This window comes from Hyla sarda, chromosome 1 (genome assembly GCF_029499605.1).
Source record: "Hyla sarda isolate aHylSar1 chromosome 1, aHylSar1.hap1, whole genome shotgun sequence".
Taxonomy (NCBI): Eukaryota; Metazoa; Chordata; class Amphibia; order Anura; family Hylidae; genus Hyla; species Hyla sarda.
This window is the reverse complement of record NC_079189.1, coordinates 307,596,389-307,727,207: the sequence shown is the minus strand read 5'-3', so window position 1 is coordinate 307,727,207 and position 130,819 is coordinate 307,596,389. Positions and strand designations below refer to the sequence as shown.

Here is a 130,819-nt window from a genome sequence, read left to right as displayed (position 1 = left end):
CTAGGCTCTGTTTACACTTGCATTAGTGTTTTGAGTGCGAGACTAGAGTATAAGGCAGTATAATTCCCAATAAAAAGGTACCTAATGTTCCCATTTTAAAGGGGTATTTCAGGATTTTTTTTGACTATATGCTACAGGGGCTGTAAAGTTAGTGTAGTTCATAATATAGTGTCTGTACCTCTGTGTGTGTGTGTGGTGGTTTTCTCACAATTCTTAATATTTTTACCAGCATACAAAATGACTTGTCTCAGATTTTTCCCAGGTTGCAATGCGGCAGAGACCTGACTCTCTAGTCAGATGATGACAGGGAGCCTGTCTGCTTCAGTGGGTGGAGGGATCGTGTGGTGGGAGAGAGATCTGCAACAGCTGTAGGCACCCTGATTGAAAACCACAGGTCTTTTGAATGAATGCAGCTCATTTATGTTTCAATGGGTGGGGTGGCTGATGTGTGGTAGGGAGGAAAATGGAATTCTGGGATTTGTAGGCAAAAAAGAAAACTGAAACCGGAAATACCAGTTCACAAAAAGCTAGCCAGTGTGTGATGGTAGCCCCAAGACAAGTGCAGATCCTTCCTAAGCATGTCCATTACTGTCTGTCAGGTACGTACTAAAATTACCTTATGGTGGATAACTCCTTTACGTTAGTGGTGATAAAGTGCAGATCCTGTAATGGACAAAATACATTGACCACAAACTAAAAGTGTAACTTTGGTATTTTAGAGTGCAGTTTATTATAGCTAGATAGTTTGGCTGTGCAAAGTCAACTTCAAGTACAATTTGGGTATAGAATCCTATGGGGCTTGTTGATGAGTATGCATAGTGACAGGTATTGGGGGAAGCCACAAGACTAGGCTACATTCTTACTTTGTGACTGTTCTCATTCTTTGTTTAGTTGGGATTTTACAGGACTGGATAAATCTAAGGCAGGCAGTGTGCTACAAGATATTCTTGTCATTGAAGGGGGGAAGCATACAACAGTAGAAGAGAGCCATCTAGGATGCTAGTTTATATTCTGCTTAGGAGGACATATCCCAATTTATTCAGCAATAGTTGTCACACAATGCTATTACTGATCATATAGAAAGCTGCTGCTGAAAAGACTATCACAGTCATAGATATGTAGACAGCAGAGCACTGGCACCTGACAGCCATGTCTTCAATCGTGCACTGATTTTTAGGTTTCTGCAGAATGTTTTCTTCTCTTGTTCAAAACTCAGGTCCATGGCAGCAGGATATACCAGGATATCTACCCTGTTTTTGGTAATCTTTGGAAGGGGTGGGAGTAATACATTTCACCATGCAAAAACATGGTGTGAACATATCCTAAGAGAGCCACCTATAGTGATTGCTTACATGGACACTTCAGGCATTCCAGAGGTGGCACAGTGTGGTGGGAGGTAGGGGAGTATGCTGTGGCTGTCATGAATTGAAGGTATGGTGGCAGGTTCTTCTAATGTCATTGCAGCTGACGGGTGGCACATTTTAAAGGGGGTGCATGTTTGACTTGTCCAACTCTTATCACTACAGTGAAAAACTTTGGCAAAAGCTTGACATTGTGTACAGCACTACACCATGACTTTCTCTATTCTGTGGTGGGTGGGGTGCTATCACTGCAGCTATCAATGAGATATATCTCACATGGTTTTTGATGCAGAAATCAGTGTGGTCATATCAAAAACCAGGTGAGAATAACAGCGTTATGTGATGCCACAAGAACAACATGCCAGTCTTTGTGGAGGGGAAAAGGTCTCTGCATCCTTCCACCATTCAGGCTTGATTGACGGCATGCAGAAACACCCCAATTCGGATGTATGTTATGGATTTTTAATGGCTATGTCCCATTGTACAGTATTATGTGTGAGCCTGTGTTGTCTATTAACCTATGTGCTAACTCACCAGTAATGGCAGGAATCTGGATGACTGTAGTTATACCAATGTCATCTGTGCCTGTATTCACTGATAGAACTGTTCCAATCACTCCAGTGCTGTGGATACAATTACTTTAGAAGGGTGAGAGCTAGAGATGAGCGAACTTACAGTAAATTTGATTCGTCACGAACTTCTCGGCTCGGCAGTTGATGACTTATCCTGCATAAATTCATAAATTAGTTCAGCTTTCAGGTGCTCCGGTGGGCTGGAAAAGGTGGATACATTCCTAGGAGAATCTTTACTAGGACTGTATCCACCTTTTCCAGCCCACGGGAGCACCTGAAAGCTGAACTAATTTATGCAGGATAAGTCATCAACTGCCGAGCCGAGAAGTTTGTGACGAATCGAATTTACTGTAAGTTCGCGCATCTCTAGTTAGAGCCAGTCATGTTATACATCTGATTTGGCATTTTTCCATAGACTTCTAAAGATGGGGGAAAAAATGCTTGTATGTTGGTGTTTCCCTTCAATTCATCAACAGAAATTCTTGAATCACATGATAAAGGAATCACATGACTTTTAATGAAAACACCACAAATGCTTACACTAATTCATGTTTATCTTTTTTCCAAGCCAGTAAAACTCCAAAATGGCTTTGTTTGTTAGTTTGGGGAGATCTAAGTCCCTGTATAATAAAGTTTCTGACATGGGACTTTGTCATCTCTTGTGGATGAATGGGTGAAGCTTTGATCAGTGTGGGTATAGGGGCGGAGACCATCAAACTACTAAACTGATTGCTAATCCCCTATACCTGAGAGTCTCAGCGTTGGAACTGCTATCCATCAAAACTTTAGGTGTCACCATGACGTTTTTCAAAGTGCTTAGTATTCTTTAAGAGCTTCATATGGTTAAAAATATGAAACTGTCACATACTTGCATATCAAATCTCTACACGGTTAGATTTTCTTTGTCAGACTAGAGGTGTGGCACCCTGTACTCTTGACTATGGTCCTAACAATTTTAGTGGTATAGCACTGTCTCCAGTAAACAAAAGACCACCAGGGGAGCCTTGGATCATTGGGGAGGGAATTGAAAGCAGAGTATGTGACTGCGTGTAACAACACCATAACCATATGTCAGTGTTTCTCAACCAGTGTGCCTCCAGCTGTTGCAAAACGACAACTTCCAGAATGCCCGGACAGCCTTTGGCTGTCTGGGCATACTGGGAGTTGTTGTTTTGCAGGAGATGTTATGTCCACAGATTTCTTTGTGTATGGTATGTATGATACATGACAGGTGCCCAGCAGCACAATGTGGCATAATATTTGTGCACCAGCTCACATTTTCTGGTAACCTTTTTTGTTATTAGGCCCAGGGTCAGATACAAAAGCAGAAGAAATTAAACATTTGTTGAAATATAATTTTATTGCATTTCTGCTGATTTTACAAAAATATGAGAAAATAAATTAAAGAAATAAATATCCCCTATCCCAGGCTGTTTCTTTAAAAGAAGGTAAGCTGAGTATGTGTTCAGGATCTCCACTATGGGAGGTGTATAAAGGATATGCAAAGCTCTGCAGGCCTATAGTAGGCTTATCTGATCAGTTGTATCTAGTACTTAACTATAAGGCCAATGAAAATGGTAAATGCACTGCTGCAGCAAAAAAAAAAAAAAAACATTTATGGAAGATTTGCAACTGTTACTTTTCTACAACATTGCTGATTTAACTCTGTGATGTCTTTGCATTAAAGTTCTAAATCCATCTTCACGCAGAGATTTACCAGCCTAAATGTGGCGCCACCTGGTGTTGGTCAATACGACTGCACAATTGCAAGAAAAATACCGTATAAAGAATCCACATTCAGGCTGTTGACAACTTTTTCTAGATTCTTAATTTTAGTTTTAATGCCGCAGATCTCATGAGCTTGCATTTCTAATACATTGTGGGAAGGATACATTTATTCCCTAGGACCACTGTGTACTAATGACCAGGACATTTCTTAGGATTTTTTATGTATGGCTTATTACATGTCATGTTCACCAGAAGCATTCCCTGCACACCACGTTTTTACACTTACACTATTACAGAGTATTTAAGTAGATAGCATCTAACCTATTTAAAGGAGTACTCCGGAGCGCTGGTACTTAAAAAAAATAAAAATAAAATTTACCTCATCTGATAGCTCTTTCAAAGACCTTTCCAACGATACCTCATTTGTACCTCAATTTGGCCCAGCCATTCTCTTGTAATTGCCACCTGTAGCAGTAAGCAGCCATGTCATAAAGACTACATTTCCCATGACTCCCTGCACCAGCTTCCTGTTAGCTGCTGCTCTCTCCCCCCAGGAAATTATAATAAAGTGACGCCCACAGCTCCTTCCCTTGTGGTTATCTCCTCCCCCTCCCAGCTCATCAGCCCTCTCCATGTGCCAACTAGCCCACTGATCCACCCACCAATGTGCCCACTAGCGCAGTGTTTCCCAACCAGGGTGCCTTGGGCATGCTGGGAGTTGTAGTTTTGCAACAGCTGGAGGCACCCTGGTTGGGAAACACTGCACTAGCTGTGTCACAAGAATGCCGCAGCACTACGCAAATAGCGTAGGGCTAACGTAGGCAGCGATAGGAGCCTAGCGTTAGCCCTACGCAGAATAAATTAACTTTGGGGGAGTAGCCGACTCCGGGCTGGGAGGCCGGCACAGCCCTCAGTGACTCATGGGAGTGATGAGTCACCGGGCGAAGATGGCGGCGGATCAAGAAGAAATACAGGTCGAGCATCATCAGAAGACCCAGCTTCCGGACGGAGAGAAAAGCGAGGAGAAGACCGGGAAGAAGACATATGGAAAACGTGAGTATATTAGAATGTTATATAACTTTGCCTCATGCTCCAATTCCCCTATAAAAGGTTAGCTCCGGACTACTCCTTTAAGGGATTTCAGGGGCAGCTTACACTGGCTCTTATGGACTGTATATCTAAAATTTTCTGGAATACAGAAAAAAATATATTCGCTTGCCTCATGAGTACTAGAAAATGAAAACGGTATCCATTGCATTCATTGTTGCTTTCTGATAGGCTCTGTTCACTATTACAACCCCAATGTAATGTATATGCTGTGACATATACAGCAGGTGAAATAAGTATTGAATGTTTGGATGAGAAATGGCGCTGCACATCACCCTAAAAACACCAGACCAACAGTGAAGCTTAGAGGTGGGGACATCACAGGGTGGGGCTGCTGGGCAAATGGTAATGGCAAACCTCACATAATTGAAGGAAGGATGAATGGGCAAATTTACTGAGACATTCTTGACAAAAAAAATCTGTCTACCAGGATAATGAAGATAAAACAAGAGTGGGCATTTCAGTAAGACTTGTGCTGAGGAAAAGTTGAGCAATTGCTCATAACAACCAATCAAATCACTTATTTTTCAGAGTGATCTGATTGGTTGCCATTTTTCCACAGCACAGGTCTTGATGAATCTCTCCCAATGATCCCAAAACACAGCCAAGGAAACTCTCAAGTAGTTTCAAAGAAAGAAAATAAAGCTGCTAGAACGGCCCAGCCAATCGCCTGACTTAAAGCCCATAAAAAATCTATGGGGGAAAAAAAACCTGATCATCATATTTCATAGAAGAGGCCCACAGAACCTTTAAGATTTGAAGACTGATAGTGTGAAAAAATGGACCAAAATCCCCCCAGGGCAATGCATGCGACTAGTTTCTCCATACTTGGAGCTGCTTAATCCAACAAAGGCTTTTATACAAAGTGTGTTCAATACTTTTTCCCTGTGTCATTTCAGATTATTCAACATCATTTCTCTGCTTATTTGTTTTGGTTTCTTTGTATGTATTACTTGGGTTGTTACCAACATCTGGTGAAAATTTCCCCAAAACAGTACCTTTGGACATATATTTAGTGAGAAAAAGGTTTAATGTTTGTTTATCATATGTTCAGCCGGTGAAATAAGTAAAATATTAAACGGATGGCCTGTGGAGATTATATATACACACATACCTACATACAATGTTTGATATTCCCCCAATACGGTTTATAAAAATAAAAAATTAATTTTTATGAGTGCAAAGATGCTATGGTGAAGGAGGTCCTGGTGAGAGAAATGATATTTTTCATGGGGCCCAGCAGTTTTTCTCATTAAATGTCATCATCTTCATTAGTACACAAGGTCACTTTTACAAAAATTCGTAGACTAATAAATTCTTTGTGCTGTATTCACACCATGCAGATTTGGTATTTTGTGCAAAATTAAAAGAATAAAAAAGGAAAAAGTAAACCAAATCTATACAGTGTGAATACAGCCTTATGGACCTACTAGTTAGATACAGGGTTGTCAGGTACATTTGTAACTGTGTTGGTAGCTCCACACTTGCAGTAGATGTATATTGTAGAAATACCCCACAAATGGTTTCTACATTTATCAAACCATTTAAGAGAGTTTCATAGTTTTAGCACTAGTAGTAACATGATTTTTCCTTGCATAGATTCTTTTTGTTCTGTTTGTTTTTAGTTTAGTTTAGCTCTGAGATTGTTCTGTCATCTGAAACACACAGAGAAACCTTCCAGGAAAGGTGTTGGAGGCATTAGTTGTAAGTAAAACACATTATAATAGGTATCTAGAAGGGGTTCCTAATGGGTCTATAGACAGTTGTGTTGTGATATGGTTTCAAATATCATATCTTACATATTGGTGGAAAGGGCTGCCTTAACACATGCCTACAGCCATCTAAACAGACCATGTCAGTCAGACAAGCAGGTGCTGGATGGACACAACTGAAATAGCACCAGCTTCCACTGCCTTGACAAGTACTGTATGCTTCATTCATAAAAACTACCACAACAGCGCTGCATAACTGCTGAACGCCAGGGTCACATACAGGCTAACTCTTTAAGCCGTGATTTACCAGCCAAAGCAACTTATCAACACGTGAGGTTAAGCAAGGCTATCCCCAAGCTCTAGTATAAGAGGCTCAGGTTAGTCATTTCCAAGGACACCACATCTTGTCATCAAGTCCTATAAATAGTCGGAATCCCCCAAACTTCCACAAAGAAGTTTTACGCACTAGTCTCATCTCCTGTCACCCTGCCTGATTCCAGCTGAGCAGCACTTTCTGCTTTCATTTGCCCAACCAATGGCTTAGCCAGCCTTAACACAAACTTGTGTGGGGCTGGACAACCCCCTTTAAGAGAACATGAAAACTTAGGAGTGCTAAACCTAATCTTCACCAAAAAGTAGACCTTGCAGAAAGAACTGCAATTTTACTTTTTGTAACAGTATTTGGAGTTTTTATAACTGGATACACATGAGTGGAAGATTTATGAAAACCTGTGCAGAGGAAACTGTGACTAGTTGCCCATAGCAACCAATTAGATTGCTTCTTTCATTTTTAACAAGGTCTCCGAAAAAAAAAAAAAATGAAAGATGCAATCTGATTGGTTGCTATGGGCAACTGGCCAACTTTTTCTCTGCCCAGGTTTTGATAAATCTCCCCTGATGTTCCTTACGGCCTGTGCACACGTGCCGACATGCAATGCTTTCATGAGGTGCCATATCTTTCACTACCAACCATGTATAATGGAGGATACCACATGTCACTTATTCAGGGTATTCTAATATGTCATATGACATGTTGCTGAAGGTGAGAGGCTTGACCTCTTTAAGGCTTAGTTTCTACTTTTTTTTTTTAAATGCCAATTCTGCCGCATGGCGTTTTTTCAGCCAAAAAACGCTGCGGCCAGATATTAGCTGTAAAAGAAATCGCAAAATTCTTTTTCCACTTGGCATTTTTCAGTTTGACATTTTTTCACTCTTATTTTTGGTGTTTTTCAGCTCCTTGGCGGTTTTGCAAAATCGCAGCATGTTGAGCCACTGGCATTTTTTCCCTGAAATCGGGACGTTTTTCTCCCATAGAAGTCTATTGGAGTAAAAAAAACGCCAAGATAAATGCCATATGGGTTTTAACCTTGGGTGCCATTTAAAAAAATAATAAAGATACAATAGTGATGGAAGAAATTGTATCTAATGAAATTTATCTTTTTTATTACAACATTTTTATTAATTTTTAAACAGGAATCAATTTATGTGTGCGGACGGGGACCTAAAAATGTAGCCAGCAATAATAAAAATGTAGTGTGTGTGTGTGTGTTTTTCACTTTTTATTCTTTTTTAGGTAGTACTACTACTCCCAGCATAGAACACACTGTTCCATGAAGGGAGTAGTACCTGCAGGTAAGAACAGATCACAGCGGGTATCACTACTGACACCTGCTGTGATCGTCCTGTCTATAGCAGGGATGCAGAGCGGCTCTATACAGCGCTCGCATCTCTGCACTATACTCCGACCGGTCATTCGCTCATTCATATTTCCCTCTGAGAGCTGTGATTGGCTGCAACCATCTGGCCAATCCCCACTTTGGGCGGAAAATATGAATGAGTGATGTTCTATTCATATCACTGGCAAATAAGAGTACTGGAATAGAGTAGCCGCTCCGCATCTCTGCTATATTATGGACGATCGCATCGGGTGTCGCGACTGACACCCGGGGCGGGCAATATGTCTATTAGTACAGGTACTATACTCCCATCATGAAACAGTCTGTTCCATGCTAGGAGTAGTAGTACTACCTACATTTAAAAAATAGAGAAAAAAAATGGAATACACACACTTTATTAAAAATTAATTAAAATTTAGTTATAATTTTTTTTTATTTCGTTAAATACATTTTTTTCCATCACTATTTTTTTTTTCCTTTGGTACCCAACAAATTTTGGTTACAAAAAAAAAAAAACTGTCAAGGTGCCAAAGATGCAATTTCCACACAAATGAGAAAATGCCAGGAAAAACGCCAGATGCAGGAAATTGCACTGGCGTTTTTTCAAACCAAAAAAACAAGTAGAAACTTAGCCTAAACCCTGCTTGAAGACAAAGGTAAGAAATTCCCATCTCCCCACAATTCTCCAGCATAGTGGTACTCCAGGGTCACCATGCTATTTAAAAAAAAATGTCAGCACAACTCTATTCAAGTGCTTCAGTTCTCTGCTCAGGTGGTGACTGGAATCCTAAGGCTATGTTCACATGGCATAAAATGTGTAGAATGTCTGCCCAAAAAACACGGCAGACATTTTGAACATTTGCACAATCCGGCAGGTGCTAGAACCACTCGGAAAGGCGCCATCTCCTAGACGGCAAAAGCATTTCCGAGAGAAATCCACAGAAAGAATAGACATGTCTATTCTTTCTGCAAATGCTGAAATTAGGAAATTTTACCCTGTGCACAGTGCAGCAGAATCCCAATAAAATCGAATTAACCCCCACAAGCCCTTTATGCCTGGGTTCCTGCATTGTGAAGATCTCAGCAGTTAACCTGGCCAACACGATCCTTGTAAATGATGCACCCTGTTCTGAAGATCTTCTATGTAGTAGTGGGAGCATTTATTTCAGTACTACAGCTGCTTGAATAAGGATCCCAACAGTCCAGGAGAGGTTTGTATGACAGCTACATTCTAAGTACAGCTACCATGTCACTGCTGACACTGCTTTTCCATCTTTCCAATGCATTTACATGTATATGGCCACCTGGCTGGTTCCACAGAAGTAAAATACAGATAATAATGTTGAATCAGGATTAGATTTTTAGCTGCATTTTGTTAACACCAGATGTTACCAGAGTGAATAGGAATGTATGAAATTCAACTTCATTTGCATCTTATAATCAAAATTCAAAACTTGCATTGAGAAAACAAAACTAAAAGACTGCAACAAAAATGCTGTACTAAGAAGACTATTTGGGGGGGGGGGGGAGCCACAAAACACCCTTTTCCTGTCCTTTGCTAAATATTGGTATATTAATCTAGAGCTCAGACATATGCCCCAACATTTTTAGGGTGCGTTCACACACTTGTAACTAGTAGCAGGTTTCCCACTATGAGTTATGCCACCATTCATTTCAATGGGTCCGCTGGCAGTCTGTAAATCTGACACTCTTGCGGACTGTCTGTAGACCCATAGAAGTGAACCATGAGGTAACTCACTGCTAGTTACAAGGATGTGAACGGACCTTTAAGGACGGGGACTGGGACAAACAAGTAGTACATCAGTGAAAACTAGGCTCTATTTTTCCCCAATAACATTATTTAAATGTGATAAACCAAGAGACCTTAGAAAAGTTCCTCAATTTATAGTTGTGATATTTCATCAATGTTACCTGCCATTCTTACCATTACTCATATACATTATTATCAATTCCTTTATACAAATCCATCTTAAAACACAGAATGGGCTTGGGAGTAAGGGAAGTTCCTCTATGACTCCTATAAAGTTTGGACTACCACACAAGCACTCCTAACATCCCATATTCTGCCAGGCCTGTTGCATTATTCTAGGACTGCCTTTTGTCTCTCCCCTTTCTATTATTATTGCTAGGAGCTTTAAAAACTTAAAGGGGAACTCTGGTGGAAATCAAGTGGAAAACAAATGTTTTCAAATTAACTGGTACCTGAAAGTTAAACAGATTTGTAAATTACTTCTATTAAAAAAATATTCATCCTTTCAGTACTTATCAGCTGCTGTATGCTACAGATGAAGTTGTATAATTCTTTCCAGTCTGACAACAGTGCTCTCTGCTGACACCTCTGTCAGTGTCAGAAACTGTCCAGAGTAGAAGCAAATCTCCATAGAAAACCTCTCCTGCTCCGAACAGTTCCTGTCATTGACAGAGGTGTCAGCAAAGAGCGCTGTGGTCAGACTGGAAAGAACTACACAACTTCCTCTGTAGTATACAGCAGCTGATAAGTATTGGAAGAGTTACGTTTTTCAAATAGAAGTCATTTACAAATCTGTTTAACTTTCTGGCACTAGTTGATTTGAAAATATATATTTTTCCCACCCGCGTACCCCTTTAACAACCTACTTAACAGATCGGTCAGACACTGAACCCTGGTTAAATATTCTACCAATACTCCATACAGGTGGTCAGTGGCACCAACTCTATTCATTATACTACAGTACTAGGGTGTAAACAGAAAAGACTGGAGTCACTTATAAGTTTTTATAAGAAAATATAAACAATTTTATTTTATTGATAATCACATTACATAAAAGGTAGGAGAATATCCACCCAGGAGGGGACGAGAATAAAGCAAAGGTGTCACTCAGGTATCCATTACAAAGTGCCTAGTGCATAATATACTAGAGAACTAACAAGCAGCATATACATAACAGGAAGAAAAGGTAAACAGAGTCTGTTGTGCAAAATAGTGCAGACACATAGGGTTTAAAGTATATAATTAGCCATACATGGTGGTAAAGAAGGCACAGGACACCGGAGTGACACCACCCCAACGCAGCGTTTCGGCAAACCTTTGTCAAGGGGTGATTTGCCGAAACGCCGCGTTGGGGTGGTGTCGCTCCGGTGTCCTGTGCCTTCTGTATTACCATGTATGGCTAAGTATATACTTTAAACCCTATGTGTCTGCACTATTTTCCACAACAGACTCTGTTTACCTTTTCTTCCTGTTATGTATATGCTGCTTGTTAGTTCTCTAGTATATTATGCACTAGGCACTTTGTAATGGATACCTGAGTGACACCTTTGCTTTATTCTCGTCCCCTCCTGGGTGGATATTCTCCTACCTTTTATGTAATGTGATTATCAATAAAATAAAATTGTTTATATTTTATTATAAAAACTTATAAGGGACTCCAGTCTTTTCTGTTTACATATTATATTTGGGAGGTTACCAAGCACTTTACTAATAGGGGGATATTACAATACCTTAAATATTTTATGTACGTATCATATAATTTTTTCCTCCCCCCTTCTTATCTGAAAACCAAGTGTACAGTACTAGGGTGACTAGTCAGCAAATATTGACTATTTCTGATTGAATTTATAAGCTGGAGCTCTGAAGAAGGCTTTAGCTGATAAGGAATCAGAGATTAACATGAATGGACATTTTCTCCCAACATTACACAGAAACTGATTCAAGATATGCATAGGTTCATATGGACAGGGAGATGATGTGACTGACGATAAAAGTGAATTTGTGTTTTCTTTGCATATGCCAGCAACTTCCCTATGCACTGGGTGGGCTAGTTATATCAACATTGTTGTTGTGGGACAGGTCCCTGATTTTGCTTGGGTCATTATTCAAGTAGAAGCATGAACCAATAAATACACACATGACATTTTGCCTAATCTTCCTTTACTGCAGGACAGCAAAAGGACTCCAGGAAAAAACAGATTCTTAGGTCTTTGAGCGAAGAAAAATAGTTATTACAGGTTGCTGCAAAAATGTAAAACAAACAAGTATTGAACACTCATGGCACTCTTAGTCATGGCCAGAACCATGACTAAGAGCTCCATGCCGATTCAAAACATGTTGGTTTTACCACATTTCTGCTAATCTGTGTGTACTTGGATATAAAGATTTTTCTTTTTACAGATAAAGAAATAAAGCTTATATAATTTTACACTTCACTCACGGACCTAAGAATGACTCTGGTTGCATTATAGTGATGCACGTTTTACCACAAGGATTCCTTCACCTCCTTTAAACAGATCAAGATTCTGATAATTAAAAGGAATGGTCTTGTAAAGGCAAACTTTCTGTATGCCCTATTAAGGTATAGATATATCATAAAGGGTGGTTCTCCACTTAGGACAGCACTCTATTGCAGAACAGAGGGATCAGTGGCCTGGCACGTCTCTTCTCAGCGATAGAAGCTAAATACCAGGGGGGGTCGAGATCAGCTGACTTCTATTTAAAAAAGGGGTCAATTGGCAAAACAGTTTTTTGTTTTTATATTAGGGCAATGGTCTGAGCTCTACATTTACACACAAATATAGAAAACTGCACATTTGACTTCATCCACAGGAACCTTTTCTTTGCCACAATCCTGTTCCTATTGTAGCTATGATCACTATATGGTAATTTAAAAAACAGGTAAACTGAGGAGCTTTTTGGAACTTTAATACTGATGGCCTATCCTTAGCACATCAGTGCGACTACTTCGGTTTAACATAGATTTAGAAGCTGTAGTGCCAGGAACATCCACTACAAAATGTACAGAGCTGTAAACAATGAAGAGGCTGGAGCACGGTGGCTCCTTTAATTGGCTGATCATGGGGGTGCCCACTGATCTAATATTTATGACCTATATTAAGGATACTCCATCAGTGTTACAAGTCCCACAAAACTCCTTTGAATGGATTTAAGAGGAATATACAGTAAACGCACACATATACAGGTTTTATAGTACCACAGATAAGGATTTCTGATAACTTTTATGGCTTCCAGATAGCAGGATTTGTAGTGGAAAAATGTAGTATATAATCTTCACAACTGTCTGAAGACTATAATATATTAGATTCTTCCTCTAGTATGGGTGTGGGAGGGACAGGCATGTGGACACGAGATAAAAGTAATAATCTTGGACAATGGCCCAGATTTACTTTCCCAAACAGTTTATGGTCGGCTTTAGGGACTTAATTTTGGTGCGCATTTCATGTAAATTACAACACTTCACAAGAAGAAAACTGAACAAACTCACAAATCGTATTTTTTACTCGATAAAGTGAGCATGTCCACAGATTTTTCCTCAAAACCCTACAGATTTATTATTGAAATCTATACAAAAAGGCAGTTTTGTCCACAAATCTTAAAGCGGTCAGAAAAATCCAACAGAATTATAGAAATGGTGAAAACTAGTGTGGGGCTTTTTGAATTATATTTTTTCTGTTAATGGTTTGTTTAAGCCAACAATTTTCCCGATACATGGACTGAATTGGTAAATCCGGTGAAAAGAACCCAGTCAGATAATAGTAAATCTGGGCCACCGTGATGGTTGTGGGCTCTTTACATTCTGGATGTGTTATCTTTAAGGCTATGTTCACACGCTGGAATGTCCTCACGGAAAATCTCTGTGCAGACATTCTGCAAACAGCAGGCGCCAGAATAATATGCCGGTGCTAGTACCGCCCAGAAATGCGCCATCTCATAGATAGCTATGCATTCCATGTGGTGTCTGCAAAAAGAATGAACAGGTTCATTCTTTCTGCGGACAAGGAAAACGGAATTCACACGCTTGAAGCATCTGTCACGGAAATTCCACCGCGTACACACCCAGCAGAATCCTGTTGAATTCAACAGGACTCTGCTGCAGCGGAATCTCTGTGCAAACATTCCAAGCGGAATTCCATTGTGTGAACATAGCCTTAGGGGTAGAAAATAAAGCATAACTATAGATGAAGGCAATTGGTTAAAACAAAAGGATGTGAAAGAGAAAAGGAATGGAGGAGGATGAGGGAAGGTCAGATTAAAAAAGAGGTAAAGTGTATTAAAATCAGAGCAGAAAAAGATTGGAGATAGTAACTTTTGTTTTCTTCTTCATTTCTGGACTATGGGATGGCGGTGTGGTGGTGAATTGTAGAGATTCTGTGGAGATCTTTAGGGCTATCATGTGATAACTTGACATGCAGCTGGGTAGCCACAAACAATTTGGTTTAAAGGAGTAGTCCAGTGCTGAAAAATGTATCCCCTATCCTAATGATAGGGAATAAGTTTCAGATTGAGGGGGGCCAGAATGGTGGGACCCCCAAAATCTCCTGTACGGGGCCCCGGCAGCCCGTGGGAAGGGGGCGTGTTGACCATCGTACGAAGCTGCGGCTGACACGCCCCCTCAATATAACTCTATGGCAGAGCCGGACCGCTGCCTTCGGCAATCTCCGACTCTGCAACAGCACTGTATTGAGGGGGCGTGTCGGACGCCGCTTCGTGTGGTGGTCGACACCCGCTATCTGGCCAGCGAGCCGGGGCCCTGTACAGGAGATCATGGGGGCCCCCAGCAGTCGGACCCCCCGCAATCTGAAATTTATCCCCTATCCTTAGGATAGGGGATAAGTTTTTAAGCACTGGACTACTCCTTTAAAGGGGTATTCCAGGAAAAAACTTTATATATATCAACTGGCTCCAGAAAGTTAAACAGATTTGTAAATTACTTCTATTAAAGAATCTTAATCCTTTCAGTACTTATGAGCTTCTGAAGTTAAGGTTGTTCTTTTCTGTCTTAATTCTCTCTGATGACCCCTGTCTCGGGAAACGCCCAGTTTAGAAGAGGTTTGCTATGGGGATTGCTTCTAAACTGGGCGTTTCCCAACACAGGTGTCATCAGAGAGGATTAAGACAGAAAAGAACAACCTTAACTTCAGAAGCTCATAAGTACTGAAAGGATTAAGATTTTTTAATAGAAGTAATTTACAAATCTGTTTAACTTTCTGGAGCCAGTTGATATATAAAAAAAGTTTTTCCTGGAATACCCCTTTAAGCACAATGATGGAAATGGAATTAAGTGACAAAAATCTGTGATTACCTCACAATCACATTGACAAACAGGGCTGCTTATCCAGTGGTCATGAGTGAGAGTCTGTGTGCATGCATGTGGGGGAGGGGGGGGGGTTGCTTGTTCCATAGTAGTGGCGCAAACCTAAGGCAATTGGGGGCAACCATAAGGGAGATGTGTAAAAGTAAGGATGGTGTGGGCCGAATGATTTGTAGGAAAGTGAGCTTTTGCTAGTCTCATGTGCTTTTCCCAAAACACTCTCTCTGAATATTAGATACAATTTGGTAAGACTATATCATTGTTGGTTAATATTAGAAGAGATAAGGTTAGAAAGGTAAAAAGCCTCAACTAGGGCGCAATACTATGTAACAATATCTGTAGTGGAGGGTAAGGTCTGTTTAGGGGATTAAGGGAGATTTTTTTTTTAGAAAATTAGATGGACTTGGAATCTAGTACATGTTTTATTTCTTTATTTAATCCAATTATGTGATATTAGAATTTCTAGATTTGTGCATATATGTATGTATATGTGTATATTTAACTGGGTAGGGGAATCATGGTAACAACCTGTTAATCAGTACCTAATCCTGACTATGTACATACTATTTTTATGCCCCTATCACCTATATTTATTATAAAAATCCCTCTTTTCATTAGCTCACAGTATTAGAAATCCTCTCTGGGGAAGGGGGCGTGTCCCTCCCTTGCGGTGGTGGGAGGTGATAGGTGTGTGTTTATGCAGCCTTGTCCATGAGTCATCTCTTGTCCATGACTCATGGACAAGATGTTTCTGCTGCAGGACTGGTTATTGTCCCAGTAGGTATGGGATTTTCAGGAGCTGTTTTGTTAAATATTCAAATTATATTAAACAACCATATTACAAAAGGTCTTTAAATTTTCATCAGTGACAACATATAAAAAGTTTTTGGATCTGACAGTGCCCATTTAATGTATTTGGCATATGCCTTTGTTCGAATGTAGAGCTCAGACCACATACTTGCAATAAAAAGTGTGTAAAAATTATTTTATGTTATTCCTAACACCAGAAGATATGAAGCACCACCATACCATACACTTTTGCAATTCATGGCTCACCAGGTCCAAGCATTATTTTCCTGCAACATCATTCAAAAACCTGACAGGTCCTTTCTATCGATTCTTAAAACTATGAAGATCATAAGTCATCTTAAATTAGTAAATAGTGTCATGTATCCAGTAAAAACACGTAGGCCATGTAAACAAGACTTAAAACAGCAACAGATGTAAAAGTAAAAAAAAAAAAAAAAGATTTCAAAAGAAAAAATTCCGGCAACCCCAGTTTCTATGCTAACGCAACATTTTACTATGAACTCATGGAGACACTGACCTACAAAGTGTTTGTGAAATGGTGTATTAGATTAAGCCCACCATGAAGCATATTATTCATGTCCTGGGATCAATGAACCAATGGTAACGCTACTACTCATGAATGGTGCAGCAAGCATATAGCTTACACCTTAGAAAGTGGTTGGATAAACATCTGTCTATTCTTAACCTCCCCAACACATGTACTCTTGCCTTGGTCAAGCATCCATGTGTTTTCAGAGGGTATAAGGACAACTAAGGAGTTTGCATGTTGAAATCAAACATCCCTGATCCTACTTTCGTTCAACCCCCACACCCATTAGATGGTCGCCAATCTTGTCTTTAAATGTCCAACACATGCATAATGTGGGCATCTGGAAAGAGGCTGTTAAAAGGAACCTGTCACATGGAACATGCTGTCTGATCTATTAGCTGCATGTTCTACAGCTGGAGACACTAGACTCAGAAAGTATCAGGTCGGCACTTCTAATCCAACCACACATGCGTCAATAAAAATAAAAAAAGGCTCACAGAAAGCAGGCAGACCGCAAAACTGATATTGCCTATCCACCAGTCAGTCAGCCCAGTGCTGACCACGGACTCTCTTCCCAGCACTTGGGCACGCTGATTTTAATGGAGCTGAATTAAAGGCTGGAGCGGTTCTGTGCAGTTTGAAGTCTGCACCCCTACTTTGATGTCCCATTTTTCCAGAGGACTACACCTCTACTGTGCTTTGAATTAAAGTCTTGAAACAGCTGGAGGTGCTGAACTGATATATAGTATTGTAGAAAAGGACTTAGTATAAATGATAAATTATTGATCTGAATCACTGCTTATCCTGTGTTTAGGAGTCCAGTGGGTGGTCCTAGTGTGTGACAGTTGTTTTTGTATGCACACTCATACAGGGATGGCTGCCAATGTCTTATTTGGACCACCCACTGGACTCAAGAATAAGCAGGAATTTATTTCAACGTTACACATTATACATAAATCCTTTCCTATAAAACTATATATTAATCTGCTCAGATCCTCCTGCCCTAGAACACAATGCTGTCAGGTCAGACTGCACTTTCAGTGTGACAGGTTCTCTTTAGGAGTATCCACTGACAAATACCTCACAGTAGCACAACATTGAGGCGAATAGAATTAATTATCGGTGTTCTTCCCAGCTGTGTACTTATTCGATGTTGTCTTAGGAATGCAGCCTACATGCTATGCCTTTGCCAGCAGGAGCACCACTCACAGCATTATTGCTTTAATGGCTGTATAAAGCCTGGTAGAGCGCAGTACATTAGATAGAAAGCTTCCTGCACAGCCAGGATTCCATTTGCACTTGGTGCTATAAAACAAAGGATATGGCGACAGGGTCTCTATATATAAAAGTGTGCAGGGTACAAGCACGTAGCTTCAGCTTTGACTTACTGAATGCTGCTTATGATTAATATGCATCCAATATCCATGTACCTGCAGTCTCTGGCAACGTAATGTTTCAATGGACAGGCTAACTAGAAGGACCAAAATGTTCATCTATGGTGCACTCTGAGACTACGTGTCAGATACAGACATAAAACTTTATGCCACACCAATGTGTATGTGCTAGACAATAGTGAGGATAGCTTGTCTTTTTCTGCATTACAGATACTTGCAGAGCCTATAATATTCCACCCTTGGAAGATAAATTTAACAAAGTGTCAGACTGTTCGGTATACAGTATGGGACAGACTGTTATGAGCAAAGACCAAGAACATTGTTCCAGTACAGAACAGGAAGCCAAGCATAAAAAAGTGAATTGCTTCCTGTTTTGTAAATGTCTCCAGATGAGTTATACAAGCGTCGGATAACTAAAGCCATCACAGGGGAAAAAGTGCAATGTGAGGGTGCAGAAGCGTGGACCCCCTTCAATTACTGTAGTTCTTTTCATTCACCCATCCTATGACTGTCATATGGTGACTTGACAAGACCTTTACATATACACTTAGGATGCCTCTCTTATTTGCTTCATTGTTGTCGGTTTTCTATTGAAACGTACATATGGCCTCTAGATCAGCAAATGAGTAACAGGAGTGAAGAAGGCAGCAGAGTTATTACACAGAGGTGTGGAGAGGAGCTGGTCAGTAGTGAACTGTTGTAGAGACAAGGTGAATCCTCTCCACAGTCAGATTGGCCTGCAATAAGGCACTGGAGGAAAGTTTACCAGCTGTAATACCTCTACTGCCATCTCCTTTCCCTAACCATTGCCATGCAGCAAGAACATAGTTCAGATTTGCTATCTGTATCTGATCAGGAGGAAAACCACAAGATAATGATTAGTAAAGATTTACTCTGCATCATTATACACCCCAGAAATTTCAGTATTATGGGCTCAGATATGTATTGGATATATTAAGTTACTGTGTTCACCATGACATCATTATGATGAGAAGACTCAATGTGTGTATGGTACTCATCATCATCATTATCATGGTACAGCGCAGTATGTCTGTATTATGAGATCCGCTCATTTAAAATCTTGGAGGTGTATATGGATACTCTGCATCATACCACAGTAAAGAAAGTTCATTATCCAGTAAGGCTGGAAGTGTATAGCGATACTCAGCATCATTATACAATGCAGCACCTTCAAGTAACAAGGTGGTACATGTGTATATAGCATATTGCACCAATGTAGCTCATGACGCAAGATGGCATCTCTGACCACTGGAATTCTCTCTGATATGCACTTAAGACATTCTCAGCGGGAAAATATTTCCCACTAGTAGTAACCCACCTCCACCTCTTGTAGTGCTTCCATGCCCTTATATTGTTACAGGAATGGAGGCAGTCATTAGGTCAAAGGAGCTCACTGTTTTTGTGCCCTCCCCTGGTCATCTGCATCATTCACTGGTATGTCTTCTGAAACTCCATTTAGCTGCGACTTTCCAGGAACTGTCCCATCGGATGAGGCTATTACAGCTGTTGCCCCACGAGGCTGCAGAGAAATAGGTGCTCCCAAACCATTGCCTCCTATTTGCCCTTCACCTTTACCAAAGTTAAACAGCTTCCCAGGATGGAAAGGTTTGGTTGGAGAATGAGCTCTTTCTGGTGCTGCCTCTCTACGAGTTTCAGGAGATTTTAAGAACTTGAAACTCAGGAAGCTAGGTATTTTGGTATCTCCCCCTGGAGGAGATTGTGGAGATTTGGCATTGGTCCCTGACAAGAATTTGCTTTGCAGGGGAATAATTTGCTTGAGTTTGAGCACATTATTGCTGGCCAGCAGGGAGCTGGGCCTCTTCGGTTTGTCATGAGCGCTCCCACCTTGGGAACCACATGGCTTAGATTTACTTGAGTTCTTCTCATGTGTTTGAGAGTCCTGACCAGATCTTCCTTCCTCTCCCCCTCTCTCTCGTTCTTTTCGTGCATGATAATCGGCGTGTCGTTGTCTCTCCTCTTCCTCCCGCTTCCTGCGCTGTTGCTGCTGATACCGGTGCTGGGCCTGACGTTCATGTTTCTGTTAAAAACAGCAGAGATGGTAATTTATTGTTTGTCAATTTACATATGGTCACACTCTCTAGCAAGTATTACAACTACAGGCAACTAAACAACAGTTCGAAACATGCAACGTAAATGGAATGGCTACTTCAGGTAATGAACAACAAAAATAGAGAAACAGAAACATAGCCGCACATCCACAATTTGTATTTTGATCTACTTGCTTTTCAGCATAATTTCAAAACTAACAGGTTGTTAGTATACATTTTGATCAAAAAGAACAAGCCCACTCGCCACGTCAAGGCCACCTATTTAGAGTGGGTCCCTAACCTAACACTGGTGTAGCACCGGACGTTGACCACCACCTCCACGACACCAAGCACACAGGGGGAACAACCCAGTAGCCAGGCAGCCCCACTGCTGCCCAACCAAGCCCCCAGCTCCAGGCCACACCACCCCACAGACGATGAGCATTCTGCTCATTGCAAGCCATGTTCGCTGGTGATAGCAAGGCAAGTGCTCCCTAATTCATACCTTCACAGTATGCACTAATGTAATGCAGCACAGTGTTTCCTCTACATAAAGGAAGAAAGCAGCATGGCAACAGACTAAGTCACCAGCAGGCATGGCTTATGAGTAAAAACCAAAAACAACAAAAAAAATAAAATAAGCAGAACCAATAATGAACATATCTTGGTGACATTTTCTCCTTTCTGACAGATATAAATAAGGGCCCTATTAGGTGGGCCAGCATGCACTGTAAATAAGTACTTATCTGGTAGGTTTCTGTTTACATAGTCTATTGCAAGAATGAACTGAATCATTTGTGCGGCTCTTTGCTGCCATTATTTGTTGGCCGCACATCACCTATTACACAAGAGGCTTCCAGAGCATGTGCATGTCATGGAGAAGACTTGTGGCTCACAGAGCTCTTGGCTAGCACCGTATTTGATAAATTGTGATTTTATGAAAAGGTGCACTATATTTACATATAAGGGACACACCACTGAAATTAGACAGTCTGCCACCACTTAACTCAGTGATAAATTCCCTATAATGACATTTTCAAGATTTTACAAACAGGCTGATTTTTTTTAACCACGGGTTTAAAAGTAAATGACTGCTTACATTCACACACATTAGAAAATATATGTCTGTCAGCTTGATCTGCAGCCATTATCTGTAAATAACAGACATGTCTATGGTGTTTTTCACCAAAATATCAAAATGACCAACTATGCTTAAACTTTCCAAAACTGATTGTCTGACCTCCAGAAAAGTCAATAATATTACATATGCAGGGGACTGACTTCTGCCACCCCCAAGACCATCTGCTTAATTAGGGCTGCGGCGCATTGGAGACCACCACAACCTCTTCAATGTTTACATGTGCTCCATTCCGTCATTTGCTGTACTTTTAGTGGCAGGCAGTGGTACAAGGGACTTCAGCATTATTCATTTTGAAAAGCTGGATAACCCCTTTAAAATCTATGTTCAGTATCAGCATCACAATGATCACCAGGCAATGTAAACCAATATAAAATTCTGAATTAAAATGTTTACCTTAAATGCTTCCCTCCTTTGGTAGTCCAACTTTGCCATCTCTTCAGCCACCCATCCAGGGATGTCTGGAATCACCACATGTATTATATACTTCAGAAGCAATGCAAAATGCTGCAATGAGGAAAACATTTTACAGTCTTTTACCAAGCACACGTATTGGAATGTGTAAGTAGTATAAAAGTAAAACATTAATAAGTCCGGCAACCAGGGGCGTAGCTATAGAGGTAGCAGTCACACCTGGGCCCTGGTGCCTAAGGGGGGCCCCAAAGCACATATTCCCCATAAGAGACCAGTATTATAATTGGCGAATGGGGCCCTGTTGCAGATTTTGCATCGGGGCCCAGAAGCTACAAGCTACGCCACTGCTGACAGGAGGAGGAGGGGAGGGTGTCGTAGTGCTCCTCTTATAAATAGTCCAGACTCCAGACTACATGTTTTTTTGTATTCTTTGATAGCTCCTATTCAAATGGCACAATCTATTCGGAATATCGTACTGAAGACCTGTCCTCATACTATGCTGCCCTACTGGATAGCAAAGTCTAACAATAGATCTGCTTTAAAAGCTTGGAGACATTTTCTTTTTTTTTTTTTAAACCACAAGAACTCCATTTTTCATATTCCCAATCTGTACAGAGGATATGGTTACACACCTCCAGTACAACAATAAATATGATGGCCGATTCAGGACCCAGCCATGGTATTAATCTCTGAAGCTGCCCGCACTGTCCAATCAGGTAACAGTTCACGATAATGGCAATGACGCCCATTGCTTCCATCACATTCTGCAAAAGAAAAAATACAAACCCTTACTCTCAAGCATTGGCATAATTTTTCTCGAAAAAAAAAGACTTTATTTATGGGATTTCATTTTTTAAATATTTAGCTATAATAAGCCCCTGGCCTATAGAACAAATACAGTACATAAAGCTAGATATAGCTTCCAACAGATATCCACTTTCCCATTCTAGTAAAGGACATCAAACTCCTTTCTTTAGAAATCTTTCACTGCTGTCCACACCCACCAGCTCCTTACTTGCCACTGTCCTATACCATCCACACGACGGCCGAATGGTCTCTGAAGTCCGCTGCACAGCTTGAAGGCATCACTGCGGATTTCAATGATGTTATTAACAAGGGCACATACTGCAGCGAGGGGAAAAGAAGACGAGAAGAGGACCACATAGCCAAACTGCACAAACATTTCTTGATAATCCTGGAAGGTATCCTAAAAAAAAAGCATGTGAATATAATGATCAGATAATGTCAGAAGACACAAGCAGAGCAATGACAAACCCATAATCATTATTTGCAATGTAGATTTGTACCTATAAAATGTCATCTGTCTCGTCATATCTGTTTGTTTAACTGGCGACACACATTGCAGTAGGGGTTAAAAAGCATACAGCAGGCATACCTTTCTTTAGAGATTTGGTGGCTTTATTTCCATATACTGGGCAAGAAACATATTCCTGCTATACTCTTGTTAACCCCTACTGCACTGTGTCGCCAGTTTAACAATGAATATGATGTGACAGATGCGCTTTAACACTCAATAAAATTAGACATGTAAATAAATTACGGTAGACATGTAAATAAAAGACTGATCATTTTCCTTTCTTTTTTTATCCACTCCTATGTTCAGCTCAAAAAACTCCAGCAAACACTGTGTCATAAACTGCATGTGTGAGTCCAGCCTTAAAGTTATCTGGGCTTTAAAAACGGATAGCCTGTCTTCAGGATAGGCCACCAATAAATCAGCGAGTACCCGACTTCCGAAACCCCTGCCAGTCCGCTGTTTGAAGGGGCTGCAGTGCTATCCTCACTGTTTACAATGGCTCATACCTGCACCTGCCATTCTATTCGTAGCAGTGGTGGTGCCAGGTACTGCAGCTTCGTTCCATTCACACTTGCTCCAGCAGCTTTTATAAACAGATGATAGGTGATGGTGCCAGGAGTCAGACCCCCAATCATCTAATATTGATGGCCTGTCCTAGTGAAAGACCATGAAATTAAAGAGAACCTGTCACCGAACTAAGGGCAGTACAAAACAGAGCTATGGGGTGGGATACCAATACACTCTGATTTACTTTGTTGTCTTTCTGAAATACCAAAGCGTTTCAAACTGCTCTCTGCCATGTCTGCCTTGAGTGATCCATCTCTCCCTATACATACATAGGGAGAGACGTGTCACATAACATTTGCCCGGTTGGAAGCAGCTGCCAGGGTCCACCCCAATGACCATTACAAGTAAATTACAAGTATATCATGATCCCACTCCCTGTCTCTATCACATTCTGCCCGTAGTTCGGACAGCATGAAACTACTTACAGGTTTCACACAGGGTTTTAAAAGATGTAAACCTCTAAAGGCATCACTATAATATCAAAAATCATGCCAGCTGTAAGACTGCAAACACAAAAATGACAGCAGCACACTACAAGCACCGAGATATATGTAGAATGAAAGTAATTTTAAAATGAAATACTGCTATAGAAAAAAAATGGAGGTTCTTAGCATACCATCTGATCAAATAGTGTGTACCATCCCAAAACGGATGGGTGACCCCATGGGGATGGCCTGGCACTATGAATATACTTCTTTTGGGCTAGCAAGTCAACAAATTATGGGCATGCAGGACCAATTTTCTTCCTGCTTAAAACCACCTAGGGGGAGGAGTGGAGTGCACAACCAAAATGGCAGCCATTTCCCCCATAGAACACAAAAACACAAAAAAATTGTCAATATATATAAAAAAAATGTATAAAAAGGAAATTAACCCCGACAGGTATGTGCTCTCCTCATTTTCTCACTAGGCCATGTACATCTCCCTATACCAGTTTACAAGTCTTTAATGGCCCTCACTTTTGCCCTTGGAATCTATCCCTATACTGTCCCAGAGGACTCCACTCCATGTTTTAGAATAGGCTCAATTGAAACACTTTCTGAATTCTCACAAAGACAGTTTAAATCTGACTAGAGATCCCACTGCATTTGTTTCACTCTGTACAGCCCCATCTGCCCCCTTAGGACTACCTCAAAGTCTATGCCCTTTTGCTTAACCAACAAGCTGATAAACCCTTCCTATACACTGCTGCATGGGAACGGGAACAGAGACACACCTTCCTGCCTGTGGATTGGACTAAATCTATATTTCTATGCCACAAACTGTCACTCTCTGGCAGTCTTCAGAAAACAAATTATAAGCTCTTAACACGTTGGTACTGTGTTTCATCGGTCCTCCAAAATGTACCCTTTGGTTCCTTACTCCTGCGGGCAATGCGAGAGGGAAGTGGGCACATTGTCCCATATTTGGATAGGGGTATTCAATCTTATTTTTAAAATTATGGGTGTTGGTATTGAGAATGATCCAGTTCCCCTACTCCTTTCTATACTCCCAAGCTCTACTAAATCTGTTACTAAATCATTATATCTTTCTGGCAATGACAAAAGAAGATAAATGAATAGGAGCAACTCACCCAAGACCCGAGAGGCGGTAGCAAAATCTTTACTTTATTGCATATCGTGCAGACATAGATGCAAGCCACGGGGGGCAGATGTCACGGTGGGGGAGTGGCAGACAACGGCGGGCCACGGTCCGTATCGTGCTATCAAAGCACTTCGTCAGGCCCCTACGCCTTTTCCACAATATACAGGAACATATACATACTTCTCCAGCCTATACTACTAGTGCCAGGCTTCTTTGCTTCTACTACATTGACCATTATATCTTTCTTATTTGCTGGCAGCAAGGCAGGCGATACCCAGACTGTGGAAGAATAGACGTTCTCCATGTACCACAGAGTGGTTTGCGAAGATAGCCCATTTGCACCCATTTGACTGAGCCTCTATGAAAACCATGGATTAATTTTCTTGATTCAGACTTGTATAGGACAGTATCTTCTTCCTTATCAGGGTCCATCCTGATCTATGCTGCTCTCTGCCCCTCTAAGGCTTTTCTCACTCGCTCACTGTTCACTCAACTGGGTGGATCATGGTATGAAGACACTGTTCTAGTCCTCAATGTTTTTGTTCCCGTTCCCCCCTCCTATTTTTTCTTTTCTGTATCCCCCTTCCCTTTTCTTTTATTGTGTTGTTAAAAACTTAAAACTTTGAATGAGGAAAAAAAAGGAAATTAACAAAAATGCACACCCCAGTGTATGAGAAAATATATGTAATGCATTAGAGGATAAAACAATGTGAGAATAGAAAACACATTTATAAGCACAACTGAACATAAATGAGGTATATTCCTGCTGAATTCTTATATTGAGTCGCATGTGGGTAGGAAAAGACCCGCACTGACGTTTTAGATGAAAATAATCTCATGCATAATCCATAGTACAGAAAGAAAGATGAGGAGACACTCACGGTTTTGAAGGTGCAGCAGGTTTCTTTATTTTCGGTGCAAACTGAAACAGAGTGGCATCAGCGGGATGCAATCACAGATACACAGGTGCAGTGACAATTGTTTCACGCCCCATCAGACTGATGTCTGATGAAACGCCCAGAAGGGGCGTGAAACAATTGTCACTGCACCTGTGTATCTGTGACGGCATTCCGGTGATGCCGCTCTGCTTCAGTTTGCACCGAAAATAAAGAAACCTGCTGCACTTTCAAAACCGTGAGTGTCTCCTCAACTTTCTTTCTGTTCTATGTTCTTATATTGAGTACTTGAGTAACTTTACATCTATTTTTAGGATATGTTCACACTACGGAATGTCCAGACAAACTGTGGGCATGTTTATGCTGGTGCTAGGATTGCACAGGAACGCGCCGTCTCATAGACGGCCATGCATTATGTGCGGAGTCCGCAGAAAGAATGAACGTGTTCATTCTTTCTGCGGACATGTAAATCGGAATTTCCGTGCTGGAAACATATAGCACGGAAATTCCTCCGTGTGCACAGCGAAGCAGAATCCCACTGCATTCACTGGAACTCTGCTGCAGCCGAAACTTCGTACTGATTTCTAATTCCGACTTGTAAACATGGCCTTAGGATCCCATTAGGAGCTGGAATTGAAGCAATATTTTTTTTTCAGGTAAAAATACAGACCCCAAGATGGAATCCTAATATACCCCTCTATACATGTGCTCTGTTGAATGCAATTGATGTCCATCATATGAGGGATCAGATACTGCTGTAATTTTTACCTAGTCTACTAAAATTTTTATAAAAGTGATTTTTAGCACAGTGCACACAATGATCACACAATGTCTCACCTCATACTTCTTCATACAACTTTCAACCTCTGCTTGAGTCAGCTTTGTAGGATAATGGTCTTCTGGAGGGTCCATCCATGAATCTCTTTTCTGCTTTCTTAAACTTTCTTCATCCTCTTCCTCACCTTCCCTACTCAATTCTGGCTCAACATTTAGCCTTTTCTTTCGCCTCTTATGTGGCCTCAACTTTACAGCATCTTCTTGTTCCTCAATATCTTGCATCTCCTCACTTATTTCTCTCTCATCATCTTCATCATCTCCCAACTGGAAAACTGATGCTGGGTCACTGCCCTTCTCCACAAGTGTAGGACTCCCTTCCTGTAAAAAGCTGATATCATCCTGGTGAGGCAATATGCTCTCTTCCACGCGCTTTCCCTCCAAAAAGCTAACCCTCTTCAATTTTAGACCACAATCCATGATACTTTCTTCCTCTAACTCCTCCTCTTCCAAGACTCCTTCCTCCTCCTCTGGCACACCACAACCTCCATTTAAGCATTTTTTGCGATTCCCAAATCCAGGCTCTAGAGGATCCCCAGGTGTCCTTGCAGGGCGCTGAACTGGTGCATATTTCTGCACAAGCCTTCTAATGGCATATCGAACAAAGAGCAAAATCGATCGTGGATTCATTTCTCCTTGCTGCACTTTCTGGTATAAGTGAGGTTGTGCAACTTCCTTCACATTCTGTAGGAATTGACGTATAACCAGGAGTGTAGCCAGCATCTAAGGTAAAGAAATAAGAGAAGACATGTTACTATGCTTTTGACAAACCCCTGGTATAGGACAACTATTTAGTGTTATTAGATACATCAATATAATCAGAGATCATGTGGTCATAAGGCAGAGTTTACCTTTATCTGTGGGAAACACCAGTTTGATCCTCCACACAAGTAATGACTAGTTGTACTTGGCAAGATTAGTTGCATACTTAAAAGACCAAATTGTGGATATCAGCTCAAAATGTGAGCAATCCTCTAGATATCGCAATGTCATTTTTGTCAACATTAATCTCAATTCAATTGTCAATGTAAGACCATACTGGTACATGAATCTAAAAAAACATTACTTCTTAGGCATAAAAGGCTGTAGGTGTACATGGAGTGGATAGTCTCAGTAGAACAAATAGCATAACATTTTTACAGTACTCAAATGATCATGTCTTTGTTCACATGTATTAAAGTAGTGACATGAATGTAGGCTTCTCAGGCATGTGATATACACTTTATATGTGCAGAAATTAAAAGGGTCACTTTTTATCAATGGCATATCTGAAAACAGTGAATAGAATTTAGAAAAAAATACTCAATATGTAAGGACCAGACACACTTTTTATAAAAAAAAAAATGTCCTTCTACATTGCAGATTCCTATTGGAAACATGAAACAAAGAGGAACAGATGAAGGGATAGATATGGAATGGAAAATTGTAAATAAAAATGTTTAAACCAGAATATGTTTGATATTCTTCTATGTAGCCCCCTTTTGCTTTGATGACAGTTTTGCACATTCTTGGTATTCTCTTAATCTGCTTAATGATGTAGTCACCTGGAATAGTTTTCAATAAACTGCTATGCTATGTCAACAGTGAGGCTATGTTTCCAACAGCATAGAGGCTCCAATCAGGGAATTTAGTTACATAATCCATATAATTAGTGGGACCTGAGCAGACAAAAAATAATGCAAACAGAAATTTTGTGTCCGGTCAGTTTCAAATAAATAAATGGACACCAGACAGAATCCATTAAAGTCAACGGGATCTATCTGAGTCCGTTGTGTAATGGACCACCTGGCTTCGTTTTCCGGCCCAGAAAATAGTCTGTGGTGGAGGCCCCGAACAGCGTATCTGACATAGATGGGAATGAGGTCTTAATTTGTGTACTTTCTTGCCTTCAAAGACAATGTTTGAGCTGTGTTGGACAGAGGCAGAGTTGGTACACAAATTGGTACATAAATTCTTTAGCCCTATTGAACTACTGTTTGAACCCACATTATGGCAAGAACCACTCAACTAAGTAAAATAAATAAATAAGTTAATAAAAAAAACAGTCCATCATTACTTTAAAACATGAAGGTCAGTCGATTTAGAAAATTGCAGGAACTTTGAAGATGTCCTGAAGAATGTAGGAGGTGTGATGGTGTGGAGCTGCTTTGCTGGTGACACTGTTGGTGATTCATTCATTATACAGGGCACACTTAACCAAAATGGCTATCACAGCTCTATGCAGCTAAACGTCATCCCATCTGGTTTGTATTTGGTGAGACCATTTGTTTTTCAATGACCCTAAAAACACCTCCAGCCTATATAAGTGTTATTTGACCAAGAATGAGAGTGATAGGTTGCTGCGTCAGATGATATGGCTTCCACAATCACCTGACTAAAACCCAAATGAGAGGCTGTGTTCACATGGTGGAATGTCTGCACGGAAAATCTCTGTGCGGACATTTCACAGCGGAGCCCTGGCAGAAAATTACGGTGCTAGGAACGCTTGGAAATGCCAGCAATTTGGAGTTTTGTGGCAGAAACATTCTGCAGTGTGCACAGTGCAGCAGAATCCTATCAATGGGAAATATATGGGACTCCAGTGCAAATGTCCGTGTGTAATTCTTCTGTGGAATTCCATATGGAAAATTGGTCAGGTGGACAAGGCCAAAGACTTTGGGATGAGTTAGGCCAATGAGTAAAGAAAAAAGCACCTCAGCACCTCTGGGATCTACTTCAAGAGGGATGGAAAACTATTCCAAATTACTACCCGATGAAGAGGATTGAGAGAATGCCAAGAGTGTGCAAAGCAAAAGTATCCAATATATAAAACATATTCTGGTTTGCTTTCTGTTTTTTATTTAATACTTTTTAATACTTAATCCTATATGTATGTTCCTTTACAGTTTCCATGCATGAAGATAGAAAAAAAAAAAAAAAACATGGAATAAAAAGCTGGTACTGTATATCCCTAGGGTCTCATGTGCATCAAAATGTTTTTTTTTATTGCTATAAGTGTAAGATTCCCTCTCTAGCAGAAAGTCATCTACAAATGTGTGCTTACTCTTTTTTTAGAATTTTACTAGAGATGTGGAAACTGAATGGCTGCTTCTGTGTTTGCTGTACACTCAAATAAATTGTGATCTACAAGTCTGATGTCTTTAGATAAGCAAGCTGTCTCACCATTAGTGGGGAGGTCCAGAGGCCAACATACCACATATAGAACCTGTGCAGCTGTCGGAAAGGGGAACCACTGCTTCATTACAACTGGGGTATGTTCACACTGAGGAAGTTTAGCCAGCCAGCACTCATTCTTTTGAACATTACCAAGCTCATCACTTGAGAATGAATGACTGTAAAAACTGCTTTTTAGTGTCCTGGTCACATGCTCCTGAAGTGTCAAAGAGGCAGGCTCATCTCCTTCGGTACACTGAGCTCCCTATATTGACAGCCTCCCCAGCCTCACATATGAGTTATGATTGACAGCTCTAGCTCAATCATAGATAAGAGGCAGGCTGAGGAGGCAGTCAATATAGGGAGCACAGTGTACGGAAGGAGAAGAGCCTGCCTCTTTGACACTTCAGGAATTGGTTGTCTGTACATTAAAAAACTGCATGGCCAAAAGGATCTTCTCCCCTTTCTGTTGGCTATTCAAGGTGTTTTAAAGGGTAACTCCAGTGGAAAACTTTTTTTTTTTTTTAATCAACTGGTGCCACAAACTTAAACAGATTTGTAAATTATGTACATTTAAAAAGTTTAATACTTCCAGTACTTAACAGCTGCTGTATGCTTCACAGGAAGTTGTATTTCTTTCTGGAATTATTTTCTGTCTGACACCAGTGCTCTCTGCTGACACCTCTGTCCATGGCAGGAACTGCCCAGAATAGGAGAGGTTTGCTACGGGGATTGGTTCCTGCTCTAGACAGTTCCTGAAATTTCTTTTCTCTGCTGGAGGTGTCAGAAGAGAAAATAAATTCAAAAAGAAAAAAGAACTTCCCGTGGAGCATACAGCAGTTGATAAGTACTGGAAGGATTGAGATTTTTAAATAGAAGCAATTTACAAATCTGTTTAACTTTCTGGTACCAGTTGATTTAAAAAAAAAAAATTCCACTGGAGTACCCCTTTAACCCCTTAACGACCACGGACGTAAATGTACGTCCTGGCTTGGCTGTACTTCGCGCACCAGGACATACATTTACGTCCTGTGTATGACCGCGAGCATCGGAGCGGTGCTCGCGTCATACACTGCAGGTTCTGGCTGCTATCGGCAGCCGGGGACCCGCCGGTAATGGCCAACATCCGCAATCGTACGGATGTCCGCCATTAACCCCCCAGATGCAGTGATCAGTACAGATCACGGCATCTGCGGAAATGTGCATGTTAAAATAGATGATCGGATCGCCTGCAGCGCAATAAAAATGAAAATTGTCAGTTTTTCTCATTTTATCCCCAAAAAGTGTAAAACATTTTTTTTAAACATATTTGGTATCGCGGCGTGCGTAAATGTCCGAACTATCAAAATATTATGTTAATGATCATGTACGGTGAACAGCGTAAACGTATAAAAAAAAAAAAGTCCAAAAATGCTGCTTTTTTGTCACATTTTATTCCGAAAAAAATGTATAAAAAAATGATCTAAAAGTTTTATATAAGTAAATGTGGTATCGATAAAAATTACAGATGCCGGCGCAAAAAATGAGCCCTGATACCGCCCTATGTACTGAAAAATGAAAAAGTTATAGGTGGTCAAAATAGGGCAATTTTAGATTACTGATTTTGTACAAAAAGTTTTATATTTTTTTTTTAAGCAGTACAAAAATATTAAAGTATCTAGCCATTATCATTTTAATCGTATTGACAGAGAATAAAGAACATGTCATTTCTATCGTAAAGTGTACAGTGTGAGAACGAAATCCTTCAAAATGTGCAAAATTTGGGTTTTCATTTAAATTTCCTCCCTAAAAAAAATATTTTTGGGGGTTAGCCGTACATTTTATGTTAAAATGAGAGGTTTAATTAGAAACGTACAATTGGTGACGCAAAAAACAAGCTCTTATATGGGTCTGTAGATGGAAATATAAAAGCGTTATGGATTTTAGAAGGAGAGGTGGAAAAACTAAAACGCAAAAATAAAATTGGCCTGGTCCTTAAGGTTAAAATGGGCTGGGTCCTTAAGGGGTTAATAGCTGTAAACTGCTGGCAGATTCTTTAATATAACTGTGTGCATATAAGAGTTGCTTGTACTGGACATGCAGCCTTGCCTGCCTTATCCTTGATGCAATTACTATGTTCAATTCACTCAGCTTTGCCTTTAATATAACCATAAAAAGTTTTCAGCCTCCTTCAGGCTATGATAAACTCCAGCACTCAAAAAAAAAGCTCACGAAATCCCATTTTATCCTATGCAGCTTATAAATCAAATGCAGAGATTATTGCAGATTGCAAACTAAGAATAGGAAACCCTGTCAAACGCATTTGTTCTTCTTTACAAAGCAGTGTTTTCATTCTCTTTCTATCTCCTGTATGGAAACTGAACTTGAAGTGAACATTTTCCAAATTATTTTAAATCAGACATTACAAACAACACAGCAATTAAAAATATATTATAAATATCCAGTTTCACACTAGCCATTAGAGCAGTAGCTGCCGTATGCAGCTCACTTTCTAGCTTTGCTATGTAGACTGGATGAGCAGAGTTACCACATTATCAGTAGAGTGTGGGTGAGTACATGAAGGCTATACTGTACTGCCGGAGGTCACAGGTCCTCTTTATATATGCAGAATGGAGTTTCTTTTAGCAAATGTTATCCTTGGCAAAGAAATATAATGAAATCCGCAACAAATCAGAAAAATGAAACATGTAAAATACATTTGTGGCAGAAACCCATGGCAGATTTATCTGCTGTGTGAGAACATAACCTTGGTGATACTTCATATGTCAAGAACATTAAGTACAGTACTGCACTCAAGAATAGGCAACAACCGCCATGAAGGGAAAAAGGCAGGTAAGAGGACCTGTTGGGAGTTAAAGGAGATGTCCAGTGAAAACCATCTTATCCTCTATCCACATTTGATTGCAGGGGTCTGACTGCTGGGACCTCTGTGATCTCTGGAACGGAACCTTGACTTTCAGATAGAAGCGCTTGCTGTAGATAGCACTTGCTTCATTCATTTTTAATGGGAATGCCAGAGATGCCCTAGTGCTGATACTTTCGGCACTCCCATACAAATGAACGGAGCACATGCTGTCTACAGCACACACTCCTCTTTTAGAGCAAAGGGGCTATTCTGGAGAATACGAGGGGTCAGATACTTATCCTCTATCTACAGGTTAAGTTACTTTTCACTGGAAAACCCCATTACGAAAACAACTGTGACATCCAGGCCACCTCTGGGATCCACAGCTTTCAGACATTTAGGTCATACCCATTTTGCATCATAAATGAATAGATTAATGATCGGTAGACCCCCTAAAAATGTTAAACTTTAAAAACTTCATAAGTTTTAGTTCTTTTATAAAGTTTAATTCTACATTTTAAATCGGTTTTCCTGGGTTAATATGATTGATGGACTATTGTCAGGATAGGTCAATCACTGGTTAGCGGGGTGCCGAAACTCAGCTGAAAATACACATCACCACCATGACACACAACTGCTTCTTGCCACATTCACTGTGATTTGCAGGAGCCACGGCTCTGCTGAACAGTAGGTCAGCGGAGGTGCTGGGTGTCGACACCCTGCTGATCCGCGATTTATGTCCTATATGGAGGAAAACTCCTATAATCTAAAGTTATCTATAACTCATATTCTGAAATCTAAATTTTCACTACAATATAACCAGACAAGGTTTCTCTACCAGGACAGCAGATTTGTAAATTAATAAAGGAATAAAAGTAGAAATTTGCTCTAAAGCATAAGGAATACGCCTCAATAATAGTAACCTAGAACTACTACCATGTTGCTACCTTAGTTAAAAAAAAAACTAAGAATTTCAACAAAATATATCTAATACTAAACAATGTTTATCAAACAGTGCAACATTGGTAGCAGCAAGTATCCGCTACTCCACCTCCCATTCTCATACTTTAGACCTGTTGTGGTGCCAGGTTGATCTTAGTAGACCCCTGAGGACGATGAGGAACAGGTGAAACTGGAGGGTGAGGAAAGGGAGAAGGGCATCTTTAATCTGACGGGTGAAGCTCTGGGGTAGAGAGAAAACAAGCAGGAGCTGCAGGGAAGTTTGGAAGGGAAGGTGTAAGGTGAAGGAAAACATAAGGGAAAAGAGAGAAAGGAAAAAAAAAAGAAGAATAAACAATGAAAGGTGGAAAAAAAAGAATGAAAATGAAAGGGTTAAAACAGAATCACATGTTTGAGTTTTAAAGAGTTAGCTTTTTTATTTCAGTTTATATTTACATTTTTTTTGCGAACTAGAAAATATATACTAACTAGACAGGTTCCTGGGCCCGTACACACTAAGTTATGGATTGTTTCAAAGTTAGCAAACAAAATCCACACTGAAGCAATTTATATTAGGCAGGAGCAGCATGATATAGCACTACAGCGGCTTCTGCTGCTGCTAAATCAACAGGGATCTCATTACAAAACTTCTAGTAAAGTATAATAATAAAAAATAAAAAAAGGTGTTATATTTCCTGCCATTAACCTCTTACTAACACAGGAAATTATTATTATTTTTTTTTTTTCTTTTTTTCCTCTCCAATGAGCCATAACCCCTTTATTTTTTATTTAAAGAGGCACTGACATTATGAATTTTTTTTATATTTTTTAGTACTACTGATAAGATGACTTTTTAAATTATACATTTATTTAAAAAAATATTTAATTTTAATAAAAAATCTAAGATGAAAATAACCGCCACTAGGTGTCATTTGACTTTATGCAGACGGACTACTCTGTATTTTGCAGCATATTGGATACCGGCAGTAAAGTGTGTTGGTATCCAGTATAGGAGACTACCATTGCACTACTAGAGCCTTCAGCTGTTCCTAAACTACAACTCCCATGATGGGAGTTGTAGTTTTATAACAGCTGGGGTACAAACTCTGTTTTAGAGCTGTATATTCTCCAGCTGTGTGCCTCCAGCTCTTACTGGACTACAGAGAAAGGGTACGTTCACACGAGCGGATTTGTGGCGTATTTTACGCTGCAGATCCGCCGCTGAAGGACCCTCTGTATTCTGCCTTTACATGTGCCTGCTCGGAGTGGCAATACGCCGCTACGAGCAGACACAGTGCAATGTGCGAGTCGCCTTGCGCATGCGCAGTATACTCACACATCGTGGCAGCTCTCGGCCTAGCTCATTGAGCAAGCGGAGTGGCCGCGATGTGTGTGTGTGTATACCGCGCATGCGCGGCGACTCGCACATCGCTTCAGTGTGTCTGCACGTAGCGGCGTATTGCCGCTCCGAGCAGGCACATGTAAAGGCAGAATACAGAGGGTCCTTCAGCGGCAGATACGCAAAGAAATATGCTGAGAAAATCCGCTCGTGTGAAAGTACCCAAAGGATGTTGGGCATGCTATTTGTTAGGGATATATAGATCCTAGACACATACAAATGATATGTGCATGATCAGGATTAGGTACTGAGTAACATCACTTTTTTTTTTCTTAATGTACTTGACAGGTACGCTTTAAGGAGCCATAAAAGGCTTGTTTTTTGCTGGACCAATTGTGTTTTAATAATGTTCACCTTGCGTTAAAATTTAGATTTTTTTGCACCATAATCTGTTGTTCTTATTAGTATCATTTTGGCGTTGATCAAACTTTTTGATCTCTTTTTATTACATTTTTTGTGAGATGCATTGTAACCAAATAACCACAATTCTAGAATGTGTTTTTTTCTTTACATTTACACCATTTGGTTTACTAATGTTATATTTTAATAGTTCAGACATTTCTGCACGCAACGATACAAAATGGGTTTATGCGTTTTTTGTTTATATTTTTTTTATCTAAAAAATGAATTTTTATTATTGGCCCAAACTCCCTCTACCTAAATGGTTAGTTAGGGGACAAAAGATGTCACTGATCTATCACTTGTCGCATGTAAGTTTCAAGGTAAGTGCAGTGCAACATTCACTGGCATCATGGGAAATGTGGGCTGTTTTAGTACAGCAGCATTAGTGGATAAGAAGGAATCAAGATGACAGACAACCCACAAATGAAACAGCTAATAAATTAGGGTTTACACTAGTGCCTCCAGATTATTCCTTCACACTGACCTATTGTGCACACACACACAAAAAAAAAAAATCATCAAAATTTTTATTTAGGGACCTTGCAAATGTGAAGCAAGTAAAATCTGGTACAAATTGTTGTACCATCAAATTCAGACAAGGCTACCCTAATCCTTCATATTACATATGGTGATACAGATTGTGGGGTATTGCAAACAAGCTTTCTTATTGCTACAAAAATTCTAGCAAAACATCTGGCCATTTACAGCACTTCAGCCTTGACAGATATGTCAAAAGACAAAAGAATGATTCTAACGTTCAAAGGACGAGGGGGCATTCAAAGGACGAGGGGGCACTCCCTCCGTCTGGAGAAAAAAAAGTTTAGTCTCAAGGGGCGACACGCCTTCTTTACCGTGAGGACTGTGAATTTATGGAACGGTCTACCTCAGGAACTGGTCACAGCAGGAACAATTAACAGCTTTAAAACAGGATTAGATACATTCCTGGAACAAAATAAGATTAATGCTTATGAAGAAATATAAAATCTCATCCCTTCCCCAATATCGCGCCACACCCCTACCCCTTAATTCCCTGGTTGAACTTGATGGACATATGTCTTTTTTCGACCGTACTAACTATGTAACGTTATGACATCAAATTCAGGGAATTGGACGATTGTTTCTCCATCTGCCAGAGATGCAGCTGGAAATCCATCACAGTAGTGTGCCAGTATCTGAAGAATACTAATATTAATTTATTGTTACATCCTATATTTGTGGCACAAGAAACATATCCACTTATACAGTGTACTCTACACCCCATACACAAGACCACTAAATTCACAGTGGCTAGAGATTAAAGTAAGTTTGTTGTCAGGACCCTGCGACATGTGATTCTGTTTTAATCTGGTCACTGTTGATCTAGTAAGCAGCACAATGAATTTAAAGGGAACCTGTCAGCCTATAAATGCTGCCATCCTCCTGTCCTCCCCAATGCTGATCGATTTCTCCTTATTGCTGTGCATAGGGTAGGCAGGGGAAAGCCTGCATCTCATGAATACAGACATGGCTTCACACTTCAGTGAATAAAACGTACATTCTATGAAACTAAAACCCCATGCACACAAAAGTGATCCATTGCTGAAATCAACAGGTCTGTATAAAGAGAGGTTGGTACAGATGGGCTGACTGAGTCCCTTTAAGGCTGGGGCTACATGGCAATTTCAGCCACAACAGGGGTGGGGCAACAAAAAATTGTTGTGTCGAATAGGCATAGCATAGCAGCTAAATGGGGTCGCATCGTAACCCACAAGGGTTACGACCCAATTATTCCTCTCGGATGAATTTTTTTAGACTGTCTGGTTGCAGTCACTGCCACTTTTGGGTCACAGTGCAATACCCTTAACTCACCATAGTTGCGACACAGCGCAATCCAAACAGCATTACATGGCAATTTTGATCCCCGTCACAGGCAATAATCGATATGTAGCCTCATCCTTATGCAGTTTATTACATGTACACAGACAATGCCCATACCTGGCTGTAAACCTGCTAATAAAGAGCTATAAACAGTGAGGCTAACAGAGTTTTGATTATCTGGCAATATTACAGAACCCCAGAATTGATTGAAAATAGAAGATGACTAACTGCAATTGAACTGGGACTGCAGTACAAGCTAGGGGAGGGGAGACTGCATACAAGCTGACGGTGCAATTTACTGTTCTGAACAACAACATAAGAGGAGCAAGACTCAGCATAAATAGAGAAGAGTTACAGCCAAAGATGGACATTCGAAAATAATCCTTAGAAGATTAGCAGAGTATTTCTAGAAAAAAAAAAAATGAATACTGAACTTATCCTTTAAGCCATTTCATTTCTCAGACATGCAAGTCCGTCCCCATCAAACAGTGACCTTGAACATGATGAAAGCAAAAAGAAAGTGGTAAAAGTGCTTCACGATAAAGGGAGCTGCACCAGATGAAGTATGCACGAAGAACAAAAGAAACCATCAAACGGCAAATCCAGACCATAGTCATTACTGTCACTACTAAATCTAATGGGATGGAATATAGAGGCAAATCTACAAAAAATGTCACAGTGCAATTACTTATGGACTGTGCTCTCTGCGGGGGAGATTTAGCAAAACCTGTGTAGAGGAAGAATGGCGCAGTTGTCCATGGCAACCAATCAGATTGCTTCTTTCTTTTTAAAGAAACCTGTGAAAAAAGAAAGACGCAATCTTGCTCCACCTGCATGTATATATGTTTGTATCTACTAAACCCTCAATAATATATCCCCCACCGATTTCTCCAGTGGACTCTATATACATCTGGCCATGCCTCCTTCCCTCACCTATGTATTGCTCGCATGCACTGCTCACCATCATAAACCACCCAAAGTCACCTCATTCCATGGTACAGCACAGAAGTCGCTTCATCACTTCACCCAGCCATCTGCTTTCCCTCTTCTTTCTTCTGTTTTTAGCTGCTGTGGACATTGCTCCTAACCCTGGCCCACCTTTCACGAACATTTGCTCTACACTACCTGCCTCTTGCGGAACCACTACAAACTTTAACTGCGCTCTTCTAAACTCTCGATCTGTGTCCAATAAGCTCACCCAGATCCATGACTTATTTCTCACTAATTCTCTTAATCTGCTGGCTCTCACAGAAACATGGATACAACCTTCTGACACTGCTTCTCTCGCTGCTTTATCTTATGGTGACCTTCACTTTTCCCATACTCCTAGATCTAACACCAGGCATGGTGGAGGAGTTGGGGTGCTTCTAGCCCCACAATGCACTTTTCAAATCATCCCCCCATTACCCTCACTCACATTTTCCTTTTTTTGAGGTCCACGCCTTCAGGCTCTTCCGCCCATTGTCTCTCAGAGTGGCGGTCATCTATCGTCCTCCTGGTTCTCCCCAAATGTTCCTGGATCATTTTGCCACCTGGCTCCCTAACTTTCTTTCCTCAGAAACACCTACACTCATCATGGGTGATTTTAATATCCCCATTGATACCCCAATCTCCTCTTCTGCCTCTCGGCTTCTGTCTCTAACCTCCTCCTTTGCCCTTTCACAGCTTACTGACTCTCCCACACACAAAGATGGGAATACACTGGACTTGATCTTCTCTAGACTGTGCTCTGTCTCTAAATTCACTAATTCTCCTTTTGAGCTCTCTGACCACAACCTTCTCTCTTTCTCTATCAGTAACTCCTATCCTCTTCCAGACACTCCAATCTTGTACACTTACAGAAACCTGCGTGCCATAAACACCAGTCAATTTATAGACATTCTACAATCTTCACTATCACCAATCTCTTCTCTCTCCTGCCCTAATGTAGCAGCCAAACATTACCATGACACCCTAAAGTCTACCTTGGATGAAATGGCACCCTCTAAAACACGAACCTCCCGACACAGACGCAAGCAACCCTGGCACACGCTAACAACCCGCTTTCTCAGGCGATACTCTAGGTGTGCTGAACGTCTGTGGAGGAAAACTAAGACTTCTTCAGACTATCTGCACTATAAATTCATGCTTAACCCCTTAAGGATCAAGGACGTACCGGTACGTCCTTGGTCCTGCTCTTCTGATATAACGCGGGGTTACACAGTAACCCCGCGTCATATAATGGCGGGCCCGGCGTCATAGTGAAGCCAGGACCCGCCTCTAATAGCGCGCAGCGCCGCGCGCTATTAACCCTTTAGCCGCGCGTTAAAAGTGAAAGTTCCCGACTAGCTCAGTCCGGCTGTTCGGGATAGCCGCGGCTAATTGCGGCATCCCGAACAGCTGACAGGACAGCGGGAGGGCCCCTTCCTGCCTCCTCGCTGTCCGATCACCGAATGACTGCTCAGTGCCTGAGATCCAGGCATGAGCAGTCATGCGGCAGAATCGTTGATCACTGGTTTCTTATGAGAAACCAGTGATCAGCATAGAAGATCAGTGTGTGCAGTGTTATAGGTCCCTATGGGAGCTATAACACTGCAAAAAAAAAGTGAAAAAAAAAAGTGAATAAAGATCATTTAACCCCTCCCCTATTAAAAGTTTGAATCACCCCCCTTTTCCAATAAAAAAAAAACACAGTGTAAATAAAAATAAACATATGTGGTATCACCGCATGCGGAAATGTCCGAATTATAAAAATATATCATTAATTAAACCGCTCGGTCAATGGCGTGCGCGCAAAAAAATTCCAAAGTCCAAAATAGTGCATTTTTGGTCACTTTTTATATAATTTAAAAATGAATAAAAAGTGATCAATAAGTCCTATCAATGCAAAAATGGTACCGTTAAAAACTTCAGATCACGGCGCAAAAAATGAGCCCTACCGCCCCATACACGAAAAAATAAAAAAGTTATAGGGGTCAGAAGATGACAATTTTAAACGTATTAATTTTCCTGCATGTAGTTATGATTTTTTCCAGAAGTCCGACAAAATCAAACCTATAAAAGTAGGGTATCATTTTAATCGTATGGACCTACAGAATACATATCAGGTGTCATTTTTACCGAAAAATGTACTACGTAGAAACGGAAGCCCCCAAAATTTACAAAACAGCGTTTTTTTTCAATTTTGTCGCACAATGATTTTTTTTCCCGCTTCACCATAGATTTTTGGGCAAAATGACTGACGTCATTACAAAGTAGAATTGGTGGCGCAAAAAATAAGCCATCATATGGATTTTTAGGTGTAAATTTGAAAGAGTTATGATTTTTTAAAGGCAAGGAGCAAAAAACGAAAATGCAAAAACGGAAAAACCTCCGGTCCTTAAGGGGTTAAATCCTATTACTCCGCTCTTCATCTCGCCAAACAAACATATTTTACCTCCCTCATATCCTCTCTGTCTAACAACCCAAAACGCCTTTTTGACAAGTTCAACTCTCTCCTTCGGTCTAAAGTACAGACCCCAATCACTGATCTCTGTGCTGAAGAACTGGCCAAATACTTCAAAACTAAAATCGATGACATTCGTGATGAAATCCTCTCCCAGTCCCCTAAAAGTTCTGATCCAATTCCCAGCCACGTCTCCTCTTCATCACTCTCAGTTTTTGAGCCCGTAACGGTGGATGAGGTTTCCAGGCTCCTCTCCTCCGCCCGCCCCACTACCTGCTCTAGTGACCCCATGCCTTCACACCTCATCCAGTCTCTCTCTCCTGCTATCAGCTGTCACCTAACTAAAATCTTTAACTTCTCCCTCTCTTCTGGGGTCTTTCCCTCCTCCTTCAAACACTCTATCATAACCCCACTATTGAAAAAAACATCTTTGGACCCGTCCTGTGCAGCCAACTATCGACCCGTCTCAAATCTCCCCTTTATCTCCAAACTCCTGGAACGCTTGGTCTATTCCCGCCTTATCCGCTATCTCTCCGAGAACTCTCTCCTTGACCCCTTACAGTCTGGTTCCCGCTCCCTTCACTCCACAGAAACGGCCCTAACCAAAGTCACTAACGATCTTCTGACGGCCAAATCAAATGGCAATTTCTCTTTACTGATTCTCTTGGACCTGTCTGCAGCTTTTGACACTGTGGATCACCAACTCCTCCTCAGTAGTTTCCGCTCCATCGGTCTCAAGGACTCTGCTCTCTGGCCGCTTCTTTAGCGTCTCGTTTTCTGGCTCTACTTCTTCTCCTCTTCCCCTTGCTGTCGGGGTTCCCCAGGGATCGGTCCCGGGTCCTCTACTCTTTTCACTCTACACATCCCCCGTTGGAAAAACAATCAGTAGATTTGGTTTCCAGTACCACCTCTACGCTGATGACATCCAACTCTATACCTCCTCCGCCAACATCACCCCTGCACTCCTACAGAATACCAGTGACTGTCTCTCTGCCGTCTCAGACATCATGTCCTCTTTATATCTGAAACTAAATCTTTCTAAAACAGAACTTCTTGTCTTTTCTCCATCAACTGATACTGTACCTAACCCTGACATTTCCATCTCGGTATGTGATACTACCATAACTCCCTGGCAGCAGGCTCGCTGTCTTGGAGTTATACTTGACTCTGACCTGTCTTTCACTCCCCATATTCAGTCTCTTTCATGTTCTTGTCACCTGCATCTCAAAAACATTTCAAGAATCCGCCTGTTTCTCACTACTGAAACTGCTAAAACTCTCATTATTGCTTTGATTCACTCCCGCCTCGACTACTGTAACTCTGTACTAATAGGCCTTCCTTTCTCCAAACTCTCTCCTCTCCAGTCCATCCTTAATGCCGCAGCCAGACTCATCTTCCTCTCCAGCCGCTACACCGACGCCTCCTCCCTGTGCCAGTCACTACACTGGTTACCAATTCAGTCCAGAATACAGTACAAAATCCTCAGTCTCACACACAAAGCTCTCCACAATGCTGCACCTCTCTACATCTCCTCTCTCATCTCTGTCTACCATCCTACACGTTCTCTCCGATCTGCTAATGATCTCACACTAACATCTTCTATAATCCGAACTTCTCACTCCCGCCTCGACTACTGTAACTCTTTACTAATAGGCTTTGCTTTCTCCAAACTCTCTCCTCTCCAGTCCATCCTTAATGCCGCAGCCAGACTCATCCTCCTCTCCAGCCGCTACACCGATGCCTCCTCCCTGTGCCAGTCACTACACTGGTTACCAATTCAGTCCAGAATACATTAAAAAATCCTCAGTCTCACACACAAAGCTCTCCACAATGCTGCACCTCCCTACATCTCCTCTCTCATCTCTGTCTACCATCCTACACGTTCTCTCCGATCTGCTAATGACCTCACACTAACATCTTCTATAATCCGAACTTCTCACTCCTGTCTCCAAGACTTCACTCGTGCTGCACCGGTTCTCTGGAATGCTATCCCTCAGTCCCTCAGACTCAACAACAACATCCATAGTTTCAAACGTGGCCTAAAAAAAATCTCTTCAGACAGGCCTATAACAGTCTCTAATTGGCCTCAACATATCCCCAACATATCCCCCAACATATCCTCAATATATCCCCACACCTCTTGTTTGAATAGTTATTGTGTAATATTATGTCTGATACTTGTCTTTGTTTGTACCTCATAATTGTAAGCGCTGCAGAATCTGTGGGCGCTATATAAATAAATAAATAAATAACGCCATACAAAGGATTTTGGCTTTATTTACATAGTAAAGCTTAAACATGTTTTCTCGGTTAAAACATGTTGTGTTAGTGCACATGGCTCAGTGGTAATACAGCCTTTTTAGAATAATGTTAAGAAGCAATGGTTCACATGTCATTATATGTCCAACATTGTACCAACTATAAATGCAAAGGCAAAAAGGTACAGCCAGAAATGGGTGCTCACACTCACCTCCTTAAGTCGCTCCATGTCCTTGAGGTAGAAACCGATGTAGAAAAGACTTAGGTAGGAATTTACAAACTGGAACTAAAAAGAGAGAGAAAAGAAAAAACAGCTTGTACTATGTTATAATAAAAAGGTCTAATCTGTAGAAAAATAATCTTCTTTCCTTTTCCCCAATACTAGTGACTGAGCGTAAACTTTAATAACGTAAAAAGTCCATGGACAGATCCTGCTATTTATTCTTGACAACCCCCTAAATCTCTCTTCTATACCATAGAGAACACAGAAAGTGTTATAACAGGGCTTCTAAATTATAGGCACTTAAAGGGGTTATCCAGGAATAGAAATAAAGAGCTAATTTTTTTTTAAACGCTCCCTTTCTGTCTCCAGGTTGGGTGTGGTTCTGAAGCTCAGTTCCATTCAAGTGAATGGAGCCAAGTTGTAATACCCCACACAACCTGGGGACAGACGTGGAGCTGTTTATGAAAGAAAGTGGCTCAGTTTTTCTATTCCTGGATAACCCCTTTAATGTTACTTCTGTGTCTCCCTATATTACTATACTTGGGATAAGCATCCCTGTGATTCTGACATGTTAACCTTTGAGACAACCCACCTATTTGGAACATTACTTACTAAAACAATTTTGATGATTAGATGTTTTTCGTAGGCACTCTGTAAACGGTAATTCTCTGTAAAGTGAATGGAAAACAAAAGAAGGCAGATAAAGATCAGTAGAATTACAGTCATGGCTGTAAAATTTGGCACCCCTGAAATTTTTCTAGAAAACAAAGTATTTCTCACAGAAAAGGATAGCAGTAACACATGTTTTGCTATACACGTGTTTATTCCCTTTGTGTGTATTGGGACTAAACCAAAAAAGGGAGGGGAAAAAAGCAAACTGGACATAATGTCACATCAAACTCCAAAAATGGGCTGGACAAAATTATTGGCACCCTTAACTTAATATTTGGTTCCATACCCTATGGAATAAAATAACTGAAATCAGTCGCTTCCTATAACCATCAAGAAGCTTCTTACACCTCTCAGCCGGAATGTTGGACCACTCTTCCTTTGCAAACTGCTCCAGGTCTCTCTTATTGGAAGGGCGCCATATTCCCAACAGCAATTTTAAGATCTCTCCACAGGTGTTCAATGGGATTTAGATCTGGACTCATTGCAGGCCACTTCAGAACTCTCCAGCGCTTTGTTGCCATCCATTTCTGGGTGCTTTTTGACGTATGTTTGGAGTCATTGTCCTGCTGGAAGACCCAAGATCTCTGATGCAAACCCAGCTTTCTGACCCTGGGCTGTACAGTGCGACCCAAAACCCATTGGCAATCCTCAGATTTCATGATGCCTTGCACACATTTAAGACGCCCAGTGCCAGAGGCAGCAAAACAACCCCAAAACATCATTGAACCTCCACTATATTTCACTGTAGGTACTGTGTTCTTTTCTTTGTAGGCCTCATTCTGTTTTAGGTAAACAGTAGAATGATGTGCTTTACCAAAAACAGATTTATCTTGGTCTAATCTGTTCATAAGATGTTTTCCCGGAAGGATTTTGGCTTACTCAAGTTCAAATTTCGCAAAATGTAGTCTTGCTTTTTTATGTCTCTGTGTCAGTAGTGGGGTCCTCCTTGGTCTCCTGCCATAGTGTTTCATTTCATTTAAATGTCGACAGATAGTTTGTGCTGACAATGATGCTTCCTGAGCCTGCAGGACAGCTTGAATATCTTTGGAACTTGTTTGGGGCTGCTTATTCACCATCCAGACTATCCTGCGTTGACACTTTTCATCAGTTTTTCTCTTCCGTCCATGCCCAGGGAGATTAGCTACAGTGCCATGGGTTGCACACTTCTTGATAATGTTGCGCACTGTGGACAAAGGCAAATCTAGATCTCTGGAGATGGACTTGTAACCTTGAGATTGTTGATATTTTTCCACAATTATGGTTCTCAAGACATTAGACAGTTCTCTTCTCCTCTTTCTGTTGTCCATGCTTAGTGTGGCACACACAGACACACAATGCAAAGACTAAGTGAACGTCTCTCCTTTTTTTCTGCTTTCAGATGTGATTTTTATATTGCCCACACCTGTTACTTGCCCCAGGTGAGTATAAAGGAGCATCACATGCTTGAAACAATCTTATTTTTCCACAATTTTGAAAGGGTGCCAATAATTTTGTCAAGCCCATTTTTGGAGTTTGGTGTGACATTATTTCCAATTTGCTTTTTTTCCTCCCTTTTTTGGTTTAGCTCCAATACACACAAAGGGAATAAACATGTGTATAGCAAAACATGAGTTACTGCAATCCTTTTCTGTGAGAAATACTTAATTTTCTAGAAAAATTTCAGGGGTGCCAACATTTACGGCCATGACTGTATGTGGTCAGACAGCATAGAAAAAAAAAAATAAAGCTGGCCATCCTAGGGGTTAAAACTAGGGGGAGTTAGGGCTATCAACCAGAATATCAGTTCAGCAATCATACATATACAGAAAGAAAGCTAAGTGGCTGACATACACTTTCTAGCACTTACAATGCATTCAGAGAGTTTTCACACCCTTTCACATTTTTTTTTGTGTTGCTGCCTTTTAGTCCCCCCCCCCATCAACCTGCACTCAATAACCCATGATGAAATGTAAAAACTGAATTTATTGTAAATTTAATAAAAAATAAAAATAAAAAACATATTCAGTATTCAGACCGTTTTCTGAAATTTAGCTCTGGCTCCTCCCATTTATTTTGCTCATCTCCGAGATGTTTTGACACCTTAATTGGAGTCACCTGTAGTAAATTTAGTTGATTGGACAGGATTTGGAAAGACACACCCCGTCTATATAAGGCCTCACAGCTGACAATGCATAGCAGATCAAATGTTTTACTATTATTTACATCAAAGGGTCCACCGGCAACCGGCAAATCTGCCACTATTGACTATTTTCCTTGGACCTATTGAAGTGAATCATAACAAAACTTGCAGCTAATTTTCAACAGCAGTTAACCCGCTGCGTTTTATCAACACGTAAACGCACACTCAAGCTGGCCAACATACCAAACTACATAATTGGAGGAGAAGGGCTTTGGTAAGGGAGGTGACCAAGAACCCAATGGTGTGCACAGAGAAGAAACTTTCAGAAGGTCAACCATTACCGCAGCACCTTACCAATCAGGGCTATATGCCAGAGTGGCCAGAAAGATGCCATCTCCTTAGTAAAATATGCATAAAAACCCCCTGTAGTTTAAAAAAAAAAGCACTTAAAGACTCTCAGACTGTTGAAAACTCTAACTGGTCTAATGAAACCAATATTACATTTGTTTGGCCTCAATCTTAAGCGTAATTTCTTGAGGAAACCAGGAACTACATTTAAGTATGGAGGTGGAAGCATCATGATCTGGCAGTGTTTTTTAATAGATGGGATAGTGAGACTGGTCAGGGTTGAGGGTAAGCTGAATAGAGCAAAGCAGAGAGATATTCTTAATGAAAACCTGATCCAGAGTGCTCTGGAACAAAGTTTTACCTTCCAACAGCACAATGGGGGAGATTTATCAAAACCTGTGTAGAGGACAAGCTTCTTTTATTTTTTAGAGATCTTTTTAAAATTGAAGGAAGAAGTCTGATTGGTTGCTAATGGCAATTGGTCAACTTTTCCTCTGCACAGATTTTGATAAATCTCCCTCAATGACCTTAAACAAACAGCCAAGACAACACAGGATTGGTTTAGGGACAACTGAGTGTGGCCCAGCCAGAGTCCTCTGGAGAGATATGAAACTGGCTGTCCACATATGGTCCCCATTCAATCGGAGAGAGCTTGCGAGGATCTGCAGAGAAGAAATCCAGAAAATCCTCAAATCCAGGTATGCAAATCTTGTACCATCATACCCAAGATGACTGAAGGCAGTGATCGCTGCCAAAGGTGCTTTCACCAAGTACGGAGTGAAGGTTCTGAAAACTTATGTCTATACAATATTTCAGCTCTTCATTTTAAAAACTTTATTTTGTATTTATTTTACAAGACGATAACATAACAAACTGTGAAAAAGTGAAAGGGTCTGAAGACTTTCCGGATGCATTGTATCTCTAAGGAAAACAAAGCATCTGACAGAAAATCTGACTTGACAGACCTTTGTTTCCCGCAGAGGCAGATGGTCCCTGTCTACCTATACTCACAGCTGACAGGTACAACTGAATACAGAGGGAAGTGTCAGTTCAATATGAAGCAGGTGAAGAAAACAAGTAAGTATTATAAGTAGGAAAAAACTAAAGAAATACTATAAAAATGAGAAAAGTAATATGCGGTAGTAACAAGGACAGTAATGACATATACCCATATCATTTAACCAGTATGCAATCTTTCTGTACACCTCATCACAGGAACTAACTATAACAGCCAAAAGGATCTTGGGAAAGAAGCGCACAAGCCTTGGGAGCTCTTTGATACTGAGGACGAACTCCTACAAAAGAACAGGAAGAAAAGTCAGTTTTTAGAGTACTCTGCAAAAGGTAGCAATGGCAAAAACATTTAAAGAGCTTTAAAGAAGACCTGTAGCCAACCCCCCAAAAATTAGATCGTATTATCACTAAAATAGCTTAGGGTGACCGGATCACAAAGTTTTGATAGCATCCTTCAGTTCCTGAGATATGTAACTTTATATTTCGTCTGACAAGGGAATAGTCAGATGGGCGTGAACTTAATTTTAATAATGGGAGTTAATATCAGGTGATGGACAGGATTATACTGTCAAGGGGCATATATTAGACAGACATGCCCCTCAGTGTACAACATTCACAACCCCCCATCACCTGATACTGTCATTTTTAAAATTGAGTTCATGCCCAGCTGGCCAATTCCCTAAATTGTCAGAAAAATGATTAACTACCATATCTCTGGAATGGAAGGACGTATTAAAAAACTGTAACAAAGTGTGTGATCAGGACACCCTAAGCTATTTAATCACAGTAGAATTGCAATATTTTTGGGTTGGCCACAGGTCCTCTTTGAAACATTCAAGATCTTTATAGTTATACTGAAAAGAAGTGGCAGAATCATCTTGTTGATTCAGGAATCTCCCTGCTTTTGTGTGTTCAGTAAAGAATGTTTTCTTCCATGACCCAACATTGACTACAATCACCCCCTTTGGATCAAACAGCTTGGCCTGTTAAGGATAGAACAGGGTGCGCTTGTCTTTCTATAAAGACTCTTTATAACAGATCTGATGTGTTTGCACATCTGCTCTATCACATAAGAAATGGAGAATTTAACTTCTGCAGCACATACCTATATGTAACCAGGGGGTGTGCTGCCCTCAATAATGGAAGTAAAAAGCTGCAAGAACGATCCGACAACCATTTGTGCGGCTGTGGTCTCCCAATAAATGGGAATAATAATAATAACAGTGTTCATATGATACAGTTGTCTGCCTGTGTAAAAGGAGCCTTAGGTTTTATTATTTTACAACCTTTGTGTGTTTATAACTGCATAACTATATTCTCAACCAGTATGCCATAAAAGTGTATCTAATCTCTACAATTATTCTTGATATAAAAAAGAAAATTAAAAACAATAAAAAGTAAAAACAGTGACTAGAATTGCTTAAATCTCACCCAACCAAGATGTTACATTTGTCACCAGCCTTTTCCCCAATAAAATTAAAGGAGTGTAGAGTCCCTCAATTCCACCTGTGAAATACAGCTCCCTGAAGGCCCAGCACTTGTGGCACTCCGATCTCTACAGTAGAGCAATAAATCTAGGTAGCCAGTATGTTGTAGAGGGCATGTACACTCTTGACAGACTAAAATGTTTGCACATGCACTCACATCTATAGCTATAGTAAAGCAAACAGTTTTTATTAAAGTTAAATGTCACCCCTAAGGCATGACAGAGTTCCTATGACGTGATGAATGGCTCACTTACCTGCAGCTCAAAGCAAGCAAGCATCACAATGAAGACGAAGCAGAGACAGGACATGCAGACAGGCAGGCTGACACAGGACTGGAATAGGAGCCGTTTCCATGGTGGATAGTAAAACTCCTCACAGTTGGTCACAGGACTAATTCTTTTCACACCCTATTGGAAATTATCAACAAAATAAGCCATTTCCACCAAATAAAAACAGCATATGAGCTGTATACAACACATTATTTACATTACTGATATTATTAAAGGAGAACTCCCGTTTATAAAAACGTATCCCCTATCCTAAGGCTCTTCTCCTGAATGCGGCGTGTCGACCACAGCATGAAGCTATGGCAGACATGCCCCCACCATGCAGCTCTTTGGGAGAGCCAGAGCACTGCACTCTGCAATTTCAGGGTCTGCCATAGCACTGCATGGAGGGGGCAGGTCGGTTGCAACATCGTGCTGTGGTCCAAACTGCTCTCTTCATGCAGAGAGCAGTGGTGCAATATGTGAGATTGTGGGGGGTCCCAGCGGTTGGACTCCCAGCGATCTGACACTTATCCCCGACCCTTAGGATAGGGGATTCATTTCTATAAACGAGATTTCTTCTTTAACTAACTAATGTCCTGACACCAAAGAAATCTACTATATTCTCATAATGAGGGAAACAATTACACTTACCCTGAACTGCGGTCGTGGCTCCTCAATGAATTCTGCAGGGGTATCTAAAGTCCCCCACTTGTAGGCAAGCTCTGCTCCTTTCCGTTTCCAACCTTCTAGAAACAGAGTAGCCCAAACAACATTGAAGAGTGCAAAGACCACGCAGCATAGGTCACGGCTGGTCTGAGAAAGTGAAAATAAAGTGCATACAAGACTATTCTGTATATGTAGATATATATGCAAAACATTCACAGAAATGTCCACAGATGTACATTCATTTGGGGCAAGTACAATATACAGGCATACATATAGTCATTCAGAGCTGCTTAGTAGAGAATCGTAAAAAATAAAAACAGAAAGCTACATTATCTGCAATTCTTCTCTAGCCAATTCACTTCTGGTAGATCTAAAGCTAAGGGTACGTTGAAATCTGTACCACACACATCTGACGTATTCCACAAATGTATGTACCATACCACCACCAATTTAGTTCAAGGGGGCTGTACATTTGATAAAGGTTTAGGCTGCTTTCACACTATGAGCATTCATCCGTTATCAAACATCTGTTTTCTGTGTAAAAACGGACGGTTAATAATGGATGAAATAACGGGTGCTAACAGCTGAATAAATATTCATCCATTAAGACCCGTTATCCCTCAGGTATGGCCGAACACCACTGCCTACAGACTCTCACAGCTGGGACTACTACTACTCCCATCATTGAACACACTTGTTTCCATGATGGGAGTAGTAATTCCCCGGCTGCGGGAGTCTGCAGACAGCTGGGGAGGCTACATTAGTGTTTGTACTACTACCCCCATCATGGAACAGAGTCTGTTCCATGATGGGGGTTGTATAACAGGGGCTGAGGGATTGATCGCACTGGGTTTCACTTCTGAGACCCGATGCGATCTGAAGTTATTAAGCAGGGGAGGGGGCGGCAAGCTCTGCAACCCTGCGATGTATCAGTGTGTTTTAACTTTCATTTTTGAATCCCCGTAGGGAGCCCTGAATGGTCAGTACCGAGGAGCCAACCAAGGCTCTCAGAGGGAGATTTAAAAATGAACATTGTGAGTAGCAGGGGCCATATGTATATTAAAAGCGCTGTGGGGGCAAGATATATAGCGGCGCAGGGGGGGCAGACATATAGCCTATATATCTAGCCCACCAGCAGCACATTAGATATGACCCCCGCCAGCGCAATATATACCCCGCAGCGCATTAAATATATATCCCCCACCAGCGCATTAAATATATACCCCCCGCTGGCGCATTAAATATATACCCCTCGCTGGCGCATTAAAAAATATATACCCCCGCAGGTGCATTAAATATATACCCCCTGCCGGCGCATTAATAAATATATACCCCCCCCCCACAGCGCGTGTATATGTACCCTCACAGCGCAGCTAATAGAAATACGGCAGCCGGCACTATGCACTGCTAATAGATATACTTTTCATTCATATGGCGGCAGGGTTATATGTATATAGAAGCACTGGGGGGGGGGGCAGACATATAGCATTATCTGCCCCCCACAGCGATTCTATATACATATGCCGCTGCAGCGTTCTGTATGAAAATAATTTTTATCAGCAGCATCGGGCGGCCGATGCTGCTGATAGAATGCTTTTCACATATAGCGCTGCAGTGGCATAGGTATATAGAAGCGCTGCGCTGCGAGGGAACATATACATGCCTTGCGGGGGGTATATATTTGTTAACGCGCCGGTGGGGGGTATATTTTTTAATGCGCTGGCGGGGGTATATTTATAAATGCGCAGGAGGGGGTATATATTTATTAATGCGCCAGCGGGGGTCATATCTAATGCGCTGCTGGGGGGCTAGATATATAGGTTATATGTCTGCCCCCCCTCAGCGCTATATATCTTGCCCCCCACAGCGCTTTTAATATAGATATGGCCCCTGCTACTCCCAATGTTCATTTTTAAATCTCCCGCTGAGAGCCCAGAATGGCTCCTCAGCACCGGCCATTCAGTGATCCCCGCGGGGGATTAAAAAATGAAAGTTAAAACACACTGATTCATCGCAGGGTTGCGCGAGCTTGCCGCCCGCTCCCCTGCTTAATAACTTAGGATCGCATTGGGTCTCAGAAGTGAAACCCAGTGCGATCAATCCCTCAGCCCATGTACTACAACCCTCATCATGGAACCATCACGATGGGAGTAGTAGTACAAACACTAATGTAGCCTCCCCAGCTGTCTGCAGACTCCTGCAGCCGGGGAATTACTACTCCCATCATGGAAACAAGTCTGTTCCATGATGGGAGTAGTAGTAGTCCCTCAGCACTGCAGGAGTCTGCTGAGGTCACCTCTTCTGAGCATGCTCAGAAGTAATAATGGATATTATAAACTGGGTCGATGACATAAAGGCTAAATGGATTACATAAAGGCTCATCCGTCAGCCATAGACTTCAATGTTAAAAATAACGGCCGTCATTTTACCCGTTTCTTGTGACGGAAGAAAAATTAGTGCATGTGCCGTTATGTCTTCCGTCACAACTAACGGCCGTTATTCATGACGGACTATAACGGGTCATAATGGATAATCAAAAAATCCCATAGACTTTAATGGGATTGTTTAACGGCCGTTGAATGGATTAATTTTTATAGTGTGAAAGCAGTCTTACATTCATGACACAAATGCAAGTACAGTAAATGTGATAAAGAGTAACTGGCAGACTGATATAGAGGAAAAGACGCCCTTGCCTGTAGGGGCTTGCAATCTACATTGGGAGGGTAGGGAACAGTAGGTGAGGGGGACAACTGGTCATCTATGAGAGGTTAAAGAAATAGCCAATCCCAATGCAGTGGCAGCAGGGTCATTGAAGGTTATATGGGTTTTGAAGGTCTTGATGATTAGTGAGAGACGGATGTGTCAGGGTAGGGAGTTTCAGTGTATGGGGGAAGTATGGGAGAAATCTTGGAAATGGGTTTGTGAGGTGAGGATGAGGGAGAGCACAGGCGGAGGTCTTAAAAGGATAAGAGATTAAGTGATGGGTGGTATTGGAAGATCAGATCAGAGAAGTATTGAGAGGACAGGTTGCGGTTGGCTTTGTATGTCAGGGTGAATTGTTTAAACTGAATTTGTTCGGTAAAGGGTAAGGTGGATTAGGGGGAAAAAAAAGAGTATTTGATGAAATTTGCATGATTGCATCCATTTAAATTATTGTTATTGTTAATAAGTAAAGCCAGCAAAAAAGAAATCAGCCGTACGCATTTGACCAATACCACACCATACATCATTAATATACTTCTATGGGAACACAAACTGTTTGTATATAATTTTTTGTGGTACAGAAAAGCGTGGTGTGTAACACTTTTCTATACCACAAAATAATTGCAGAAAATTATACAGTGGACAAACAGAGCTATACTTTTGACCTAGTAAGGCTATTGAAAAACTATGGGTATACCACAGCATGTAAGTTTAGGTATTAAAAGGGTACTCTGGTAGGGGAAAAAATGGTTTCAAATGCACTAATGCCAGAAAGTTATACAGATTTATAACTTATTTTTATTTGTAAACATTATCCTTTTAAGTACTTATCAGCTGCTGTGTGATCCAGAGGAAGTGGTTTAACTGTTTCCAGTCTGACCACAGTGCTCTCTGATGACACCTCTATCCATGTTTGGAACTGTCAGAGTAGGAGCAAATCCCAATAGCAAACCTCTCCTGCTCTGGACAGTTCCTGACACAGACAGAGGTGTCAGTAGAGAGAACTGTAGTCAGACTGGAAAGAACTACACAATGTTCTCTGGAGCATACAGCATATGGCTCTGTGGATGGAATAATAAAAGAGTTATTGCTCTTAGAAAGAAGGAAAAAATGAAAACCCAAACATGAAAATTTCCTTCATCCTCAAGGCCAAAATGGGTTGTGCCCTTAAGGGGTTAAGCTGAAAAATAGCAGGGAAGTTTAATTTTCAGACTACACACTGTAGGGTATACACTACAGGCTGTTGTATATGCAAAAATAATAAATGGCCAACCCTGGTTTGGACTATTGCAGGTACTATGCAAACAAGAGTGATCTTTAGCTAAAACAAGGCATTTGTGTGGTTATAATTTATGTCTGAATATGAATCTCAGGATCTTATACCTGAATATGGTCAGGGCCTGCAGAGGCATCATGAGAGATAGCTGAGATGTTCAACTAACAGGCAGACTCTAGTGTAGTGTAGATGTGTAAATACATTTATAGAATTTCTGACTAAAAGCTGATCCAGTTTGATCGCCAGTTAGGATCAGAAAGGAGTTTTAGGGGTAACAGGGGAATAAAGTTCTGAAATATATGGTAATTCTCCCTGTTTCTTTCATCCAGGTTCTCCTTCCACTAGTTAGATAGAAATTGATAAATATAGATCACTAGCTGAGTACCCGATGCTGCCTGGTTTTTCCTACCTTATCCTTGTGGGGGAGGAAAAGCAACAAAGGAGGAAGCTTTTGTCCTCATATCCTGTCCTTAAATCCTGAACACATATCCCGTCCCATATCTAATGCTCATTTCTAATCCTCATATCCTGACCCCAAATCCCCTCATATTCTGACCTCATATCTTGTCCTCATATCCCATTCCCATATCCTGTCCTCCTATTTAATCCTTATTTCTAATCCTCATATCCCGTCCTCAGGTGGGGCTGAGTTGTGATGAAGATATTGTAGCTGAAAATAAAAGGGGTGTGGCTTAGAGGGTGGGCATATCTTTGCAAGATAGGGCATGGAAGGCGGGGAGGGTGTGGCTTGCCAGCAGGACTGACATTTACCAGGAGATGCAGAGCAGAGCTTGTGGAGGAAGGTACCAGAAGTCCTATATACTTGCATGGGACTTGAAACAAAAACCCCATCCTTCACATATGGGGGTAGGTTAGGGTTAAAGGGGTACTCCACCGGCAAGCCTTTCGGCTGCGTTCGGAACATTTAGTTCCAAACGCTGTGCCTGCGCTGCAGGGGTCGGCCATGCAACCTTGTGCAGGGAAGCCATGCCCCCTCAATACAAGTCTATGGGAGGGGGCGTGACTACTGCCAAGCCCCCTTCCATAGACTTGCATTGAGGGGGCGTGGGGTGATGGCATGAGGGGGCATGGTCGTCCCCCACAGCGCGCGCACAGCGTTCGGTACTAAATGATCTGAATGCAGCCGGAAGGCTGGCCAGAGGAGTACCTACCCCTTTAATTTAACCATTATATATTTTTATTTGACATATAAGTAACATGTGACCAAGTATTATTAAAATATCTTCAGCTGTATGTAAGTTCTCTGGTGTTCACTTCACGAATAATGGCCATAACTCTGTGCACTGAGTGCTTCCATGACCCCTCCTCTCAACTTTGAGTGACAGCCTTATAATCCAATCAGGAGACCACTAGAGCTGAGAGGAGGGGCTAGGGAAGCACTCAGTGCACACAGCTTTGGTAGTTAAAAAGGATCTACCTCCTGGGCACTTGTGACAGCTGTGCCCCCCAGGGTGCTATGTTTTTTTTCTGTCAACCTGCATGACTAGAACTTTTTGAGAAGGTTTTTGACTTCTCTACCTTGTCAGCAGTTTTGGGGACTTAAACAGGACCTGTGGTCTCCCCAAATATTATGACCTTTTAATGCCCCATGAAAGTTTAGAGGGGTTCTTATTTTATGAATTTGCCTCCTCATTCCTAAGAAATGAGGGTTTTTGTAACCCCTATTACTATCAGTGAAACCATATAATTCCTAAAACCCTCATATCTTAAAAATGGAGGGGGGGGGGCTGGTGGTATTCATAATATAAGGAAACCCTTAGACTCAGGGAGGGCATCGTAAGCCTTTAGGGGGTATTAAAAAATCCTAATGTTTTGTTCATAGATTTGCATAGTTTTTTAAACAAATACCCTGACCCTCGCAAATGATGGTAGGTTAAATTAACTATCCTATATTTTTAGTGGACATATAAGTAACATGTGACCAAGTATTATCGAAATACCTCCAGCCGTTGTGAAGTTACGCAGTAACATATATATCCCATTGACTTGTATGGTACTTTAAATAAAACTCTCGCAAATGGGGGTGACTAAGGGTTAAATCACCTATCCTATGTTTGTTGTTGACATATAAGCAACATGTGTGCCAAGTTTCATGTTTGGAAGTGATGCTGGAACACACACACACACACAATGTGGAAGATTTATCAAAACCTGTCCAGAGGAAAAGTTGCCCAGTTGGCCATAGCAACCAATCAGATCGCTTTTTTAACAAGGCCTCTGCAAAATGAAAGAAGTGATCTGATTGGTTGCTATGGGCAATTCAGCAATGTTTCCTCTGGACAGTTTTTGATAAATCTCCCCCATTGAGCATTGAGTTATATATATATACACATATAGATTTAAAAATAAAATGTGTAACTAATTCAGGAACATCACAGATAATATTTTTCCCCTACAACTACGATAACAAAAAATTTTTTGGTCATGGCTTCAAAACAGTGCATCGCTTCTTTGTGAAGAACTCAATAACACAAAGAATTGTTAGTTCCGCATAGTTTGACTTTGCTTCCTCAGCTTTCACAGAACACAGCACTAAACTAGAGCTGAAATCAAGACATTGATCCCAGTGTCAGCAATTTGTTGTCATGTGTTTCAGTGTGTCAGGGACATGGTAGCACTCGAATTCTAGCAGTGTTATAATTCCTTATGTGAAATTTGAGTGAAAATGGCACGGGGGGATTGTGGGGTCATGTTAGTGGTAGCAGGCGAGATTGGACGCACATGTTAGCAGTAGCAGGCGAGATTGGACACACATGTTAGTGGGAGTGGGCGGGATTGGACACACATGTTAGTGGGAGCGGGTGGGATTGGACACATATGTTGTGGAAGCAGAACACACGCCTTGCTTAAGTGGGCAGTGAAGGTCAGAACTCCAGTAGGAGCAGACTGATTAAGAAAAAAACTGTCCTGCACACAGCTTTACTCTAAATTGCTGACAGTTCCATATAGAGGATGAAAAGAGGTTTAAAGGAGTAGTCCAGTGGTGACCCAGTGGTGAACAACTTATCCCCTATCCTAAGGATAAGGGATAAGTTGCAGATCGCGGGGGGTCCGACCGCTGGGGCCCCCTGCGATCTCCTGTACGGAGCCCCGACAGCCCGCGGGAAGGGGGCGTGTCGACCTCCGCACGAAGCGGCGGCCGACACGCCCCCTCAATACAACTCTATGGAAGAGCCGAAGCGCTGCCTTCGGCAATCTCCGGCTCTGCCATAGAGATGTATTGAGGGGGCGTGTCGGCCGCCGCTTCGTGCGGGGGTCGACACCCGCTATCTGGCGGGAGAGCCTGGCCCCGGTACAGAGAGATCGTGGGGGGGTCCGACCGCTGGGGATAGGGGATAAGTTTTTCACCACTGGACTACCCCTTTAAATCAGATCTAAAGATAGATAGATCGTAGTGCCCAGGGAACTGCTATCACGAATGCCCATGAGGTGTTCTCTTTACGAATAATGGCCATAACTCTGTGCACTGAGCGCTTCCATGACCCCTATTCTCAACTTTGAGTGACAGCCTTATAATCCAATCAGGAGACCACTAGAGCTGAGAGGAGGGGCTAGGGAAGCACTCCGTGCACACAGCTTTGAGTAGTTAAAAAGGATCAACCTCCTGGGCACTTGTGACAGCTGTGCCCAGGGTGCTATGTTTTTTTTCTGTCAACCTGCATGACTAGAACTTTTTGAGAAGGTTTTTGACTCCTCTACCTTGTCAGCAGTTTTGGGGACTTAAACAGGACCTGTGGTCTCCCCAAATATTATGACCTTTTAATGCCCCATGAAAGCTTAGAGGGGTTCTTATTTTATGAATTTGCCTCCTCATTTCTAAGAAATCAGGGTTTTTGTACCCCCTATTACTATCAGTGAAACCATATAATTCTTAAAACCCTCATATCTTAAAAATTGAGGGGGGGGGGGGGCTGGTGGTATTCATAAGATGAGGAAACCCTTAGACTCAGGGAGGGCATCGTAAGCCTTTAGGGGGTATTAAAAAATCCTAATGTTTTGGGAGGCCACAGGTCCTCTTTAAAACTGTTGAAAGATTCCCTGTAAAGGCTATTTTATTTCTCAGAGACCACTTACCTGGTCTGATTCAGTGAAGAACCAAAGCATCATGCCAAAGATAGCTGGATAAACCAGTGATGAAGTATAGAAGCCAAGCCATGAGAAATACATGGCAATCTTCACCCCAAAATAGTCACAAATTTCATCTGTAAAGAAGGAAAATGTACAAAAAGTGAAATTATACCAATGCATACAATATTTTGCTTCTAATCTGGAGCTACTGTATACTTAACTTACAGCTACAGCACAATGGGGGGGGGGGGTCTACGCAAGTCAATGGATGTGCTAAGGGCTAGCTATTCATGTGCTCATACTAGTGAATACATACTGATTTGTTAAGAATGATTTAACTACTTGAGTACCACCCACAAACCTGATAGATGTGATATTCCTCAGATAACTCCAGCATACTGCTCATAATGGCATGAGCCTATTTCACTATTGTAAATTAATAAGTGTACCCACATGAGAAAGAACCTTCATAAAACAAAGGCATAAGGATTCCAAGCATGCAGCTAGTGGAACTGACAGTGAGCTTGCATAAAGGGGTTAACCAGCCAAAATACACCTATCTTATCCAAGTAAGATCTCTGAACAAAAATTCGAATTTTGTGAAAGTATTGGGGCATTAGAATTATTTAGCATCTGCCAGCTATAGTAACGGGAAGTCTATGCCATATAATAATCTTACGGGAGCACCTATCAAGTAAGGGGACCCCAGGAATTCAAACTTAAAAACTACTAGTAGCTCAAAACCAGGTAAGAGATCTACAGGGAGGAGGGTAGTCCCAGTTAATGGAAGGGCCAGAGTAGCTACCCAAACCTGCGGCAAGGAATATAAAGGAGGAGAGGCCATCATAAATCCCAGGAATATTACCATATTGTCTGGATAAAGTGTGAGGAACTCTTTGAAGACACTATAAAAAAAAAAAACACACCATCTGTAGTAGGGGTGTGAATCGCCAAGAATTTGGTGATATGATTCGAATCGCGATACCAGTGTGGCGATTCGATATATATCCCGATATATTGCGATACCGTCTAGGTGACGATACATCACGATATATCCCGATACATCGCCCACCTGGGAGCATTCATAGATCCCAATAGACGCCGCTGTCAGCTTTGACAGCGGCGATCTAGTAGTCCAACGCACACTTTTCTCATTTTATCCCGTCCGGGCTGCAAAATAAAAGAAAACGCACTCTCTCTTACCTGCCAACGAGCCCCCGGAGCTCCGGTACACTCCGGTACAGGTGTTCGGTCCCCGGGCTGTATTCTTCTTACTTCCTGTTAGCCCGGCACATCACACGGAGCTTCAGCCTATCACCAGCAGAGGCGGGACATCGCTGCGGCCGGTGATAGGCTGAAGCTCCGTGTGACGTGCTGGGCTAACAGGAAGTAAGAAGAATACAGCCCGGGGACCGAACACCTGTACCGGAGTGTACCGGAGCTCCGGGGGCTCGTTGGCAGGTAAGAGAATGTGTGTTTTTTATTTTGCAGCCCGGACGGGATAAAACGAGAAAAGTGCGTGCCGGACTACTCCTTTAATAGCCGCGGCGATCGCCGCATGCTGGCTATTAGCGGCGGACCCCGGCTACTGAGAACAGCCGGGGGCTGCGGAGTATGGAGCGGGCACGAGTCCGGAGCCCGCTCCATACACAATGCAGAGCACCGCATGCTGGATACTAGCGGCGGTGATGCATCAGCGGCCCCTGGCTACTGAAATCAGCCGGGGGTCGCAGAGTACGGAGCAGGCATGAGTAGGAGCCCGCTCCATACACCCAGTACCGCCGCATCAGATCCGGCCTGCCCGGCTCCACAAATGTGGAACTTGTATCTCCCGATGCCCGGGACATGCTGTTCCGGGTGTCAGGAGATACAAATTCCACATCCCTAAAAGAATCGATTCAAAAATATTTTGAATCGATTCAGTATCGCCAAATGAAAAAAATCGCGATAATCGCGCGAATCGATTTTTTCTTACATCCCTAATCTGTAGAGGCCCTAACCAAACAGGAGACCCTTTTTAATTTGATTTGTGGATTGCACAAATGTGCGCTGTATTTGATTTAATATAATTTTCTACTTGTAGTTTTATTATAATTTTAAAAGCATAAAAAGCAAAAACAAAACAAAATTAGCATTGTCCTTTTCTGTAAAAGGCTAAACTAGTAAAATACCAGATTTACCCGCATGGTAAGCACTGTAAAGAAAATACATGTATGAGAATGGCTGTTTTTGTTCACCCTGACTCACAAAAAAATATATGTACCTCAAAGTTCTTGCCCAGCAAAAAAACTATAGAAATGAAAAAAATTATGTGTATCAGAATATGATGATACAAGGTAAACATGAGTTACGGTATTTAAAAAAAACAAAAAAACATGCCACAGACACGTGTCAAAAATATTGATCGGTTGGGGATCCCAGGCCCCCAACAATTATTAGAATGAGCGGGGAGAAGCATGTAATTATTTCCTTTATGGCCCAATAATCTCCATTATGTCATTATAGGTCTATGTCAGTCTTATCACTCAAGGAAGGCAGAGATAAACAAAATCAACAGTTTTAGCCATTTTGCATTTTTTTTTTTTTTTAACTTTGCTGGAATACATGTGTGTGTGTGTGGTGGTCATACTAGATATATACCCTTCTTGTATTGTCTGTAAAGACCAAACAGTAACAATGAATGGAGGTTAATGACAAGAGTACAGAGGAAAATGCTTACTGGGCTTGTATAGGTATTACTCTGCTTATAGTTGCTATAATATTATATATTATCTTATCTATGCCTTCAGCAGAACAACAGGTCTGTCATTAAAGGGAATATCCAGGATTCATTTCATCCAAAAACAGTGCCACTATTGACCTCAGGCTGTGTGTGGTATTGCCGCTCAGTTTAACTGAAGTGATTGGAGCCAAGTTATTATATCACACACAACCTGAGGACAAGTTTTGTGCTGTTTTTGAAAGAAATTGGCTCCGTCATTATATTCCTCTATTCAGCCTGTTTTGTGTGAAAACTTGTTTCTTTCAACTAGTAACATAATAAATAAATATAAATAAAATCTGATTGGCATAACACGTATGGTAATTTTTAATGATACATTACCAATACACTGTCCTACCAAATACATTTCCTAGTTTCATGATGCACATAAATAAGACCACCATAGATGTACTGGTGTTGTGTATGGGACTACACTATGTGTACTTGGACTAAATCAGAACAACATTGTTCTACTTCACTATAGATGTAGACATACAATTTGCTTTCCAAATGCGTGTGTGAGAATTACAAGCATACTTTGTAATATTATGCTAACTACATGCCATAAAACTATAAATGTAACTATTATAAACAATATTTCCTTTGACTTTTGGCCAATTTTATACTCCCATTCTACAATATGTAAAAGATCACATAAGCAAGTGTTTGTGGCACAGCAACAAAATGCCAAATATCTCTAACACCCAGTAAGTATGTGCAAACAAGTGGCGTCTTTGTTCTGGGACTGCTTATTATCTTCTTATGGGTATGGATGACACAGAAGTTTTACATTGTAAAACTAAAGGCTTCTATTATGTTGCTATTGTTTTATTAAATGAAAGCTCATGAAAAACGATGTACAAACTAAGAAGTGCTTACTTGCACTATCCAGGTAAGGCAGCATTCACATCACATTTGCAACCTACAGCTGCCGGATCCGGTTGGGGGGGATGGAAAAAAAGGGCAATCCCGTACCCCAGCTTGACCGGTGCCGAAACCCATTCACTTTAATGAGCAGATCGGAGTCAAACAGTGACTCCGGTCGGCTAATTTCTGCCCCGTATCCGGTTTTGTTACTACGGTTTTAGGTCCGATCACAAAACCGGAGACAGGTCAAAAATGAGCCGACCGGAGTCACTATGTGACTCCGGTCAGCTCATTCAAATGAATGAGAAGGGGGCCAGGGCTGGCTGGGATACGGGAGCTACCGGTTTTCCCGTCCCCCAGCTGGATCCGGTCCCTGTATAGGTAAAACGCAGTGTGAATGCAGCCAAATAAGAAAACTCAATGACCGGCTTCAAGCTCAACTAAGTGTGTGTACAGAACAGGCCATGCAATGCTTCCCACAGACTATTATGTAGTACAAACTTTGCATTATACAGTATAAAAAAATAAAGTATACATTGTGTCCTGCGGGCATCAGTATTATAGAACAAGTGAGAAAAAGAGAATGCTTGGTCTTTTTTCACAGAAAAACAAGATGCCCTCTTACCTAGGGGCTGTCTTTCACACACTGCCTGGACCCAGGACTTCATGAGCCGGCTCAATATTCTCTGTTCATGCACAGGAAAAACCTGCTGGATAACTCCACGGGCTGAGAGCTCTGGGACTAAAACATAGGACAGTCAATAATATTAAAAATAGCTTAGACAACAAAATATAAATTAGTCAGCCATGCTGACGTTTTGAGGAAAGTTATTTGCCTAGATTTTATATGTGATAAACTTTAATCTTTCTAGGTCTACAGGATAATTAACATTATATTTTAATAGTTTGGATATTTACACACGTGGCGATACCAAATACGTTTATTAACAATTTTTTCACTTTTTGGGGGTAAAATGGGGAAAACGGACAATTTACATTTTTATTGGGGGGAGGATTTTTTTTTACTTTTATACTTTAATAGTCCCCATAGGGGACTATTTATAGCAATCATTCGATTGCTAATACTGTTCAGTGCTATGCATAGGGCATAGCACTGATCAGTATTATCGGTCATCTTCTGCTCTGGTTTGCTCAATCTCAGACAAGAGCAGAAGACCCATGGAAGGCAGCGGAGGCAGGTAAGGGGACCTCAGTCTGCCGTTCTGGATGATCGGATCTCCGCGGTCACGTATAGGACGTAAATGTACGTCCTGGTGCATTAAGTACCACTGCACCAGAATGTCCATTTACGTCCCGCGTCGTTAAGGGGATAAAGAAAAAAGTATGTACATCCTTTTCTCCACTATTAAAAGGGGACAGGAAACTCCAACCTCAGGATGGTGGGTGCAGGGCTGTAGCTTCCATGAGGCGAGTGAGGCGATCGCCTCAGGTGCACTGTTGCAAGGGGGTGCAGCAGCCTGCTTGCACAGGGAGTCCAGCACACATTACACTGAGGCATTGATTCCCAACCAGGGTGCCAGGACACTCTGGTGGGAAATATGGCACTACAATTTTTTGATTTTCCTGCCCAGGCCTGTGCACCTGAGTCACAGGAATGCAGGCCAGGCGGGAGGGAAGTATGACAGAGGCCTACTCCGCTTCAGGTACTGAACCCCCTCTCTTCTGTCCCCCCTCTACACCCCTTTGTCACCCCTCGTAACCTCTCTGTATGTCTGTCTGTGTTTGACGCGGTCTCAGCTGCTGTCTCCTTCGTGAGAGGAAGGGACCTCAGCTGCATAATGTCCAGAGCAGGTGAAAATGTTCAGGCAAATGAGGAGTGTCTGACGTGCTTAGTTGATGCACCTTGGGTGAAGTTTATATATGTCTAATACATATGGACTGTTCTTTGTCTATCATGAATACATAATACTAAAAACTGCACAAGAAAAAGGAAATAACTGTGTGGTGTGAAGTATTTTCCTATATATTATAAGGACTATGTGGAGAGAGAGCCTCCAATACTATTCACACCCTCCCGGGTGCTGATAGGTCATTTCTATGTATATTGGATTGGAGAACTAACAAAACTTGTGGAGAGGAAAAGCTGACCAGTTGCCCATGGCAACCAATCAGATCGTTTCTTTAATTTTTAACAAGGCCTCTGAAAAATGAAAGTTTTCCTCTCCATAGGTTTGGTGAAAGGAAAACAATGTAGTACTTGTGGAAAATGTCAAATTTATTTTACATGAATTGAAATGCAACAAAATCCTATTTATTGCAGCTGCTCATTGCATAGATTCAACCCTCTAAGTGCACTCCAATGTATTCCTAGTTTCCCAGAATAGATTTTAGGGCACATTTATTCACACTGGAATACTGATCCAGAATATTCCACTTAAAGTAAAGAGAGGGTGCCATATTCACCAGCAGAGCAAATGTCTAGTGCAATATGTGGAGCACTTATGCCAAGTATGATGCTGAAAAAAGAATGTGGTTCTTTATTGCAACAATTAAGATACTAGATAGATACTGTCAATGTGGATAAATAGTCTGCCATGTGAGCCTAACATGGCCCAAAGTTATTACCACCCATTGAAAGCTTTGGATGACCCCATCATGAGATGCTAGGGCTTACACCAAATACATAAGCTCACTCACTGATCGGTTGGCCCTCCAGGAAATTAATATTGTGCAAAGATTCTCCTTGTTTAGCTCTGAGGTTCTCCATCCAGTACCTGATGATGCTCTGACGTTCCTTAAAAAGTATACAAAATATGATGTTAAGGATACTGACTATTTCTCGCTAGCATAGTACATAGGCTGTGTTCACTACATGAAGTGCTATTTTCCCATTGAAATGATGGACATTGTTAGAAAGCATTAAAAGTCAATGGGGTCTGTTAGGTGCTAATTGTATCTTTTGTGTGAGGGATCCAGCACTGCACTGTTTCCTACAGGAACAACAACACTAATGTGAGCAGAGCTTTACAGCAACAACAAAAAAAACCTTCAGGACACATTTAGTAATGTTTCTAGAACCAAATTAATTTACATAACATGTAAAATGTAGCACAACATGCTGTAGACCGCAAGGGCCAGAAAAACAGGGGCCAGTAAAAATGTTATAGACGAAAAAACAAACAAAAACAAAACAAAAAACAGGACAAAGGACAGATGTGTCACACCACAATGGCATATAAATGAATGGGAATAATTTACCTGAGATGTGAAAAAATTCAGCTCATTTTCAATATTCTGATAAATGTAATCTTCGTCACAGGAGAAAATACGGGTTCCACCTCCAAACTCTGCTTTTACAGGCTTGCGAAGTCCAATCTCCTCCGCACCGCGGAGTAAACTGCAATGCAGAAATTACATTTTGAGATTTAAAGCCATAAAGAGTCTTCTCATTCGGTTATCAAAATGATTTGTTGTGTCACTTTATTTTTTATTTGTATGTCATTTTTATCTTTTTGTCATATCGGAAGAAAATTTTTTTAACTAACAAATGTGTGTCTGTTTTCTTTACTTTTTTTTTTTTTTTTCAATAATTGATGTAACATAGTAACATAGTTCATGAGGTTGAAAAAAGACCAGAGTCCATCAAGTTCAACCTATAACCCCAATGAGTTCCTACTGAGTTGAGTTGATCCAGGGGAAGGCAAAAAACCCTCATACTAGAGGTAAAAATTACTTCCCGGCTCCAAATATGGCATCAGAATAAATCCCTGGATCAACATGCTGTCCCTATAAATCTAGTATCCATAACCAGCGATGTTATTATTCTCCAAAAATGCATCCAGACCCCTTTTAACTTCTTTTACAGAGTTCCCCATGACCACCTCCTCTGACAGAGAGTTCTATAGTCTCACTGCTCTTACAGTAAAGAACCCCTGTCTGTGCTGGTGTAGAAACCTTCTTTCATGTAGAGGATGCCCCCTTGTTATAGATACAGTCCTGGGTGTAAATATATCATGGGAGAGATCTCTGTACTGTCCCCTGATATATTTATACATAGTTATTAGGTCTCCCCTAAGCCTTCTTTTTTCTAAACTAAATAACCCTAATTCTGATAATCTTTCTGGGTACTGTAGTCCTCCCATTCCTTGTATTACTCTGGTCGCCCGTCTTTGAACCCTCTCCAGCTCCACTATATCTTTCTTGTACACTGGTGCCCAGTACTGTACACAGTATTCTATGTGTGGTCTGACTAGGGATTAGTACAGCGGTAGAATTATTTCCTTGTCGTGGGCATCTATGCCCCTATTGATGCACCCCATGATTTTATTTGCCTTGGCAGCAGCTGCCCGACACTGGTCACTACAGCTAAATTTACTATTAACTAAGACTTCCAAGTCCTTTTCCATGTCAGTCGTCCCAAGTGTTCTCCCATTTAATACATAATCCCAGCCCGGATTTTTCCTCCCCATGTGCATTACCTTACATTTATCAGTGTTGAACCTCATCTGCCACTTCCCAGCCCAAACTTCCAACCTATGTCTAAATAATGTTTTAAGGGACAGGGCTACAGCATAGTTTAGGCTGTATATTTTTTTTCTTATTATTTTTTTAATTTTGCTTTATATTTTACTTTTACATGTATATGTATTTTTTGTTACATTTCGTGCCCCAAATAAAGTTAAAAGAGACCTTTGTGGAAAATGTTTCTAACTATAATAACATTTTCATTGTTGCTGATTTCACCTTTACCTTGGGCTAACATAGTAACCCCAGTTACATGGGAAATACAGCCCCTTGGCATTGTCTGAAAAGCTTATCTGGGTCTTCTAAGGCCCGGCAGCTCCTCCAGATACCTGTATACACAGCACTCATTGTGTGTGGTGTATACAACGATCGGAAATGCAGGGACGGTAATATGCTTTGCCTGTCTTTTCTTAGGAGAGCCCAGGTGTTACTGACAGCCAGCTCTCAGTCTTAGTAGCGGTGAAATCTCCATTTTATGGCCAAGCAGAGTTAATGGTTGACCCTCAGACATTTAAAGTCTATGGGTGGCTGGCAAGTGGTTAGAGTGTGTATATCTCAAAATATATTTTAACTTTTCACACTGTCCATTAGAGCTATCACAACAGTGCAAAATTAACTCAGACCCCAGATATCAAAACCCACAAAGTGAGTCCGAAAAAAAAACAAAAAAAAAAAAAACTGGAGGAGTTTACAGGGCTGAATTCTTGCCATGTATCTCAACCGTGTGACAGTTTCCCAAACCTTCCTTACATAGCAGCCCTTAGCGTTACAGCTCGCACAGCCACCCCCGTCCTAATTTAACACACAGCAGCACTAGTCAGGAGCAGTGTCAGTCACTTCAGTGGTCTCAGACAGTTTCAGCAAGCAGAGAAGAAGCTGAAGCACAAGGATTCCAAAGTAGATCCAATGAAGGATTCCAAGGACAACAGCAAAGCAAAATTTCATAAAAAATAGATGCAATTCTCGGTTGACTGATCTAGGTTTTTTTGCACTTCGCATTACACTGAATGCACCTATGCATGTGCACTGCACACAATCAAAAGACTTGCAGGCTGTCAATTAGGACATTCTGAGAGGGGGGAGGGTGCAGTAAGCATCTACGCCCTGTGACTGGATAGCAGTCACTGGCACACCATGTCCCTAAAAGTTGTTTATTAGCTGTCTGCGGCACTGCCTACAAGACAGGAGAGCAGAATCAGAACACTGCTCTCCACATCTGACAGGTAGTGAGGTCAAACATTCATTTTAGAAAGAACTACTAAGTTGATCATGAAACTAGAACTCAAGGCTCACAGACACTACAGAAAATAGTTTAATACATTTGTATTTTATATGGTCACTCGTGCTAAACACTAAAACTAAAGTAATGTGATCTTAAAGGGGTACTCCAGTGGAAAACTTTTATTTTTATTTTTTAAATCAACTGGTGTTAGAAAGTTAAACAGATTTGTAAATTACTTCTATTTAAAAATCTTAATCCTTTCAGTACTAATTAGCTGCTTTATGTTCCACAGGAAGTTCTTTTCTTTTTGAATTTTCTTTCTGTCTGACCACAGAGTTCACTGCTGACACCTCTGTCAATGTCAGGAGCTATCCAGAGCAGAAACAAATCCCCTAAGCAAACCTATCCTGCTCTGGACAGTTCCTGACATGGACAGAGGTGTCAGCAGGGAGCACTGTGGTCAGACAGAAAATATATTCAAAAAGAAAAGAACTTCCTGTGGAACATACAGCAGCTAATAAGTATACAGCAGCTGATAAGTATTGGAAGGATTAAGATTTTTAAATAGAAGTAATTTACAAATCTGTTAACTCTCTGGCACCAGTTAATTTTTTCCCCCCACTGGAGTACCCCTTTAGCCTGAATTAATAGTATCTGCACTATAACATATCTGTGTTAAAATCATCTTCCATATTGGCCAGTTATGGTCGCTCTTGTCTCAGGGATCCACCAGAAAAATCACCAGCTGATTTCTTATATTTAGACACTTACTTCTCATATGTAGCTGTGACAAAGAAGGCATAGATTTTTGTATGTCGATGATGGCGAATTTGCATTATTAGCTCAGGTATTCCCAGTCGTACATGATTCAGCAGCCAGAGCAGGGTATGGTCATCAGTGGTGTCTGTAAATATAGCAAGAAGTGACAAAAACATTAGATCATAGACCATAACACATGGTGAAGCTCGATAGTACAACTTAGAGTAGGTTTCTATTGTGCCCAAACCATTCAGAAGTAAATTACCCCTATAATATGGATAGGGGATAAGATGTCTAAGGGCGGTGTAACCCGTTAAACATGGGTGCTATGCAAATCACATATGGTGCCTTTATAGGCAACATCTTTATGACTGAATATTCGTTTAGCATACAGCTCTCTCAATTTATTGGCCAAGTGTGCATGCGCTGTATGTACAGACAGAAAGCTGCTGTGACAGCCAGGGTGCTGGCTTATTGCTCTGATGAAATCTAACATGCCCAACCATTCACATTCCCAACATCTGCTGCTGGGGAAGTCGGAGGAACTTTATACACATTAGCTGGTCAGCCAAACTCACTGAAACGGACCGGTTCTGGACAAGTCTAATATGGAATTAACGGTTCCTGAAATAAATAAAAAAACGTACCTGGGAAGGTCATAACCACATCACAATTTTCGGTGGGCACTGTCCTCATCCAGGATTTGTGGGATGTGATATACCGGCCAGCTTGCAGAAGGCGCTTTCCAAAAAGCTTATCTATAGAGACATAAAATATAGTAGTCAATGCAGCTTACAAATTTAGATCTGTCACGATAATATACTGCCCTATATACATTCAAACATCTCTTGGGACATTATATCAAACTACAATAAAAATATTTTGCTTAATAACTGCTAGGCCCTGTTCACATTGCATTTTTCATCAAAGTTTAGTAAAGCTATCAATGTAAAAGCTAAATAGATTTCTGGAGTAACATTAGCCTAATGGAGTCCAAAAGTGTAATTCCGGCCCAGTCAGGTTGGAATACATTTGTATAAATATAAATGAGTAAAATGGATTAGGAAATAGCCTAGTAGACTACCCAGTTCAGCATACTATATATAAAAAATAAATAAAAATAAACATTAAAAACAAAAAACACCAACATTTCTGTTAAATGGATGCCACATTATGATATAAGACATGACTTTTTCACAGCTTTTCATGAGATATGGATGATGGGTACCTGTAAAAGGAAGCCAGTAAAGGGTACCTCTCATCAAATAAACTTTTGATATATTTTAGATTAATGAATGTTGAATAACTTTCCAATAGCATGTTAATGAAAAATATGCTTCTTTCTATTGTATTTTTCCTGATCAGTCCTGTCAGCAAGCATTTCTGACTCATGCTGGAGTCCTAAACACTCAGAGCTGACAGCCTGCTTTGTTCACAGCCAAACAGGCTGTGAACAAAGCAGGCTGGCAGCTCTGAGTGTTCTCCTTTGTGAACAAAGCAGACTGGCAGCTCGTAGTGTTTAGGACTCCAGCATGAGTCTGAAATGCTTGCTGCCAGGACTGGTAGGGAGACCCCTAGTGGTCATTTCTTCAAAGTGGAAAATTAAATAGAAAGAAGCATATTTTTTAATAACATGCAATTGTAAAGTTATTCTGCATACATTAATCTATAATATATGAAAAGTTTTTTTGATGAGAGGTACCCTTTAACCCCTTAACGACGCAGGACGTATATTTACGTCCTGCGCCGGCTCCCGCGATATGAAGCGGGATCGCGCCGCGATCCCGCATCATATCGCGTCGGTCCCGGCGCTCATCAACGGCCGGGACCCGCGGCTAATACCACACATTGCCGATCGCGGCAATGTGCGGTATTAACCCTTTAGAAGCGGCGGTCAAAGCTGACCGCCGCTTCTAAAGTGAAAGTGACCCGGCTGCTCAGTCGGGCTGTTCGGGACCGCCGCGGTGAAATCGCGGCATCCCGAACAGCTGACAGGACACCGGGAGGGCCCTTACCTGCCTCCTCGGTGTCCAAACTATAAAAATATATCATTAATTAAACCGCACGGTCAATGGCGTACGCGCAAATAAATTCCAAAGTAAAAAAAAAGCGCATTTTTGGTCACTTTTTATACCATTAAAAAATGAATAAAAAGTGATCAAAAAGTCTGCTCAAAACAAAAATCATACCGATAAAAACCTCAGATCACGGCGCAAAAAATTAGTCCTCATACCGCCCTGGAAAAATAAAAAAGTTATAGGGGTCAGAAGATGACATTTTTAAACGTATAAATTTTCCTGCATGTAGTTATGATTTTTTCCAGAAGTGCGACAAAATCAAACCTATATAAGTAGGGTATCATTTTAACCATATGGACCTACAGAATAATGATAAGGTGTCATTTTTAATAATTTATAATTTAATAATTTATAAATATGCACTGCGTAGAAACGGAAGCCCCCAAAATTTACAAAATGGCGTTTTTTCTTTGATTTTGTCGCACAATGATTTTTTTTTCCGTTTCGCCGTGCATTTTTGGGTAAAATGACTAATGTCACTGCAAAGTAGAATTGGCGACGCAAAAAATAAGCCATAATATGGCTTTTTAGGTGGAAAATTTAAAGGGTTATGATTTTTAAAAGGTAAGGAGGAAAAAAACGAAAGTGCAAAAACGGAAAAACCCTGAGTCCTTAAGGGGTTAATTGGCACAGTCACCCATAGACTATTATAGCATCAATTTAAAATGGTATTTATCAGAACCATCTGTATTAACATGTGCTGCAAAAAACATCTGTATTTACATGTGTCTTGTCACTGTTCCGAGGAAAATGTGGTCACTGTTTGAAATAGGAACAATTACCATTTAAAACTCTAGTAACATTTTCCTACAACAGAATCTATATAAGACTATGCACACACTGGCATCAAAACGGCATCTAAATACCTGGAAGATTTACATGGCAATAATGAGTTTCTACTGCATTATCAACAGTGTGTGAATGAACTGTATGAATAGTGACTCGAGTAGTAAAGGAAAAGTTGCTCCATGATGGCCAGAATCTACAGGATAGGGAATAATGTACCATGGATATAACAAGTCTACGGACCCCTACTAAAGATGGCCAGAATCTACAGGATAGGGAATAATGTACCATGGATATAACAAGTCTACGGACCCCTACTAAAATCCCTGGTTCTTGTGGTTAAAGAATAAGACAAAGATAAATCATGTCAGGACTTTTTCTACCTGTAATGTGACCAATAACATGAACAATTCAATTGCAAAAAAAAACTTAAAGGGGTTATCCTTGAAAAAGGTTTTTTAATATATCAACTGGCTCCAGAAAGTTAAACAGATTTGTAAATTACTTCTATTAAAAAATCTTAATCCTTTCAGTACTTATGAGCTGCTGAAGTTGAGTTGTTCTTTTCTAAGTGTTCTCTGATGACACCTGTCTTGGGAACTGTCCAGAGTAGAAGCAAATCCCCATAGCAAACCTCTTGTACTCTGTGCAGTTCCCGAGACAAGCAGAGATGTCAGCAGAGCGCATTGTTTCCAGACAGAAAAGAACAACTCAACTTCAGCAGCTCATAATTATTGGAAGGATTAAGATTTTCTGTTTAACTTTTTGGAGCCAGTTGATATAAAAAATAAAAATAAATAAAAAGTTTTTTCCTGGATTTATCAAAACCTGTGCAAAGGAAAAGTTGCCCAGCTGCCTATAGCAACCAATCAGATTACTTCTTTTATTTTGCAGAGGCCATGTTAAAAATTAAAGAAGCAATCTGATGGGTTGCTATGGGCAACAAAAGCAACTTTCCGCCTGGACAGGTTTTCATAAATCTCCCCCTAAGATTTTTTAATAGAAATAATTTACAAATCTGTTTAACTTTCTGGCACCAGTTGATTTAAAAAAATAAATAAATTGTTTTCCCCCGGGTACCCCAGAAAGCATGGGCACACTTATGCTTATAGTGTGTTATTTCTTTGTGTGTAATGGAAGGATCAATATTTTTAACAGAAGTAATTTACAAATCTTTTAATCTGTTTAACACCAGTTGTATTTGAAAACCTTTATTTTTTTTCACTGACGTACTCCTTTTAACCCCTTCCCGCTATGGGACATATGCATACGTCCCAGCATCAGACACGTTCGCGCACTGGGACGTATGCATACGTCTGCATAGCAAATTAACCCACTCTTCCTTGCAAAAGCTTGCAAGGACATTTTCTGTGCACAGCCCTCTTCAGATCACCCCACAGATGTTCAATTGGATTAAGGTCTGGTCTCTGGATGGGCCATTCCAAAATGTTCTAGTGAAGCTTTGATGGATTTGGATGTGTGCTTTGGGTCATTGTTGTGTTAAAAGGTAAAGTTCCTCTTCATCTTTCTAATGGATGCCTGAAGGTTTTGTGGCAAAATTGCCTGGTATTTGGAACTGTTCATACATTTTCTCCCCCTAAGGCCCCTGTTGTGGGAGAAAAGACACCAATATTCATAAGGGGCCACTGATCCGGTCTACCTGCTAATGACTAAGGACTGTGGCCGGCATTTATCATTGTAGGTGTAAGTGAAACATTTTTCTACACCTTTTTTTTGTGTGCCGATAAGGTGTAGGAGCAACAAATTAATTAAAGTAGGTAAAACTAATTTATTAAAAAGGTAGCAGATCATTTGATAAATTTTGTGCAGGTCACATTTCCTGAAATGTCTCTCTTCACATACACCAAAAAGCCAAGCTAAGTCTTGGTGTAGTTTTAGAGACTTTTTGGTGGTTTTGTGCCTTTTCACAAAACGGCGCAGTTCATAAAACCCTTCTATATCATGTGTATTGCCAAAATCAGTGGATTGCAACTCAAAATCAGCAGAAATGTGTAAACTAAATGGTGCAAAAAAGGCGCTCTGCTGACACCTCTGACCATTTTAGGAACTGCCTGGAGCAGGATAGGTTTGCTATGGGGATTTTCTCCTACTCTGGACAGTTCCTCAAATGAACAGACATGTCAGCAGAGACCACTGTGGTCAGACAGAAAGGAAATTCAAAAAGAAAATAACTTCCTGTGGAGCAAATAGAAGCTGATAAGTACTAGAAGGATTAAGATTTTTAAATAGAAATTTCTGGCACCAGTTGATTAAAAAAAATAAAAAATAAAAAAGATGTTTTCCAGGGGAGTACCCCTTTAAACGGATTCGATACTAGCTTACAGGTGACAGATGCCACTGTATGTTTTACATCACAGCCTCCTTTTAACCTATATGTCTGGATATTTTCCTAGGTTACTTACTAAGCAGAGACAAAAATAAGCTGTGAACAAAGCCTAGGACTGAGGATAATGGAAAAAATAATAAGTCCACTGTGTTTCTAATGAGAGCGCACTCTCACTATGAAGGGACAGCCTCCATGTATTCTAGAAAATACATAGCCATCAATCAATAGTAACAGGGATGGGAGGCAGTGGAAGGACAGCTCCCCTCACGAATATAGTAATCTACCGTATTGTGTCTTTTTCACAATTTGTTTGATAGGATAAGTCACTTTAATATGCTGTACTTACATAGGGCAGTATATTACGGTGACAGATCCACTTTAACATAACAATACTAGCCTTTTAAATAGGAGAACTTTATAATTTATTTGCATGGAAAACTACACTCAATGATGTACCTAATAGATATGTATCATGACCAGCCAGAGCCTAAAAGATTGTGAACAGGGTGATGTCTGGACAGTACAAAGGTCAAAGGAACTTGATAGTGCTACACAAGATGCTGGTTATATATAGCGTGATACATCTAGCCCTTATTCAGAACTTTAATGGTTAATGTCAGCTCAGATTTACTTTCTGAATGCCAGCCAAGTGTCTCTTCGTACTAAGTATTAATGTAAAGTATTATTCCTTAGTATTCCTTCAAGAGCAGCATCAGTGATGCTGCAGAATTGTTCACCAAAAAACACGTCTAATTCATAGGTAAAATAATGAAATATTATTCATTATCTTGGCACTTTAGCTACAGTATATACCATTTGCCAAAACATTTTTTCACATTGGGTGAAATTTACTAAAACTTAGAGGAAGAGTGGTGCAGTTGTCCATGGCAACCAATCAGATTGCTTCTTTTATTTTTCAGAGGTCTCTAAACTGGTAGCCATGGGCAACTACTCCACTCTTCCTCTGCACAGGTTCTGATAAATCTCCCTCATAGTGTATTTTTAAGAGAATACCGTGCCTCATGGAGAGACCACTTCAGGTCAGTACTATAGAACCCCAGTACATTTATATGTAATACAAATTGTATCTAAGCAAATCATGTCAATTACAGATTGATCTGAATGATCACGCATCTCCCCTTCCAAGCTTAAAGTGTAACTCCAGAGTTCAGCATGAAGGACGCAGCCTGATGCCCATCGAGTTCTGTGTACTATTAACTATAATATGGCTCGTGCATGGAATTTGCTGGGTGTCCACCCAGCATGAGCTGCACGTCTCCACACCAAACTGTGCAGAACATGTGACACCGCATTTCTGGAGTTACGCTTTAATAAAGCTTCTGACTTCTATAAAGAAATAAGGGACACAGTTCAAGGAAGATCTCTTAACGGTAGGGTCACCCGGAACAGATCCGCAGCGTATTTTATGCTGCGGATCCGCTGATGACAGACCCTACAGTGTGCCTCCAGCTGTGCCTGCCTGCTTGTAGTGACAATCAACAGCTACGAGCAGACACACAGCGATCTGCAAGTCGCCATGCGCATGTGCAGTGTACTCGCAGACAACACTCCCGCTCCCCCCCCCCCTGCTCCCTGAGCTAGGCTAAGAGCAGCCGTGATTTGTGCGAGTACCCTGCACATGCGCGCAGCGACTTGCAGAACACTGTGTGTCTGCTGGTGGCGGCGGATTGCCACTACGAACAGGCACAGCTGGAGGCGCACTGTAGGGGTTGTCATGCGCAGAGTCGCAACCTAAAATACGCTGCGGATCCGTTCTGTGTGACCTTACCCTAAAGGCGCAGTTAACTGGCCAGATTTGGTGGCTAAGGGTCTTTTCCCACTGGCAGACCACAGATAGATGTGAGCACCAACCTTTTAGATTGGCACTTGTTATAAGGCGTCTTTCTTCAGCTCGGTGAGACCATGTTCACATGATGCCATTGCATTGCAGTACTGTTGCAGTATTGTTGTTTTGCTCATTTATTAGCAGATCACTGGATCTTTTACCCAGGGTAAAAGGTAAAAGACCCTAAACAAGCAAGGATGCATGGTAACCGCTTAAAGGGGTACTTTGCCCCTAGACATCTTACCCCCTATTTTTTAATAGTAGTGAAATTGAAAAAAAAAATTAGTTTTTTCATTGGAGTACCCCTTTTATGTAAACAGGTGTGCCATCTGAACTGTGCAACATAGTTGTTGTGAATTTTTTTTTTAATTGTAAGCCGACATATGGCATATGACATGTGACCAAGCAATGGAGTTTTAACAATTATCGGGAAGATAAGTTTGTGTGGATTTTCTTTTTATTGCTTACAGCGATTGCATCAAATATCATTAATACGACAATTTGCTTGTGGAAATGAACCTTAAAATAGGTTATCAAACCTTTAGAAATTGATGGCCCTATCCTAACAATCAATATTAGATCAGCGAGGTCCAACTCACATCACTCTCTTTGATCAGCACAAGGTACTGCAGCTTTGCCCTATTCAGTTGAACACAGTGTTTGCAATTACGAACAGGCCTGCAGTCGATATATGCAATGAGGTGTCAGATCTAAAATTGATGTTCATTAATGTTAAAATAAGCGCTTGAAACTCCGTAATAAACGTCTCACAACCCCGGAGAAGAGCACTGATTTTCAGTCATAAAGCTAATAGTTGTAGCACATATAATATGATAACCACTCTCAATTTAAGGAGTTCTATCCTGCTCCCTCCAGCCAGTATATATTCACAAATGACGAGGTAAAACTCAACAAGATATCACCTTTTATAGGCTCATACTTTATTCATCAATTAACTACACACAAAGATCGCATTGATCTAGGATATAAGGAAGACATCACTTTTCTTTATTTATCCACTTCTTGTGCAGGATAAAAAATACCAATAGTACAAGAACTCACAGGTTGAGGTCTGCTTTCACAAAGCTCCGGCCCAAAATACCCCATAAAGGGTATTATACATGTATGAAAAATATGTAACATATTTACTAAAATGTCCATCTGAAAGAGGATATTTCGGTTAGGGTGCATGCACACCACATTTTTGTAATACAGTTCCCGTATCAAGTTTTTGATGAACAATGGATTCCTCAAAACCTGACTAAACTGTATCAAAAAGTGTGTAGAAATTTTAACCCATATACGGTTTAAAATCATATACGGTTTGAAAAATGATGTCCGGTTGCATCAGTTTTTAAAGAAAAAAAACTGTATACGTTTTTAACTTTTCACTCCATTTTTAATAAAGTTTCACTTGCTTGATTGAAATTCCAAGAAAAAAAACTGTGCAAAGTCAAAAACCGTATGGTGAAAACCTGATGGAACTGTACGCACATACAGTTCTGTACGGTTCCCATGTTAAAAAAAAAAACATACGGTTTAATACAGTTTTTTACCTGGACCAAAAAACGTGGTAGACTACGGTTTTGGGTACGGGTAGAAAAACTGGACAAGACCGTATGGGATGCAAAACTGACTAAACTGGATGATGCGTTTGACATACAGTTTACAATGTTAAGTCAATGCATATTGTTTGCTATACAGTTCCATACGGTTTTTAACTTGAAACCATATACAGGAACTGTATAACAAAAATGTGGTGTGCATGCACCCTTAGACCTCACAGTACATTAAAGAAAATGAGGATATGCACAGAAAAGGTGAAAAGTACTATAGAGAGACTATAACTACCCATCACTTCTTTGGATTAAAACATAAAGTTAGTGATCTTAGATGGCAAATGGTTAAGGAGGTTTCCTGTGGGTTGAATAAGGACAACAATAAGAAATGCTTGCTACGGTGCAAGGTATGCTGGATTAGACACTATAACCTAGAAAGAGTTAAATAAAACATGCAATTTATCAGTATTCTTATAGTTGCTCAAAATATTGTTAAAATGTACACATTAGCCACACACGTATATACAGAATACTCATGCCTTTTCATAATAACATACATTTTTATATAATGACAAGAAGTAGCAACACAGGTATTTCACTCAGTGGCCCACAGCCACCAGTGTGCACGAGTAAGGAGGAGTTATACAATTCATCCTCACAAGTCATCTCCATGTATAGCTCACAGTAGCATCATCTATATCAGTGGTCTCAAACTGTGGCCCTCCAACGGCTGCCCGGGCATCCTGGGAGTTGAAGTTTGGCAACATCTGGAGGGCCACAGTTTGAGACCACTGATCTATATAGAGAAGAAAGTCCAGTGCCAATGGGCAAGTGGATAAAATTCACAGGCTTTATTGATTCCCTTAAAATATCAGCTTACAAGCATGTACAGTGAAGTAAAAACTCTGTTTGATGCATTTCGTGGTGTCCCACTTTTTCAAAAGTTTTTCAAGAGTTTTTTCTTCAGTGTACGTGCTTGTAAGATGATATTGTAAAGGAATCAATAAAGCCTGTGAATTTTATCCACTTACCCATTGGCACTGGACATTCTCCTCTGTTTGTATCCTGCTCTCCACTACATCGCGGTATTCGGGCACTGGGTCTTGTTTCGAGGTCGGAGGGTGAGCTGATATACTCTTTTGCTGCAACCGATCTATATAGACTAGTTATGGAAAACAATCAGCCAGTTAACATATGTACTATATATAGTCGAGTATAAGCCAACCTGAATATAAGACGAGGCAACTAATTTTAGCGCATAAAAAGTATAAGCCTAGGGTGGGAAATGCAGCCATAGGCTGTATCAGGGCATTCTGGGTGTTGCCCAGCATGCCCTGATACAGCTGACCCAAATGGTTTGGGTCAGCTGCATAGGTTGAATCAGGGCATGCTGGGCATTGTAGTTACTAACGGCAACACCCAGCATGCCCTGATACAGCCTATAGCTCTGCTGGTGACCCAAAACTACAACAGCATCTTGCACTATATAGAATTACAGAATAGGTTATGGTGCAACATGCTGGGAGTTGTAGTTTTGGGTCACCAGCAGAGCTATAGGCTATATCAGGGCATGCTGGGCGTTGCAGTTACTAACTACAATGCCAACATTGCCCTGGTACAGACTATGCAGCTGGCCCAAACCTAAAACTCATGTTGTACCATATTAATATTTTTAAATCGAACATTTTCAGAAGGCTTGTCACCCCTTACTCATAAAATGGCACTGTGTGGTGGCTGTGGCAGCCTGGAGCTCTGCCACACTGTTCTCTGGCAAACAGCAGCCTGGGGGAGGCGGCGCCTCTCTCTGGTAGAAAACGAGGGGGGCTTTTCAGCATAAAATGTGTGTCAAAAAACTCTGTTTATACACGACTATATATATATATATATATATATATATATATATATATATATATATATATAAAATGTATGTATTTATTTTTTGCACACTTGTTGTTAGCCTGAGATACTTTCAGGAAACGATAACACAGAAACTTCATCTATCGCTCTTGCTCAAAGTCACTGACAAGGATGCTGCTTCCTGCTGCAAGATCTCTTCAGACAGCATTGCAAGTTAGAGGACCAAAGCCCATCACAATAGGTTAGCCATTTCTGGTTGACAGCCACTATTTGCTGACAAGAAACTTCCCATAATGCCCTACATGGATGTGTGGCTGAGTCAATGAAAGTGTTGTTGGCATGAGGATGCCCAGCATACAAAGAGCTAACACATTGTCACTGGGTTCAAGCATTTCTACCGTTGCCTGGCAAGGACACAGCTGTCTACTTCATGTGACAACTGGTATTCAACGGTGATAAACCACATGTACCGAATACAAGTACAAATCAAAGACATGTTTGCTTAAAATGCTTTTAACAGATAGGAATCCTATATGATTTAATGGAAACATAATATGATGTATAGTGTTTTAGGATAGTAATACCATTATGTTCCAGATGAGGTAAAACTGGTTAGGAGACAAAACTGCCCTCAGGTTCATTTAAATCTGCAACATTGTTTTCTCAAGGCGGTGTCTGGTTTACGCACAGGGTTTTGTAGCAGGTTTTTTTTTTTTTTAGCCAAAGCCAAAAGTGGGTCCAGCAGGAAGAAGAGGTATACGTTCTTCCTTTTGGCTTTGGCTCAAAAAAATTGAATTAACTCCTCTTATTAGGCTGGCTTCAAATAAAATATATTTTTTAATCTTTGCCTGTTTTGGTTATATGTAAATAATACAGTCAGTATGAAGTGTATCAGTTACCTAGTAATTGCTTACATGTGATCTCCGAAACATGAAACAAAAAGTACCAATCTGAAAAATATAGCCACTCGAAAAGTGATAATGTTAAAAAGGGTTTTATTTTTATGTATTGTGGTTGCTGTAATACATACAATATCAATAAAAAAAAATATATAAATAAATAAAACGACAAAAAAAAAAAAAAAAAAAATAGAGGTTCCACTACAAGAGAAAAGAAAGGTGGCACCTCATGCTCTACACAGCCACATAAAACATCATAATGTAAATGAATACCCAGGTCCACATAACAAATTTGTTACATGCTGCATTAGTAATCCCTCATTATCATCCAAAAAAGGCCAGGGATAGGCTAATACATACCAATAGTGCACTGGTGCATGGGAATGATGCCACCCCAGCATGCATTTCGGGCGCTGCTTTCATCAGGGGGTGAATTCATAAGACACTTGCATGTCAAAATAACTGCTAATGTTCATGACACACGGTATTGGAGATAAATCAATTCATCATGGTTTTGGCCATAACATGTAAACCCATCTGGGTCTTTTATTATTCAACGGGGGGCAGAGAATGGCTACACAAAATGTTTCTCCCTAGAGGATCCATCTAGCCAGTTCATTACATTTGTATATTGTTATATTTTCCTTGAGGTGATGCTGATGTAGGGAAACCCATGTTTCCTAGCAGACTACAGCTGATTATTGGGGGTCCAAGCAGAAGGGTACAATGCGATCAGGTAAATGGCACTTTGTTCTGCAGAAAACGGCTAAAACAGGAGTGCTGGGATATAGATACTAATACGTTTTTTTTTTTTTTTTTTAAACACATACCGATGTTTATATTTTCTATAAAAAAGCCCTGAATTACAGTTCTGTCTGGAAAAGGGGCATTATCAATTAGCAATATGATCCTATGTCCATATAAATGTATTTGTGGAAGCCTTACTGTGATTCCCTTTAATCATAGAAGCAGAACAACAAAAATGACAGCAGTGCCAGATCTGTCACATGATCCAATGGATCCCAGTGATTGTAATGGCGACTGTTGGATTTTCACAATCTGTCTGTCAACGTCTTGGAAATACCTGTACTAGTTCATGGCAAGTATACAAACTAATGACCTGCAGAATAAGGTCAAACTATGGAATAGGATATTATTAAAAAATATAACCGTTGTAGGCCAGATCTTAAATGGTTGGCTGCAGTCATTTCAATAAATTGGTTGGAGCTACATTTAACTATATGGTTTAATTCAGAAGTGACCAGGGATAAAGGGTCTTAAAAGGAGTTCTGCAACCATAGACAACTTATCCCCTATCCACAGGATAGGGGATAAGGGTCTGATCACCGGGGGTCCGACTGCTGGGGGGACACGGCACTGCGCGGTTAATGCTTGTGTCGTCGACCTCACTCAGAGTTTGACAGACACACCCCCTCCATTCCATTCAGCTCTATGGGAGAAGCGATGAAGGGTCTGATCGTCGGGAGTCTCTCCCGTATGGGGACCCGACACTGCGTGGCTAATGCTTGTGTCGTCGACCTCACTAAGGTTGACAGACACGCCCCCTCCATTCAGCTCTATGGGAGAGGCGGGGATGCAGGAATGCTGCATCTCCGCCTCTTCTATAGAGATACATGGAGAGGGTGTATCATCCATAGCATCCTGCACGGGGAGAGCCGCGGCAGAGCAGGGGCCCGTACGGAGGGTCGTGAGGACTCCCAGTGTTCGGACTCCTCGCGATCAGACACTTATCCTCTATCCTGCAGATAGGGGATAAGTTGTATAGAGGCTGCAGTACTCCTTTAAATGGATTTTTTTTGTCTGCAGCCTGGAATAAGAGGGTTATATTGAAACCTATGATCCCTACGGTGCTTGCATTTCCCTTTGGTTTATGTTCAGTGTGACTATGCTAGGAATGCAATGAGTAAAAGCAGATTAAAAAAGAATTAACTAAAAAAAAAAAAAAAAAAAAATGATGGACTTCTAATGAGTTTGTACAATTCACTAGTTGTATGGAACCATGATATGGCCTTAAGAAAAAAGGGTGGGAAATAATGACATTCACCTCCTCTGGCAGAATATCCGAGAAAACAACACCTATTAAAACATCCTTTCAAAATAGTTTTACAGACTTCTAAAAACTGGAAATGGCCCCAGTGGAGTCTCTTTACTTATTCCGAGCTGATTTTTCTAGGTTCATTTTCTTTCCTGCACTCTCACCCGAATGGTGCTCCTCCAGATATAGGTCCCAATAGGAGTGGGATTTGGGAACTGAATTTGCAATGAATGGATGAAATCCTATAGAATGTATATGGTGCAGTCAGGTTACATGAAAACATATCCTGATGTATCCATATGTTTTTCAGGACATGTTTGGACAGGGGCTCCCGCTTTTACATATGAGGGCCTGCCATAAAAGTTAAAACGGGAGGCTATAAAAAAGCTTCGGTATGTTTGTTGTTTTTTTTATTATTTTTATACTAATGCAGCAGACCACAGTGTTATGTCCCTCAGGGGCATGGGAAGCCTGGCAGAATGAAGTAAGGACCCGCAGTAAGAATAAAGGGTACAAACTACATGTAACATTGAATCGGGGAGATTTATCAAAACCTGTGTAGCGGAAGAGTGGTGCAGTTGCCCATAGCAACCAATCAGATCAATACTTTCATTTTTCAGAGGCCTTGTTAAAAAATGAAAGAAGCGATGTGATTGGTTGCTATGGCCAACTGCACCACTTTTCCTCTGTACAGGTTGTGACAAATCTCCCCCAATGTATCTATATCCTGCTACAGTTTAGCATGCTTGTGTTGCAAATGATTTTAGATGGAGGGACTTATTGTAAATACATTGGATTTACAATGCTGACAGTATATGAAGCCATTAGGAAAGCTTTCTGACTGGAAATCTCTTAATCTCACACAGATGCACTGGAATGAAGAATACATTTTCAGGACGACAACTCAGCACAAAACACATTGATAGAATCCTTATTCCTATAGCAGAAATGGCAAATGCAGCATCACTGATATCCATGTGAGACCAGAACCCCATACAGAACACAAACTAGTTCCATCTTACTATACCCTATGTGCTGTATACATAGTATGCAATGGGTTATACATTTTAGTAATAATGAATATCCATTTCTAGGCAAGTACTTCTCCATTACTGTATCTGAGAAACATAAAACCTTACATTCTTAGAAAGCAGACCCCTGATTCTAAGGAAACCTGTGATTTTACTTTTTTGTGCCTTGTGTCTCTCAATTCATTTCAAGTGCTGTTTTTTTCTGAAAAACACTGCATAAAAATACTGCAGCCCCTCCACACGGGAACAGGCATCAACAGCGGCTATCCACTTTGGACAATCGCAACTTGTTAGAAAGTTCCTTTACAAAAAAAGTTGATCATAAAGTGCCCCCCCTGCTGGCACCTCCAGCCATCATCTGTAAACTATGAGGAAGCCCAGTGTTTATTATCCCTACAGCACCACCACAGGGGAAATTATGCATTACACAATGCTCATTCATTGGTCATCTACAGCAAGAGAAGCTTTTGCAACCATTCCCTAATTCTCCGCCAATTCATGAAATCTTTTAAATATATCGACCCCCCTGCTGATAAATTCCCCATTGCAGTCAATAGCAGCTGGAAAAGATGCTTTTTGCGGCATTTTTTAATGTAGTTTTTCCCCAGGTTCACATGCCCCAATTCAGTTACTGCTCCAGTGTCCTCTACCTGGCCTTACCCAACAACATCATCACTGGCCTAAGGGTTCTCTTCCATGCTTCAGGTTGTCATAACTCTTTAAGCATTAGAAGACTCTTATTTTTTGCAAAAATGTACAACCATAGTCCTTGCTTGCCCCATGAATGGTTACCTAATCCCACAATATGAAAACTCTTGGAATGGGCCTGGAGATGAGGAGGGGTTAACAGACGAATTCCCATATAGTGTATGACAAAACTAACATGAGAAGCTTGTTATCATTGTGGTAGTCTGGGGTGAAGGATGCAATGGGGTGTTGCGAGTGGTAGTGATGTAGGGTGCTGGTATTAACCCTTTGTTGTCGTGACACCAGGGTGCAGGTTCCTCAATGCAATAGTCCTACCACCACCCATCCCACAGACAATAGGGAGGAATAAAGGAATGTCCATAGCAGAAGTTGAAGTAAACCAGGAATAACTTTACTGCATATTTTCTGCAACTGGAGATAACAGACAGACAGTCTCTTGTAAGAGGACCGTGGTACAGGCTCCTCACAGGTTTGCTGGGACTTTTGAGTTGAATGAGCTTGGACTTTGCTAGTCACTGTGCTACTGAATTTAGGGGTAATTTGAGTTCAGTAGTCACACAGGATTTGTAGGTTTTGAGCTGGATTAACTCACGTTTTGTGGCTGCTAAAGAATAGGCTTCAGGCCTAGCTTGAATTGATGAATGAGATATTAGATTGTTGTGCTTTTTCTGATAGTCTGGAACTAAGAGCAGGAGCTAAGAGAGCGAATCTAGTGGCAGCAGCCCCTTATATATACTAAAAGGGCGGGACAAAGCTCATTGGTTCTGCAAACCTGTCAGTCCTGACCCAAAGAACTATGGGTATGTCACATGACCCAAAGTTCCTTGAACCATACATAGCATGACATTATTTAAAAGGCACATGACCTCTAAGGTCCTATACAAAGGTTTACTATAATTAAATATATAAATATATACAACAATACACATTAATGAGGCAACTAGGGGTTAGCCCTCCAGGAGAGCCCTACTAGCATGGAGGGACTCTGGCTGAGGGGACTTTAGACAGAGGGACAGGACCGTGTCCTGTACCGGGACACCACATCATCATACACAGCCATTCCCCATACAGGTAAAAAAAACAAATAATATCTATATAATCTATATTTATAATGTGAGTACAGCATTAGCATCATAAGGCATACTCCTAGGTAAACACTGCAGTGTGGCAGCTGCCTGTGGGAATGCTGTTTGTCTACGATAAATTCACGTCCTGATATACCTGCATAACAAGCTTAGCATTTCTTTGCATGAGGTGAATGGACCAGATCCCTGAACCCGATTGGACAGATATGAATTGTGCATCTTTATTAGATCATGAGTTGGTCCTCTGTACTATGAATCGTTCCATTCATGCTGCTGGGAGGAGTCTCAGTAACTGCAGTACAATGTGTTTGCTATCCTTCTGACAAAGTCACACAGAACAGCACCAGACTTAACCAATGCTGTGCCACAGACGGCAGAGCTATGCAAACAGCATTCTACAAAACCGTCTCGAAGTGCAAAAACCAGCTGATCCTCGTACAGTACAAAGCAGACGGCTAAGGCAACCTCAACAGCAAATTGTGATCGATAATTGTTATTTTACCACAAAACCTCAGCATAGTAAACCTGCCAAGGGAGATTAAAAAAATCATAATGACATCTCCAATAAAATATACTGCTCAAAAAAATATAAAGGGAACACAAACAACACATTGTTACTCCAAGTCAATCACACTTCTGTGAAATCACACTGTCCACTCAGGAAGCAACACTGATTGACAATCATTTTCACATGCTGTTGTGAAAATGGATCAGACAACAGGTGGAAATGACAGGCAATTAGCAAGACACCCACAATAAAGGAGTGGTTCTGCATGTGGTGACCACAGACCACGTCTCAGTTCCTATTCTTCCTGGCTGATGTTTTGGACACTTTTGAATGCTGGCGGTGCTTTCACTCTAGTGGTAGCATGAGACGGAGTCTACAACCCACACAAGTGGCTCAGGTAGAGCAGCTCATCCAGGATGGCACATCAATGCGAGCTGTGGCAAGAAGGTTTGCTGTGTCTGTCAGCGTAGTGTCCAGAGCATGAAGGCGCTACAAGGAGACAGGACAGTACATCAGGAGACGTGAAGGAGGTTGTAGGAGGGCAACAAACCAGCAGCCGGATCGCTACCTCTGCCTTTGTGCAAGGAGGAGCACTGCCAGAGCCGTGCAAAATGACCTCCAGCAGGCCATAAATGTGCATGTGTCCACTCAAACGGTCAGAAACAGACTCCATGAGGGTGGTATGAGGGCCTGACGTCCACAGGTGGGGGTTGTGCTTACAGACCAACACCGTGCAGGAGGTTTGGCATTTGCCAGAGAACACCAAGATTGGCAAATTAGTCACTGGCGCCCTGTGCTCTTCACAGATGAAAGCAGGTTCACACTGAGCACATGTGACAGAGTCTGGAGACGCGTGGAGAACGTTCTGCTGGCTGCAACATCCTCCAGCATGACCAGTTTGGCGGTGGGTCAGTAATGGTGTGGGTGGCATTTCTTTGGGGGGCCGCACAGCCCTCCATGTGTTTGCCAGAGGTAGCCTGACTGCCATTAGGTACCGAGATGAGATCCTCAGACCCCTTGTGAGACCATATGCTTGTGCGGTTGGCCCTGGGTTCCTCCTAATGCAAGACAATGCTAGACCTCATTTGGCTGGAGTGTGTCAGCAGTTCCTGCAAGAGGAAGGCATTGATACTATGGACTGGCCTGCCCGTTCCCCAGACCTGAATCCGACTGAGCACATCTGGGACACCATGTCTCGCTCCATCCACCAATACCACGTTGCACCACAGACTGTCCAGGAGTTGGTGGATGCTTTAGCCCAGGTATGGGAGGACATTACTCAGGAGACCGCCACCTCATCAGGAGCATGCCCAGGCGTTGTAGGGAGGTCATACGGGCATGTGGGGGCCACACACACTACTGAGCCTCAGTTTGACTTTTTTTAAGGACATTACATCAAAGTTGGATCAGCCTGTAGTGTGGTTTTCCACTTTGATTTTGAGTATGACTCCATATCCAGACCTCCATGGGTTGATAAATTTGATTTCCATTGATAATCTTTGTGTGATTTTGTTGCCAGCACAGATCATTCATATCTAGGATGTGTTATCTTAGTGTTCCCTTTATTTTTTTGAGCAGTGTATATGCAGGTTAGTGGAGGAAATCAGATACAGCTATACCCAGCTTCGTATAGGTATTATAGGCAAACCAGAATGGTTGTGCATTACTAAACAACTGCCACATACTGTATTTATATTATCTATCTAAGGTCATGTTCCCACGTGCCATATTTTGCTGCGTATTTGCTGCTGCATATTTTTTTTCCCATTGAAGTTCAATGGGAAAGAAAATACGCAGCAGCAAATACGCAGCAAAATACGGCACGTGGGAACGTGCCCTAAATCTGTGTTCACATGTTCAGGTTTTTCATTGAAATGATTGATTACAAAGTGAGGAATGGTTTTAAGGTGGATCTGATACATACTTTTAACACACAAAATGTATGCCCCATAGTCTAGCAGTGGTTAGTGTCCCCATGCTAAACCTTTTCATGCAATCTTGTGTCTTTATTTTCTTTAAAAAATAAAAATTTAAAAAAAGCATGCTTTTTCCTTTAGTGTCAGGGAGGCGTGGCCAGGGTTTCCACTGTGTCACACTGCTTTAATTGACACACAGGGCTTGTCTGTCAACAGCAGCCGTGTGTCTATTTCTCACCCATGCACCGTCAATTGGGGTGAAGAACTGTCATTAGAGGCTGGGAGTGAGCTCTCTGCCTCTAGGGATTGTGACCTATGCACAGATATGGAAATTTATCAAAACCTGTGCAGTTTAAGGGTGGAGATTGCAACCAATCAGATTGCTTCTTTAAAAAAAAAAAATAATAATCTGAAAATCAGTTTCTAAGGGCAACTGCCCCACTTTTCCTCTAAACAGGTTTTGATAAATCTCCTCAAATGTGTCCGACAGGCTCAAAGATTCAATCCTCATTGGTGGCACACGGCTGGGCAAAACACACAGGGCTGCCATCCTCAGGTCAGCCCTGTGTCGTAATCAAACCGGCTTGACGTAGGAGGGGGCACAATGGACATCTGACCACGCCTCTTTGACATTGTAGGAGATAGCTTAAACATTATTTTTTAAGATAATTAAGACACAAGATTGAATAAAAAAAGGTATGTTTGGCATCTGGACACTAACCCCTGTTGGGCTATAGGGGTAGTTTTATGTGGTGAATGTGACAGATTCCTTTTTATTAACAGAAGACTTATCTTTCCTTTATAGGTTTTCTCCATCCATCATCTGTTCCTAGCTTTATATGGTCCCCGACAGCTTGTCTCTGCCCCACCAGCCTAGATTGATAGATCTCCTCTATACTAAGACAGGAAGAGATCTATCAATCAAGGCTGGTGGGGAGAAGACATCAGGAACTGCCCACATGACTTATGGTTCAGGCAGCATGAAAGTGATGGCAAGTAGTTTATTCATCTGTGTATTTGTTTATGAGAACCACAGTGTGATAATAAAAGAATACTTATGTCTATGATCTGTTTTTCCCTTATCCAGGACCCTTAACATGCAGCAATTTCCTAGTGAATGCCTGACTTGTGGAATTTTGCAATGGATGACAACCTAAGTAAACACTGCATGATCTGCAACAAAGCATCAATTTCTAGAACAAATAATGTGAAATGATAATAGATAAATGTAGAGATCAGGGTGACAGATCCCATTGATGAACACTACTGTCTGGAGAGGCAGAATAAAGGTAGAGAGAGACTTTGCATTTGCTGTCCCTTTAACCACTGAACTACAAAGACAATCTAATAAAAAAGAGGTGTTTATACAATATACACTGTGCACATATAGCACGTGGTGAAATATGATCACGGGAAAATATTTATGCTTTCAAGTCAAATATATAACCTCCAGGCCCGTACAAGGAACACTTTCATCTTTAAGTTTCATTTAACGCTAAAATATTTTATCTCAACTTACTTTCTCATTTTTGCACTGCCGCCGAGAATAAATCAATCTTTTCTTTCACCCGTAGTCCTATGCTGCTCATCATCATCATGCAGACCCATCCCCTCCTCCAGAGCCCCTTAACTCACCTTGGTTCCTCGGATTAAGGTCACACAGACTGTCGTTCTTCCTCCACTGCATCATGCAGGCCCCGGCTCTGACAGAAATCTGCCACACGCAGATTACCAATCTCCCTTGTTCCCAACAAAAACTGCACGTCTAAGCTCATATCCTACTAGGTCATAAATTGGGTCACAGTCGTTCGAAGCAAATAATCCAGACACTGTCTATTTTAACAAGTAGATGTAGTATTAGAAAGTTTCCATAAAATGCATGGGGTTAAAATGTGATATACACTGCTTAAAAAAATAAAGGGAACATTTAAACAACACAATGTAACTCCAAGTCAATGACACTTCTGTGAAATCACACTGTCCACTCAGGAAGCAACACTGATTGACAATCAATTTCACATGCTGTTGTGCAAATGGAACAGACAACAGGTGGAAATTATAGGCAAATAGCAAGACACCCCCAATAAAGGAGTGATTCTGCAGGTGGTGACCACAGACCACTTCTCAGTTACTATGCTTCCTGGCTTATGTTTTGGTAACTTTTGAATGCTGGCGGTGCTTTCACTCTAGTGGTAGCATGAGACGGAGTCTACAACCCACACAAGTGGCTCAGGTAGTGCAGCTCATCCAGGATGGCACATCAATGCGAGCTGTGAAAAGGTTTGCTGTGTCTGTCAGTGTAGAGTCCAGAGCATGGAGGTGTTACCAGGAGACAGGCCAGTACATCAGGAGACGTGGAGGAGGCCGTAGGAGGGCAACAACCATTTGGCATTTGCCAGAGAACGTGTAACCGAATATTGGTGGCGATATATTGATGATATCCTGTTAGTGTGGCAGGGACCGGTCATTGAACTACAAGACCTAATTACTAGGCTTAATCAAAATGACTTAAATATTAAATTAACCACCAATATAGGTACTACATCTACTGAATTCCTTGATGTTAAGATCATAAGAGATGACAACGGTTTCCTTTCCACTGACCTTTTTAGAAAAAGCACTTCTGCCAACACTATACTTCATGCAAAATCCGAACACCCACGACACCTAGTGAATAACATTCCAACTGGACAATATCTTCGGGCACGACGTATTTGTTCCAATACCTTGGACTTCGAGAAACAAGCTGAAGATCTTCAGGTACGTTTTAAAGAGAGAGGCTATAATGACAATTGTTTGACTAAAGCATACCATAGAGCCAAAAAGAGTGATCGCAATACTCTTTTACAGGTTAAAAGACGTACCACCAAACAGGATTCCGATACCGTTAGATTCATCACAACATACCACTCACGGACCCAAGATATGAACACAGCAATTGCAAAATACTGGCCCTTACTTACGACAGACCAGGTACTTCCGGGATGCCTTCCCAAAAATCCTTCTGTTACTTTTAGAAGGTCGAAAAATATTAAAGATTCTTTGGTTCGTAGTTACCATCAGGGACCTAATAAATCTCATCTTTTTGGATCAAAAGGCCCCAAATGGGGCAGTTTCAATTGCGGGCAGTGTGTTGCATGCGCAAACATAGAAAAGAATACTACCTTTGAAAATGCCAGTGGAATGAAGTCTTACAAAATTACTCATCATATTAACTGTGCAACCAAGGGTGTAGTATACTATGCCAAGTGCCCATGCAACAAAATTTATATCGGTATGACAACACGCGAACTCCGCAGACGCGTGAGGGAACATGTTTTGGACATAAAAGCAGGGAAGGATGGACCAGATCCATTCTATCAGAAGTCTTTGGCAAGACATTTTAAGAAGTACCATGGCAGTGATTCATCTCTTTTACAGGTTCGGGGCATTGATCGGGTCTATGCTGGCCCTCGTGGCGGCAATTGGAAAACTCTTCTCGCTCAAAAAGAATGTAAATGGATCGAAATTTTGGGAACAAAAACTCCGGCTGGATTGAACGAGATCAACAGTTTTGCCTCTTATTTGTAAGTATAATCTATTTCTCTGTGGTTATTTTCATTATCTCCTACATTGCTATCACTACATCACTATCACTCTTCCTCCAACATCACTATATGTCACGATTTTCTCCATATGTCATTATCTCTCTTTTTGTGTTCATTCTTTCTTCTCCCACATTATGGTCATTTATTTTTGGCCCCTTCCCTTCACAATTTTTAGTCCTCTCGTATCCTTCTTCCCCCCTCCCCCTTCCCCTCCCCCATTCCTTCCCTTCTTTCCCTCCCCCCCCCCCCTTCCTCTTCTCTCCCCTTTTCCCTCCCCCTTCCCCCCTCCCCCCTTTTCCCCTTTTCCCCCCTTTCCCCCAAACCCACCCCTCCCCCCCCCCCTTTTTCCCTCATGGTTCGCACATATACATACCTCCTGCACCTGTTCATCTATTCCTATTATTGTTTTCTCCATCTCTTATGTGGTTTTTTTCTATGTTATGTGTATTCAATTCACTCAAATATTCTTATCTATGTTGTTCTCGCTGTTTGTAATTATGATATTCTCCTTTTTTCATTGTTGTAATTTTTTCTCTCTTTTTTTTATCCAATTATTGTTTATTTATGTAGGGTCTACAATACATCTTGCTCATCATTCTATCAATATGGCGGGAGACTCCCCTTTTCCTTCCTTTTCTCTCCTCCTTTCCCATGTTCCCCATCCTTATGTACTATTTGATATATCTTTAATGTATTTTTGTTGCTATTACCAGTAGTGTTGTCCAATTAACTATCTGTGGATGGTTCATGTATGTATTTTCATACAATATTGATTTGTCTTTCTTAAATTATGTTTAAAGCTATATGGGGGGCCCCCCACTTTATCATGTATGTTTATTCATGTGTTTTTTATAGCCATTATTTTTGGCTATTATATTACCATCCTCTTTTATTGATGTACAATTCATATATTACATACATTTCATTTATCATGCCCTCCTCTAATTATCCTTATATCTTATCACTTGGCAATACTAATGCATTTATTTTTTTCCATACTTACCACAATTATTTATTTAATTCATCACTTCCATTTATTCACCTTCCCAGCGTCACATCCCATGGCATTTTTGTACACTCAGGTCCATCTCATCACATTATCCCCATTCACACCCCTCTTCATTTCCCCTCCCCCCCCCTCCTCTCCCTCTCCTTTTCCCCCCTATATACACATATATATAAATTTTTTTTCCTGCCCTTTCACTATTTTTGCACCAATATGTTTATTTTCACGTGTACACACAGATCCTTACACAATTCATGCATCACATATATCCTACATGGTTGATTTAATTTAGATCCTATTGTTTCCCCTCATTAACTATTACCCTTTATACATCTTTTTCATTCCCTTCAATTTATTATCGGCAGTCAGCCATTTTAGTGAGGCCACAGGCATCCTCTGCCTCTAGGGACCGGGCCCGGCGCACATGCGCCACACTATAGCACACGGCCATGTTTGTGTGGCCTGCGCCATTAGTTCCATCCCTGCGCGTCTCTGGCTCCCTATATGGGAGTTGAGCCAGCATACATGCGCAGTAGTGTACCCCAGGCGTGGACGGCTTACACGGCCCTCCTCTCGCGAGATCTCGGTCTCATTCACATGAGCCGATCCGCTCACGTGACCTGACGCCATTTCCGGTTTACATCACCCAGTGTCCCGCAACAGGTGCGTTCCTCACTCCTCATTGGCATACATATCCTACTTATAGCGAGACTATCCTAGTCCACCTCACTCCTTGACAAAGCCGCTTCCGGCGAAACGCGTCGGAGTTGTGGAGGTGGATTGGGGTGAGTCCTGAGCCAGTTTTATACTAGACCGTTTCTTCCCTACATATTATTCCTTGTTGCTAGTCACCACCTAAACTTGCTGCTATCTATCTGCTGCTATCTGCACTATTGCTGCCCACTGCCTGTTGGTTGTTATTGCTTACTATTAGCACTATACCGTGTTACCCAGGTATTATTATTTTCCCTTCTTTAGGCTGCATGTTCAAGTCCTTGTCCACTTTAGTTGCACCGTTAATTAATTAATTTTTAATTTTTAAATCTTTTCACTTGTTGCAACTCACTTGAGTGTCATGTTTTATTCATTTACCTTTTGTTTTGGTTATTAATCCACAATTTTATCACATATAATTGGTTGCCCTCACCGGCCATTGCGTGGTAATTCATTTCCACAAGTATTGCACATCTTTTTTGCACATTTTGCACTACGTCCTTCCCCCCTCCTTCCCCTCACCTTGTGCATGCAACCCCTGCAGATATTGATTTATAAACTATTAATTGCAGCTCACTACTAGCATTGTGACTTCGCAAAGAACCATTTTATTTCCTTTTTTATTATATTGGCATACAGGCTCTCTCACCCCAGCATCCACCTTATACTTTCATATTTAATTTTTTTTATATATTCTATATATATATTTTTTTTACTACCGTTTATGAATTGATTCTGTGATTTTAGATATACATATATGTATTTTTTAAACTATACATTTCAATAAAATTACTTTTATACATGATTATACTTGTCATAAATTATTTTTAACTGGGGTATATTCACTATTTATTGTGTGGTCTTCCACACCTGTAGGTTGTTGTTTTATTTGCCAGAGAACACCAAGATTGGCAAATTCGCCACTGGCACCCTGTGCCCTTCACAGATGAAAGCAGGTTAACATTGAGCACATGTTACAGAGTCTGGAGACACCGTGGAGAATGCTCTGCTGCCTGAAACATCCTCCAGCATGACCGGTTTGGTGGTGGGTCAGTAATGTTGTGGGTGGCATTTCTTTGGGGGGGGCCGCAAAGCCCTCCATGTGCTTGCCAGAGGTAGCCTGACTGCCATTAGGTGCTGAGATGAGCTCCTCAGACCCCTTGTGAGACCATATACTGGTGCGGTTGGCCCTGGGTTCCTCCGAATGCAAGACAATGCTAGACCTCATGTGGCTGGAGTGTGTCAGCAGTTCCTGCAAGAGGAAGGCATTGATGCTATGGACTGGCCTGACCATTCTCCAGACCTGAATCCGACTGAGCACATCTGGGACATCATGTCTCACTCCATCCACAACTCCACGTTGCACCACAGACTGTCCAGGAGTTGGCGAATGCTTTAGTCCAGGTCTGGGAGGACATCCCTGAGCCTCATTTTGACTTGTTTTAAGAACATTACATCAAAGTTGGATCAGCCTGTAGTGTGGTTTTCCACATTGATTTTGAGTGTGACTCCATATCCAGACCTCCATGGGTTGATAAATTTGATTTCCATTGATAATTTGTGTGTGATTTTGTTGTCAGCACATTCAACTATGTAAAGACGAAAATATTTCATACGATTATTTCATTCATTCAGATCTAGGATGTTTTATCTTAGTGTTCCCTTTACTTTTTTTGAGCAGTGCATTATAGCATATCACTCTTCTTAATACACACAGCATTTTAATTTTTCCTTGTAACTGTCATTATCAGATAATATATCCACACACAGAAGGCCTATTTTAATGTGACCTTGAAAAAACAAAGACGGATTCAGCCATATGTAAAATCCTGTTTGTTGAAGCTACAAAATAATAAGAAACTCAGGGTTTTTTATTTTATTTATAGGGCCACAACTCCTCTTTAAGGGTATATTCACATGGCAGAATGTCTGTGCACGAATCTTCTGCACGGACATTCCGCAGCACCAGAGTCCCATTGATTTCAATGGGAATCTGCTGCTCGGTTCACATGGCAGAATTTCCATGGCAGCAACATCTGATTCCGGCATCCGCAAAAACATTGAACCTGTTCAATGTTTTTAGCGGACTCCGCTCCGAAATGCATTGTCGCCTATGAGACAACAAATTTCCTAGCAGCAGCATGCTCTTCCGGTGATCGACTGTCTGTGGAATGTCTGCACAGAAATTGTCCGTGCGGACATTCCACCATTTGAACACAGCCTAAGGGGAACCTGTCACATGGAAAATGCAGTCTAGTTCTGAGCTGAACAGATATCTTGTCATTCTGGGGTAACTAGTCAAGTGGGAGGTCCTACTCAATGACTGACAGCTCTTTTTATGCACACTTCTACACAGAAAGCTGTCAAACTTAGTAGGACCGCCAACTTGACTACTTAGCCACAATGAGCAAAGATTTACATTAATGAATGACAACCTATCCTGGAACTTCTCTTACAAACTATCTGCTCTGCTTCTCCTGATCTATAGCATGAGGCCTGCAGATTGGACTGCATTTCAAATGAAATGAGGGCAAGTGATCGTCCAGCATCTACTGATTTTATTTTTGTTTTGTTTTTTTATTGGCCACACTAGAAGGGGTGGCAGAACTGAATCCTAGGTCTTTGAGGTAAGACCCATACCCATCATGAAATGACGGCATATAACAGCAACATGTCATTACTATACAGGATGAAAATACCTATTAAGAGGTACTCCTGTGGGGAAAAAAAAAAGGTTTCAAATAAACTGGTGCCAGAAAGTTATACAGATTTGTAAATGACTTATTTGTAAAAATCTTAATCCTTTCAATACTTATCACCTGTTGTATGCTCCAGAGGAAGTTGTGTAGCTCTTTCCAGCCTGACCACAGTGCTCTCTGCTGCTGCAGTCTCCTCTATGTGTCAGGAACTGTCTGGAGCAGGAGTGGTTTGCTATGGGGATTTACTACTGCTCTGGACAGTTCCTGACATGGACAGAGGTGTCAGCAGAGAGCATTGTGGTCAGACAGAAAGGAAATTCAAAAAGAATAGAACTTCCTGTGAACCATACAGTAGCTGATTACTAGGATTAAGATTTTTAAATAGAAGTAATTTACAAATCTGTTTAACTTTCTGGCACCAGTTGATTGGAGTACCCCTTTAAAGATAGCGCCCAAGCAGCTAAATATGAGTCTTACAGAATCCTGTAGTGCCATGGTGTCATTGACAAGATCATCAATTTCACACTCTGTCCTTATATAGACCACCTTCCTCCAAACACTATAAATGGGCTATAGAAGGAAGTAAATACACTTTAGCATAAAGCTGTTTGCCAGGGAAGTGCTTGTTGCCTCAATATACCCCAGAGCTCTCCTGCTGCCTGTACACAGTGAACAGGTTAATGGGTTTATAACGTTTCAGACAATGGCTTCTCAATCCCAATATAGTAGCATGGGAAGTGCCATGTACCCCTAAAGGCTTTACTCTCTCACTGTAAGCACGGGATGAGGTAGGAGGACAACACCAGTTAAAAGGTACTATGGTTTAGGAAAGAAAACATCTGGCCCTCTTACATGATATACAGGATGTTTTTGAAATGTATACTCATATTTCATATGTCAAGGGGTTATGTCTGAGACAGTAGTTGTTTGCAAATGCTAAGAATATTTAATAGGCCTGAGTAAGAAAACCTCATGAGGCAGTGTCTCCAGGGTATAAGAGGCACTCTGCACTGTTTATGTACTCTCATAATGGACAAAGGCTCAAAACGACTGCTGTGTGAGGACAACGGAGTACATCATAGCAATAATAGAAAACATAGAAGCCAGAATACAGTGATCCCTTAACTTACAATGGCCTCAACATACAATAGTTTCAACATACAATGGTCTTTTCTGGACCATCGTAAGTTGAAACCAGACTCAACATACAATGTACAGACAATCCAGATCTGTGATACCTGTCAATGGCTGGAAGAACCGACCAATCAGAATGGGCATTTCACTGGTTAAACACCAGTATTACTGAAGTGTATGCACTGACTGGTGTCTGGTAGCGCCCCCTACAGTACAGGGAGGTATTACATGTTCTGTACACTTTACCTGTACTAGGGTTAGCCGCTCCTTTGGACACCAGGCGACTCAATTACTTTTTTTTTTAGGACATTGCCCGTACTGTACAGGACCCCGAAGAAGCTCCTGTCCTCTACATAGACCAGTGTTTCTCAAGCAGGGTGCCCCCAGCTGTTGCAAAACTACAACTCCCAGCATGCCCGGACAGCCTTTGGCTGTCCGGGCATGCTGGGAGTTGTAGTTTTGCAACAGCTGGAGGCTCCCTGCTTGGGAAACACTGACATAGACAGTGATTACAGCTCCCAGCAGATCTTTCTTACTTTTATATGTAAGGATTTCCTTTATCTATATTAGTTATCTACTTTTTCTTTAATCCTCACTTTTTCCTATTTTGTTGGATGACATTTTGGTGCCTTTAGAACCAATTACCAGGTTTCCATAGAGTTCTGGTCTCAACATACAATGGTTTCAACATACAATGGTCGTCCCAGAACCAATTAATATTGTAACCTGAGGGACCACTGTATTTACATTATCCTGAATGTCTGCAGATAACTGTATAAGAGCAGGGATTGAATCTACACATATACTCAGTCTGATTTTGCACAGTTTTTAAGACATGTCAAAGACACGCACATTCAGCACAATTCCATGGAGTTTAATGTCACCATCACCAAAATAGCTCCGAAGATATACCTGCAATGCTCAGTAATGTCCATACAGCATGACCTAAGGCAGCAAAACAGTGTCACTTGAAACTGTAAGCACATTTCTCTGGGAGAGCGATTAGACAGCGTCCCTTCTACAACTCCAAAGGCGCCATAGTAAGGGGAGCCTTGTCACAAACCTCATGATCAGGTGACAATAAAAATGCAAAGAAAACTTTGCAATGCTGCAGATTTTTGATGAAAAATGTATTTGGTATTATTTTTTTTCTTCTGCCCAGAGCCACTATACAGGTATTCCCCAGGCTGATCGGACTCATGGTGGGGAGTGCCATTGACTAGAAAAAGGGACTTAGCAATGCCGGCACCAGTCTCCGTGCTCTCATGCACAGGAGCACTTATCATGCAGGAAAACAAGAAAAAGGAGGAGGGGTTAAGAAGAGACTAATGTGGTTATTTTTGTCTGTATTTCCTACTTAGAGCTGCAGACACAGTATGAGAGCTGCTATGTATAAAAGCAAACTGTAACTTTCCTGGAGTGGATGGTGGTTGTCTGAGAAAATATCTTTTTATTTTTCAGCCAAGTGTCAAGAAGGTGGGGCTTGGATCCGGGTACTCCACTGGAAAACTTTTTTTTTTTTTTTTTTTTAATCAACTGGTGCTAGAAAGTTAAACAGATTAGTAAATTACTTCTATTAAAAAATCGTATTCCTTCTAGTACTTATCAGCTGCTGTATGCTCCATAGGAAGTTCTTTTCTTTTTTAATTTCTTTTCGGTCTGACCACAGTGTTCTCTGCTGACACCTCTGTCAGTGTCAAGAACTGTCCAGAGTAGGAGCAAATTTCATAGCAAACCTCTCCTGCTCTGCACAGTTCTTAACATGGACAGCAGAGAGCACTGTGGTCAGACAGACAGGAAATTCAAAAAGAAAAGAACTGGAAGGGTTAAGTACTGGAAGGGTTAATATAGAAGTCATTTACAAATCTGTTTAACTTTCTGGCACCAATTGATTAAAAAAAAAAAATAATAATAATTATGTTTTACACTGGAGTACCTGGTGCTATAGCCCTGCATTCTTCCTTGCCTTCCCTTTACTATCAGCTCCTCCTTAGACAGGTTGTCCAGCAGACAATTTCTTATCCACTGTCCACAGAATAGGGGCTAAGTTTCTGATTGTGGAGGGGATGGGGGGGGGGGGTTCTGACCACAGGGTCCCCCCTGCAATTTCCAGAACAGCACCCTGGCTTTCAGAGAGTGCTGTAGAGAGGGAGAAATTGTGATCTGATACTTATCCTGTGGATATCTGCTCATAAAACTTTACACTGGACAACCTCATTAGCTGACATTCAGAGCCCTGTGTTTCAATCATTTATGGTCTAGAATAGGCATCTGTAGCCTTTGGCACTACAACTCCCATGATGCTCTTACAGCCAAAATGCTGCCAAAGCATCGGTCCAGATTGTGGTACTTGAGCAGCTCAGCTCTCTCTTCTTGACACTAGGATAAGAAATAAAAAAGGTGATTTTATAAGTTTATCAACCACCCCCAGCTCCAGGGAAGGTACAGTTTGCTTTTATATCCCTATAGCTATACAATGGTGTCTGCAGCTCTTAGCTCTAAAAACAGCTGACCAATTACATTCAAAGGGGTATTACAGGATTTTTTTTTTTTTTTTACTATGCTACAAGGGCCTGTAAAGTTAGTGATGTTAATAATATAATGTCTGTACCTGTGTGTGATGGTTTTCCCACAATTCTTCTGTGATTTTCACCCCAATATTTATTTTTACCAGCATACAAAATTACTGTTGTCTCAGATTTTTCCCAGCTTGCAATGCAGCCGAGACCTGACTCACTATTCAGCTGATGACAGGGAGCCTGTCTGCTTCAATGGGTGGAGGGATCGCTTGGTGGGAGAGAGATCAATCTGCAACTAATGCAACAGCTGTAGGCACCCTGATTAAAAACCACAGGTCTTTTGCATGGATGCAGCTCATTTATGTTTCAATGGGTCGGGTGGCTGATGTGTGGGAGGGAGGAAAAATTATGGGGATTTGTAGTCAAAAAAGAAAAGTAAACAGGAAATAAAAGTTCACAAAAAGCTAGCTCCAGTGTTATGGTAATCTCACAACATAGCCATTTAGCCCCAAGACAAGCGCAGATCCTTCCTAAGCATGTCCATTACTGCCTGCCAGGTACGTACTAAAATCACCTTATGGTGGATAACTCCTTTAACTCCTTGAAATCCATGTGCTGCAGGTTTTAGGTGGTCATCTAAATAAACACTGACTCTACATTCTACAGGATTTATATAGAGATACACATAAAACCGTAACAAAAGTCAGCAACCACTTTCTCTTTAAGTGGCTTAAGAATCTTCTTGACCTAACGTGCATTCCAAACAGTCCATAATACATTATTCATGGTCTTATGTGGGACTTATGTGGGACCTGACCATCCAGTTGCTGAAATGCCATAAACAATAAACCACAAGAGGACCACTTCATGCTCGGTACAGCGGTATCACTTTTTTTACATGCACCCGTCCTCCATTCTGCAGTTCACAGAAATCATGAACTAAACAATCTGAACCACAGTATCAAACCACGTTCTTTACCCCAGGCCCGCCACCAAACAAGGAGACATTATAAACTATGGGGAAAGTAAGTTTAATGTAAAACCTGTTGTCTGTGACTTTACAGTGTTTACTATCCTTCTACCGTGACATTGCTGTTTTTCATTCCTGTTCTGTCAAATTTTTGCATAATCCCTGTAGTGTTACAAAGCTGCTATCATTACTGTATCATCCCTGTAACTGTGACCTTACTGTCTCTATTTTCCGTGCAATAGTATTTTTGCTCATCATGTTTGGTGACACTACTATTTTATCATACCTTTGCATAGATCTCATTGTGTTTTATATCGATAGGTGACATCATTCTATATTATCTCTGTACTGTGTCATAAGTACGTCATTCATGTACCATGGCCGTTGCACCAAAATCTTGTTTCCAAATGCACCAAAATTGTCACAGCCTTGAAACACATATTTAATGCATAGTGCACCAAAAAAGAATAGTAAAATGCCTCCCGCTTAAAGAGTTCCTGTTACAAAATAAAAATTTTAATATATTGTTCCTTATGTAATTATAAGACACTTTGCTATCTACTTGCTGTTAAAATTCTCAATTCGAGTTAGTTTAGAAAATATGGTTTGATGACAGGTACTCTTTAACAAGGATATGATCACACTACGGAATCTCTGCACAGAATTCTGCTCAGGAATTCCGATGCTGTAAACTAGCACTTATGAGAAAGGGTGTTCCATGTAGCCATTTACTATGGAATTTCTGCTGTGAGATATTCTGCTGCTAAAATTCACCTGCCGAAGGAATGAAAATGTTATTTCTCTCAGCGGAATTATGTGCAGACTGCATTGTTGTCAATGGTGATGGCGCAGGTCTGTGAAATTTTCGCAGTTTACACATAATCCCTGACCCAGAATATCTCCGGATAGAGATTCTGTAGTGTGAACATACTCAAAGTCATTTTCATTTTATTTTTGCTTGTCTAACTGCTGTTTAATTAAAAATCTATTAAACAAACAAAAACAAAAAAATATTGCCTTGCGGCTTCTAAACTGAGCCTGGTGGAGCTCTGACCTAGGAACGGACTATTGTTGTTATCAGTGCACCTTGTTTGGACATATTGAGTACTCTCTCTTTCTCTCTGAAGCCTGTATGTTCACAGCCACTGCTCCATCCCATCTCCCTCCTCCCCCCACCATAGATTTGTATTGCTTGTAATTTGATCTCTGACTGAGTTACAAGACAAACCATGAGCAGACCAGGAGCAAAAGTTAGGTGATTTTCAGAGAGGAAAACACTAGAAAGAAATAGTTTTTGTCTAATAAGATATGTTGCAAAGTTTCTTATAATCACATGTACTATTAATCTATGCAAAGTTTGTTGAAATTACAGTGAGTATTAAAGTATTACATGAAAAATAATTCTGCCCTGCTTAAACTGGCATATGATATTTATTTATATTCTTATATAATGCATAAAAAAGAATGTATAAAAAATACTATTAGTTTAAGGGTTTTATTTTGTTTGTTTTTATTTTATATATATATATTTACTAGTAAGAATAGTGCAGCAGAGTACTGTATTCTGGATCTTTAAGGGTACCTGTCATCAGTTTTACACTGCCCGAACCACGGGCAGCATGTAACACCAACAGGCTATTCTATTACAATGACGTATGATTCAAGTGTGATGTGCTATGGCACAGCAATCATAGTTGAGTCTTTAGCTGGGAACATGGCTGAGTGAGTGGAGCAGTCCCCTGTCAGACAAATCGCTCCCTATATCCAAATAGGCAAAGATCTGTCAATCCTCCCATTCCCACCTGCAGTTAAAACTATAATTTATCTGAACTGTCACAGCTATTCAGACTGAATCATAAACCATTGTGATAGGGAAGCCTGTCAGTGTTGCATGGTGTCTGTGGTTTGGACACAATGAAACTAGTGACAGGTTCCCTTTAACCCCTTAAGGACTCAGACAATTTAATTTTTACGTTTTCATTTTTTCCTCCTCGCCTTCTAATAATCATAACTCTTTTATATTTTCATCCACAGACTAGTATGAGGGCTTGTTTTTTGCGCGACCAGTTGTCCTTTGTAATGACATCACTCATTATATCATAAAATGTATGGCGCAACCAAAAAACACTATTTTTGTGGGGAAATTAAAACGAAAAACGCAATTTTGCTAATTTTGGAAGGTTTTGTTTTCACGCCGTACAATTTATGGTAAAAATGACATGTGTTCTTTATTCTGAGGGTCAATACGATTAAAATGATACCCATTATTATATACTTTTATATTATTGTTGCGCTTAAAAAAAATCACAAACTTTTTAACCAAATTAGTACGTTTATAATCCCTTTATTTTGATGACCTCTAACTTTTTTATTTTTCTGTATAAGTGGCGGTATGGGGGCTCATTTTTAGCGCCATGATCTGTACTTTTTTTTGATACCACATTTGCATATAAAAAACTTTTAATACATTTTTTATAATTTTTTTTAAAATAAAATGTATTAAAAAAGTAGGAATTTTGGACTTTTAAAATTTTTTTTCGTTCACGCCGTTCACCGTACGGGATCATTAACATTTTATTTTAATAGTTCGGACATTTACGCACGCGGTGATACCAAATATGTCTATAAAAAATGTTTTTTACGCTTTTTGGGGGTAAAATAGGAAAAAACGGACGTTTTACTTTTTTATTGGGGGAGGGGATTTTTCACTTTTTTTTTACTTTTACTTTTACATTTTTTTCAATTTTTTTTTACACTTGAATAGTCCCCATAGGGGACTATTCATAGCAATACCATGATTGCTAATACTGATCTGTTCTATGTATAGGACATAGAACAGATCAGTATTATCGGTCATCTCCTGCTCTGGTCTGCTCGATCACAGACCAGAGCAGGAGACGCCGGGAGCCGCACGGAGGAAGGAGAGGGGACCTCCCTGCGGCGTTCTGAATGATCGGATATCCGCAGCAGCGCTGCGGGCGATCCGATCGTTCATTTAAATCGCGAACTGCCGCAGATGCCGGGATCTGGATTGATCCCGGCACCTGAGGGGTTAATGGCAGACGCCCGCGAGATCGCGGGTGTCGGCCATTGCCGGCGGGTCCCTGGCTGAGATCAGCAGCCGGGATCAGCCGCGCATGACACGGGCATCGCTCCGATGCCCGCGGTTATGCTTAGGACGTAAATGTACGTCCTGGTGCGTTAAGTACCACCTCACCAGGACGTACATTTACGTCCTGCGTCCTTAAGGGGTTAAGATAGAGAATGAGAACCTGGTGAAACATAACATAAATCCAGTGGTAATAGATTCTGCACCGGCATGTGGCTCATATTTTGCATTTGTCCAGTGCAAAAATGTAATAAAAAATATGGGCCTGTTTCCCCGAAAATAAGCCCTAGCTGGATTATCGGGGTGGGCTGCAATATAAGCCCTACCCCGAAAATAAGACCTAGGCCGGTGGTCTTCAACCTGCGGACCTCCAGATATTGCAAAACTACAACTCCCAGCCGTTGGCTGTCCGGGCATGCTGGGAGTTGTAGTTTTGCAATATCTGGAGGTCCGCAGGTTGAAGACCACTGACTTAGGCAATGTCCAGGCTGCAAATATTAAAAAACAAACTTTAACTTACCTTCGTCCTCCGTTCCCCCGTTGGGACATCTCAGAGCCTTCAGCCTATCACCGGCCGCAGCGATGTCCCACCTCGGCCGATGATAGGCTGAGCGCATTGTCATGTGAGGAGCCGGCCGGCTTCTTACATGACAGTGGGCCCAGCCTATCATCGGCTGAGGCGGGACATCGCTGCGGCCGGTGATAGGCTGAAGGCTCTGTGACGTTCCCATCCCCAGGAAGCAGCAAGAACAGTGGAGGGACCATGAGGCCGGTTCCTTAGCAACGGGGGACGAAGGTAGAGTTAAAATTTGGCAGGGGGGGGGGGAAGAGAAGCTGTGCTCGCGGGTGACATACGATTAGTCTCCCGATGTGGGGTGCAGCACTAGGCTGATAAACCGGTGGCGGGGGACGTGTGGGGGGGGGGGGGGGGGGGAGATGCTGCACCCATCACATGATGATGATGGGGGGGGGGGGGTAAATATCGTTAAATGTTGCTCAATGTACATACCGTAAATAAATAAGCCCTACCTTGAAAATAAGCCCTAGTGTGTTTTTTGTGACTAAGATTAATATAAGACCCGGTCTTATTTTCGGAGAAACACGGTAATGAGAAACCTGATCATGTTACACTGCCCCTTGACAACCACGTAACAAGTTAGTTTTCAGAAGCTATATAAACAGTGATCCTACTGTATACATACAGATGTTAATGCTTTAATGACGCAATAACAGAAGAGCCATCTAGTATTTGCAGTCTATGGGGAACTTACTTGACATGTTAGTGAAAAAATGATGTGATCAGCAACTGCATTAGTAGATGGATTTACCAGTGTTCAACCTGTCAGCTCTGAGTTTCTTGGATATAGAGAAGATAAATATGCTGATAAAAGTCTGCTATTTTCCACTGTACTCACCAAACCAAACTTCTTTACAACCCTTTGCTGTTTTTATTCTCTGAAATTATCCTGATTTTCTCCTCATGTGTATTTTCATTTCCAAACCCGCCATATAACAAGCCTTACTGGAATATATTGTTTAACCCCTACAGGACCCATGACGTAACGGTACGTCCCGACACCCTGGGTCTTAAGGACCAGGGACGTACATTTACGTCATGGGCAGTTTTAGTCCCCGCCGTGCGCCGGGCGGGGATCGGAGCGGGATGCCTGCTGAAATCATTCAGCAGGCATCCCGTGCAAATGCCCAGGGGGGTCATCAGACCCCCCCATGTCGGCGATCGCGGCAAATCGCAAGTGAATTCACACTTGCGATTTGCGCGATTCCGGGTCATTACGGGTCTATAGTGACCCGGTGACCCGGAATGTAAGGGGGATCGCGGGTGTCTAAGACACCCACGATCCCCCTGAAGCGATAGGAGTGAGGTGGCACGGGTGCCACCCCTCCTATCCCTGCTATTGGTGGTCTAGACGCGACCACCAATAGCAGATCGGGGGGGGGGGGTTTACTTTAATTTTCCCCGTCCTGCCCTCCCACAATAGGCGGGGCAGGACGGGGAAACGACGGGCACCGGCGCCGAAGATCCACTTACCCATCCGGGCGGGCGTCGGAGGCTGCAGGCGACGGAGATCGGTGGGCGGCGATGACGTGCGGCTGGATCCGACGGAAGCCGGTGAGTTGCCTAGCAACATCTGGAGGGTACAATTGGAGACCATTATACAGTGGTCTCTAACTGTAGCCCTCCAGATGTTGCAAAACTACAACTCCCAGCATACCCAGACAGCTGTTTGGGCATGCTGGAATATGTAGTTTTGCAACAGCTGGAGGGCTACAGTTTGAGACCACTATATAGTGGTCCCTAAACTGTAGCCCTCCAGATCTTGCAAAACTACAATTCCTAGCATGCTCAAACAACTGTTTGCTGTCAGGGCATGCTGGGAATTGTAGTTTTGCAACAGCTGGAGGACCACAGTTTGGAGATCACTTTGCAGTGTTCTCTAAAACTGTAGCCCTCCAGATGCAAAACTGCAAATCCCAGCATGCCCTGACAGCAATCAGCTGTCTCGGCATGCTGGGAGTTGTAGTTGCGTACCTCCAGCTATTGCATAACTACATCTCCCAGCATGCCCTTCGGCGATCAGTACATGCTGGGAGTTGTAGTTTTGCAACAGCTGGAGGCACACTGGTTGGAAAATACTGAGTTAGGTAACAGAACCTAACTGAAGGTTTTCCAACCAGTGTGCCCCCAGCTGTTGCAAAAGTACAACTCCCAGCATGCACGGTCTGTCAGTACATGCTGGGAGTTGTAGTTTTGAAACAGCTTGAGGTTTGCCCCCCCCATGTGAACGTACAGGGTACATTCACACGGGCAGGCTTACAGTAAGTTTCCTGCTTCAAGTTTGGGCTGCGGCAAATTTTTCGCCGCAGCGCAAACTGCTAGCGGGAAACTCACCGTAACCCGCCAGTGCGAATGTACCCTAAAAACACTACACTACACTAACACATAATAAAGGGTAAAACACTACATATACACCCCCTTACACTGTCCCCCCCAATAAAAATGAAAAACGTATTGTATGGCAGTGTTTCCAAAACGGAGCCTCCAGCTGTTGCAAAACAACAACTCCCAGCATTTCCGGACAGCCACTGACTGTCCAGGCATGCTGGGAATTTAGCAACAGCTGGAGGCACCCTGTTTGGGAATCACTGGCATAGAATACTCCTATGTCCACCCCTGTGCAATCCCTAATTTAGTCCTCAAATGCGCATGGCGCTCTCTCACTTTGGAGCCCTGTTGTATTTCAAAGCAACAGTTTAGGGCCACATATGGGGTATCTCCGTACTCGGGAGAAATTGCACTACTAATTTTGGGGGGCTTTTTCTCCTTTTACCCCTTATGAAAAGGAAAATTGGGGCTACACCAGCTTGTTAGTGTAAAAAAAAAAAAATTTACACTAACATGCCAGTGTTGCCCTTTACTTTTTATTTTCACAAGCGTTAAAAGGAAAAAAAGACCCCCAAAATTTGTAACGCAATTTCTCCTGAGTATAGAAATACCCCATATGTGGGCGTAAAATGCTCTGCGGGCACACAACAAGGCTCAGGAGTGAGAGCGCACTATGTACATTTGAGGTCTAAATTGGTGATTTGCACAGGGGTGGCTGATTTTACAGCGGTTCTGACATAAACCCCCCCCCAAAAAAATACCCACATGTGACCCCATTTTGGAAACTACACCCCTCAGGGAATGTAATAAGGGGTACAGTGAGCATTTACGCCCCACAGGTGTCTGACAGATTTTTGGAACAGTGGTCCGTGAAAATGAAAATTTTTATTTTTCATTTGCACAGCCCACTGTTCCAAAGATCTGTCCAACGCCAGTGGGGTGTAAATACTCACTGCACCCCTTATTAAATTCTGTGAGGGGTGTAGTTTCCAAAATAGGGTCACATGTGGGGGGTTCCACTGTTCTGGCACCACGGGGGGCTTTGTAAATGCACATGGCCCCTGACTTCCATTCCAAACAATTTTTTTCCCAAAAGCTCAATGGCGCTCCTTCTCTTCTGAGCATTGTAGTGCGCCAGCAGAGCACTTGACGTCCACACATGGGGTATTTCCATACTCAGAAGAAATGGGGTTACAAATTTTGGGGGGGTCTTTTCTGCTATTAACCCTTGCAAAAATGTGAAATTTGGGGGGAAACACATTTTAGTGAAAAAAAAATATTTTTTTTTTACATATGCAAAAGTCGTGAAACACCTGTGGGGTATTAAGGCTCACTTAATTCCTTGTTACGTTCCTCAAGGGGTCTTGTTTCCAAAATGGTATGGCATGTGTTTTTTTTTTGCTGTTCTGGCACCATAGGGGCTTCCTAAATGCAACATGCCCCCCAAAAACCATTTCAGAAAAACGTACTCTCCAAAATCCTTGTCGCTCCTTCGCTTCTGAGCCCTCTACTGCGCCCGCCGAACACTTTACATAGACATATGAGGTATGTCCTTACTCGAGAGAAATTGGGCTACAAATACAAGTATACATTTTCTTCTTTTACCCCTTGTAAAAATAAAAAAATTGGGTCTACAAGAACATGCGAGTGTAAAAAATGAAGATTGTGAATTTTCTCCTTCACTTTGCTGCTATTCCTGTGAAACACCTAAAGGGTTAAAACACTGACTGAATCTCATTTTGAATACTTTGGGGGGTGCAGTTTTTATAATGGGGTCATTTGTGGGGTATTTCTAATATGAAGACCCTTCAAATCCACTTCAAACCTGAACTGGTCCCTGAAAAATAGTGAGTTTGAAAATTTTGTGAAAAATTGGAAAATTGCTGCTGAACTTTGAAGCCCTCTGGTGTCTTCCAAAAGTAAAAACACGTCAATTTTATGATGCAAACATAAAGTAGACATATTGTATATGTGAATAAAAAATTTTTTTATTTGGAATATCCATTTTCCTTACAAGCAGAGAGCTTCAAAGTTAGAAAAATGCAAATTTTTCAAATTTTTCATCAAATTTTGGGATTTTTCACCAAGAAATGATGCAAGTTACCATAAAATTTTACCGCTATGTTAAAGTAGAATATGTCACGAAAAAACAATCTCGGAATCAGAATGATAACTAAAAGCATTCCAGAGTTATTAATGTTTAAAGTGACAGTGGTCAGATGTGCAAAAAACGCTCTGGTCCTGAGGTGTAAAATGGCCTGGTCCTTAAGGGGTTAAAGTTTCATCCAATCCATTATTAATGTGCAGAACTTGGCTTTACCATACAGTCATGTCTAGTCTTGAATGTTTATCTATTGTGTTTAAAAAAACTAAACTACTAACAATACTATTCAAGAAGCCTTCTATTGCTGGCATAGAGGTGGCATAAGAAGTATGCTACATTTTACCATCAACTCACATAGAAACATATCAGTCAGCAGATAAGAACCATTCTGTCCATCTAGTCTGCCCAATAATCTGAATCCTATCAATAGTCCCTGGCCCTATCTTTTATGAAGGATAGCCTTATGCTTATGCCATGCATGCTTAAACTCCTTCACTGTATTTGCAGCTACCACTTCTGCAGGGAGGCTATTCCATGCATCCACTACTCTCTCATACTATCCTCTTACAGAGCATTCATAGCAATGTCCCAATATATCATTTCCCTTGATTTCTTCCATGTAAGCACAGTTACATTACTAAAGTGCTCTCCTTCATGCCCACTCTTAAATGGCACATGGCCCTGAGAAAAGCATTGTCCTATCCATCATCACTCATAGGTCGTACGTCACAATGCATTCTCTCTTCAGGACTAAACCCACAAAAGATACTCCACAACTTAAAATCTTAACTTTATTAAAAGCCTTGAAAAAGAGGAATAAGGTTCCACTTTATATTATCAAAATAATTCTAAATAAATGAATCTCTTATTTTGGCATGGCACTAGGTCCCGGATTTCAAGGGAAACTCAGATCTTGAGGGTGGGTTGGGCATTCCCAACATTGTTATACATTATGAAGCTGCCACAATGTCACAACTGACTTCACTTACAATGAATCCTATCTGTTTAGGTGGTTACATCTTGATTTCCCAGATTCCCAGTTTACACTCTCCTACTTTGGCTCCCTGCTCACATCCTCTCACAACCACTAAGCCAAACCTTGCTACATTCTTTGACAGTCTGAGACTCTCTAAAATATACTTGTAAACTGGCAACACCACATCTTTCTTTGCCTTCCCCTCTTTGTCCTCCTGGGCAAGACAGTTATGCCACTTTTTGCTGGTGAGGGTCAAATACACTGCTCAAAAAAATAAAGGGAACACTTAAAATAACACAATGTAACGCTAAGTCAATCACACTTCTGTGAAATCACACTGTCCACTCAGGAAGCAACACTTCACTCTAGTGGTAGTACGAGACAGAGTCTACAACCAACACAAGTGGCTCAGGCAGTGCAGCTCCTCCAGGATGGCACATCAATGCGAGCTGTGGCAAGAAGGCTTGCTGCGTCTGTCAGCGTAGTGTCCAGAGCATGGAGGCGCTATCAGGAGACAGGCCAGTACATCAGGAGACGTGGAGGAGGCCGTAGGAGGGCAACAACCCAGCAGCAGGACTGCTACCTCTGCCTTTGTGCAAGGAGGAGCAGGAGGAGCATTGCCAGAGCCCTGAAAATGACTTCCAGCAGGCCACAAATGTGCATGTGTCCACTCAAACGGTCAGAAACAGACTTCATGAGGGTGGTATGAGGGCCCGACGTCTACAGGTGGGGGTTGTGCTTACAGGCCAACAACGTGCAGGACGTTTGGCATTTGCCAGAAAACACCAAGATTTGCAAATTTGCCACTGGCGCCCGGTGCTCTTCACAGATGAAAGCAGGTTCACACTGAGCACATGTGCCAGACGTGAGAGTCTGGAGAAGCCGTGGAGAACGTTCTGCTGCCTGCAACATCCTCCAGCATGACCAGTTTGGCGGTGGGTCAGTAATGGTGTGTGGTGGCATGTGCTTGCCAGAGGTAGCCTGACTGCCATTACGACTTACGTACCGAGATGAGATCCTCAGACCCCTTGTGAGACCATATGCTGGTGCGGTTGGCCCTGGGTTCCTCCTAATGCAAAACAATGCTAGACCTCATGTGGCTGGAGTGTGTCAGCAGTTCCTGCAAGAGGAAGGCATTGAAGCTATGGACTGGCCCGCCCGTTCCCCAGACCTGAATCCGATTGAGCACATCTGGGACATCATGTCTCGCTCCATCCACCAATACCATGTTGCACCACAGACTGTCCAGGAGTTGGCGGATGCTTTAGTCTAGGTCTGGGAGGACATCCCTCAGGAGACCATCCGCCATTTCATCAGGAGCATGCCCAGGCGTTGTAGGGAGGTCATACGGGCACGTGGAGGCTAGACACACTACTGAGCCTCAGTTTGACTTGTTTTAAGGACATTACATCAAAGTTGGATCAGCCTGTAGTGTGGTTTTCCACTTTGATTTTGAGTGTGACTCCATATCCAGACCTCCATGGGTTGATAAATTTGATTTCCATTGATAATTTTTGTGTGATTTTTGTTGTCAGCACATTCAACTATGTAAAGACGAAACTATGTCATATGATTAGTTCATTCATTCAGATCTAGGATGTGTTATCTTAGCGTTCCCTTTATTTTTTTGAGCAGTGTAGTTTCCATAAGGTGTACCTTTCTCCAGATCCTCTTTTTTGAAAAAACTGAAATATACCACTTAAAAGGGTACTCTGGAGGATGTTTGCAAATCAACTGGTGCCAGAAAGTTTATACAGATTTGTAAATGACCTCTATTTAAAAAATCATAAATGGGCACTGCCAGATCCAAAAACTTTTTATATGTTGTACATCTTGGCAAAACATTAACCGTTCCAATATACTTCATAAGAAAGTGTTATTTTCTTTTTATAGAAATCACTGCTTATAAAATCATAGCTTTGCCCAAGGTGAAGCACAGGCATGGACAAAGTCCAGTAAGGGAGGGTGGGCTAGCACTCCTCTGTGCTCTCTCCTGCCTGATAGGAATCCTCTGTGCTCTCTCCTGTGATAGGAATCCTCTGTGCTCTCTCCTGTCTGATAGGACTCCTCTGTGCTCTCTCCATGCCTGTTGTTCAGCTTGGACAAAATAACATTTTCTTATTATAGAATGTTTTGCCAAGATGTACAACCTAAAAAAAAGCTTTTAAATCTGACAGTGCCTGTAGTAAAAAAAATAAAAATAAAAAATAAAGAAATGTATATTTTATATAGAAAACAGCTCCTGAAAATCCCACCACTAGGGGTCCCCATACCTACTGGGACACTAACCAGTCCTGCAACAACATCAGGTTTGTCCATGAGTTGTGGACAAGAGATGACTCACAGACAAGGCTACATGAGAAGACACATCAATCACCTCCCACCCCCACAAGGGAGGGACACACCACCTTCCCCTGACTTCTAACACTAATGAAAATAGGTAATAATAAATATAGGTGATAGGGACATAAAAATTAGATGTAAATGGTCAGGATTAGGTACTGAGTAATTTTTATTTTTTTTGTGGGATCTGACAGGTACACTTTATCACTTCCCTCAACTACAGAGAAAGAACTACATAACTTTCTCTAGAAAACTTAAAGTGTACCTGTCATTTGAAAGAAAAAAAAATTAATTTTTTTTTATATAATGTAGATAAAACTATTGGGGAGATTTATCAAAACCTGTGTAGAGGAAGAACAGTGCAACCAGATTGCTTCATTTTTCACAGGCCTCTTTAAAAATACACAGGTTTTAATAAATCTCTCCTATAAGCATATATGTAATATACATTGGTAAAAAAAAAATTTTTTTGTATATTTCTGGGTAAAAAAAAAAAATGCTGTCCCTGTACTATTGCTTGTGTGTCTCTGTGCAGACACAAAATAAAGGAAGTTTGGGTAGTACAAGCAGGGCTCTGTGCAGGCTTCTGGCTCGTCAATCAGCCTGCTGTGTGAGCCGGGCCGTGTCACAGAGCCCTGCTTATCCTACTGTATTTTGTCTCTGCACAATAATATACACTTGTTTGTAACCTTTTTTGTACAAATATACATATAACGTTTAATACATTATTAATATTTACATTATATAAAAAGTTTTTGCAAATGATAGGTACACTTTAAAGGGGTTATCCATTACAAGGTGATTTTAGTACGTACCTGGCAGGCAGTAATGGACATGCTTAGGAAGGATCTGCGCTTGTCTTGGGGCTAAATGGCTATGTTGTGAGATTACCTTAACATTGTGGCTAGCTTTTTGTGAACTGGTATTTCCTGTTTGACTTTTCCTTTTTTGACTACAAATTCCACAATTCCATTTCCCTCCCTCCCACACATCAGCCACCCCACTCATTGAAACATAAATGAGCAGCATCCATTCAAAGACCTATGGTTTTCAATCAGGGTGCCTACAGCTGTTGCATTAGTTTCAGATTGCTCCCTCCACCCATTGAAGCAGATAGGCTCCCTTTCATCAGCTGACTAGTGAGTTAGGTCTCGGCTGCATTGCAACCAGGAAAAAATCTGAGACAACAGTCATTTTGTATGCTTTAAAAATAAATATTGGGGTGAAAATCACATAAGAATTGTGAGAAAACCATCACACACAGTTACAGACACTGTACTATGAACGACACTAACTTTACAGCCCCTGTAGCATAGTCAAATAAAATAAATTCCTGGAATACCCCTTTAAGATTTGTAAATAAACATAATTTTCAAATCTGCATAATTTTATAGCACCAGTTAAATTAAGAAGCATATGTTTCCCTCAGAGTGCCCATTTAAATATTACAATAAAGCTGGCAGATTGGCAAAAAGTAAGGAGTTCGAGCTCACTTTGATTTATAAATAATGAGATGGTACTTGGTTCCCTAGTACATTCACTGTGTTTGCTGCAGATTGGATGCTATGTCATTCAATCCAATCTGTAGCAAACATGTTAAAAGTGGAAATCATGACACAGTGCTGGATGTCTGGCACATGTATCACAACTTTTTTGTGAAAGGTGACAGAATGTACGATGGTGTCAGAATAAACCCTTAAGGCTTTATGTAAAAAAAAAAAAAAAAAACTTTGTGCTGTCATAAAAAATAGGAAGCACCCAAAAGGTACAATATGGCACAGGATGGAGTCACTGGTCCAGATTTATTTATCTGCCTAAAACCAAAACTGTCTAGCATAGCATTGATCAGTGTATGCAATCTACAGATTACATGTAATAGTCCCCTATGAGGACTAAAAAAAAGTGAAAAAAATGTGTAAAAATAAATGAATTAAAAGTGAATTAATCCATTCCCTAATAAAAGTTTGCATACCCCCCCTTTTTAAAGAGTTTAAATTAAAAACATTTTTTCTCAAAGAAACGAAAACACTCAATTTTTTTTCCCCATTAAAACAAACAAAAACACAAAACAAAAAACCATGTCACGTGACATTGAAAAAAGTATCGGTAATTGGTATCGACGAGTACTTAAAAAAAAATTATCAGTACATGTACTCGGTCTTAAAAAAAAAATGGTATCAGGACATCCCTAGAGCTGGGTTCATTTTTTTTTTTGTCAATGAATATACATGGTAGATAATGTAGATCATCCCATTATACAAGCCCATTTTGTAATAAAGAGAAAGCAGTAGCTAGTCTACAAAAGAGCCAGCTACCTATTCCAGCCAGATGCACATTAAAATGATATCCTGAAATTAAAAAAAAAACTCATACAGATAAAGTAATTTGCTCCAAATAACCAAGAGACAGAATCTGAGCAGTGAAATTACATCCAAGCACTTCAAAGCAGAACGTGCCTATATCCTAAAGCAAAGGCTGGCATTTTTTACACATCAAAAACCATGCAGTGTATTTAAATGTAGGATTACAAATGCCTGGCCATTAATTCCCCTGATTACTAAAGCACATACAAGTCTGCTATATGTTCTTGCCATAGATGTCAGCAGTGGAATTATTGGAGAGCAGGAGAGGGAACGCTAATAAAAAAAACCCTTGTAAAAGATGGAGGAATGCTGTTCAGCTTCCCGGAACTCCTTTTACACGTGGCAAGAAGGTATACAGTGGGAATTTATCAAAGGATTTAGATTTTTTTTTACTGTAGTTTGGCACAAAAAAAGAGTCACACGCGCGTCACGTGCACCATTTCTTGCAACTTTTTGCAAAAGTCGCAGAAAAAAAATTGAAAACTTCCGGTTAATAAAATTCTAAGGATCCTGTGCTATTAAGGGTGGAACACAAAAAAAAGTGACCAAAAAGTCACATATAGGCAAAAGTGGTAAAGTTAAAATCTACAGAGTATAAAATGAACCCTCATACAGCCCTGTATATTGAAAAATAGTAAAGCATGTACATTCGGGTGTTTTTAACGCAAAGTGCACTACATAAAAATAAAATCCCCCAAAAGTTATAAAATTGTGGTTTTCTTTTCAATTTTCCACCACAAATAATACTTTTTTCATGGTGTCTTACATTTTAGGGTTAAATGAAGTACAACTTGTCATGCAAAAAACAAGCCCTCATATGGATCTTTAGATGGTAAAAAAAAGAGTTATGGTTATTAAAAGGCAAGGAGGAAAAAAACAAAAATGCAAAAATGAAATTGTATGTGGCCTTACGGCCAAAATGGGCTGTCTCCTTAAGAGGTTAACCTATTAGAAACAGACAGCGGGGGACTGGCGGAAGCAGACTACAGGCTGCAGAGGCAGCAGTGAAGATCTGGTAAGTGATCTTAACTGCTGCCTTGTGGTTTCACAACTACAACTCCCAGCATGCCCAGACAGCCAAAGGCTGTCTGGGCATGCTGAGAGTTGTAGTTTTGCAACATCTGGAGGGCTACAGTTTGGACACCACTGTATAGTGGTCTCCAAACTGTGCACTTCCAGATGTTGCAAAACTAAAACTCTCAGCATGCCCAGACAGTCCAGGCATGCTGAGCACTGGAGTTCTGCAATATCTGGAAATGCACAGTTTGGAGACCACTATAAAGTGATGTCCAAACTGTGGCCCTCCAGATGTTTCAATATTTTAACTCCAAGCATACCCAGACAGTCTAGACATGCTGAACGTTGTAGTTCGGCAACATCTGAAGGGCCATATGTTGCAGAACTACAACTGTCAGCATGCCTGGGCAGTCTGGGCATGCTTAGAGTTAAAGTATTGCAACATCTGGAGAGACACAGTTTGGAGACCACTACACAGTTGTCTTCAAACTGTTCTCCTCCAGTTGTTGCAAAACTACAACAACTGGAGGCACAATGGATGGGAAACACTGTGTTTCCTAACTCCGTGTTTCCTAACCAGTGTGCCTCCAGCTGTTGCATAACTACAACTCCCAGCATGCATAGTCTGTCAGTGCATGCTGGGAGTTGTAGTTTTGCAAAAGCTGAAGTTTTCCAGTTCACGCTTGAGCTGCGCCATAAAACCCTGCCGGTATGAATGTACCCTAAAACACTACACTTACATGCTGGGAGTTTTGGTTTGCACTCTGTTTGGGGAACACTGCTGTACAGTATTTTTGGTATAGGAGGCAAGCTCCAAGCTTGCATCCGAGTCCGTCCCTATGCAAATCTCTAATTTAGGCCTCAAACGCACATGGCGCTCTCTCACTCCAGAGCCCTGTCGTATTTAAGGCAACAGTTTAGGGCCACATATGGGGTATTTCCATACTCGGGAGAAATTGTGCTATACAGTTTTCATAATGGGGTCCATTATGTGATATTTCTAACATAAAGACCCTCAAATTCACTTCAAATCTGAACTGGTCCCTAAAAATTCTGGTTTTGAAATTTTCGATAAAAATTGGAAAATTGCTGCTAAATTCTAAAGCCCTCTAATGTCTTCAAAAAGTAAAAATATGTCAACTTTATGATACAGACATAAAGTAGACATATTGTATATGTGAATCAATATATAATTTATTTCGTATGTCCATTTTCATTATAAGCAAAGAGCTTTGAAGTCAGAAAAATGCAAAATTTTTAAATTTTTCATAAAATTTTTGGGAATTTTTCACCAAGAAATTATGCAAGTATCACCGAAAATTTTACACTAACATAAAGTAGAATATGTCACGAAAAAACTATCTCTGAATTTATAAGTAAAAGCATCCCAGAGTTATTAATGCTTAAAGTGACAGTGGTCAGATTTGCAAAAAATGGCCTTGTCCTTATTAAAATGGGCTTCGTCATCAAGGGGTTAAGCATGTTGTCATCAGTTGTGGCATCACTTACGTCAAGATTTAGGCTGGGTTTACCTCTTCCGGACACTTGATATATATAATCCTAGCCTATAACATGCCCACCACAGACAAAAATAATAATTCCCCCAGCAGACTTTATCTCAGTGTTTTCAAGTGTGCCTCCAGCTGTTGCAAAACAACAACTCCCAGCATGCCCAGACAGCCAAAGTCCATATTAGCACCACAAGTCCTGGCCTCACCTTGCGTGCCATGACTTAAACTGACAGCTGTCAGTCTGGGTCAGCGTTTTTCAGCCAGGGTGCCTGCAGCTGTTTCAAAACTACAACTTCCTGCACACCCAGACAGCCAATGGCTGTCGGGGCATGCTAGGAGTTCTAGTTTTGCAACAGCTGGAGGAACACTGTTTGGAAAACACCACTTTAACTAGACAGCCGAATTCACATTTCAGTATGACAGGCCCACAACGTAATTTGTTTGGAAACAGACTGACAGTCCACTGACATCTGCTGTCAATGGAAAGAAGGATGACACATGTTAGAATTCCACAATCCTGATTTATTTGTTGCCCTGGGAGATAAGCCGTTTGCATATGGTCCAGAAGCAACATTTCCCTAAATGTAAAAAAAATATATACTCTTGGCCAATCTAACCATAGATGATTGTGTATCGGACAAAATAGCTGTGAACTGCTTGAATATAGAAAACATAAAGCAGTATAATGGACCTATCATAGTGACTGACAGCTTTACAAAACATAATGAAGAACTGTGATCTCTCATGGGGGAATGGTCATGTAAACTAAGATGGTTTGCACCCAAACGTAAAGTAACCAATTACAGTAGTGAAACACAAATATTGGTAATTGTTGAAAATGTTACCACTATTTTATACACATGCCCTATTAACAATAGCACAACAGTTTTAGGTTTTGGCCACATGTAGAGGAAATGATGCAGAATTTCCACAGCGGTTATTAACGATACATATTCGGATTAAGTGACTGTTACTAGTGGGGTACCACAGGGGTTTGTTTGGGGTCTTTTTAATATATGTATGAATAAAGGAATTGTATAGTAAAGTGTCAAGTTTCTGAGATGATAATAAACAGGGTAAAGTGGATAAAACAATAAAGGACAGGGCACTCTCGCAAATTGATCTAGATAGGTTGGAAGTTTGGGCTGAGAAGTGGCAGATGAGGTTTAACACTGATAAATGTCATGTACATGCGGCGGAAAAATCCAGGCTGGGATTATGCATTATATGGGAAAATACTGGGGACAACTGAAATGGAAAAGAAGTTTTAGTCAACAGTAAACTAAACTGTTGCAACCAGTGTCAGGCAGCTGCTGACAGGGCAAATAAAATCATGGGGTGCATCAAAAAGGGCACAGATGCCCACGACAAATCAGACCACACATGGAATACTGTGTACAATGGGCACCAGTGTACAATAAAGATAAAGTGGAGCTGGAGAGGGCTCAAGAGTAATACGGGGAATGGGAGGACTACAGTACCCAGAAAGATCAGAATTAGGATTATTTAGTTTGGAAAAAAGATGATTTAGGGGCGAATAACTACCGTATTTATCGGCGTATAACACGCACTTTTAAAACTTAAATTCAAGGCAAAAAGTCTGCCTGCGTGTTATACACCGATAAATCTTTTTGTCACTGATTTAAAGTGGCCACTTTAAATCAGTGACCAGCGCGCGGTTCCCCCTTTGTTTTTTTTTTATTTCCTTCTTTTCCCCTCTGCTTTTTATTGTATTGTTTTTTTTTTTCATCTTCGTTACCTAGCCGCGCTCGGCAGGCCAGGTCCGGTGTCGGCTGCGGTCAGTGAAGCCGGATGAGTGATGTCCTCTGCTAGCTCCGCTGCACATAATCAGGGACGTCCCTCATTCAATGCTGCTGCCGCTGTGACTATTCTAAGGTGGCTGCGGTTGGGCTGCCAGCGGCGACCACACTGACCAGCGGCGGATGCAGCGAATGATGAGTGACGTCCCTGATGCTGTGCAGCCGGCAGAGTACGTCACTCATCCAGCTTCACTGACCGCAGCCCGCAAGACCCGACACCGGACCTGGCCTGCCGAGCGCGGCTAAGTAAGGAAGATGGGAAAAATGTATATATCAAAAACGGAGGGAAAGGGGATGATGAAAAGGGGGCATGATGTGAGGGGGGCATGGTGAGAGGGGGGCATGGTGAGAGGGGGGCATGGTGAGAGGGGGGCATGGTGAGAGGGGGGCATGGTGAGAGGGGGGCATGGTGAGAGGGGGGCATGGTGAGAGGGGGGCATGGTGAGAAGGGGGCATGGTGAGAAGGGGGCATGGTGAGAAGGGGGCATGGTGAGAAGGGGGCATGGTGAGAAGGGGGCATGATGAGAAGGGGGCATGATGAGAAGGGGGCATGATGAGAAGGGGGCATGATGAGAAGGGGGCATGATGAGAAGGGGGCATGGTGAGAGGGGGGCATGATAAGAGAGGGGTGGGGAAATGATAAGACAGTGGGGAATGATGAGAGGGTAAGGGGGGGGTGTAAATGTGGCATACGGGCTGATAAAAGGGGAGGAATTATGTGGCACTGGAAGGGGGACCAAACTGAAGTTCAGGCAAAATCAAAGTTAGAGGGATGATATGGCATTTAGTCTTTCATTTATCTTATATGTATTTTTTTTTTACTTAAATTTCCCTATTAAAAAGGGGGTGCGTGTTATACGCCGATAAATACGGTATGTATAAAGATATCAAGGGGCAGTACAGAGATCTATTTATACAGGACTGTATCTATAACAAGGGGGCATCCTCTTAGCCTAGAGGAAAGAGGGTTTCTACACCAGCACAGATGGGGGTTCTTTACTGTAAGAGCAGCGAGACTGTGGAATTCTCTGCCAGATGAAGTGGTCATGGTGAACTTAAGAGAGTTCAAAAGGGATCTGGATGTATAGTCACTAGAATCTTGACAAGGGTTAGATATAAAAAATAGGCTAGCGAACATAACAGAACAATTAACTTGTCATATAAACACAAGAACATTTTATGCTTTCATAGCCCAAGATACTTATCTGAGATTATCAGCCACATATTTCCTGATTCATTATTCTGCCACTCCCCAGTAATGGCTGACAATGTATAACATGCTGTCATTCAAGTTATGAAATCTTTCCCATAAATAGTAATAGCTTCATATTTTGAGACTGTGTGCATTTGCTTACTAGAATCCCACTGGTTTTAATGTCTTTTACATACAACTTTAGAGTATGGCATAAGGAGCCATCGCAAAACAGAGCAGGGTTGTCAGCTTCCCCAGCAGCAAGCATACAGTGATCTACTCCCTGCAAATGAGACCCAAGATCTAAAGAAGATGTGCAAGAAGATGGAGTACATAGCCTTTGCCCCATTCTATGTTTTTGATACCCTTTGCAGTCAGCGGCTAAAACAAGTCATAAAATGTGCCAAAGATGAGAGCCATGCTAAAGGTATTGTGCTCCATTTGTGAAGTCTATAGATTTGGCACAGTAAGGCACCTACAAGGAGGAGTGGAGAATTGATAGAACTAAATGGTGCTCAGGGCAGTTGTCAGTGACCTTCATACACTTAGAATGAAAGAAGAGCATTCTCTTAGACTGGAATGGTCAACACACTTAACAAGCTATGAATAAATCATCAGTACAAGCATACATAGGGAACTATGTAATGTATATCATATGAAGAAATACTCTCTCCACTTATCAGCCCTCTTTAATATGTCTAGTCACTTGCTATTGTGCCCATGGCATTTTTTTTTTGGTTCAGTTTCAGAACATCCACTTAATGTGCCCAGTGCCAGTGGTCACACATTCTCAGTAGCTCAGTCCCATAGCCCAGGTCTTCCTATACACAGACAGCAGATTCAATTCTACTATTATGCAGGCCATCCAGGAATAACCAGTACCTTAAAGGGGTACTCCACTGGAAAACATGTTCTTTTAAATCCACTGGTGCCAGAAAGCTTAACAGATTTGTAAATTACTTCTATTAAAAATTCTCAATCCCTCTAGTACTTATCAGCTGCTGTATACTGCAGAGGAAGTTCTTTTCTTTTTGAATGTCCTTTCTGCCTGACCACAGAGCTCTCTGCTGATACCTCTGTCCATAGCAGGATAGGTTTGCTATGGGGATTTGCTCCTACTCTGGACAGTGGTGTCAGCAGAGAGCACTGTGGTCAGGCAGAAAGGAAATACATAAAGAAAAGAACTTCCTGTGGATGATACAGCAGCTGATAAGTACTAGAAGGGTTGGGATTTTTTAATAGAAGTAATTCACAAATCTGTTTAGCTTTCTGGCACCAGTTGATTTAAAAGAAAATGTTTTTCTTTTTTTTGCCGAACGGACCCTAAATGGGTTGAAGCACAACTGACACTGCCAGGTCCTGATGGATCCCATTGCCTTAAATGGGGTCCATTTGGGCATCTGGTATTTTACAGGAGTTGAGCAGAGAAAAAAAAAAATAAGACATGCAGTATTTTTCTCTGCTTTAAGAAGTTATCCAGGAATAGAAAAACAGAGCTAATTTCTTTCAAAAACTGCTAACCGTCTGTCTCCAGGTTGGGTGTGGTTCTGCAGCTCAGTTCCATTTAAAGGAAAACTGTCAGCTTGCTCCCCCTGCACTAACCAGCGGTACTGCCTGGTATTGCGGGGGACGCTGATCACTTTGATACCTACCGTGCCCGAATCAACCCCGCCGTTCGGCTGAAATCTTCATTTTCCGGTATATGCTAATTAGGTGCTAACTGGCACAGACCGGAGTTACTGGCACTCTGATGTCAGCGTTTCTGGCCGCAGCACCGCCCAGCTCATTAATATTCCTCCTCTCCCTGCTCTGTAATGAAGAGGGAGAGGCGGAGGGAGCGGGGCAGATCCGGGCACGGCAGGCATCAAACTGATCAACGTCCCCTGCACTACAAGCCAGTACCGCTGGTTAGTGCAGGGGAAGCAAGCTGACAGTTTTCCTTTAAGTGAACAGAGACACATTTTAATACCACAAACCAACATGGGGACAGATGTGGAGCTGTTTCTGAAGTAAATTTGCTGTTTTTCTATTCCTGGATAACCCCTTTAACTCCGGTCCTTCCGGCGGACTTGGCGACAGGGCCTCCTTTAGCGAAGCATGTGGCAAAGTGATTGAGCTCTTAGGTGTGACCTCTGAAAGAAAATGTAACATCAGGGGATGTTATGACAACATCTTTTGCGTGATCTAAGAAATGTAATATAGAACGTGAAACTATTTTTCCTGTTATGTTTTGTCTTCCATTAAAAAAGAAACTGCAAATATTTTGTTCTTTTTATTTCCCTATTTAATTTTGTAAGTAACTTGTTGCCATAGTTACTTGCACTAAACAGTAGTAAAGTAGGCCTCATTCACATTGCCTATGGCTACTTGGAGTTCCGTTGGCAAACGGACCAGAAGGACGGAAGCAGAGAAAAAAAATTGTGCAAGCACTATTTTTTCTCCGGTAAATTCCTGTAAAATTACTGAATCACAGACAGACCCCATGCATTTGCATCCGACCAGTTTAAGGGTCCGATCGGCTCAAAAAATTAAGAAATAAAGAAAAAAGCCTATCAGACTCTTAATGGGTCGGATGGAAACGGCAATGTGAACCTGGCCGTAGTTGTTGAACAATTATTTTTATTTACTTGTAGTATTTAGTTTAAAGGAAGCTTATAGGAAGAGCATGTAGTGTTATGTAAATGGAGGTTCATACATAATGTAAGTGCCCAAAAATACACTATCATGGGTGTATCACATACCACCCATCTAACGCCCATTTCATGAGAAAATCTATTGGCACGTGCAAATAATATTGCAATCTACAAAATGAAAATCAAACTGCGCCCAAGACAGATTTAGAGGGCTGATCATTGTCGGGCATGATTTTTGGTACATGACAAATCCTGACCAGTGGATGACAAGTCTCTGAATCTGTTATTTCTCCAGTAGGTACGACCAGCTTTAGGCCCCTTGTCATTACAATGGATTCTCAGTCTTGCAGTCACAGCAGTAGATTCTGAATATTAGGCTATAGTCACACACATTTATTACACAGGCTCACCTGTTTCCTTAGTCTGGAAAATTAAAGGGGTATTCCAGGAAAAAACTTTTTTTTTAATATTTTTATATATATATATATATATATATATATATCTCAACTGGCTCCAGAAAGTTAAACAGATTTGTAAATTACTTCTATTAAAAAATCTTAATCCTTTCAGTACTTATGAGCTTCTGAAGTTAAGGTTGTTCTTATCTAAGTGATCTCTGATGACACCTGTCTCGGGAAACGCCCAGTTTAGAAGAGATTTGCTATGGGGATTTGCTTCTAAACTGGGCGTTTCCCGAGACAGGTGTCATCAGAGAGCACTCAGACAGAAACAAAAAGTTTTTCCCTGGATAACCCCTTTAAACTTATCAGACTCTTATCCCCTATCCACAGGATAGGGAACAAGTGTCTGATGGTGGAGTTCCGACCGCTGGGACTGCGATCTCCTGTACAGGGCTCCATCAACTTACCCATCTTCGGCACACCAATCCTGTGGATAGGAAATAAGAGTCTGATAAGTTCAGTTCCCCAGACTACCCCCTTAAATGAGTGCCAATCTCATAGCTTGGCACTTGTTTAAAGGAGTACTACAGTGAAGGACAATTTATCCTTTGGATAGGGGTAAGTGTCTGATCACATGGGGTCCGACCATTGGGACTCCCCAAAATCTCCTGTACTGCGCTCTGGATCTCCTCAGGCATAGAGCGGGGGTTGGCATGCGCCCTTCATGCATCTCTATGGGAGAGCCAAAGCGCAGTACTTGTTTATCATTTAGCACCAAACAGGAGATTGCAGGGGGTCCCAGTGGTCGGTACCCCAGCAATCAGAAACATTATCGTTTGTATAGGGGATAAATTGGCCTTCACTGCACTACATGGCTCAACTAGACTACAGGCAGGTCCACACAAATGTTCAGGAGATCCTTCATGCAGACCTTTGCTTCTATCATTCATCACATCCCCTATTACAACAGGGATCTGCGCAGCCAACGTGTTTTTTTTTTTTTTTTAATCTCTAAAACCATGTGATCAGCCAACGGATGTCTACGGATCACAGAGGGCAATATAATCCTGTTCGGCCATTGATGCCCTATGTAATAGGGCCCTAAGTCAGAAACGCTTCTAACCAACCAGTCAATATTACCTGAAAATCCTAAATGGATGTATGTAAATATAGTTACATGACACGTAAGTTAAGAACTCAAGTTTGCTTTTGCTTAGGATGCGTTCACACCACGTTTTTGCAATACAGTTTCCGTATCAGGTTTTTGATGAAAAACTGATTCCTCAAAACCTGACTAAACTGTATCCAAACGTGTGTACAACTTTCAACCTGTTTAAGGTTAAAAACCATATACGGTTTAAAAAATATCTGGTTGCATCCGTTTTTAAGAAAAAAACATATACGTTTTTAACTTTTCATTCCATTATGAATAAAGTTTCATTTGTTTGATTGAAATTCCAATAAAAAAAAACTGTGCAAAGTAAAAAACCGTATGGTGAAAACTGGATGGAATCATACGCACATACAGGTCTGTACGGTTCCCATTGACTCCCATGTTTAAAAAAAACGTATATGGTTTAATACGGTTTTTCACCCGGACCAAAAAATGTGGTAGACTACGGTTTTTGGATACAGGTAAAAAAGTGGACAAAACCATATAAGGTGCAAAACGGACTAAACTGGATGATGCGTTTGACATACGGTTTTCTATACGGTTCCGTATGGTTTTTAACTGTAAAGATGGAAGATCAGCAGAAATATGTGGACAGAACCACATAAATATGACAACCATGGCCCCTAGCTTTCTCACTACTGTCCTCCATATAGTTATATTGGGCCAACTCACATATAACTGAAGGATATATATATATATATATATATATATATATATATATATATATATATATTGTATAGTATTGTGTTTATAGAACATATTGCACACAAACACTGGTTATACACGGCCGGATTATAGCCACATTTTTCTGTCCATATTACCACCACAAGTCCTGGCCTCACCTTGCACGCCCATGACTCAAAATAACAGCTGTCAGTCTGGGTCAGTGTTTCCAGGCCAGGGTGCCTGCAGCTGTTTCAAAACTACAACTTACAGCACGCCCGGACAGCCAATGGCTGTCCGGGCATGCTGGAAGTTGTAGTTTTGCAACAGCTGGAGACACCCTGGTTAGGAAACATTGGTCGGGGTCAAGAGAAATGCGGTTGGGTTGGTGGTATTATGAAGGCAAGAATGTGGCTGTATTATGCCAGTATAAAACTGGTAAAGCTTCATTTTCTAAGGAGGTCACTGATGCTCTCAATCATCATATATATATACATATCAGGATTGATAGATGTAAAATGGACAAATATTAGCTAGATAGATAGGAAACAGACACATATGAAATAGAAATATGAAATTGATAAATATTAGAAAGATAGACAAATACATAGATATGGAATGGATAGACAGATTAGATAAAGTACAGACATGTAGATAGATAAATAGACATAGGATAGTTACATACCAGAGGAAAGACAAAGATTAGATAGAAAGATAAAAAGATAGATAAATAGATAATAGTTAGATGATAGATAGATAATAGATAGATAAATAAATGATAGATAAATAAATAGATGATAGATAAATAGATGATAGATAAATAGATGATAGATAAATAGATAGATAAATAGATAAATGATAGATAGACAAATGATAGATAAATGATAGATAGACAAATGATAGATAAATGATAGATAGATAACTAGATATATAAATAGATAGATGATAGATAAATAAATATATAGGTAGGCACTGACTCGGCACACGGTCCGCGGTCACCAGTGCCTTCAGCCCCAGTACACACAGAGCAGCGCACAGCCCGGGTCCTATGTAATCACTGCAGGGGGGTCCGGTACCGCAGCGCCCGCTGCCCTGACACATCCAAACATTAGGATGACAAACCATGTCTGCAGCCTTATAGAGGAGCAGACGCCAGAGCCCTGTAATACCGCAGAGGGTCCGGCACACACAATGACTTTAATGTCACATCTCACCCTCCCGCATCCTCAGCCTGGAACCTCAACCACGGGATTTAGCAGTGCCCATCAGACAAGGGGCACACACAAAGCATGGCCAGTGCACTGCAGAGAGGAGAGGCCAAGCCATAGCGGCTATCCTCAGCCATGACCCCAGTCCACAGCGGGTTGTACCCCCGCGTCCCCAAATCCCCCCCGTTCATTCCAGCCTTACCCAGGACCCCAGTCGTGCCATGCTGGCTGCCAGCCGGGTCTGCCCTTTCACCCTCTGGCTGGGCTTTCTTGCTCCTGTCCGGCTCGGTGTCCGGCATGCTGGGGCCGGGATCAGGATGGCATGGGTCCGGGGGTCCCCGCTGTCATTGGGGCTGTGCGGAGAGGAGGGACAAAGGGACACTCAGGCAGCACGGAGCCTCACACACGCTGGATCTTTCGCTGCTAGGGCCCGCCCGCCTTCCTCATTTCCTGCTGATGTGATGATGAGATGGTGCGGGCTGTGTACACGGGCTCCTGGAGCACACAGCCGCTTATCTGCTCTGCTATCATGTTACGTGTACACCTGCATACTAGACCACATGAAGGTCACCATCCACCATCGTGGGAACAACCACACCTGCTCAATCTTCAGTCACATGCGGCTTTGCCATCAAATAAGGGAGCATTCACATAACCATTTTTACATCTGTCTGTCCAGGCTTAAATGTTGTATGAAAAAAAAAAAAAAAATCGGTAGGGTTTTCCAACCAGTGTACCTCCAGCTGTTTCAAAACTACAACTGAAGTTGTAGTTTTGCAACAACACTGCTTGGCTAGGTTCACACTGCGTTACCGCCTCTCCTGAGCCATATTGCTGTGGATCCCACCAAAAAAATGGGATGCCAAGGTATACAGTAAAGCAGGGCAGTGGATGGCATTTATTTTAAGGGTGCATTCCCACGTGTCGTATTTTGCAGTGTATTTGCTGCTGCATATTTTATTTTCCCGTTGAAGTCAATGGGTAGGAAAATATGCAGCAGCAAATAGGCAGCAAAATACGCCACATGGGAATGCACCCTAAGGGTACATTCCCACACAGCATATTTTGCTGCGTATTTGGTGCTGCATATTTTCCTACCCATTGACTTCAACAGAGAAAATAAAATACGCAGCAGCAAATACGCCGTGTGGGAATGTACCCTAAAAGGTCACCAATTGAGCAACATTTTCAGTCTGGCTACAAAACTGATAGGGTCCAAAAATCAGCCAACCAGAGTCACTATCTGACTGTCCAGCTCATTAACCCCTTAAAGGAGTAGTCCAGTGGTGATTCAGTGGTGAGCAACTTATCCCCTATCCTAAGGATAGGGGATAAGTTGCAGATCGCGGGGGGTCCGACCGCTGGGGCCCCCTGCGATCTCCTGTACGGAGCCCCGACAGCCCGCGGGAAGGGGGCGTGACGACCTCCGCATGAGGCGGCGGCCGACACGCCCCCTCAATACAACTCTATGGCAGAGCCGAAGCGCTGCCTTCGGCAATCTCCGGCTCTGCCATAAAGATGTATTGAGGGGGCGTGTCGGCCGCCGCCTTGTGCGGGGGTCGACACCCGCTATCTCGGCGGAGAGCCGGGGCCCCGTACAGAGAGATCGCAGGGGGCCCCAGCGGTCGGACCCCCCGCGATCTCAAACTTATCCCCTATCCTTAGGATAGGGGATAAGTTTTTCACCACTGGACTACCCCTTTAAGGACCCAGCCAATTTTCACTGTAGGACACGGCCATTTTTTGCAATTCTGACCACTGTCACTTTAAGCATTAATAACTCTGGAATGCTTTTAGTTATCATTCTGATTCCGAGATGTTTTTTTCATGACATATTCTGCTTTATGTTAGTGGTAAAATTTTGTCGATACTTGCATCATTTCTTGGTGAAAAAAATCCCAAATTTGATGAAAAATTAGAAAATTTTGCATTTTTTTTTTTTATTTGAAGCTCTCTGCTTATAAGGAAAATGAATATTCCAAATAAATTATATATTGATTCACATATACAATATGTCTACTGTATGTTTGCATCATAAAGTTGACATGTTTTTATTTTTGGAAGACATCAGAGGGCTTCAAAGTTCAGCAGCAATTTTCCAATTTTTAGCAAAATTTTCAAAATCGAAATTTTTCATGGACCAGTTCAGTTTTGAAGTGGATTTGAAGGGCCTTCATATTAGAAATACCCAACAAATGACCAAGTTATAAAAACTGCACCCCTCAAAGTATTCAAAATGACATTCAAAAGGTTTGTTAACTCTTTAGGTGTTCCACAGGAATAGCAGCAAATTGAAGGAGAAAATTCAAAATCTTCATTTTTTTACAGTCATGTTCTTGTAGACCCAGTTATTGAATTTTTACAAGGGGTAAAAGGAGAGAAATCTTCCTCAATTGTGTAACCCAATTTCTCTCGAGTAAGGAAATACCTCATATGTGTATGTCAAGTGTTCGGCGGGCGCAGTAAAGGGCTCAGAAGGGAAGGAGCGACAGTGGGATTTTGGAGAGTGAGTTTTTCTGAAATGGTTTTTGGGGGATGTCACATTTAGGAAGTCCCTATGGTGCCAGAACAGCAAAAAAAAAAAAAAAAAAAACACATGGCATACTATTTTGGAAATTACTCCCCTCAAGGCACGTAACAAGGGGTCCAGTGAGCCTTAACACCCCACAGGTGTTTGACGACTGGATGTGAAAATGATTTTGTTTTTCACTAAAATGCTAGTTTTCCCTCAAGGGATAATAGGACAAAATGACCCCCAAAATTTGTAACCCACTCTCTTCTGAGTATGGAAATACCCCATGTTAGGACATAAAATGCTTTGCGAGCGAACTACAATGCTCAGAAGAGAAGGAGTCCCATTTAGCTTTTGAAAAGCAAAATTTGCTGAAATGGTTTTTGGGGGGCATGTCCCATTTAGGAAGCCACTATGGTTCCAGGACAGCAAAAAAAAAAAACCACATGGCATACTATTTTGGAAACTACACACCTCAAGGCATGTAACAAGGGGTCCAGTGAGCCTTAACACCCCACAGGTGTTTGACAACTTTTCGTGAAAGTTGGATGTGTAAATAATTTTTTTTCCACTAAAATGCTAGTTTTCCCTCAAATTTAAAATTTCTACAAGGGGTAATAGGACAAAATGCCCCCCAAAATTTGAAACCCCATCTCTTCTGAGTATGGAAATACCCCATGTGTGGACGTCAAGTGCTCTGCTGGCACACAACAATGCTCAGAAGAGAAGGAGCGCCATTGAGCTTTTGGGAAAAAAATTGTTTGGAATGGAAGTCAGGGGCCATGTGCGTTTACAAAGCCCCCCATGGTGCCAGAACAGTGGACCCCCCCCACACATGTGACTCTATTTTGGAAACTACACCCCTCACAGAATTTAATAAGGGGTGTAGTGAGTATTTACACCCCACTGGCGTTTGACAGATCTTTGGAACAATGGGCTGTGCAAATTAAAAATTACATTTTTCATTTTTACAGACCACTGTTCCAAAAATCTGTCAGACACCTGAGGGGCGTAAATGCTCGCTGTACCTTTTATTACATTACATGAGGGGTGTAGTTTCCAAAATGGGGTCACATGTGGGTATCTCTTTTTTTGCGTTTATATCAGAACCGCTGTAAAATTAGCCACCCCTGTGCAAATCACCAATTTAGACCTCAAATGTACATAGTGCGCTCTCACTCCTGAGCCTTGTTGTGCGCCCGCAGAGCATTTTACGCCCACATCTGGGGTATTTCTGTACTCAGGAGAAATTGCGTTACAAATTTTGGGGGTCTTTTTTTCCTTTTAACGCTTGTGAAAATAAAAAGTATGGGGCAACACCAGCATGTTAGTGTAAATTTTTTTTTTTATTACTCTAACAAGCTGGTGTAGCCCCCAACTTTTCCTTTTCATAAGGGGTAAAAGGAGAAAAGGCCCCCCAAAATTTGTAGTGCAATTTCTCCCGAGTACGGAAATACCCCATATGTGGCCCTAAACTGTTTCCTTGAAATACAACAGGGCTCTGAAGTGAGAGAGCGCCATGCGCATTTGAGGACTAAATTAGGGATTGCATAAGGGTGGACATAGGGGTATTTTACACCAGTGAGTCCCAAACAGGGTGCCTCCAGCTGTTGCAAAATTCCCAGCATGCCTGGACAGTCAGTGGCTATCCAGAAATGCTGGGAGTTGTTGTTTTGCAACAGCTGGAGGCTCCGTTTTGGAAACACTGCCATACAATACGTTTTCATTTTTATTGGGGGGGGATAGTATAAGGGGTGTATATGTAGTCTTTTACTCTTTATTATGTGGTAGTGAAGTGTTTTTACGCTACATTCGCACTGGCGTGTTACGGCGAGTTTCCCGCTAGGAGTTCGCGGAGTTGAAGCAGGAAACTTACTGTAAACCTGCCTGTGTCAATATACCCTGTACGTTCACATGGGGGGGGGGGGGGGCAAACATCCAGCTTTTTCAAAACTACAACTCCCAGCATGTACTGAAAGACTGTGCATGCCAGGAGTTGTACTTTTGCAACAGCTGGAGACACACTGGTTGGAAAACCTTCAGTTAGGTTCTGTTACCTAACTCAGTATTTTCCAACCAGTGTGCCTCCAGCTGTTGCAAAACTACAACTCCCAGCATGTACTGATCGCCGAAGGGCATGCTGGGAGATGTAGTTATGCAATAGCTGGAGGTACGCAACTACAACTCCCAGCATGCCGAGACAGCTGTTTGGGCATGCTGGGATTTGCAGTTTTGCAACATCTGGAGGGCTACAGTTTTAGAGAACACTGCAAAGTGATCTCCAAACTGTGGTCCTCCAGCTGTTGCAAAACTACAAATCCCAGCATGCCCAGACAGCAAACAGTTGTTTGGGCATGCTAGGAGTTGTAGTTTTGCAAGATCTGGGGGGCTACAGTTTAGGGACCACTATATAGTGGTCTCAAACTGGAGCCCTCCAGCTGTTGCAAAACTACATATTCCAGCATGCCCAAACAGCGGTCTGGGCATGCTGGGAGTTGTAGTTTTGCAACATCTGGAGGGCTACAGTTAGAGACCACTGTATAAATGGTCTCAAACTGTACCCTCCAGATGTTGCTAGGCAACTCACCGGCTTCCGTCAGATCCAGCCGCACGTCATCGCCTCCCGCCGATCTCCATCGCCTGCTGCCTCCGACGCCCGCCCGGATCGGTAAGTGGATCTTCGGCGCCGGTCCCCGCCTTTTCCCCATCCTGCCCCGCCTATTGTGGGTGGGCAGGATGGGGAAAATGAAAGTTAACCCCTGCCCCCGATCTGCTATTGGTGGTCGCGTCTAGACCACCAATAACAGGGATCGGAGGGGTGGCACCCCTGCCACCTCACTCCTATCGCTTCAGAGGGATATTGGATGTCTTATTGACCCTTATATTCTGGGTCACCGGATCACCATAGAACCGTAATGACCCGGAATCGTGCAAATCGCAAGTGTGAATTCATTTGCGATTTGCCGCGATCGCCGACATGGCGGGTCTGATGACCCCTCTGGGCGTTTGCACGGGATGCCTGCTGAATGATTTCAGCAGGCATCCCGATCCAGTCCCCACGCGGCAGGGGCCGGAATTCTCCATGACGTACGCGTACGTCATGGGTCCTTAAGTACCAGGGTGTCATGACATACGCGTACGTCAAGGATCCTTAACCCAATTAAGCCAATTTTCAGTGTAGGACCACTGTCACTTTAAACATTAATAACTCTGGGATGCTTTTACCTTTCATTCTGATTCAGAGATTGTTTTTTCATGACATATTCAGCTTTATGTTAGTGGTAAAATTTGGTCGATACTTGCCTCATTTCTTGGTGAAAAATTCCCAAATTTGATGAAAAAATTTAAAATGTAGCATTTTTTTTTTTACTTTGAAGCTCTCTGCTTATAAGGAAAATGAATATTCCAAATAAATGATATATTGATTCACATATACAATATGTCTACTTTATATTTGCATCATAAAGTTGACATGTTTTTACTTTTGGAAGACATCAGAGGGCTTCAAAGTATAGCAGCAATTTTCAAAT

At 41.4% G+C, this 130,819-nt stretch overlaps 1 protein-coding gene across 4 annotated transcripts; it reads right to left on the bottom strand.

Annotated features, from left to right (window-relative positions):
- Positions 1–15,162: 15,162 nt before the first annotated feature.
- ANO8 (anoctamin 8) lies at positions 15,163–125,192 on the bottom strand. Of its 4 annotated transcripts, none has more exons than XM_056518229.1 (17): positions 124,980–125,192; positions 68,701–68,811; positions 68,066–68,198; positions 64,807–64,945; positions 64,246–64,342; positions 62,213–62,329; positions 57,966–58,093; positions 49,877–50,038; positions 49,211–49,363; positions 47,624–47,750; positions 43,929–43,984; positions 43,305–43,379; positions 26,819–27,538; positions 22,632–22,823; positions 22,249–22,380; positions 21,599–21,709; positions 15,163–20,054 (listed from the first exon to the last, which is right to left on the bottom strand). In XM_056518229.1, exons 1-17 carry the CDS (start codon positions 125,074–125,076, stop codon positions 19,407–19,409), a joined length of 3,198 nt encoding a protein of 1,065 aa, XP_056374204.1. In that variant the 5' UTR covers positions 125,077–125,192; the 3' UTR covers positions 15,163–19,406. The 4 variants fall into 4 exon arrangements, with proteins under 4 accessions (XP_056374204.1, XP_056374203.1, XP_056374205.1 ...); XM_056518228.1 differs by lacking the exon at positions 124,980–125,192 and adding an exon at positions 124,547–124,678; XM_056518230.1 differs by lacking the exon at positions 124,980–125,192 and adding an exon at positions 88,365–88,470.
- Between the last annotated feature and the right edge of the window lie 5,627 nt (positions 125,193–130,819).

What these genes read in the sequence shown, in the direction of transcription:
- ANO8 (XM_056518228.1), bottom strand. Translation starts at nt 124,670, where the DNA reads ATGTGTCAGGGCAGCGGGCGCTGCGGTACCGGACCCCCCTGCAGTGAT. An exon ending in ATGGTATAGGACAGTGGCAA is followed by an intron (nt 22,381 to 22,631) that starts GTAAGGAGCTGG and finishes TTTCTTTTGCAG; the next exon opens with AATGTGATGGAAGCAATGGG. An exon ending in TATTTATTGTTGTACTGGAG is followed by an intron (nt 21,710 to 22,248) that starts GTGTGTAACCAT and finishes TCCTCATTGCAG; the next exon opens with CATTTTGCATTGCTTCTGAA.